Source organism: Lethenteron reissneri, chromosome 23, assembly GCF_015708825.2.
Source record: "Lethenteron reissneri isolate LAM-NWPU_2019-01 chromosome 23, ASM1570882v1, whole genome shotgun sequence".
NCBI classification, from domain to species: domain Eukaryota; kingdom Metazoa; phylum Chordata; class Hyperoartia; order Petromyzontiformes; family Petromyzontidae; genus Lethenteron; species Lethenteron reissneri.
Genome location: NC_083801.1, coordinates 2,442,923 through 2,587,101, shown reverse-complemented (window position 1 = coordinate 2,587,101; position 144,179 = coordinate 2,442,923). Strand labels below are relative to the sequence as shown.

The window sequence follows — 144,179 nt, the reverse complement described above, 5'->3', positions numbered from 1 at the left end:
ATTCGGGGAAAAGCAATTCAAGGAGGAACAACATCAAGCAAGAGTGCAGCAAAATTTCAGCTAAAATACACGCGAGTGATTTCACATGATGTAAGAGCAATTGCACATATATATATCATCATCATCATCATCACCCCCCCTGTGACAGCCGTCCTCCGTTGGCTACCGGAGAACGGTGCACCCGCACCAAACGGCCACACGCAATCCATTTCACTCTCGCACTGCCCCTTAATTTCCCTCGTCCTGGCTCCTCCCCAGCCAGCCATCCCCGTGTGCACGTTTCTTCTCCTTGCTGGAAATCTATCACCGCAATTTTTCCATCGGTTGGCATTCATCTCACCTTCCTGGACATCTGTGAAAAAGAGCTTTATATCTCGTCGGATTCCTCCATGGCTATGCTATTTTTCAAAATCCGTAGTCCATCTACGTGGCGAGCGCTCCCCGGGGTCCATGATCTCTCTTGAAAGCAGGCCCTATATCATGGCTTCATCAAGGCATTCATATAAAACAAATTGCAGGTATTTTCTTATGTTGGGTTTGTACGACGCCATTCTAGCATGTTGGCTGAGCAGATGATGCCAACGGGGGTTTTTGCAATCCACTTTACAACATTGCTTGTACCCCTCGTGTAATTGCCCACCCGAAGTGATTAAGCTGCTGCTGGAATCGACCCCATTCCAACGAGCTCAGGCGTCATGTTGGCTGACAGTCACACCATCTCACACTCAACAACCAGTCGGCCCTTGTTTGTTCTCTGATCCGCGTGTTTCTCTTTATGTCCCACGATGTAATTCTGCAATTCTAAGCACGTACCCTTCCGCTATCCTTCGCGCGTGTGTGTGTGGTTTTTTTTAGAACTTGAGCCATTCGCCACACTCGGCCTATATGCGAGCATGCACATCCGTAAAGTCCCAAGGCAGAGGTGCGCTTTGGCGAATGTAAACCTCGCGACGGTATTTGGATTTTAAAAGACAGTAAGTGTTATTCCATGGGTTCTTCCTTAATAATAATAAAAAAAATATGGATGCCGTATTCAATTTCATGCAATAAATTAAAACTAAAGTAATAGACGTGATTTTTTTACGCAACGGGCTTGCCCTTGTTTTTTAACGATGCAAAAATAGTTCGTGTCCATCTTATTCAAAACGGCACGTTCGTGTAACGTTTAACAGCAATAACTGGATGGTTGCTGCAATCAGACCATCAGTGCCACATCAACTGTGCCGGCAGTTAAATGCAAAAGCGCATCGGTGTTGTCCCTGACGTTTGCAAAATGCCGTACCGCACAGATGCCGTACCATGTGCACCTAAGTGCAGTATAGCTGAGTGGCAGTAATAAGAATAAAGCTTGCTCCTGTGCTAAGAAAAGTATGCAAGGGCGGCATTACTTAAGAAACAATTGAGCACATAATGCACAAGTGTAATACATATTGAAGCAAATCCCATGATGTATGCCATCTGTGACCGCCAGCCAGGGCACGTGGCGTTATGATAACATTGACTCACGGTCATGACCTCCCCGATCTTGTCCTGATGATGTTTGACGCATACTCAAATGAAACGTCACTTGTCTATTTGCTGAATATGGTCGTGAGAATTGTTCTTCATCTCACCGGATGAGCTGAAATAAATTAAATACAAGCTGGGCCTTAAATGCAAGTACACTAAGTGGAAATTGAATGTGTTTGCCTACATTTGGTGGTGGAAGTGTCTTAATGACACAAATTGGTTTTGGTGAGATCTTTAAGTGGCATAAGCCAACAATATTTTATTTAATCACCTATGAACCTGACTTAGATTTTCAGTTTTATTTGTGCTTTATGATGCTCAAACGATGGCCCAATGTTAAAATTGGTGTCACCAGTTCTTCAATATCTACTTTCAATACCCTCCTTGTAATCTCCACACCCCGCGTTTAGCGGCAAGTGCACTCTCCAAATGCTACAGAGGCGCGTCGCCAGTGTCCTCCGTCGCACACCCTCACTGTGGAACAGGAAGATCACTTCAATGATGGGAGGAAGTTGGACTGGGACATATGGCCCAGCACCCCGGGGATTCCCACTCAAAGCCTAATCTGAAGCATTTAGAAAGGTCATGGCACCGAGGAGGGGGTATGATGAGACAACACGGCAAGCCCCTCTCACACTTTCTCACACACACGCAGACGCTCTAGGCCGACCAACAGCAGCTGCGTCCCATTCTCTTTATGGTCAACCCCGCCCCCCCCCCACCTGCGCCCACAGTGGCGTTATACGATACTGCCCATGCCCCCTGCTTCTTTGAAGTTGTGGTATATTACCTAGCAAACGCAGTATATCAGATGGAACACCTGGCTCTTAGTCTTAGATATTTTGATAGTAATTTTAGCAGCGCAAGATGAATGCGTTTAATATGCCCATAGAGACTGTACAGAAATAGATGTCTATTGGCTGCCACGAACTTTTGTCCGTATATGTGCGTACGTTTCACAAATCACATGAGCCATATTATTAACTTTTTGGGCTCAGAAAAATGCCAATTGCCAGCAAAATTTCAGCAAATTGTGGGTAAATCTTTTAAGACAACTCTCAGTGTTGTTGTGAAAATGTAAACAGTACAACGGTGTTCTGTTTTACGTGGCCAATCAAGAGATACTCTATATGTTTATGGGTGCATTGATTCACATTTATATGGTACGGTAGTTTCATGATATAAAGATGTATGTAGATGTTGTAAAAATAAGTGGCAAATGGAATGGTGTAGTAATCATAAAGTATGCAACCAGCATGAACGAGTTTGTCTTCAGCGTATCTCGCAAGCAGCAGGAGAAGCACACAAAAATGAATCGTTTTATATATTCATAGGACTCCACAGTGGCGAGATGTTAACTACCTCACCTGGTATACAGGATGCCATGGGTTCGATCCCGACCCTGACGCCTGCTGTATATTTGGAGTTTGCATGTTCTCTCTCTCTCTTTCCTCCAGGTATTCCGATTTTTTCCCTCCACATTTAGAAACGTATGTTCAGAGCATTTGGCCGAGATAAATTTCCACGTGATAAGCCACTTCGTTTAGCCATCATTTGTGATAGCCAGTTCCCCTTCTAAAAAAAGAGATCATCTTCTGAAATAGCTCAGTGATGACATTACCTGGTAAACAAAAAAAAATAGTTTATAGTTTAAATAGTTTAATTTTGATTCGTTAAAGATATGAGCGTTGCGACACGAGGCCTTAAAGGTACTGCAACCCGCCTCTGTATCCAGGTGCGCGTCTCCAGCCACACAACACACGGTGGTCTCGCCGACACAGCCGGCATCAGCTCGTTACGCAAACCCAGTGAGCACCAAATTCTCCGTTCAGGGATTTAAGGAACCTGATCACGTGAACGCGTACAATTATCTCCAGAGTCTGTTCGCAGTTAGTGTGTCCCGAGTTCCTACTCTGTGTATTTACGAGTGTATGTTGAACTACCTTTCGTACCGTGCGTAGCCAACCGTGCTCATCGATTGCCTACCCACGGTAGGGGATATCCTACCAACGTACAGCTCTTCCATCTACTCCTTTGATGTCATTGTCTTCCCTTGTTTCTCTTGGACGAGTTCGTCTTCCTCTTGCCTTTCTGATGCCGTAACTGAAACTCTTGCCCGGATTCGAAGCCACCCGTTTCCTGAACAGCAGCCAGCTGCCAGGATGTGCTACGCGGCGAGGAAGACTCCGACGAGTGGGGCTTAGGAGGTGGAACGTGCGGCCAGACACAGGCTGCACGCACGCAGTGCTGTGAGCCGTGGCAGTGGGCAGCAGCACCAGCAGCAGCACCAGCAGCACCAGCACCACCACCAGCAGCACCAGTAGCAGCAACACCATCAGCAACACCAGCAGCAGCACCAGCAACACCAGCAGCAGCACCAGCAGCAGCACCTGCAGCACCATCAGCAGTACCAGCAGCAGCACCATCAGCAGCACCAGCAGCAGCACCAGCAGCACCAGCAGCAGCAGCAGCACCAGCAGCAGCAGCAAGAGCAGCAGCAATAGCAGCTGCTGGTGTCTGGAGAAGCATTGCATTCCTCTGGGATACCACAATTCTCCTCCCATTATCACAGTTTTGTGCCTAGGGATGTATCAAGCAGGGAGGTACTTTGTACGTACAACTAGGGGCTTATCTGTTTTTAAGTATTGGATTACTGCCCTGTATTTAAGATTAAAAAGGTTAGATTTTTTTTACTATTTTAATGATTTGGAGTATACACTACACACAAAACGGTTGCCTCTGTGTGCATACGCAAATCAGCCTGAGATTCACGGTGCATCTGAGGCTCGTGCATCAGATGCACAGCGCTGAAGGGTAAAGGCGCAGCCCTGAAGATCGCTCGCTCTCACCGCTGCTGGCAGAGATGCCTCCACTAGAGGGCGCTCTAGGGAGTTCCCTGTCGATTACATATCGAGGCCTACTTTTCCCACACTGGCCAGATGTCTTGGAAGAGCTCTGAGTACTCACACTTTACACCATTTGCGCTGCTGGGTGGACAGAGGCAGTGTGGAGGAGGGAGGGGACCGGGTGTAGAAACTTGCACCGTAGTCTCAGCTGCTCTGCTGTGATATCAAACCGGCAACCACTGGATTATAACTCCATGGTTGCTCACCACTTACACCACGCTAGCATCCCTACATGGCATACACTTTTTATACTCCGGTATAGGGTATATTTTTAACAAAGCACTCTTGCGCAGTATGAGAAGTTCTTTGTCGTAATCTGGCATTGTCATCATTGTTTGCAACGGGCATAAATGTTGGATTTCATTTTGCCATATCGAGGTTCATTAGTGACCTTTCACCCAACACCACAGTGCATGGGTGGAACGTTATTAACCATTACTCCTTGACACGAACAAGCTCAATTAAAGTGGATGGCATCTTATTGTGTTGTCTAAAACATTTATCGAGGAAATATTTTTCATAATTAATTATGTATAGCAGCGGATAGCCCTCTTTGAGAGATATTACCACTTATGGAAACAGTGGAAGCGACTACTTCCCTGTGGATAATGAGTAATTCAGCTTTTTTAAGTGACAATGCCACGGTGGTGAGATGTTAACTCCCACGCCTGATATACAAGAGCTCGTGGGTTCCATCCTGACACTGACGCATGTATATTTGGAGTTTGCATGTTCTCTCTCCCCGTGGTCGCGTGGATTTTTCTCTGGGTCCTCTGGTTTTTCCCTCCAAAATTAGAAACATGCATTTAGAGTATTTGACTGCAATAAATTTCCACATGATGAGCCACATCATTGAGCTATCATTTGTGGCGAAGTCGCTTCTGAAAAAGAGCTATATAGCTCAGTGGGCCTTACCTGGTAAAACAAAAATAGTTTATAGTGTTAGTTACTCATATTGCTGCAGTACTCATTGTGCATTTCATAAAGAAGACGTTTGCAACAAAGCTCACGTAAGTAAATGTGATGGTACATACAGCTCAGCAGCTTTTTCTCATTAAAATAGGAAAGAAAGTAAATGTGTCTAGATGAATGTGAACACTCATGCCTTTACCCAGTCAAACTGATCGATGGGGTAGTTTACTCTCCTCTGCTGTCCTTGCTATCTGGACGTCCTTCCACTGTGTGGTGTTCCCCAGGGTTATCTTGGTGGCAGGGTGGTGGCGCAGTGGCATTACTTGTACCTCACAACAGCAATAAGGGCCTGGATTCGATCCCAGATTTTGATTCTTTTCTTCGTGGAATTTGTATGTTTTCCCTCTGTTCTGCATGGTTTTTTTTCCCGCATGCTCCAATTTATTTCGTCCATGGCTAAAAGAAAGAATCCACCATCATTGTTATTGGCCAAATATTCCAATGGTGAAAATGTACTTGCAAATGAGTCAATTTTTATTACACAGCAGAAGCAGCAACATTGGCCCTTACTGTGATAACTTGGCAGGACACCTCCTGACAAAGAGTGGGGAGACTCAGTGAGGCTAAATTTCGATTTAAAGCTTTCGTGACTGCAAGGATTCATCTTCTTGGTTCTTTCGGTAAAGTCACGCACAAGGGAAATAATAAAATAATAACAATAAAACATCATAAAATACAATTCTCACGACGTTTCGGCCACAACGCAAGCAGCCGTCCTCAGGTGAAGAACAGGTCTGTCGGAAACACAGCGTCCGAATGAACACCACAAAGCTTAATGCTAGATTTGAAGCTTTCATGACTGCAAGGATTCATAGTCGTGATTTATTATTTTATTTCTATTATTATTTCTATTATATTTTTTTTTACCTACGTGACTTTACCGAAAAAACCTAAGAGTACCACTAAGCTTGGCAGCGTATATTTAAGCTGGGTTAGAGGAGGAGAGCGCCTTGACAAAGGAATTTGCATATCAACAGAGGAATTTTGCATATTTATGGGGAAATGCAGATATGGGATTAGTCACTACTTGTGGAATGTGTAGGTGGTGGGATTAGCAGTAATTAAGGGAGAAAGTAGGATTAGCAGTAATAAAGGGAAGGAATTTTTTATAGTAAGGAGCTGCAGTAGCCAAACCACCACGTAAAAAAATAAAATATAAACTACATCAATATCATCAATATACTCAATATACTCTCCAATAAGCTGAGCTACTAACAGTAAGTCATACATTACAATTCTACGTCGCAAAAATATAATATGCCTCCGGCTAAACTTTTTTCTTTACCTACATGACTTTACCGACAGAACCTAAACGTTTCTACGTAAAATATTGCTGTGCTTCAAGTGAAAAAAAGGTCATTTGAAGATGCATTTAGAAGAAGAAAAAGCACTTCAATAAATTGAGAACATCCTTGAATTACAGATTGTATAAATATTAAGGGGAACTACTTTGATTGAGAATGTAATAACATTCTGGAAGAGAGAGAGAGAGAGAGGATGGGGGGGGGGGGTGATGCCTTGTTAAAAAAGTTGTACAAAATATTAAAAGCCCCACACTTAACGAGCGACTAGAAACGATCCAATAACGTTGAATTCCAAGCAACTCCACAGAGCATTCACATTGACATTCACACCGCATTTCACGTCACAATATGGGTGCTGAGATTGCAAGTGAATTCATGGATGCGTAGATTTCCCAATTACTTTTCTGTAAAGTCAGCGACACGGAGAGGATCATAAAAGGGCATTTAATATCGATGGAGAAGCTGCAAAGTCTGTGGCTATCCATTACAAAATTAGAAAATAATGTAATGTTATGCTTTGCTGAAATCTTACTGATATACCACCAGGATCTATAATTTCTTGTCAGTAACTCACTTTCATAAAATATGCATGCTCTCGCTCAAGGAAAGTTACTGCATCAAACACGTTACTTTAATGATAATGTACTGAATGAATTTGTCGACCTGTATGCTGTGCGTAAAAATGATGTCACCAATTGAATATTTTACTGCAGAAAACTAAAATAATTGCTTATTTTGAATGCTCTGCAGAAGGATCATATATCTTTGTAATCTTGTGTTGCAGTACACCGCAGGTCCTAATTCGGTCTTTTCAAAGCGTGCAACCATATTAATAAATGAATAACTACAGAGATTGCTAACTTTACTGAGCTTTTTAATAAATGACTGCTGGAAAGCCAAGTGGTTAGCACACTAGGCTAGTTTGCACAGAGTGGACAGTTCGGATCTCACCACATTGTTCTGTTTTCTGTGCAGAATGTAATCACCGAACCACGCAGAGGTCTGCTGCAGTGTACAATTTTGAAATCCCAGCATACGCTGCTTTCTCTCAGTCAACGTGTATCTCTCAGCTCGAAAAATGTGGACAGTGCTCTGTTTGTGGCCCTGGGCAAGTGGTAGAAATTCCACATTCGTTTGGCAGTGCCTGTATCTCCACTGGACCACCGCTTTGTGTGAGGGCTGTAACTATAATGCAATATTTGAAATGCTCAACGCTCGCACCAATTAATTACCTCACGTTAGGAAAAAAAAATTGCGGATCCATGTCTCCATCTTGAAAAAAATTAGTTGTGCTCGAGTCGTGTGTTGTTTGTGGAGAAACGCCTCTGACATTTGTGAGAAAATATCCAAATCAGCTTCGGGCATTTTCTCACGCGAAAATCTGCCGTCAGCTTTGCCATCAACTCGCGAATAAAGATTAAAAAAACATGCTCTACCTTGAGAAAACGATACATTTACAACCCTTTAAAATTAATTACTCTCCATCTAATCTCAGCTATGGGATTTATGTGACCATACCTCACCGTGCTGGTCAGTGCATGTTGGTAGTTCCAAGGCCAATACCGTTTAGGATATCATCACTCTCCAGTGAAGTTAGCCATGGCTGGGAAGTGAACTCAGGTCCCCTGGCTTCATAGCGCAGGGCGCAAACCACTGCACCATCGATCCATCCATGCCGGTTTTTTTACACGCTTTATTTTAACTCATTCTGTCTGTTGTTGTTGTCGTTGTTTTATCCTCAAATCTTGTAACTCAATTTTAACCCACTTCTCAATGTGGTATCGACTGCAAACTTGGTATACTTATGCCATACTGAGGACAATACTATATTCTATAATATTTTTTAAACCTTCTTTTTTTATATGTTATGTTTCGGCTTGGGTCTAATTGTCCACGGTCAACAAACGTTGTCTGTAATTGGCCACGTTCCCTTACGTTATGGCAAGCTTCGGGGCCACTTCCTGGAGTCGTGGAGTTCTGCCATTACTAGTAGGGTACATTTAATAAAAGCGTGTTTAAAAAAAAGTTTTTCTCATGTTACTTATTGTAACTTGGCTGCAGGCAGTTGTTTCACAATGTGGCTGGCGCTGTCACACGACGCCCGATCTTTCAAAACACGTCACGGGGTTTTGAATGCTGACTCCACAGCAAATAGTGCACATCAATAACACCTCCGTAAGTTTACTTTCAACCGCTTGTAAATTGCCTCATGTGCATACGTTTTCTAACCACACTCACACCTATAACACGCACACACACAAATCTTGTCAGGACATCAATCAAGCTACTGGGACGCACATTGGTTGAGCAGTGTGGAAAGTGAGGCTGGCTGGACAAGGTATGGTAGATTGCATTGAAAGGTCTCCATCACTGTCAAAAGCAGCATTAAGGTTTGGGAACCAATGACAGCTTGCACTATTTCTGTGCTGCTGCTGCTGCATCAGCAACTGCGCGAGAAGTTACATTTGTGGACAGGTTCCTGGCAAATTAATGGCTCCGGTCGCCCTCAATCCACCTGGTCTCGGGAAACGAGAGTCGAGGGCGATTTTGGTGACAACAGGTGATGAGGTCGCACACGCAGTCGCAAGCCGAATGGATTTTAAACAAGGCTGTGAAAACCTGAGATCTAAGGCCTCTAGGAGATCCACTCTCACTCGAGAACCATCTCTTTGCAGAGTAGTTGGTGGTGGTGGTGACGCAGCTGCTGCTGCTACGTTGGTGGTAATGCACAAGCATAATGAGCAAAACACTCTAAAACACTTGTCAACAAGATTGCTTTGAAATAATATATATACGTTTTGGGGAATAGCCCTTATTCACAGTACATAAAGCCACGTGAGAGATACGATTTCTGATCAATGAAAACCATGTGCTATGAAGAGAAGCCATTGCCCAAATTGTTGACGATGTTACATGTGTGTATGTGTGTATATATTACAAGTAGTGTGATTGACGAATGTGTCGAGTTTAATGTCTTGGGAGAGAATGTCCCCAGTAGATGACCCCCCCTCCCCCCAGGCACACTTATAATAGCACATGCAACAGGCTTTTCTAACTTACGAACACGTAGTGCTCCTTCATAAGTTGCAGAGCGTGGTCTCTCACCACACCCCAATCATCCATTGCCATGCACACATTGTTCACAAATATGAGTTCTCACAGCTAGGCTCGGTAGGGGACTGGAGCAATAATAGGGGCCGTCCATAAATGACGTCACGCGATTTTGGACGATTTTTGACCTCCCCCCCCCCCTCGTCACACGGCGTCACAAAAAGTCAGACCCCCCTCAAATATGACGTCACAAAGCTCTGCCTTCCCCCCCAAAAAATATGAAACATGCTTCAAATCGCTTTAAACTATTGTCATTGTAGTGCGTATTTAATGTGGCGCTGCACTCTGATGTTGTAGGAGAAAGCATTTATTTTAAAAAGTCGATTTTATTAAGTAGAACGTGTTGTCTATATTTATTTAAAGTTGCGCATTTTGATGTGACGTCACATTTTTCACCCCCCGTCGTCACACATCGTCACAAATGTCTGACCCCCCACCCCCCAGGTGCGTGACGTCATTTATGGACGGCCCCATACTAATTCATTCGTTCGGCAACTGGAAGCCAATGCAGCTCTATGCGAGCACTGAACGGGCATGGTCGGATCTTGCAGTGCCCGTCACAACACGTGCACGCTGCAGCTCATTCAACCTTGGTCTCAATGCCTCGTGAGCGCCTGTCATGTTTAGCCTCGCACTGTGTTTTGAAAGCAACTTGGAAGATGTGTCCACGCTGATTAGAGGAGCGCTCTCATAGAAACCAGCACTTCCATAATGCATGTACAGAATCAAAGTTGGGGCCCAGAGAGACATCATCCCTCTGACTTTTCAAGACTCAATGGAATATTTTAAAAATATATATACGCAGTCAATTGCTCTTCAAAAACCTAACAAGCGCCCTTCGTTAGCACTGATTCACAATTTAACACGTAGGCTTTCGCGACCAAGCTGAGGTGTTGCTTTAAAAGTGTTTTTTAAACATAAAATCGTGAGTCTTTGAAGTCCGTTTTAATGATGTCTTGTAAGTGTAGGGATTTTTTCCCCCACAGTCCCACATTCAAATTATAAGGAGATGCTGCCTATGTTGCGGTGCGCTGTTACGTAATATTGCGGCTCAAGAAATCCTCTTTAGATAATAGTAGTGCACGATCAAATGGGTTATGTCTGCTATTGCTTTTCAACCCATATTTCTGTCCACCAGCTAAAAATAAATCGCAATTTTTCTTGTAATTTAGTTTCATGATGGTCATGTCATTTTATTTAACAATGTCACCGACAAGATTGTGCAGAATTGGATGGTGTCTGACCGAATAAAACGCAGATGATTGTGGATGGTCCATAATCCATGCATAATTAAAATTACAAATATTTACTCTGGAGAGAAAATGTACAATTTGCACACTATAAGTGTAGTATATTTACTCCAAGGCATAGCGCCTGCTTAACACATTTTTATAACACTGTAACAGAGTTTGGGTCATTACGCAGCGAAAACTGTAGCTACATGATCGGAGACTTCATAGAAAAGAGTACAGTACAGGACACTTAAAGAGAGACCCACTGCACTACACTGTGGGTGAGCTGTGTAGTAAAAGTGGCTGCATGCAAATACCGCACCGCCAATCAATACGTCACGAAATAAAGAGGCAGAGGACGATACGCGCATCTCCTTCACGTGTCATCCGTCTCTTCAACGTTACAAACAAAATCTTACACAATACGTCAGCATCGCGGCCTTTTGAGAGCGCATAAATTCAGCAGCACGGGTTCCATATAAGCAACAATCTGGACAGGTTGAAGTCAATCAACGCTCTAAGAATGTCTGAGTCAGCATAATGGCTCATTCCACCCAGGATAATTGACCTCTCCCACGTGGTTAAGGCAAATACATATGAAATTTAAATCCCCACGGATGATACATTCCATTGCATTAAAGCACACCCATAAGGACGCCCTATAAATGTCATACGCAACAGAGCTCAGCTCCCACATTTGTGTGACGTCTGCATTCCTCCCCCGCCCCCATGGATCGTGGCGGGCTGCTGAGAGCGATGTGTTGAAACCAGGGCCTTGTCACGCGTGCCGTACATTCCAATCTGTGTCTCATAAAGCAGAGTCTGTGTTCGTCACCACGGTGCAGTTTCCTGCCTCTTTCTCAAGTCACCGAAACACAAAAACTGCGTCAACTCGGGCAGCAGGAAGGCTGCGTCGGTGTCGCGCTCGCTCCTCGTGGTCCGATTGCACGAGGCCAGTGAATTCCCGGTGTTGATGATAACGGTGTCAAATCCATTGCACGCCAGTTCCAGCTGCATTTTCCAAATATTTGTTAATTGTGAAAAAAATGTAAACAACTCGTGACGTGTAAGAAGGCAGCAGTCACGCAGTGAGCCGACGCTATTAACAATTGCCCAAGCTCTGAAAGTCCTAGAAATGTTTTGTGGTTGGCGTGGTGGCGAGACGTTAACTACTTCACCTGGTATACAGGAGGTCCTGGGTTCGATCCCGACCCTGACGCCTGTATATTTCCAGTTTGCATGTTCACCCCGTGGTCGCGTGGATTTTTCCTTCGGTTTTCCCTCCACATTTAGAATCAACGTGCGTTTAGAGTATTTGGCTGCTAGAAATTTCCACGTGACAAGCCACTTCGTTGAGCCGTCATCTGTAGCAAGGTCGCTTCTGAAAAAGAGCTATATAGCTCAGTGGGCCTTATCTGGTCACATAAAAAATAGTTAGTACTTAAGGTGTTATCAGCCAATTTAATGAGTGTTTATATTCGGACAATACCCACGCGTGTAAGATGACTAAACTATATCCTATACAGATGGAACAAGTGGAGTCCACATTAATTATCCACATTCAATGTACAGAATGCACAATGAGGTGGGAGGCAATATGCTCCACAGCATCGTACGTGGCACCTGCAGTGGAACACCCCCCATCAGAATGCGCATACAGGACATGTATATATAGCAGCCTGATTCAGAAAAATACCAACCAGTGTCACCCACTTATTGGGGATTATCACTGCAGCACAAGTTAGTTTAGCAATAGCAAGATCTTGATTTAAAGCTTTCGTGACTGCAGGGATTCATATTCTTGGTTCTTTCGGTAAAGTCAAGTAGAAGGGAAATAATAAAATAATTTAAAAATAAAACAATACAATTCTCACGACGTTTCGATTGCAACACAAGCAATCATCATCAGGTGTGAAAACCAGAATTTTATTGTTTTATTTTTATTATTTTATTATTTCCCTTCTACGTGACTTTACCGAAAGAACCAAGAATATGAATTGCAAGATTGTGAACAAAAATAATAATATGAACCTCTTGTAGTCCAGATCAATTAAAGTGATCAACAAAATCCGCCACGGCAATTCCACTTCTGGATGAAGACCTCCGCAAGCCGCCACCACCTCTCACCATCCTGGAGATGCAACAATCCATCCATCCAGCAGCTGTACGCAAACAGATCTCGTCGCTTCATCTCCTCGGTGCGCGACCGCTCAGAAGTGTTAATACCCCCTATTGCCACTCCGTTATTATTCCTGACGATCATCCATCACCCCAGATTTCAAGTTTTCGTGACTGCAGGGATCCATACTCTTTGGTTCTTTAGGTAAAGTCACGTAGGTATAAAATAAAATGAATTAAATCACGACGTTTCGATTACCTATATAACCTCTTACCACTCTCTCTCCCACTTCAGCAAAACAAATTATTGCTGTGGTTTTCCCACCTGATGATGATTGCTTGTGTTGCAATCGAAACTTCGTGATTTAATTTATTTTATTTTATACCTACGTGACTTTACCGAAAGTACCAAAGAGTATGAGTATCCATCACCCCGTCTAGCAACGTGTCCTGCCCAATGCCCACCACGTTATCTTAATAGCTTGGATGATTCCACTAACCTGAGTGTGTCTTCTCATCCCATGTGCTGCTCTCTTTGTCTCGCAGTGTAGTTTCAAGCATGCGCCTGCCCACGCTTCTCTTCGTGCGCCTTTCGGTTGGTTCATGTGTTGGAGAGTTGTGGGTTCACTCTCCAACACACCGATTAGTGCCGAAGCAGCAACTAATTGGCACGTTTTGTTTTACGTGACAAACCTTACTCATTGACTGTGTCGGGCGTTGGTACGTTAACGACAATATCAATATTTACGCAATCTAACCCCCCCCCCCCCCAAAAAAAAAAAACTTTATTATGAATAATATTGGTCGCGAAAGCTTACTTACGTGTTAAACAGATGTTCAGTTTGGTGTCCTACGTTGTTAGCTAATGATCACTTAGAGGGCACCAATTGTAATGACCAGTTTGTTACCCCTGTTACGTAACCTTGATCGTAAAGTACTTTTCTCCCGCTTGGGACTCATCAATTGTTTCACCTGCATAGAAACATCCGGAACGCGGAATCGTGAAGAGATTGCGCGCAGGGTCAGGTCTGGGCTGTGGGAGGCTGTGCACGCCAAATCACTTTGTCATTAATTCGCAGCCAGAACAACGTGAACCTCACGAAAGGCAAACACGCTGAACCTCACAAGAACACACGTGCGTGCATGATGATCTTCTTTCGCAGCGTATGTAGCCAACCGTGCTATGATGCGCGTTCACACTCCGTGTGGTGTGCGGGGAGTTCATTCGTCGTGGTTATTTCTTTTGTAACAATCCTGCTTGGTTGCCAAAGGTTATGAGTTATACTGGGTGGCAGGAAGCGAAAACAGCAGGCAGCGTAAGCCAATGTAGTCTCCAATCGTACACGAGCGTCAGCATTTTTTTCGATTGCGAATAGTTTACAGCTTTTTATAATCCGGGAAAGGTTGAAGTCTGCCCGCAGATTTGACAATTTCTAGCATGGCGGTTAAGTTCAAAGCATAAAATGTTATCGTTTACCTATGTTTAGCGCACGACCCATGACCCACACCACCACACCTAGGCCAACACCTGGGGCTGAAATGCTCAAATGAACCCACCCAGCCACTTTGTCGGTGTTTTATATAGAAAAATATCTCTGTTTGGGGCTTTTTTAACACTTAAGCGTCTCGGAATATGAGGGTACGCACTGGCTACATCTGGTCTGGGAGCGTGTTTTTTGTCAATCGCACTTTTTTGGGACTCAACTTCACATTTTGCAGTGTGACCAATTTTGTTTTTGTTTTAAACAACATGTGTTTGGAATCCGAGGCTGCATTCTTGGCAGAAAACTGCCTCAAGAGTGGCCGTACTTAGTATATTGATTATTATTTTCACATCCCTGACAAGGCTAAATGTTGTTGTTGTTGTTATTTTTTTTGGCGACCGTATTTTTAATAACAACGTTCTCCGGTCTCCACGTCATCTCACTTGAATCACCAGCCAAGAGGCAGATAAACATTAAACACAAATGCGGCCAGGGTGCACACCCAAACACTCGATTCTGGGGTCGGGGGGTAGGGTTATAGAGCCAAACTAAACTCGTGCCACGTCGCCCACTAAAAACAGGGTGCTCCAAAGTGAAAAGAAGCAGGCGAACAAGACTGAGCGATGATGTTTCGAGCTTCGTGGAAGATATGCAGCGAGTGGTCTCCGTGTCACTGCATAACGTCACCGTCGCCATAATGGAGCGTTGGCACTGAAGCGCAGTTGTTGACACACTGCGCTATGAGCTCAGTGCACCCGGGTTTGATTCCCAATCAAGGCCGTAATCATAATATATATTGGGGGGGGGGGGACACATACCCACCAATATTCAAATATGCTCAAAATGTCCCCCCCCAATATATTGCTAGAAAATATCATTGCTATGCTATGTAAATAAAAACAACAATTTGCTAAACCTTGGCCACAATATCTGGACTTGTCTTCATATAAATCAATGTGTAGGGATGTTAGAGAGAGGGCCGTTATGTATGGCAGTCTATGGGAAAGAAACACAGTGGGCGGGGCTACTTGTGTGCACAGGGAGATGCCCTCTGCGACGTCCGAGCCAGACACCCTGGGGGGGGCTGGTTTGGCGTTATGATCCCCCGGGGCCCCACCCCTCAAGGAGGGTTGGGTATAAAAGGGGACGTTATATGGGCTCGGGAGCAGTTATGTTATAGTTAACTAAGAAGACTGAAGACGTCTTAGATAGAGCCCTGGACTCCCTCGTTCGATGTCCTTGTCAGGGCCGAACAGGACCGAGCCAGCGGCGTGGTCCCGAAAGCCAGAGCCGGTGCTCTTCTAAGAGCTGGTCTGGGACTCCGGGTACCGGCCCGACTTACCAGTGTCGGGCCAAGTAGCCTCCCCTAGCCCAGTAGTGGAGGACTGTGAGGTAGGCTAGGACTTAGCCAGGAAGTGTATCCTTAGCTAGTCGGGTGAGGGGGCCGATACCCCCTCCAGTGCTGTATGTCACATACGAGTTGTGTTGAATAAATATCCGTGTGCCTCCACCTCGGCGTCAAGTGTCTTCACCGGTACTTCAACTGGTGTCAGAAGTAAAACTCGAACATGGACACGCGGAAGACAACGCGGGCCAAAGTACCGCAAGAAGAAGATACTGCCGAGATCGAAACGCCCGGGACGGCTACACAAGCCACAGTGCAGCCGGAGCCTGATGTCTCCTTACCGGGGCATCCGAGTGAAGGAGGATCACAGTCAGACGCATTGCGGCTGGCTCACGGGAGGCTGGCGGAGCTGTTATACGCCGCTGCCGCCACGCTGGAGTCCATCACGCGGCTGGGGGCCGGTGATTCAGCACGGGGCGAGACGGCCCAACGACCAGGGCGCCTTCCCGCCATTTCTGAGCAGCCCGAGTTTGAATCTCCCGCCATCGACGCTGCAGCTGTTCGGGGCGTGGCCAGCCTAAACATCCACTCCGGCATCGCCGTCGCTGAAGCCACGACGTCATCACCACCGCGACAGGCGATTCCATCGGCCGCTCGTACCGACGCACAGCCAAGTGGAGGTGACATCCGCCCGCGGGAATCAACAACGACCGCTGCACTCCATCAGAGGCTGCCCACGCTGAAAGAGTTCGTCGGCGCGGAGGGGGACTGGGCCGGGTTCCGCAGGCGATTCCTCGCCCATCAAGAGATGGCGAGGTGGACAGACGAGGAGGCTCTCTGCGCGCTGCCGGCGCTCCTCGACAGCGACGCGCTCGCAGCCCTCACATCGGCACCTAAAGAGAGGCGGGCGACGTTACCGATGGCGCTGCAGCTGCTGGGAGGGGTCTACGGACCATCGGCGGAATGCAGACAAGAGTTCTACGACCGCAAGCGGGGTGAAAAGGAGTCACCCCTGGCGTACCGAACGAGCCTCCTGGCGATGGCCAAGTCGGCCTTCCCCCGTATGGATGACGACGGCATCGACGCTATGGTGACGGAGAAAATACTCCTCCTGGCTGACGACCTTGACATCGCTGTCGTCGCACAGGAGGACGCGGAAATGACATCGCTCCAGGCGGCGCGGCTCCTCCACGCAAACCTCCTGTCGCTCCGGCGGAAAGCCAGCAGGGCATCGGCGGGGCGTGCGGTGGCTGCAGCCACCCTTCCGACGGAGGAACTCTACGCCGTCGACCACCGACGGCAACAGGCGACGAGTGCACGGCCGGGCCAGGACGGGTCGGGCCGTTCCGACCATTCGTCACCTCCGACGCCGCTCCCACGGTGTTTTAACTGCGGCGTCCGGGGCCACGTCGCCTCGGGGTGCCGCTCTCCTCGTCAGCGCGGGACGACACCTCACCGGGACGACGGGCCTCATCCCAAGCTCCACCATCAAAAACCGGCGAGTCGCGGCACCCCACACGTTTGGCCCACACACACACCCGTCACGCACTCAAACACCGCGACGAGAGGGGGGCCGGTATCACGCACCATCGCACCATCACGCACCACTCCGGGTACCCATATCGAACCCGGCCAGTGGTCCGTGCTGGCCGATCGTGTGGTTGCCGCATCGTCGGGGTCGTCGGCCGTTGTGGGGTATATCGACGGGGTTGAAGTGCGCATCCTGGTCGATACGGGAGCATCGGCGACTATTATTTCGGAATTAATTTATAATATTCTCCCTGTCCGGAGTCGTCCCTTGATGCCAGTTAACATACCATTCTATGCGGCTAACGGGGGCTCACTTGGCATCATCGGACAAATTCGTGCCCAAATTTGTATCGGGGAAATAAAATTGTCTGGGCCGATTTTTGTTTCTTCCTCGCTGGCGGTTCCGTGCCTGCTGGGGACGGACTTCCTGGCCAAAATGCCGATTGTAATTTTGATCGACCAGGGTTGCATAGAGCTTCCGTCGGGCAGACGCATGGCGTTTCTGCCATCACCGGTTGCGACTCGGACGGCGTTCGCGACGGTGCCGGCGTTCGTGGAGAGAACGGTACGCGTCCCTCCGGGGACGCAAATGTTGGTACCCTTGAAACTTCGTCGGCCCCTCGTTAAGGGTGCTGGGGCACAAGGGGTACTGTTGGGACCGTCTAGGGCCGGGGTTAGTGGACCTGACTTACTTCCGGCCCAGACCATAGTGAGAGGGGATGGTGAACCCTTCATCGCGGTCCTAAATGTGGGCTCGCGGACGGTGGTGGTCCCACAGGGGACCGTGCTTGCTCACGCAACGCCGGTGCCGTGTGAGGAACCCGCCGTAAATCGCGTCAACACTGTGCCTGCGTCGCGACCGCATTCGGACAGCGATGAAGGGTGGCTCGAGGCGCTTTGTGCGGGATCGACGGACCTGTCCGATTCAGAGCGTCAACAACTTAAAACACTACTGCGAGAATTTTCCGACGTTTTTAGTCGAAATAAATATGATTTGGGTTGCACTCACTTGCTGCGTCACCATATTGACACGGGTGACAGCGCGCCAATTCGCCAAAATCCGTTTCGGTTGAGTCCCGCCGAAAAGGACCATGTCAAATCGGCTGTTGACATCATTTCTCCTTCCACCAGCCCTTGGGGAGCGCCGATCGTCCTGGTTAAAAAGCAGGACGGTTCGTTGCGGTTTTGCGTTGACTTCCGGCGTCTTAATAAAATTTCGGTTGCCGACGCATACCCGCTCCCTCGGATGGATGAATCGCTTGACGCCTTGGCGGGAGCGCGATTCTTTTCCACACTCGATTTACTTTCGGGATTCTGGCAGCTTCCTCTGGATGATGAGTCAAAGCCTAAAACTGCTTTTCGTACACCGCACGGCTTGTTTCAATTCAACCGGTTGCCGATGGGCTTACACTCAGCGCCGGCAACTTTCCAGCGTTTAATGGAATTGGTTTTGGCTGGACTGCAATGGGAGTCGTGTCTCATTTATTTGGATGACGTTATCGTCTTTGGTAAAACTTTTGATGAACATCTCCAGAGGTTGCGGGCGGTTTTCCTAAAGATGCGGGCTGCTAATTTGAAATTCAAGCCCCAAAAATGCCATTTGTTGCGTGATTCGGTGCGTTATTTGGGGCACATCGTGGGACGCTCAGGTATTGCTACCGATCCCGCCAAAACGCAGTGTGTCAGCTCCTGGCCGACTCCCACCTCGGTGGGAGAGGTCAGGAGTTTCATTGGGTTCGCGTCGTATTATCGACGGTTTGTTGCTGATTTTGCAACAATTGCTAAACCCCTGCACGCTTTAACATCTAAAGGGGTTCGGTTCCACTGGGGTCAAGAGGAGGAGGCTGCGTTCCGCTCCCTTCGGGACGCCCTGGTGAAAGCCCCTCCCTTGATTTACCCTGATTTTTCGAAGCCCTTTTTGCTCGACACCGATGCGAGCAACACGGGTATTGGGGGTGTGCTTTCCCAGGTGGTTGATGGCGTTGAACGGGTGGTCGCGTACGGTAGTCGGGTGTTGTCTCCTGCGGAGCAGAGATATTGTGTCACCCGTAGAGAACTGTTGGCAATTGTTTTTTTCATCCAACAGTATCGCCCATATCTGTACGGTCGGCATTTCACCGTCCGCACAGATCATGCGGCACTACAGTATGCCCTGCGAGTTCAACAACCATCGGGACAGTTGTCTCGATGGTTGGAGGTTCTCCAGGATTTTGATTTTGAGACCACTTACCGTAAGGGCGTTCGCCATACCAACGCGTCCCCTATGTCACGCATGCCAACCACCTCGGAATGTGCATGCCTCCTGGGGTCGGGACGTTGCAGACCTTCAGGGGACGCATCGGTTCCGATCCTGGCAGCCACCGACGACGACGAACCACTGCCTGATAATTCGATCGAACAACAGGGAAGGGATTCCCTGTTGGGGTTGCCCGTCACTGAGTGGGGGCGCCTCCAAATGGAGGATACCTCCCTCCTCGGGTGGCGTCGTCGCGTCGGGGGTGCTGGGCGGGTGAAAGGTGATTCGGGTGCATGGGAAATGGTACAGGGTCTGCTCATGCATTGGGACGGCAAATCACAGCGACATCGGCTGGTCGTCCCTTCTGAGTTGCGAGGCAAAGTGGTGTGGGCCGCGCATGAGCGCCTGTTACATCTGGGGACTCTAAAGACCCTTGCACTGATACAACTAGATTTTTTTTTGGCCTGGTATGACAAAGGATGTTGGGGATCTTTTGAGTTCATGCCCGCGGTGTGCGCAACGGAAACCGCCGGCACGGGAGTCTAACCCGCCTTTACAATCAATCAAGGTGTCCAGAATAAATGAGCTTGTCGCGCTGGACATCTTGGGCCCATTTCCCGCCACCCCCAGGGGCAATAGGTATTTGCTGACAGGAGTCGAGTATTTTACGCGCTGGCCCATGGCCTGGCCCCTTGCCAACCAGTCGGCAGCAGCCATCGTGGACGCCTTTGTTCAGGGATACGTCCTGGACAAAGGTGCTCCGGAACGGCTGCTGACCGACCAGGGTAAAAATTTTTCCAGCAAATTACTTAAACAAGTCTGTGACCTCTTAGGCACAAAGAAAATTCGGACCTCCCCGTATCACCCACAGACTGACGGAATGGTCGAGCGCCTGCATCGCACCATTTCGTCAATGATGGCACAGCAGGTCTCAGATTCACAGACTGATTGGGACCTGCATATTCAGGGGGTCTTGGCGGCATACCGGATGGCACCCCATGCAGCTACGGGATTTTCCCCCTTTTACCTTATGTACGGTCGCGAACCCGACCCGCCTGTTCGCGCCCAGCTGCAGATCCCCGACCCGCAAGGAAAAACTAAATTGGCTGACCACGTCAAATTTAATCTGGCTAAATTAACAGAGGCGCGGGATGCTGCGAGGTTGAACTCGGACCTCCGTCAAAAGGCGAACGAGCGCCTCAGGCTGGGTCGGGCGCATGTAATACAGTGGAAACCGGGGGACAGGGCATGGTTGCACTGTCCCCAAGTACCCCTGGCTACCTCCCCTAAGCTGGCGCGGCCGTGGCGGGGCCCTGTGGAAGTGGTCGAGGTCTTGCGACCACAGTGCGTGCGCATTCGATGGGGGAAGCGGCGATGGTTCGTGCACCCCTCTCGGTTGAAACCCTTCGTCGCGGTACACAAACCCACTTCACACATGCGTGGCCAGACGTGTGGGGGGTCGACCGACTCACTAGGTCCGTCTCCACCGCGCTCACCTAATGCCTTGCCGGCCGTGCCACCTCCAGGTGCATCGAGACTGACGGGCTCACGCCCGACCACCCCTTCTGGGGATACCAACAGTCACGCGGCATCAGAGGAGGCCTCACTCCGGGACGGACGATTACCACCTGACGGTCCGCCACCCGGGGTTTCCCCGTGTGAGGGGCCCGCCGCGAGGACACGCGCAAAAATGCGCAGACTGTTGTGAAACCGCAAGATGTGTATATATGTTGTGTTCATTGTGTGTTGTGTGGGGGGGTGTGTTCCCTGCCCATTGAATTTACATACGTTGTGCTCACCTGCTGTTGTGTGTATGGTGGCTTCGCTGCAAATTGTATATAGCTTGTTCTTACGGAATTCGTATTTATTCAAGGGGGGGTGCGTCGGGTTGTTTTCTCTTCATTGCTGTTGCATTTTTTTTGTGTTCTTGTTGCCGTTTTTGTTATTGTTGAAAATTAGTGAGGCACACGCGCGGTTACGGTAAAAATTCGTTTTATTGTCATTCTGTATGTTGGCAGCCGGGACGGCTGCGAGCTATGCAGGGGGGAGTGATGTAGGGATGTTAGAGAGAGGGCCGTTATGTATGGCAGTCTATGGGAAAGAAACACAGTGGGCGGGGCTACTTGTGTGCACAGGGAGATGCCCTCTGCGACGTCCGAGCCAGACACCCTGGGGGGGGCTGGTTTGGCGTTATGATCCCTCGGGGCCCCACCCCTCAAGGAGGGTTGGGTATAAAAGGGGACGTTATATGGGCTCGGGAGCAGTTATGTTATAGTTAACTAAGAAGACTGAAGACGTCTTAGATAGAGCCCTGGACTCCCTCGTTCGATGTCCTTGTCAGGGCCGAACAGGACCGAGCCAGCGGCGTGGTCCCGAAAGCCAGAGCCGGTGCTCTTCTAAGAGCTGGTCTGGGACTCCGGGTACCGGCCCGACTTACCAGTGTCGGGCCAAGTAGCCTCCCCTAGCCCAGTAGTGGAGGACTGTGAGGTAGGCTAGGACTTAGCCAGGAAGTGTATCCTTAGCTAGTCGGGTGAGGGGGCCGATACCCCCTCCAGTGCTGTATGTCACATACGAGTTGTGTTGAATAAATATCCGTGTGCCTCCACCTCGGCGTCAAGTGTCTTCACCGGTACTTCAAATGCATAGATTTCTGTTTATATGATTGGGGTTATGGTTGTACTTTATTCATCCCTAATCTCTGCAATTACATATAATGAAACAGTAAAAACAGATAAATGTAAAACAATACACTATTAGACGTAAAAAAAAGTCCATCCCATGTGTTAGTGAATTTTTTAATATTTTAGGCAGGAAATGAGTTTTCAAATTTAGATATTTTTCTGGGTTGGGACCCCCCAGACACCCTGGAAGATTTGGTCCCCCCAATGTTGACTCCATGGCTACGGCCTTGTTCCCAGTCACGGCTAACGTCAGTAGCCAGTTATGTCTGAACTGGTTCTGAACCCTCCTCCCCCTTTCACAAACCTGCCACGACCAGCGTGGAAAAGTGTGATCAAGCAACCCTCTAGACTGAGTGAAAACTAGAATTAAACTTTTTTTATTTTACCAGCTAAGGCACACTGAGCTATATAGCGTTTTTTTCAGAAGCGACCTGGCCACAAAATTATATCTAAACAAAAGTCGCTTACCATGTGGGTATTTATAGCAGCCAAATACTCTAATCCCATGTTGATTCTAAATGTGGAGGGAACAACTGGAGGGCCCGGTGAATAGTCCACGCGACCACGGGGAGAGAGACATGCAAACTCCAAATATACTGCAGGCGTGGTAGGGATCGAACAGACGACATCCTGTATACCAGGCAAGGTAGTTAACATCTCGCCACTGTGTGAGGAGGCCTTCACTCAGCAGCGGACTTGCAAAGGGATGTGAGTTATTTTCTTTGATTAGATTGTTGAAGAAGAGCTCTCACATGCTCCATGTGGTTGATGTCGTGGCGATTGTTTCTTAAAGGGTCTCGATTCGTCATTTTTGGGTCCTTGTCGTTTATATCTGTAAGAGTGCTTAACTGATTACTGCAGGTAAAGGGGGTGGAGGATGGAGTCTTGTGGGACACCATGGCACAGTTGTTTCTGAGAGGAAGGCAGTCCTTATCTAGATTCATACCCGGCACGCAGTGAGAAGTAGGAACGGAACCAGGAGAAAGGTCATCTAGATAGTTATGGAGACGCGCAAGAAGGATGACGAAAGCTCTGGCTTGAGAACAGCAGAAAGGAGTAAGATAGTGTTCTTCATTGCAAGGCCCGTGGGCCACTGACCGACCCCTGGTGGCCTTTAATGCGGCCCCTGACAATACACAACGAGCGAAAACACCCCCCCCCCCCCATCATTATTTTCATGCTGCTGTCAAACCTCAACGGTTTCAAATATGTGGTGGAAGAACGCTGCTCTAAGAGAACTAGGAGTGTGATCCATACTCTGAAGAGAGAAAGGGCCATGTACCACGTGTAGGAGGGCACAATGTGTTGAATCAATCGGTTTCGTTTTCCAAAAAAATCCTGAACGTCCTCGATATCAAGCTCTGTGTAAATTTGATTATTCCAAGGATAGAAATGAACGACAAATCCGTCCACATTCCCGCAGTTGAAAATATTGTTTTGGCCATGATATCGCCATTTCACACGCAGCTGTTTGTCATAAAGTCATGCGACTGTGACGTACAGGGTTATCCATGGGAAAAGTTACGTAAACTGTTGTACCTCAATACAGCTTACAGTCAGGGAAACAAGTATTTGATCCCCTGCTGATTTTGTACGTTTGCCCACTGACAAAGAAATGATCAGTCTATAATTTTAATGGTAGTATTATTTGAACAGTGAGAGACAGAATAACAACAACAAAATCCTGAAAAACGCATGTAAAAAATGTTATAAATTGATTTGCATTTTAATGAGGGAAATAATTATTTGACCCTTCTGCAAAACAGGACTTAGTACTTGGTGGCAAAACCCTTGTTGGCAATCACAGAGGTCAGACGTTTCTTGTAGTTGGCCACCAGGTTTGCACACATCTCAGGATGGATTTTGTCCCACTCCTCTTTGCAGATCTTCTCCAAGTCATTAAGGTTTCGAGGCTGACGTTTGGCAACTCGAACCTTCAGCTCCCTCCACAGATTGTCTATGGGATTAAGGTCTGGAGACTGGCTAGGCCACTCCAGGACCTTAATGTGCTTCTTCTTGAGCCACTCCTTTGTTGCCTTGGCCGTGTGTTTTGGGTCATTATCATGCTGGAATACCCATCCACGACCCATTTTCAATGCCCTGGCTGAGGGAAGGAAGTTCTCACCCAAGATTTGACGGTACATGGCCCCGTCCATCGTCCCTTTGATGCGGTGAAGTTGTCCTGTCCCCTTAGCAGAAAAACACCCCCAAAGCATAATGTTTCTACCTCTATGTTTGACGGTGGGGATGGTGTTCTTGAGGTCATAGGCAGCATTCCTCCTCCTCCAAACACGGCGAGTTGAGTTGATGCCAAAGAGCTCCATTTTGGTCTCATCTGACCATAACACTTTCACCCACTTGTCCTCTGAATCATTCAGATCTTCATTGGCAAACTTCAGACGGGCATGTATATGTGCTTTTTTGAGCAGGGGGACCTTGCGGGCGCTGCAGGATTTCAGTCCTTCACGGCATAGTGTGTTACCAACTGTTTTCTTGGTGACTATGGTCCCAGCTGCCTTGAGATCATTGACAAGATCCTTCCGTGTAGTTCTGGGCTGATTCCTCACCATTCTCATGATCATTGCAACTCCACGAGGTGAGATCTTGCATGGAGCCCCAGGCCGAGGGAGATTAACAGTTCTTTGTGTTTCTTCCATTTGCGAATAATCGCACCAACTGTGGTCACCTTCTCACCAAGCTGCTTGGCGATGGTCTTTTAGCCCATTCCAGCCTTGTGTAGGTCTACAATCTTGTCCCTGACATCCTTGGAGAGCTCTTTGGTCTTGGCCATGGTAGAGAGTTTGGAATCTGATTGATTGATTGCTTCTGTGAACAGGTGTCTGTTATACAGGTAACAAGCTGAGATTAGGAGCACTCCCTTTAAGAGTGTGCTCCTAATCTCAGCTCGTTACCTGTATAAAAGACACCTGGGAGCCAGAAATCTTTCTGATTGAGAGGAGGTCAAATACGTATTTCTCTCATTAAAATGCAAATCAATTTATAATATTTTTGACATGCGTTTTTCTGGATTTTTGTTGTTGTTACTCTGTCTCTCATTGTTCAAATAAACCTACCATTAAAATTATAGACTGATCATTTCGTTGTCAGTGGGCAAACGTTCAAAATCAGCAGGGGATCAAATACTTTTTTCCCTCACTGTACCTGCAGAAACACTCAGAACACAGAATCGCTGCCACCGCTAATTTATTATTATTGTTGTTCAGAAAATGAAATCAGCATTCGCTTGCATACCGTGTACAGCAGTGTACTTACAGCAAATGTCAAATCTAAGTATATGCAAAAGGACGCGACTGTATACGCAAATGATGTGCCTTGTGAATCTCTTCAATATACAGATGTAAATTTAACACTGTCATTTATAGAGCGCTAGTTTTGCTAGACCATGCACGCAGTGTTCATGCAGAGAAACTCGCTCTCCTCGTCGGGAAAACTCCACAGATTAAACTAAATCGCACACGAGAAGAGTTTTAATCTTGTCTGGGATCAAACGCTTCCCCAAATCGTTCATCCCTAGAACCGTGTGGTTCATCATCGCAGCGGCGCACGCACGGCCCGAGCCCTCCCCCGAGGTGAACACACACAAAGTCCCTTTTCAAATCTCAACCCGAGCTCAGTTTACTCTTTCTCCGTGGCAATGGGCACGTGGCAGGAAGCCGCTGGTAGAGACGCCGTGTGTCGCGACCGGTGCCAGAGGTCGCTTGCCTCGAATCAATTACTCCTGAAATGATGCACTCCCGGAAGGCTACGCCACTGATGACGTGGAGAGACGCGGAGCTGAAGGAGACATTGCCTGCTGATTTAAAGCTTTCGTGACTGCAGGGATTCATATTCTTGGTTATTTCGGTAAAGTCACGTAGAAGGGAAATAATAAAATAATATGAATATGAAACAATACAAATTCTCACGACGTTTCGACTGTGAAATCCACAGCAAGAACATTTCACATTTTTAAGAACCAAGAATATGAGACATTGCCTGCTGATATATTTCGTTAGATGTTCGGATGGATTTACTGCTATTTGCCTCTTATTAAAAAAAGATGTATAAAAGGAAGGTCTTCCCATATACTTGCTTTTAAACACGATTTTAAACACCAACTGGAGCTTGGCATCGTTCTTCCTCTTTACATGTACAACAATGAACACAAACGTAAACACTACCAAAACACGAAGACAAAGATCCCCCATATAGCCGTATCATACTATGGTGCAAGTGCTGTTCACGAGCGCCTGTGAAGGCCGACACAGCACACGAGGTTGTGGGTGGCCACGGCACTACGCTCGGCCACTTTTGTCTCCCGAGTAGCGATGTTTACTACACACCGCACCAGGTACTCATTTGAGGCTGAGTCGACCTAGTGGCGGCCCACGACCGGTTCAGATAATCGTCATCGGTGTTGGCCGTGAGCATGAATCGAACTCGAATCGCCGGGGTTCGTAGCACAGCGCGCTAAACCGCTGCACTACCACTCCCTACCAAAACCAAACACATCACAGGCAGGCATGACCCTTAATATGCAACGTTCTGGGCTCGAATATCGATCCAATGCATTAATCCACACTCAGAAGAGATCCTGGTCTATTCCTCAAACCACTTGTAACGAAGACAACAACATCGACGGTTGTTTGTTAAGGGGCCGTCCATAAATGACGTCACGCACCTGGGGGGGGGGGGGGTCAGACATTTGTGACGATGTGTGACAAGGGGTGGGGGGCTTTGAGAAATGTGACCTCACATCAAAATGCGCAACTTTAAATAAATATAGACAACACGTTCTACTTAATTAAATAAACTTTTAATAAATGTTTTCTCCTACAACATCAGAGTGCATCGGCACATTAAATATGCACTACAATGACAGTAGTTTAAAGCAATTTGAAGCATGTTAAAAAAATTGGGGGGGGGGGGGCAGAGCTTTGTGACGTCATATTTGAGGGGGGGGGTCTGACTTTTTGTGACGCCGTGTGACGATGGGGGTGGGGGTCAAAAATCGTCCAAAATCGCGTGACGTCATTTATGGACGGCCCCTAAGCCGCGTGTTGTTGACTCATTGGGATGCGTGCTGTGGATGGGACAAGAGAGAGAGAGAGGGGGGGGGACACAGATGGGGTAGAAGGCACTTCCATTGCAGAATGTAAATCCTCCAGTCATGGATACCAAAGTTGGGTAGGAGCCTGATCACCAATCTGTACATAGGCACCGGCTGGTGGGAGTAGTGCTATCCCTAATCAACTATCTCAAGAGCCTACCATCGAGTTGAAGATACAATTTATTTCACGGATGAATGGTCAAGCTGTGAATTGCACACGTGTGTCAGTGTTGTCTTGTATAGTTCAGTCCCACACACTACACATTGCTGATTAATCATTACATGTAGGGCGCGCGTCACTGTTCATGCTGTCATGATAACCTTCACAAGAGAGATGTAAATGAAAACAAGCATCAAGGCAACTGAAAGGGAGACACGCAGGAAGACAAGGACAAAATCAACTGGGGGAAATCAGTTTAACACGCATGTAGTAGGCTTTCGCGACCAAATTATCTATAATAAAGGGGTTTTATTTGGGTTCGATCGCGTAAATAGAGTTGTGTCGTTAAACCCACCACCACCCGACACAGCCAATGAGTAAGGTTTGTCACAATAAACACAACGTTTCCATTGAGTCACTACTACAGCACACCGGTGTCTTGGAGAGCACACACACAACATTTACAATTTGAGTACGACGTTCAGTCTCAAAATGAGTACCTGGTGCGATGTGTAAACATCGCCACCGGGGAGACAAAGGCAGTTGGGCGTGATGCTGGCCACCCACCCCTCGTGTGCTGTGCCAGACTTTGAAGCTTTCATGACTGCAAGGATTCATACTCTTAGGCTTATTCGGTAAAGTCACGTAGGTATTTTATTTCTATTATTACTTCTATTAATTTAATTTTTTACCGACGTGACTTTACCGAAACAGCCTTTAGAGTATTCATAGGCGCTACTCGCTAACAGCACTTGCCCCGCACGTTTGTTAAGGCTATGCCGGGGATCTTTGTCCTCGTCTGTTGCTACTGAGCACACACCTTTACAAACTGTGTAAATGCTGTGCAGCTGACATCTACACAGGGTCACGGGGCTTGACTCGTCAGGCAGAGCGACGTAAGTGAGAGGGAGGTGGTGGTGGTGATGGCAACAGGGCTTCTCGCCCAACCACTGAGATGTTAACAACCGTTAACACAAATAACCTCCCCAACGAAAAATAACCTTCAAGGGTGTGGTTTTTTTTAAACAACTGGTCAAAAAAGTGAGTCCTTGTACGTAACTAACCAAATTATAAATCAAATGACAGACTCGTTGTGGAGGCGTTGGTATATTTAGAGGTTCGTGACTTAGAATGCGTCTAGACATCTCTATTGTTTGGGGAATTGAGGTTAATCGCAGCGTAAACAAGCAGGGAGACTATCACAACGTGTAACGAAGGACAGATGTCCTTTTATTAAATGTTGTGCGTGTTGAAATGTCAGACCGTTCGTTATTATTTCCTTCCCAGGTCTCGCTTCAAAAACAAAATGCGGCACTGCATTAACATCCCCAGTAACGTGTACTTAATGTCATTCATTCATTTATTCAGTGTAGTACGGCAATAACTTAGAACTTTGTTTCTATAGATCCATATGTTTATGAGGAATGATCGTTAATACAGGCACCCTTTTTGCACGTACTCTAGGCCTTCATTGTGTGATGAAATCTTGAGTGTAGGATTTTTTACATCTCTTAGGAAATGTCAAACACAGACACACACACAGCGCCGCATACGTGTTTGAACACGTGCGCTGAGAATGTTTTTTTAAGTAAAGAAATAATTGAAAGGGTCGTCCTGTAAACAGAAACGGCCCACAATCCTTAACAGCCTTAAAACCCGAACCCTTGCTTCTCATCGGCTCTTTTTGTGTTTAGCACGGTTGGCTACGTACGGTGCGAAAGAAGTTCAACAATGTACACATACAGACTCTGATGGGGGAGGTAACTCCGTCTGAATCGAGATGTTGGCCAATAAACCGCAGCGATTTCCACCGCTGACAAAAAACCTCTTCGTGTTGCGACCTCCCGTCAAGACACGGAGCCACTCTGCCTTTCATCTGTTGAGATTAAGCGTTTGATGCGCTTCACATGCATATTTTAGAGCTACCTGCTACTTCTTGTTAAGTGTGATAGATACTGTACCGTGTGTAGTTTAGCGCGTGCATTTTTTTTTTTTTACACGCGGTCCCATCGTGGCATGCGTTTGCTCACGCTCGGTCCGGCACGATATATTTTGACAAATATGAAAGCTGAGTCCTCTACATATATATAAAGAAAACATTTGCATGCGCTCATGCATACGACGTTGCTGCTTGCTAGTGTGCACTCAACACATCACGCGCCCGTGCTCCCAGATATGCCGAGCGTTTGTAGAGGGCCGCTAACAGAGAGAGTGGGGTTGGGTCCTTTCACTCATCACCCTCCGTGTGCCCTTGAGCCACGACTGAGCCAGACCCTGGGGCAACTATCAGGGTAATCCTCCGTTCTCGGTGACATACATAAACCAATAACACTCACACCGAGTTCTACGAGGGCAAATTGAATAAATGCAGTGCAGTCTACGAACACAAAATGACTTTTCTGGGAAGAAAATAACAGCGGCACATTTTTGGGCCAACAGTGCATGGGTGCAACACAACAATACTAGAGCAGTTTTGTGTTATTAATATTCATCATAAAGACATCGCCGTCACACAATTGTGGAGTCCACATTGAAACGAACGCAATGATAATTGCCGAAACAATTACTCCTGAAGCAACTTTACAAATGCTTATGATTTACTGGCGTTCTCCAGTAAAATGCGTACGTAGCTAACAGTTTCAACATGCTCAAATAGCGGAATGTAAATGTTCACAGTGGTTTTTCTACAAGGGATCCGTGTGAGTAATCTCATGTCCATATAAAGGAGCACAATCCAGCACGACCCTGCCCTGTGTGACCATCGTGATCATGGTGCCTGTGGATATTTAGCAGAGCCGCTCTCCCCAGAGATCCTGAGGCACGTTGTGTGCATGGCTACTATTGCGAGGCCTGCACATCATCGGCTGTATTTCGCATGATGCTTTGGCACCACGGTCGCTAGGAGATGTTAACTACCACGCCTGGTATATAGGAGATCGTCGGTTCGATCCCGACCCTCACGCCTGTAAATGTCGAGTTTGCATGCAGTTTTCCTCCGTTTTTTTCTCTACATGTGAAGTATGGGAATTGACGGCAGGAACTTCTTGACGGGTAACACACTTTTATTAAATCCTTTAGGTATCACAATACAACGTGTGGTCTCTCTTCTTCCTCCGACACACTCCACTAATCTCGTGTAAGCTCTAGGCCTCTGGCTACACCCGATACACTTGACTCGTGTAGACCCTATGCCTCTGGCTACACACAATATACTCGACTCGTGTAAGCCCTATGCCTCTGGCTACACAATACACTCGACTCGTGTAAGCCCTATGCCCTGGCTACACATAGTACATTCGGCTCGTGTAGACCTATGGCTACACCCACTACACTCGCCTCTGGGTTACACAGAGTCCCGGTCCCCTTAGGACAGCGGGGCTAGGTACCGCAGGGCTCTAGGTCTTCATCCCCGTCTTCCTTCTTCGCTGGTTACACACTTTCCTTACGCCTGTGTGCATCCCCTTTTATAGCCCCTGCTCACGAGGGACGGAGCTGATGCGGCGTCGACGTGAGCGTCGTTCCTTAATGACCCAATCACGACGCACTCTCTCTACGATCCGCTTTCCCCAGCGCGTGTTAACATTACTCCACCAATCACACTGCGCTGCCACCTGATCACTCCCTCTCAGCGCGTCACCGCCCACAGCCAATCGGTACCCCGTAACCCACGACCCCGCGCTGACCCCTGATCCTCCACCGTCAGCGCGCGTCACCACCTACACAGCCAATCATCACGCACTGTGCATACGATCCTTAATCCCAGCGCGTATCACCTCTACATCACCCCCTCCCACATAGCTTGCAGCCGGCCCGGCTGTTAACCTACAACACAACATAACGCAACGCAGTAATAAAGAACTCCACATGCCAGTGTGCCCCGTAACACAACAACAACAACATAACACAACCTTAAATATGAAGCAATATACAGCCCGACGAACAACACAATAAAAGCGAACACCGTAAAACGAACGCGCCAAGTGTCACTGTGACCCACGCAGTGCCGAGGCGCTCCGGCTGCCTCGACTCCGCACGTGGTAGGTTACACAAAGTAGCGCGACCTAGCGCGAGTCCGTCTGGCCGGTCCGTCGTATGGAACGGGACGTTGGCGACCGTCCGGTGTCTCCGGCAGCTCTAGACGGCACGGGTCGGGCCTGGAAGGACCGGCCCCGCCGTGAAGATCCGGCCGCCGGTGGTCGGCAGCAGTCAGTTCCGAGACACCTGGGAGCGGATCAGGCGGAGACATGTGAGGAGCAGGCAAGGACAATTCCCCCTCAGGGTCGTCGGTCACGTCACATGCTCGGCCCTCACGACACAAGGGGAGGCCATACGGAGGCGAGAACGGTTTCAGTCGGGAGGGGTGGACGTACCAACGGCGTTTCCCCCATTTTATCTGAACGCACTGGGGGCGTGCCACCCGCACGACCTCCACGGGTCCCCGCCACGGCTTCAACAATTTAGGCGACGTGGCCAAAGGTGCCTGAGGGCAATGCAGCCAGGCCTTGTCACCTGGTTCCCAATTGTGCACGGACACCTTCCGTGCCCGCAACCGCTCGTTCGCAATTTGGCGAGCCCGCGAATTAAGCCGTGCGGCCTCCCTTGCCTCTGTCAGTTTATGAATATTAAATTTAATATGCTCTGCCAATTTAGAATTAGTTCGTGGTGCGGGCAGACCCAGCTGCGTTTCCATGGGCGGGTCGGCTTCCCGACCGTACATTAGAAAAAACGGGGAAAACCCCGTAGCTGCATGGGGGGCCATTCTATACGCGGCAAGGACCCCAGGGACCTGCAGGTCCCAATCAACATGCGACTCACACACCTGCTGGCACAGCATAGAGGTCAATGTCCTGTTAAGCCTCTCCACCATCCCGTCCGTCTGCGGGTGGTACGGGGAGGTACGCACCTTTTTGGTACCCAACAGGTCGCACACCTCCTGCAGTAATTTACTCGAAAAATTTTTCCCTTGGTCAGTCAGCAAGCGTTCGGGAGCCCCCTTGTCCAGGACGTAGCCCTGGACAAAGGCGTCCGTCACAGCCGCCGCCGACTGGTTGGCGAGTGGCCACGCCATAGGCCACCGGGTAAAATATTCGACCCCCACCAACAGGTACTTATTACCCCTAGGCGTGACCGGAAAGGGCCCCAGAATATCGAGTGCAACGAGCTCGTTAGTGCGCGAGACCTGAATAGATTGCAGCGGTGGATTAGCTGCCACGGGCGGTGGTTTCCGTCTGGCGCACTCAACACAACCCTTCAGAATATTCACCACGTCACCCCCCATTCCCGGCCAATAATAGTCACGCTGAAGCAGGGCAAGCGTTTTGTTAACTCCCAAATGCAAGAGGCGTTCGTGTGCGGCCAAGACAACCTTCCCCCTCACAGCAGAAGGCACCACAATCGCATGCCGCCGGGACAAACTGTCCCATCTCATCAACAGGCCCTGCTTAAGCTCGTAGGAGCCAGTTCGGTCGTGGCTACCTTCGGAACCCTCCGTTTTTCGGCGCAATGCCAGCAGGGAGCTGTCCGCCATTTGGAGACGGCCCCACTCAATCAACGACAGTGAGAGCAGCGAGTCCTGACCCCCTGGGGTAGCGGGACCATCCCCAATTGGTGTGCTCGCGGTCGCAACCAACGCCTCCCTACCTTCCGTAACCGGAGGTTTACAGCGCGCCGATCCCGATAAGCACGCACATTTGTGACAAGGCAACAACCGCGACAGGGCATCGGCATTCGTGTGTCGCAACCCTTTACGGTACGTAGTCGTGAACTGATAGTCCTGGAGGACTTCCAACCACCGCGACAATTGGCCCGAGGGCTGGGCAACCCGTAATGAATACTGGAGCGCCGCATGGTCCGTCCGGACCGTGAAATGACGACCATAGAGATATGGCCTGAATTGTTGTACAAAAAAAACAATGGCAAGTAGTTCACGACGGGTGACGCAGTAGCGCTGCTCTGCCGGCGACAACACCCTGCTACCATAGGCGACCACCCGTTCGACCCCTCCAACGACTTGGGACAGCACTCCCCCAATGCCCGTGTTGCTAGCATCCGTGTCTAGCAAGAAGGGACTCTCAAAGTCCGGATAGCACAAGGGTGGGGCCCTTACCAAGGCGTCCCGGAGGGAGCAGAATGCAGCCTCCTCCTCCGGTCCCCACCGGAACTTCACTCCTTTTGCCGTTAAAGCGTGCAAGGGCTTTGCAATGGTGGCGAAGTGCTCAACGAATCGGCGATAATACGAAGCAAAACCGATGAAACTGCGCACGTCTGACACTGACGTGGGCGTCGGCCACGAACTGACACAGTCCGTCTTCGCAGGATCGGTAGAAATCCCCGAAGAGTCGACAATGTGACCCAAGTACCTCACGGATTTACGAAAAAGATGGCATTTGGCCGGTTTAAACTTTAATTTAGCCGATCGCATTCGCAAGAACACCCCTCTCAATCGCTGGAGGTGTTCTTCGAACGTTTTACCGAAAACAATGACATCGTCAAGGTAAATGAGGCACGTCTCCCACTGCAAGCCCGACAAAACCAATTCCATAAGACGCTGAAACGTCGCAGGAGAGGAGTGAAGTCCCATGGGTAACCGGTTAAACTGAAACAGGCCCCCTGGAGTCCGGAATGCAGTCTTAGGCTTAGACTCCTCGTCGAGTGGCAACTGCCAAAATCCGGACAATAAATCAAGAGTCGAAAAGTATCGCGCACCGGACAATGCGTCGAGAGACTCGTCCATCCTGGGGAGCGGATACGCGTCGGCCACCGAGATCTTATTCAGGCGGCGGAAATCGACGCAAAATCGCAGGGACCCGTCCTGCTTTTTAACGAGCACAATAGGTGCTCCCCAAGGACTGGAAGAAGGCGAAATAATGTCGGCTTCCAGCATATCGTTAACTGCCGACTGAACATGTTCCTTCTCAGCAGGACTCAGTCGGAAGGGATTTTGCCTGACCGGTGCCGCATCGCCCGTTTCAATGTGGTGGCGTAGCAGGTCCGTGCATCCGATATCATACTTATGTTTACTGAAGACATCCGAAAATTCAATCAGCAACCCGCGCAACGCACCCAACTGTAGCGCTGACAAATCGTCAGAGTCCGCGCACAGCATATCAATCCAATCTAGGTCCTCCTTTGATGGTACGCTATTCGTGGGGCTCGGATCAGCCTGCGCAACCAGCCTCTCCTCCGCAGGGACCCGTGCCGCGTGAGCCAGCACGGTGCCCTGCTGAATGACGGCCGGCCGCGCCCCAGCGTTTAAAACCATGACAAACGGATCCCTGTCTGCCCCCACCAAAGTGTGAGCCACCGATAAATCGAGACCTCCAACAGCCCTATTAGAAGGACCCAAAAGCATGGCCTGTTCCGAGGCCTCCTTTCCCCATGGCTTCCGTAACCGGAGGGGAATCAACATTTGTGAACCCGGGGGCACGTGCACGGTCTGTGTTGCTAACGCCTGAATGGTAGCGCACGCCGTCCGAATTACATTAGGGCTCGTCAAAAATGAAATACGGCGACCCGATGGTAGTTCAATGCAACGCTGATCAATGAGAATTTTGATGGGCATTTTCGCCAAAAAATCAGTGCCCAATAGGCAAGGAACCGCCAGGGAAGATGAAACGAAAACGGGTCCCGACAATTTGATATCACCAATGCAAATGGACGCCCTAATCTGACCGATAATGCCCAACGATCCCCCGTTAGCGGCGTAAAATGGCACATCCACCGGAAGAAGCGGACGACATTGTACCGGGAGAATATTATAAATGAGATCCGAAATAATAGTCGCCGATGCCCCCGTGTCCACTAACACCCTGACCTCGACCCCATCAATCGATCCGGTAACGACGGATGAACCCGCTGAGGCAGCCACTATTCTGTGCCCCAATTCCGACCATTTAATGTCTCCCCGGTCCCGGCCGAACCCCCCTCTCCGAACCGAATCCCCGAACTCTACTCGGCTCTCCCTCGTCGCAACGCGATGACCCATACGTGTCGAGTATGCGGGCCAAGCATGTGAGGTGCCGCGACTTGCCGGGGTTTGCAGTGATGACTTGGGGCCTTGGTCGTCGTCCAGCCGAGGTCCCATGGCGCGCTGACGTGGGGCGCGGCAACCGGAGGCCACGTGGCCACGAAGGCCGCAGTTATAGCAGGTGATGACAGTAGTCGGAGATCTCGGTTGCTCCAGCTTGCGGGCCGCTCGCAGAGGCGAACGACCCCCCGACCTCCAGTCCCCCGCTCGTCCCGCGATGAACGCGTCCTCTCGTGGGCTGATGACTTGGGGCACGGTGTCAACCGGACCCGGAGTTGAGGCCACGGCAGCGTTGCAGACGACCCCCTGCTTTCGTTGAAGGACCTCGTGCGCTTGCATGCTCGTGGCGACCCGTAATGAAGAAATATCGGTGTCGTCGGCCGTGTTGATGGGGACCCCCAGGTCCTGCGCCAACTTGAGCAGCTGCTCCAAAACCATCGCATCTTGGCCCTCCTCGTCCATACGAGGGAACGCGGCGTCAGCGAGAGCGAGCAACGCCGTGCGGTAGGCGAGCACGGTCTCCGTGTCCGCCTTCCGTCTTGCGTAGAAATGATGGCGGCACGCCGAGGGAGGACCGTAGACTTTGGCCATGAGAGCCAGCGCATCCTTGAGCGTGGAGCGGTCCGACCTGCGTGCGGACGTGAAGGCCGCGAGCGCGTTGTCGTCCAGCATGGCAGGCAGTGCCCGCAGTGCCGTAGCGTCGGACCAGGCGGACATCTCTTGATGCGCCAAAAATCTGCGCTGAAATTGGCTCCAATCCCCGCCTTCCGCCTTGAATGCTGACAACGTGGGAAGGCGCTGCTGAAAGATAAAGTCGTCCTCCTCCTCGTGCTTCCTCTCTGCCCCCCCGTCGGTGTGTAAGATGGCGGCCCCAGTGGCGGGTGTGTGATGGCGGTCCGCCGCGCGCGTTGGTGACGTCAGCGGCCGCGCATGGAGAACCGCTGCCACGTGGTGATGGCCGTTCCCGCCAAAAGTTGGAGCGGATGAAATGGCGGGAATCGCCAAATCGTTTTGGCGGGAATCTGCAGGGCGACCCTGTAGCACGTCGGCCGCCGTCCCCGCTCCTCCCGACGAGCTGATCTCCGCCAAGATGGACGCGGCGGCGAGCAGCAGCTCCGCCAGACGGGAGTGTGCCTCGCGAAGCACGGTGTCAGTCCCCCGTCGCTCGACCGGCGCCGTCGGTGGATCCTGCCCCGTGGGCAGCTCCTCTTCCTCACCCCCTGATGCCCGCTGGCCCGCGTCGTCGAGGTTGTCCTCGTGGTCAATCCCGTGGGTCCGACGGTTCCTCCTTGTATCCATGCTTGGAGGACCGTTTCACTTCTGACGCCAGTTGAAGTATGGGAATTGACGGCAGGAACTTCTTGACGGGTAACACACTTTTATTAAATCCTTTAGGTATCACAATACAACGTGTGGTCTCTCTTCTTCCTCCGACACACTCCACTAATCTCGTGTAAGCTCTAGGCCTCTGGCTACACCCGATACACTTGACTCGTGTAGACCCTATGCCTCTGGCTACACACAATATACTCGACTCGTGTAAGCCCTATGCCTCTGGCTACACAATACACTCGACTCGTGTAAGCCCTATGCCCTGGCTACACATAGTACATTCGGCTCGTGTAGACCTATGGCTACACCCACTACACTCGCCTCTGGGTTACACAGAGTCCCGGTCCCCTTAGGACAGCGGGGCTAGGTACCGCAGGGCTCTAGGTCTTCATCCCCGTCTTCCTTCTTCGCTGGTTACACACTTTCCTTACGCCTGTGTGCATCCCCTTTTATAGCCCCTGCTCACGAGGGACGGAGCTGATGCGGCGTCGACGTGAGCGTCGTTCCTTAATGACCCAATCACGACGCACTCTCTCTACGATCCGCTTTCCCCAGCGCGTGTTAACATTACTCCACCAATCACACTGCGCTGCCACCTGATCACTCCCTCTCAGCGCGTCACCGCCCACAGCCAATCGGTACCCCGTAACCCACGACCCCGCGCTGACCCCTGATCCTCCACCGTCAGCGCGCGTCACCACCTACACAGCCAATCATCACGCACTGTGCATACGATCCTTAATCCCAGCGCGTATCACCTCTACACATGTAGAAACACACGTTAAGAGTATTTGGCTGCTATACATTTCCACGTGATGAGTCACTTTGTTGAGCTATCATTTGTGGCCAGGTCATTTCTGATTAAGAGCTATATAGCTCAGTGGGCCCTACCTGGTAAAATAAAATACATATTTAGTTTAGTTTGAGTAGTTTGAATAGTTTTGTTTGTTGCCTAAATGGTTAGCGCTGCGCTGCACTATGAACCCTGTGATCAAAGTCCAATTCCCGCTCAAGGTAAGCATCAATGACGAATATCTGAATCGGCCATGGGCCTCCCATAGTTTGACTCAGCCTTAAGTGAGTACAGTACTTCCTTGCGGTGTGTAAACATCAGTACTGGGGAGACAAAGGCGGCCGGGTGTGGTGTTTGCCACTCACCCCCTCGTGTTCTGTGCCAGCCTTCATAGGCGCTCCCTAACAGCCCCCAACAATTCTGTTAAAGGATGTACACGAATTCTAGGCAAATAACTGGGTGAATTCCCCATGATGCCGTTGTTGCTTGTGCGCGTTGACTTTGCCATGCTCTATTTTTCAGTTGATGGGAATTTCTCGCCAGTAAGTGAAGTAGGATAATAGCAAAAGTGCCTAAAAAAATCTAATCTACAGTATTAGTCATTGACCAATTGGGGCATGCAAATTAATTTAGATACGGTACTCGAGAATATTACTGTAGTGCCCTTTTAGCGCAAAAGTAAATGTGCTGTACATGAGATTGCAATGTTTATATTTACCTTCATAATATATCTAAGTAGACTACAAGAGACAGATTACAAATATTTAGTCGAATCGGTGCACATTCAAACAAATCACTTTGTAATCATCAACACGGTATTCACTTTGAAGCACAGTGTTTCCCATGTAAGACTACAATTTACCGGTTACAGCTAGAACATGGTTCTCTTTAAGTGCTTTGTTTGGCAAATGAAATGCAATGTTGCTTGCAAAAAAATTGTAACGTTTCTTTATTAGTATTTTTACAAACAAAGCAAGAAGAACAATTTGACAGACATTGACGCAACCTTTTCTCACTCACAAACAGATGACTCAAGCTTAGAGGTCAACATATTTGGTACCGTATTCCACAGTAAATGTACAATGTTAGACCTAATGATGGCGCAGTGCTGGCCCAACGAGACATGTTTCCTGGGTCTATACTATGCCTTCAGCATTGAAATTGGAGCATAAACATATTCTCGATTTTTACTTTTGGGAAGCTGAGCTGCTTTTGAGGAAATTATTTTTCACCTCTAAAACATTCGTTTTTCAGAGATTACTTTCTCACCATGCTCAATCAGTTTCAGTGGTGATGCTGCATTGATTTCAATTGAATTTAAACATCTGATTTAACTACTGTTTGTTGTTTTGTTCGTTCATTCGTTTCTCAATTCGCTTATCCTGGTGAGGGTCGCGGCGGCAGCGTATTGAGTAGGGCGGTCCAGACCTCCCTTTCCCAGGCCAGCTGAGAGACAGTTCCGCCTGCATGTCCTGGGCCAGCCCTAGGATTTGAAAAAACAATGCTGATTGGCTTTGAAAAGTGGCGTTGCTCTATAGAAAATGGCATGATAGATGGAGAAGAAAATCATATTTGGAAAAAATTAGGTTGGCCTATAGACTGAGCTAGCCTGAATGTAGTGGCCTTATTTGTTTCATTTTGAGCTACGAGAGACAATTTGACCTCGTGAACGGGGGTCAACATAAAAAATGCAGTCCAGTGTTTCTCAAAACCTGCCCATGTGTTATTCATTAGCCACAAATTGCAATGCCTCTCCATTCCCTCAATAGGATGTGCTGTCAACGTCCACCAGTTATAATGTCAAACATTCAGACGTTTTCAAATTCGCAGTTTGATATATCCACTTGCCAACGTCTAACTATCGTATGAGGAACAAGGAGCAAGGAATTCTGCAACATGAGTCAATGATTCACCACCAGCTCCATAGCGATATTGAGTATAACCAATGATGCTGTTCAAGCAAATACCACATGTACTCTAACCATTGCATTTAATATTGCATGGGAGCTTTCAAATTTTGCAAATGTCACGTCATGTTAAACAAATAGTACAATACGCCACAAGTTTGAAAATGTTAATCCTGGATGGGATGTTTTGTGATTAAAATGTAATCATTTGAATGACATTTGAGCAGCCAATATTCCATAATCTCCAGTGGCTGTAGATTAAGTGAATGGACTGCAACACTGTTGCACGTTACTTTGTGGCTGCCAGACATGAACAATTCACTCCATGTAACATGTTCCAGTGGCAGCCACCCGTTCGTTCAATGAGGAATTTTATTCATTTGTCTTTATTAATTTTATCGGATGTTCGCGGCACAATTGTCGTCGAAAGTATGAAAAAATAAGTATTCTTTGGGTCTTTCGGTAAAGTCACGTAGATAGGTTCAAAATTAACAAAAGAAACAAAAAACAACAACGTTTCAATTGCAACACAAGCGATCGTCTTCGGGCGTTCTTTTGTTTACTTTGTTAATTTTTAACCTATCTACGTGACTTTACCGAAAGACCCAAAGAATATGAATTCCTGCAGTCACGAAAGCTTTAAGTCAAGATTCATTCAAATATACGCTCAGCATTCCCATCCCGCACCTCCCTCTTCATGGTTGAGTGGGGGGACCACTTCTGTGCCTTGGGCTCGAGGCGATAATCAAAATGTGTAGCGGCAAATCTCACCCGTGGTAAAAAAAACGCCGATGCATTCACTGACAGCCCTCAGCCTGAAGTGTGAGGCCCTAATCTCCCAAAAGCAGACAGATATAATCGGTGCCTGTCAGCGAAACGGTTGGACCACAAACGCAAACATCTAACAGTCGGCTGCTGCATAGTATCTAGGAAATGCATGGGATTCCTAAATGTGCGTTTTCACATTGCGGCCTTAAGTAGATTGTGCAGTTGAACAGCCTCCACGTTTTCAGCAATAGCAGAAATGTCATCCACACTCTTTATATATCAGTCTTGCTATAAATGCAGATATGGCCGATTGAAGGCAACACATGTTCTACATGGTACATCTGTGTGATAATTATCACAAAGTGATATGCATGAATAATAATACCTCTATTGTACCTCAAAACCATTAGGCAAAAATGGTATCCATGACTGCAATATAAATCACAGCTATCGTACGGTAATTACACACTCCTGAATTCGTCGGATTCTCCACGTTAAACACGATGCACTTCGCCAGGTGTTTGCATTTGAGAGCCCTGTGGTTCAAAATTATATAAGGCTGTTCATTATTCGGACCACGTAAAACTTAAAGGATTCTAGTTTAACACGGGACGTCGGGTCACAGCAAGGGCGCATTGCAGAAGAGTTGTGGTGGTATCTTCGCCACTAAAAATCCACGCACTTTGTTCACCAACAGAGCTATTGCTTGTAGCAACTGCAGCATGCAACATTGACATTTGATAACGCAGCGTGTCATCTTTTCACACAGAGTGTTTGGTGCGAAGACAAAATTAGACAAGTGCTGTATAACAAGTAAGATCATACTGCTCTTGCTTGTTATATAATCTGTCACCTCCATATCCGAGCGCATTCTTAAAGGGTTACCATCCTTCAAACTGCATATATAGTACTCCGATTAAAGGATACAATAGAGCAAGGCCGTAATTATAATATAAATTGGGGGGGACAATATATTGATATTAAAGATATTTTAAAATAATAATAATTGCTATGCTACGACAGGCAACCACGCACCGCCATCCGAAATAATCATTAGCAAATGTAATCATAACTAAACTTAACAAATTGGCATTATTACTACTACCGGTTCTAGTATTACGGTGCACTGCAGTTCTGCGTGTGGTTTATCCACGTGGTGTTGCCGTGCCCCCAGCAGAAGCCGTTGCTCGACTGCTGTGGGTAGGTACAATCAATGTCAAACACTGTCCTGTCTCTCCATTTCATTACTTTCAGATGTATTAAAAAGTGAAAAAATAGAATGTAATATGAGTGGTAAGTAGGCTATCTTACTGTCGAGTAGAAACAAACGTTTTTGGTGAAAACGGGCCGATTTGCGATTGCTAATCAATCAACCATTTTGAAAGTTACTTGGACAGTGAATTAGCCACACATTCACCCAGCGACCATCAATGGCGCCCACGGGCGTATTGAACTCACGTTAATGTCTTTATTACGTTATATTTGTCAGAAAGCCCGCGTGAAGTCTGAGTAAAGTGTCAATCATTTATGTTGCGCTGCATGTGTAATATTTGTAGTAGCTTTCATTTATTGCATAGTCGTATAGTATAGTTCTTATGATAAATAGCATTATTAGTGTTGCTTTGATTAAAGTGCAAGCAGTTTTGTCAAGGCCGTAATTATAATATATATTGGGGGAGACACATCCCCCCCAATATTCAAATATGCTCAAAATGTCCCCCCCCCCCCCCAATATATTTCTGTAAAATGTATTTCTGTTTATATGATTGTGGTTATGGTTGTACTTTATTAATCCCTAATCTCTGCCATTACATACAATGAAACAAGAAAGGGTAAAAAAGAACAAACAGAGCAATGTAATACAATACGTTGATTATGAACAATACACTATTAGACATTATTGTTAAAAATACATTTTTTTAAAGTCCATCGTATGTGTTAGTGAAATTTTTTTTATTTTAGGCAGGAAATGGCAGGAAATTCGTTTTCAAATTTAGATTATTTTTTTTCTGGGGGGGGGGGGACCCCCAGACCCCCTGGAAGATTTGGTCACCCCCCCCCCCCAATGTTGACTCCATGGCTACGGCCTTCCAACAGAGGCTGTAACGTTTGAAGATCTCCAGAAGTAAATCTCGGCGCATTGCTTGCCCTGCGTCCCGTGCATCGACTGCCATGCCAAAGGTGCGCTGTCGTAAGACAATTGTAAATGTCTACATTTAATTACATTTGACCTTTTAAGTTGGACCTTGAAATTGTAAAGGGCTGATGTATTTACGGGACCGTCAAACTGCTGCCGCAGAATCTTTGGAATTTACAATCCGTTTTACATCTTCAGCCTTTGTTCAATTAACTTGTATGTCCATTTGTTGCCCTTCCCCGCACCTTCGATTAAGCACGGATGGCTACATACGGGGCACAGGGAAGTTCAACATACAAACACACTGTAACATTGTTTTGTCATAATCTGATAATGGTTGACAGTTTAATCAAAGTGCAGTACTAGACGCTGCATTTCCATGCGCATGCACTTCTCAGTACCTGGAAGAGATGCAAATCGAATAAATGTAGCAAAATTATTGTTACGTAAAAATATACCTCGCTTGAAAATGTCACAACATTTATTTTCACGTTAAACGGACGCGTAATAACACCCGGTGAGGTATTAGTCATCAACACGACGACAAACACAAACACTGGAGAGCACATCAGAGGCGAAACGTAAATTCTGCAACGTACGCACAGAAGGAAATGGCAATTTTGCTGAGATCACAGAGCTGCATTACTGAGAGCGAGCTGAGGAGGCGGGTGCGGGGACGGAGCGGTGATCAAAGACGAGCCACCGTCACTGTGGGGCCTGCTGCTCAAGCGAACAAGAGGGCCCTGATTCCCTCCACTCGCAACCCCGAACCAGCGGTGGAGATTACACATTTCCATGGTTATAGCCATTCACTCTGACCCCAGCGGCCAGCAACCTGCAGCTCTTTAAGGACTGCTTCGTAACGCTATTTATTAAGGACCCAATGTCTCGTATACACCACTTGCATTGCAGCTCCTGAACTATTGAGGTGTTTTTTTTACCGAACTTGAAAAAAAGTATCTTCTTATTATTTTGGTTTGCCGACCCCTAGTCTACCCCGATTGACTTCCCACAAAGCAGTGCACATATTTATGACCCCATAAGAACAATGCGCATAGTTAAAATCCTGACCAAGATGTGTGTATTTAACCTACAATAGTTAGTAAGAAAATGTATCACAAACGGGTTCAACCTTTCTTCGTACCTTCTGTAAATGCAGGAGGATATGGCGTTAAAAATACAGTAATGTGATATCAACCACAAACACGTCCTTAATTTACGTAAATGTATGACATTACCACAACACCTGATGTAATATCACGTGTTTCCTATCAGGTAGTTCTAAAAATAGACTTGGCTTATGGATTCCCATCGTGCTTTTCGATATATTGACCATGAAATAAAATAAACACGTTGGCTCCTTGGCAGGTAGTGAAACGTAGAATGTTTGATTGTCATTGTGTTGTGTGCATGTGTGGTTTTGATAAAGCACTTTATTCGCTTATATAATCACAATTTTAACAAAAATCCACCACAAATCCAACGGACATGCCCCCTGAAGAAGGGCACAGAAAGAATGACTTGTGAAGCCAATAGATTCTCATCAAATCCCTGGCGGGGTAAAACTTATTTGGGTATTTTTTAACAAAGGAGTAACATACCGTTGGGTGAAATGGCTTTTCATTTTCCTCAGACCGTGAGTAAAACAAGTTAGAAATCAGTGGCTGCACACCAGCGATAGTCACCCTTTTGTTAGAATCCCAAAACAACGGCCTCCCTCCCTAGACACGAACATTCTCCACAAGTCAAGAGGCGCAAAAACTGGTTGACTCGTGGGTTTACAACAAGGGCGCCACTGTGCCGAAATGTTAACTACCTCGCCTGGTATACAGGAGGGCATGGGCTCGATCCTAACCCTGGAGTTTGCAAGTTCTCCATGTGGTTGCATGAAATTTTCTCCAGGTCCTCCGGTTTTTCTCCTCCATATTTAAAAACGTGCGTTTAGAGTATTTGGCTGCTATAAACACATAAGCCACTTCGTTGGGCTATCATTTGTGGCCAGGTCGCTTCTGAAATAGAGATACATAGATCAGTAGGCTTTACCTGGAAAAATGTAAATAGCTCACTGTGTAACAATTTTTTTATATGTTTTTGTTCCTGGGTAGTAAGTGTTATTTCCTAATTTGCGTATGCCTGAAAAGAAGAGAAAATGGCTATTATTCCCCACAAACTTTGCTTTTGTGACCAGGACATTGATATTTAGAAATTTACCTATTTTACAGAACATTCCAGATAGATTCAGTGCTGAGTAAACTTGGAGTAACTTCTAGAACATTATATAACTTTCCAGTAATATAAATAGTAGTATAAATACGGGGGCCTTAAGCCCACCAGATCAGTTTAGTTCCAGCTGCCTAAGTGGATATATATCTGCATTTTTCTGAGATGGCATCAAGAGGCTGCAAGCATCCGGCAGACGCATTTTGCTTTGTCTGCGGCCAATCTATCAAAACAAGAGCGAAAAAGTACTCTGTGGAAGCATCTGCCAAGATGTGTGAGGCCTACAAGGCGTATCTCGGCATGCCTGTCGGGGATCAAGACAAACCCTGGGCACCTCATTTCACCTGCGAGCAATACAAACAAACTCTGGAAGGTAAGATGGACAATAGTTGCTCGGAATTTTATGTTATAAATTTGTAAAAATTTGTAAAAAAAAAAAAACATTTTTTTTTTATGTTTTACAATTTTCAATGTTATTGAAAAAATTTATCATTTTTGAAAAATGTTGCGAGAATCTCTTTACCATTAGTCATGGGTGAAATAATTTCTGTAGGATGGTACAGAGGGGAAAAGAGCCATGAAGTTCGCTATCCCAAGAATTTAGCGGAACCCACTGACCACTCAAGCAACTGCTACTTCTGCATGGTGGACCCTTTCAAACGTCAGACTGGCAAGAATGCACCTGCTATCACGTGTCCAGACCTTCCTTCATCCATCGCCCTGGTGCCACACTGCCATGAGCTCCCCATACCCACTCCTCCGGAGAGAGAGCAGCCGTCTTTAGAAGAGAGCAGCAAGTCAGAGAGCGAGGAAGACGTTGAAGATCCAGATGACAATTTTAGAGGTGGAGCTGAGGAGAGAAAACCATACTACCCCAACCAAAAAGACCTCAACGACTTGATCAGAGATCTTGGTCTCACCAAGTCCAATGCCGAGCTTTTGACGTCAAGCAGTGTAACTTGTTGGATGAAAGTGTGCAAGTCGCAGATCAGAGGAAGCATCACCAACGTTTTTGCAGCTTCTTCACCCGTGAAGATGGGCTCTGTTTTTGCCACAATGTGACCAGTCCGTTCGAGGCAATCAGAATCGCCTGTAACCAGAATGAGTGGCGCCTCTTCATTGACAGCTCATCCAGAAGCCTTAAAGCCGTGCTGCTCCATAATAGTAACAAGTACCCGTCTCTTCCCCTGGCTCACTCGGTGCACCTCAGAGGATTACAACAGCATCAAGACCTTGCTATGGACGCCTTGAAGTATGATGAGTACGGCTGGGAGGTCATTCCTGATGGGTCTCCAAGGCGGTTTTACCAAGTTTCCCTGCTATCTTTACCTTTGGGACAGCAGGGACACCAAGGCGCACCACCACAGGCGGGACTGGCCACAGCGGACCGAGTTTTCTGTGGAGAGGAACAACGTCAAGTGGGAGCCACTGGTGTACCCCCGGAAGGTGCTGAGGCCACCACTGCACATCAAATTGGGCCTTATGAAGCAATTTGTCAGAGCTGTAGATAAGGAGTCGGCAGCCTTCAAGTACCTTCAGGACTTCTTCCCTAAGCTGTCTGAGGCAAAGGTCAAAGCCGGTGTCTTCGTGGGACCACAGATAGAGAAGATCCTGGAGGGCAATTTCCCAAGAAGCTCACTAGAAAGGAGAAAGTGGCTTGGAACAGCTTTGTCGCAGTGTTTCGTGGCTTCCTGGGCAATCGCAAGGTCGAAAACTATGTGGAGCTGGTTAAAACTTTGGTGAAGAACTATGGCACAATGGGCTGTAGGATGTCCCTCAAAGTCCATATACTTGATGCTCATCTTGATCAATTCAAGGAGAACATGGGAGCGTACTCGGAGGAGCAAGGCGAGCACTTCCACCAGGATATACTGGACTTTGAAAGCCGCTACCAAGGACAGTATAACAATAACTTTATGGGAGATTACATTTGGGGGCTGATTCGTGAAAGTGATTTACAGTATAATCGTAAATCTCGAAAAACTACTTACTTCTAAATTTTTCGTAGTAATTTTGTAATACTTTTGTATAATACATGTTAATTTAGAATCTTGTCATTTTTTCTAACTTAATGTGAACGAAAAGACACAAATTCGCCCGTTTTCTCATCAAAAATGATTACATTTCAAAGTATCACTGTCCTGGTCACAAAAGCAAAGTTTGTGGGGAATAATAGCCATTTTCTATACTTTTTAGGCATAATCTTGATCTGAACCTTTCGTGACTGCAGGAATCCATACTCTTTGGTTCTTTCGGTAAAGTCACGTAGATAGAAAAAAAAAATTTTAGGCCTAAGGAATTGCGAAATAACACTTTCTACCCAGGAACAAAAATTGTATTACATCGTGTTATGAATGGCTTGCAGAATATCTTTAAGTACAACTTTCATCCGTGGGTCCCACTGCAGTTGTTGATCGGTGTTCTGCCTCACGGCAGGGGTTTTGCCTCACGGCAGATGGGGGTGCGTATGTGCACAGGAATTTCCTGTTCTTGATGCTAATTTTGGTCACGTGACCAGGAAGTTGCGATTTAAGATTCCCGCTCAAGCACGCGGGCGTCGGCCATTACACACATAATTCAAGATGGCGGCACACATCGCGTCCCAGTGAAGCCAGCCGCAATTGTCCATTGTGGGACTTTAAGAAGCATTGTCTGTAAGTTCGTTTATGTTCTTATAATATTGGCAATGCTGTTATAATGTTAGAATGACCGTTATAATGATGTAAATGCCTTTATAATGCTGTTAAATTGTTATGATAAATACGAGGCCTAGTTAACAACGAAGCCTGCAACTTTCCTTATTGTGAATGTTACTTGTAATTTAATAAGTCGAGTCAAACTTGTACCCAAGTAACTATATTGCGATCCTGAGAGCAAGGATGATGAAATATATCATTCATAATTTAGTGTTATGTGTAATACTGTACATTTGGGGTGCAGTGTGATGAATACACGATGTGCCTTTACGTAACACAGCAGCTTATGCTCTTGTATAGTTATTCAGTGGTAATGTAGGGGCCTGGTCCATCCAGGATCTATTGTTTAGAAACATGTTATCTAAGACAATGTTATTGTGTTGGTGTTTCCGGGTATTAACAGATGCTGTATCTGTGCTGTTTTCTTACCAGTTTTACCTCGTTAAATTCAATAAATGGCGTTTGGAGTCGGACGTTCATCCTGGCTCTGAGGGTTTATTGGACGCGAGGTTAACTACTCAGCTAGTGGTGCAACGCAGCGCACAGCGAGGCCGAAACAATCGGAGTTTTTATCCCAGTACTGTTTGGTGATACATGTCGAGCACCTTTGGAAGCACAAATAGAGATATCTTACAATGTACAATCCACACAGAAAGGAACCCAAGTCTAGAATCGAACCCAGACCCTTCACGCTGTGAGGCACGAAGGTTACCGCTGGGCCACCCTGCCGCCCACGATGTTTTCCCTCGCAAAGAAAAATATGTACAATGAACCTCCAGGTGCTCTCCCTCACCTGGTTAAATAAAAGGGCACTGGTTTTTGATTGAAGGACAACTCTTCATAATCAACAGCTGCAGTTTCAACCAGCGACTGCTTGTGCCAGAGGGACCAGACTCTCAAGTTGTGGTGAGCGAGCGAGCGAGCCCTCTCTGAGCTGGTTTGTTAGTGTTGTACTTCCACGCCATCAGACAGGGAGTGTCTCCCACCTGTCTGCAAATGCTCGCTGTGTTTTCTTTTTGTGGCTAAAAGCCGCAGACGACTGCAGTGTTATCGAGGCACCGCCGTCATTTAAAAAAAAAAAACATATTGTTTAATAAATAATGACACAACTGTTCCACTAAAGTACAAAAAAACAAGCCAAGAAAGTGTTTTTCACTTCACAAACTTTTTTTTAAGATTAATAAATAAGTGCATCATTAACATCACATGCCCAACGATGTGTGTACATATAATCCCAGAGCGCGTGTAAATACGTCAGTCCAGTTGACATTATACAATGTAAAAGAACCGTTTTTCACATTGGGTTGCATGAGACTACGCATTTATGTTCATTGACTTTTTTAATTTTAGGTTTTATTTGAGACACGCCGTATTTATTTATTTAATATTTTCTTTCGTAAAAAATTCAAATCATGCAGTTATCACAACTACTATCATTTTGGGACATTTTTTGCCAGTATCAAAGTATGAAAAAATAAGAATAGGTTTGAAGCTTTCTGACAATAAAACAGGTGCAAAGTGTTTATATTTGGTGTTTGAACATCTTAACACCTTGACTTAAAGCTTTCGTGACTGCAGGAATTCATACTCTTTGGGTCTTTCGGTAAAGTCACGTCGTTGAATTTTTTTTTTTAAATAACGACGTTTCGATTTAAACACAATCGTCCTCAGGTCATTGCTTGTGTTGCGATCAAAACGTCGTGAATTTTATTTTTATTTTTCTATCTACATGACTTTCCCGAAAGACCCAAAGAGTATCTCAACACCTGCTTTATTGCCAGAAAGGATCAAATCTATTCTTATGTTTTCATACTATCATTTTTTGTTTATTCATCACCCAAAGAAATAATGACTCAAATAACAATTTGTATGTATAGAAAATCAATGCAAGAAAAAGTAAACGAATTGAAAGTGTGCAATTACGAACTAAACCAACTAAAATATAATTATATGGGATTGCCTTAATATTGGTAAATAATTTTAGCAAGAGCTGTCCAAAATGTGTCCCTCCCCACTTCTGCCACCATGCATGAAGAATTAAGCCCTGGTTGGCAGAGATTTTGCAAGACATTTTATAAACTGGAACATTTTAGAGGCCTTGCCTCACATACACACATTTAGACGAACACACACCACACAAACATATCGCATGTGTAATCATCAGTAGGATATCTTGCAATCAAGCCTTAAATGTCTCAATTTGCAGCCATATTTCAACAGGCCCTAAGTTGTAACCGACTGAAAGTCTGACACTTAGCTTTGACGGAGTCATCACAGTGGTGCGGTGCCCAAAGGCCAAGTGTCGTGATATATAATTCTACATTCCATCGATCGTGCATGCTGCGTTGCACAATCGTCGCGGAACCACAAAGGCTCGAAGGCCAGGCGGTGAGCCAGCACCAAAAAATGTGCCCAAACTGTGCGGTCCACTCGATTAAGATTTTTCAGGCAATTAATGAGTGTCCATACATCATGTGGGTGGAAACCGGGGCACCCTAAGAAAACCCAACACGTTCAAATGGGGCAATGCTGTGACCCAAACAAAATGGACAGATGATATTCGCCCACACATGCACGCCCTTTGCTCGCTGTAGGGCGCCACGGTGGCGAGATGTTAACTACCTCGCCTGGTATGGAGGATGGTCGTGTGTTCGATCCCGACCATGACGCCTGCTGTATATTTGGAGTTTGCGTGGTCGCATGGATTTTTCTCCGGGTCCTCCGGTTTTTCCCTCCACATTTAGAAACAACACACATTTATACAATTTGACCGTGATACATTTCTACATGATAAGCCACTTCGTTAAGCTATTATTTGTGATAGATAGGTCGCTTCTAAAAAAGAGCTACACCTGGTAAAATAAAACATAGTTTATAGTTTTTTTTCATAGATTATATTTCGTGGATTTATGTTTTTGTCATCATGCATGCAAACTACACAGGAGCCTATTAGCAATGCAGTGTTGCGTTCATGACCAGCTAATTAACGAGTGGACCATTGCAGCACCACTCCTCTCACCGCGAAGCTGCTGCCACTCACAAGCAGCGTGAATGCTGCACGCGTGTGTTAGCCAATCACAACATACATCACGCACACACAATAGCAATCTCGAACAGCAGGACAACACAAACCATGTCTCATATGTATTCACAAAGCTAAGCTCAAGTGAGGTTTTATGTCAAAGGACCGTACAGTAATAGGAATAAAAAATAGCGTTCATCACATGCTGCAATGTGCATGTTTAAATATGTTAGTTCATATATAGCACTGGAATTTCAAATATTACGCCTGTGCAATAATTGGATTATCTAAGATGTTGTTTTATTTTTCTGTTCCCCAGACTAAATCATTAATTAACTATGCATTTATAAGTTGCGCTTATTTAATTGAAGAATAATTTATATTTTCACATTTATAATGCAATACAATGTTAATAGATTAACTTGAAATGGAAACAGAAACTTCAAACGTGCGATGCCCTGCTTATGATCAGATTAAACCTTTATTATCCACGTGTCATTCTGCATCCAATTTGTACATTTATTATTTAAATTGGTAGGATGTTAAAATCATGCAACGTGCATGTTATACGAGTGTGCCTAGTCCATGCGAAGGGAGTTTGTGTGTGCATATAAATAATGGGACACAGTGATTTTGACCAATTATTTATTGCTTAGGCATTGAACTCACACCTGCCAGAAAAAAAGTTTTCTTATCTTATCTCATATAGATTTATATAGCGTCTTCCAACAATTATACCATCGTAAATAAGATGATAGTGGCTACAATAGTGGGATATTATTAAAAGTGCTGGTGTAGCTATGGTGACAGGAAGACATGTGGGAGTAGGTTCAGGAGGGGTTGGGGTAGGGGTAGGGTTAGTGTAAGGGGTGGTAATAGGGGTTTGGGTAGTGAGAGGGGAAGGGGTATTGATAGGGGTTGGGTTAGTGAGAGTATAAGGGGTATTGCTAGTATAAGGGGGTTTCGGGTAGGGATAGGAGTAATGCTACGGTAAGGGGTGGTGATAAGGGTGGAGGTGGTGATAGGGGTTGGGGAAGCGATAGGGGAAATGATAGGGGATGTGATAGTGATAGGAATAGGGGTAGTGATAGTGTAAGGGGTACTGATGGGGTAGTGATAGGGGTTGGGGTAGTCATAGGGGTTGGGGCAGTAATAGTTTAAGGAGTATTGTTAGGTTTTTTCGGTAAAGTCACGTAGGTAAAAACATTAAAGAGTAAAATAAAATAAAAATCACGACGTTTCGGAGGCAACACAAGCTTCCGTCTTCAGGTGGTACCGTCACAGCCACGACAGCTGTATCAAGTAAATGAGAGATTGCAGGAGCTACCACTCCGTTTATATAATGGTTGGAGAAGGTGGTGGGGCAAGGGCCGCATACTTTTTATTAATATGGTAAGGTGAGGCTTAAGACTAAGAATAGCCTGCATAACAAAGGCTGAGCCTTTGTTATGGAGAGGTGCGGTTTGTGACTAAGCCTGTGACAGGGAGACCACCACTAAACATGGTAAAACTGTGATGGTTGTCTGTCAAATAAGATTGGCAAATAAGTGTAGTTAAATCTTTTTTGCATGGTTAATCACATCTTTCCAATGATTACTCAGTTTGTAACCGTCATCACGGTTGAAATTATGTCTGTGTTTGTATATTTGTATGGCTTCGTGTACAAACCTTATATGGTAGCCAGGAGGTTTGCAGAGAACCTTGGTCTCGGAAAATACAATTTCATGAGAGCCCACCGAGTTGTAGCAATGATCGGCAACGGCTGAAGAATCAGTTCTGCCGTGTTTCAGATCTGACTTGTGCTCGCGGACACGATCAGAAACATGACGTTTCGTTTCTCCAATGTAGCAATCACCACAAATGCAACTCAAATTGTAGACTCCAGGATACTGTAAGTCAGGAACGACATCCTTCACAGATGGAATCAAATCACGGATTTTATGCACTGTACTGAATCGGACTTGGATCTTATGTTTGTTTAGAATTTTGGAGATCTTTTTGGTCACGCCTGCTATGGATGGCAACGTGATAGTTTTGGTCGGAGTTTCATGTGGTTGTTTCTGTATGGTGGGAGAAACAGCTTGGCGGATTGTGCGGTCAGAGTATCCGTTCATCCTGAGGGCCCGATGTACATGTCTTAATTCACCGGCCAGGTGGTGTTGGTCAGAAATGCCATGGGCTCTGTGGTATAGCGTTTTGATGAGATAATTCCTATGAGATGGGTGGTGGTGGGAATCAGGTTTCAAGTAGGAATCTGTGTGGGTGGCTTTTCTGTAGACAGAATGTCCCAAGGATCCGACAGGCCTCCTTTCAAACAGAATATCCAAGAATGGTAGTTTACCGTCTTTCTCCACTTCCATGGTGAATCTGATGGATGGGTGTCTAGAATTGATGTGGTCCAAGAAGTGGTTCAATGCTGGGAGGCCATGTGGCCAGATGACAAAAGTGTCGTCCACATACCTCTTCCACAAGGAAGGACGCAGGGTGGATGTCTGGATGGCGTCTGATTCAAACTTTTCCATGAACATGTTGGCTATAACTGGTGACAAGGGGGAGCCCATAGGGGTACCCTCATTCTGTTTGTAGAAGGTGCCATTCCAGGTAAAATAAGTGTTGGTGAGGCAATGCCTAACCAGCGCAGGTACATCAGAATTCAATCCATGTTGGACTAAGTCCTCAATTATTGTTAGGGTGTCCGGTACTGGGACGTTGGTGAACAAAGATACTACATCTCGGCATCAAGGTAATACCCATCGCTTTCACACTCACATCCGCTGCTGTGTCCTTACCGAACTCTGAACAGATCTTATTTAAAGCTAGCCTATCACTAATCTCGGAGAGAATAAGGTTACTCCGATCTGAACTCGATAATTTAGACAAGACTCTCTTACAAACACATTTAATGTTAACACAAAAAATGTCACCTTCCGATTGGAACCACGTTGATTACATGACTTCTGCTTCTGCTGACTCAATGTCAGCCAAATGCAAAGCTGACCTGATTTCTAAATTCAACCTCCTATCTAAGAAGAAACCAGAGCCACACATCGCAAAGCTGGATGTTAACAAGACCGTGATTAATCAGAGTAACATCCCAATTTCTGACAATCTAAAAACGGTACTGGCCAAAGGACTAAATTTCGCCGTCACCCCTAAATATATACCAGTAGAGGATATGATTTCTCAGATTGATGTAGCCCTCAGAGGCATAGGACACATCCATGCGGATGTAGCAAGAGCTGAAATAGCTACTATTCTTAAGAATGCTAAGAAACCCACTAGTAACATCAGCAAAAACGAACGCTTTGAACTCGCGGACCTAAAAAAGAGAGATGATATAGTACATCCTCTCGGGAGACAAGGGCAATGCCACGGTCATCATGGATAAAGATTCATACAACAACAAAATCCTGGACCTTCTTAATGATGGGAGTTACTCCAAAATTTAAAACGTTCCCACTAAAAACCTAACGACAAAAACCAACAGTATCATCACGAGTTCGACTTCCCTAATCGAACCAAGCAAACGTCCCTCTCTAAAACCATCGGCGGCTAGACCCCCCAGACTCTATGGTCTTCCCAAAATCCATAAAGAAGGCACCCCGCTACGACCCATCGTGTCGACGATAAACTCTCCTACGTACAAACTAGCCCGTTTTCTATCAGATACTCTGCTCCCCTTCACAGGCAAGACCTCTTCGGCAGTACTCAACTCAACCCAATTAGTCTCTATGGTTAAGGACATGGTACTATCTCCTGATGACATCCTCGTCAGCTTTGATGTAGTATCTTTGTTCACCAAAGTCCCAGTACCGGACACCCTCACAATAATTGAGGACTTAGTCCAACATGGATTGAATTCTGATGTACCTGCGCTGGTTTGGCATTGCCTCACCGACACTTATTTTACCTGGAATGGCATCTTCTACAAACAAAATGAGGGTACCCCTATGGGCTCCCCCTTGTCACCAGTTATAGCCAACATGTTCATGGAAAAGTTTGAATCAGACGCCATCCAGACATCCACCCTGCGTCCTTCCTTGCGGAAGAGGTATGTGGACGACACTTTCGTCATCTGGCCACATGGCCTCCCAGCATTGAACCACTTCTTGGACCACATCAATTCTAGACACCCATCCATCAGATTCACCATGGAAGTGGAGAAAGACGGTAAACTACCATTCTTGGATATTCTGTTTGAGAGGAGGCCTGACGGATCCTTGGGATATTCTGTCTACAGGAAAGCCACCCACACAGATTCCTACTTGAAACCTGATTCCCACCACCACCCATCTCAAAAAGAATTCTCTCATCAAAACGCTATACCACAGAGCCCATGGCATTTCTGACCAACACCACCTGGCCGGTGAATTAAGACATGTACATCGGGCCCTCAGGATGAACGGATACTCTGACCGCACAATCCGCCAAGCTGTTTCTCCCACCATACAGAAACAGCCACATGAAACTCCGACCAAAACTATCACGTTGCTATACATAGCAGGCGTGACCAAAAGATCTCCAAAATTCTAAACAAACATAAGATCCAAGTCCGATTCAGTACAGTGCATAAAATCCGTGATTTTATTCCATCTGTGAAGGATGTCGTTCCTGACTTACAGTATCCTGGAGTCTACAAATTGAGTTGCATTTGTGGTGATTGCTACATTGGAGAAACGAAACGTCATGTTTCGGATCGTGTCCGCGAGCACAAGTCAGATCTGAAACACGGCAGAACTGATTCTTCAGCCGTTGCCGATCATTGCTACAACTCGGTGGGCTCTCATGAAATTGTATTTTCCGAGACCAAGGTTCTCTGCAAACCTCCTGGCTACCATCAAAGGTTTGTACACGAAGCCATACAAATATACAAACACAGACATAATTTCAACCGTGATGACGGTTACAAACTGAGTAATCATTGGAAAGATGTGATTAACCATGCAAAAAAGATTTAACTACACTTATTTGCCAATCTTATTTGACAGACAACCATCACAGTTTTACCATGTTTAGTGGTGGTCTCCCTGTCACAGGCTTAGTCACAAACCGCACCTCTCCATAACAAAGGCTCAGCCTTTGCATAACAAAGGCTCAGCCTTTGTTATGCAGGCTATTCTTAGTCTTAAGCCTCACCTTACCATATTGATAAAAAGTATGCGGCCCTTGCCCCACCACCTTCTCCAACCATTATATAAACGGAGTGGTAGCTCCTGCAATCTCTCATTTACTTGATACAGCTGTCGTGGCTGTGACGGTATCACCTGAAGACGGAAGCTTGTGTTGCCTCCGAAACGTCGTGATTTTTATTTTATTTTACTCTTTAATATTTTTACCTACGTGACTTTACCGAAAAAACCTAAGAATATGAATCATTGCAGTCACGAAAGGTTCAAATCTAGTTTAAGGAGTGGTGATAGGGGTTTGGGTAGTGATAGGGGTTGGTGTAGTGATTGGGGTAGTGATAGGCATGGGGTAGTGATAGGGGTTGGGGTAGTGATAGGGGTAGCGATGGGTAAGTGATAGGGTTTGGGGTAGTGATAGGGGTAGCGATGGGTAAGTGATAAGGGTTGGGGTAGTGATAGGAGTTGGGGTAGTGATAGGGGTTGGTGTAGTGAATTGGGTAGTGATAGGCATGGGGTAGTGATAGGGGTTGGGGTAGTGATAGGGGTAACGATGGGTAAGTGATAGGGGTTGGGGTAGTGATAGGGGCTGGGGTAGTGATAGGGGTTGGAGTAGTTATAGGGGTTGGGGCAGTAATAGTTTAAGAAGTGGTGATAGGGTTTGGGTAGTGATAGGGGTTGGTGTAGTGATTGGGGTAGTGATAGGGATGAGGTAGTGATAGGGGTTGGGGTATTGATAGGGGTAGTGATAGTGATAAGGGTACTTATAGGGATGGAGTAGGCCTGGCCATAGCTGGGGGATGGGGGCAGGCAGTAGGAGGCGCAGGATGGGCTCTGGAGAAGAGATCGGTTGCTTTAACGGCAGGGACAAATTTGCACATCGCTCCATTGTTTTAGTTGTTGTCGCTGTTGGTTACTACTGCAGGTACAGTGGAGTTGTTGCCCAGAGTCAATTGCGCAATTGCAATAACTGCCTCGTATTTGTATGCCTAGAATTTTGAAATACCGCCATCTATAACGATGCTCTGACATAATTGACAAAGATAGGCCATGTGTGCTGCTGCCAATGTCCAAACAAATCAATGCTGTGCATGGGTTCACAATTAAACTGTTAAAACAACAGAAAATTCCTGGCTGCATGTAGAAAATTAAAAAGGTAATACAGTAGAATGGTCTGTTGCCTGGTTAAATAAGGGGACATTTAAAACACAACACGATTTGGATTTGCATGACATGTAAAAGCGATCACATCTCAAGACGAGATATGAAAACATTGGGTACACAGCGATACCCCGAAGTACTTCTCCCCTTTTACTGGTCGGAACCGCCAGGTTACACCAGCCCACAGGGGATTCTTGTGTCCGTCCGTCGTGCAGGGAGGGGTTGGGTGGGGAGGGGCTGGGTGGGGAAGGGCTGGGTGGGGAGGGTGGGGCTGGATGGGGAGGGGAGGGTGGGGAGGGGCTGGGTGGAGAGGGTGGGGAGGGTGGGGCTGGATGGGGGGTTGGAGGGGTGGGGAGGGGCTGGTCACCCCGTGGTGCCCTTATAAAATGCAACGTTTAACCTGCTCACGCCGGCTTGTGCCCGCCCCCACAGTCGGCCATATTTGCGGAATACACCACGCCGCCGTTGATCCTGGCCATTGACCGAGCAACCCAACGTTCCTACCAGCTCCCTCCGCAGGAATGTGTTTCGCAAATACGTCGTCACTTGATTAGCAACGCGAACCGTTTTGGGTCGCCTAAACCTCACACTTACGTGGCTGACAGCATCGTCCGTCAATTCTCATTTTCCATCGCCTCTCAGCCTTCGCCTCCCCCATCACCTACTATTATATTCTATGGGTCTTTCGGTAAAGTCACGAAGATAGAAAAAAAATAACAATGAAAGAATTAAAAAATGAAAATTAAGTGAATAAAAATAATATCACGACTCGACGGCAGCTGAACACCGTGGATTTGTGAAACGGCAAAACTTAATTTCAATAGCCCTCTTCAGAAGGGCAAATTGCTGTATCTGCAATAGCGATCAGAGACACCCCCCGTCACAACACTGCAGCTGAATTCCTCGCTTCAGTAGATAGCCCCAAAATCGAAATTTGGTGCGTGCCACGTACTCAACTGTGCACGTGGGGGGGGGGGGGGGCTCGGGTCCGATTAGTGATCACCATTTGCCTGAACTTAAACAACAACAATAATACTCTTTGGTTCTTTCGGTAAAGTCACGTAGGTAGAAAATATTTCATTTGATTTTATACCTACGTGACTTTACCGAAAGAACCAAAGAGTATATATTCCTGCAGTCACGAAAGCTTCAAATCAAGATTGAACAACAATAATACAACTCGCCTAGCTACCCGTAGCTATGCAAGATGGTTTAGGTTCCCATGTGCTCCAGAGGTGCACAATAATACGCGTGTGATTAACCACAGGTGAGCTCACACCGGCCACATCGGCAGCAGCACGGTGTACTTTGACAGACGTTTCGCGGCAGGTACTGTTGTAGATGCTCATGGCAGGAACCTCCTGGAAAAAAAAAGATTATCAAGACTCAGAGAGTCTCGAGTAAACAAGCACAATAAATAAAATGTAACAAAAACAATAAACGAATGTGTGTTGAACTTCTTTCGCACCATACGTAGCCAAAACGTGCGAATGGGAGCTGCGGAGGTCCTCCTGGCACTCCGCCAAACTGTGACGAGCATCCTGTTCAGTCGAAAAGCATTGACGTTGCCTGAATCTGCTACAAATAAAGTCGCCTTACACAACCGCTGGGCTGGGGATGTAGTGGGTTCAATTGAGGCGCACACTCAACATGGAGGCAGCACTATTTATTAACACACATCAACGTGAACATTACTGTATATACAGGGTGGTGACCACCGTTCCTTATCTCACGAACACTCGGGGAGTACTACACAGCGTGACCCGGGCAGGTGACGGGTTGCCTGGTCACGAACGACGATCGGAGACTCGAGGACCACTGATGGCGTTTCCATCCCGGGGTTGAACAGCCCAGAGCTCTGTTTGCACCAGGCTTGTAACTCCCGTGGCGTGGCCAGCTCCGCCCCAGGCCATGCCACCTTCTCGATCCTTCGGGAAGGTACGGGCCCCCAACCACGTGACCCCCAAGCTCCTACCTGGGGCCCCTCGCACCCCCCTTTGTCTGGTCACGTGTCCTGGTGGGTTCACGCAGCGTGTCACGGCCTGACATGACCCCCGTGACACCCGCGTACAGCACCCATACCGAGCCTACACAGTCGTGACGTCATATGTCCCTACGCTCGTACAGTCCCGACACAGTAGTGACGTCATATTCCCCTACGCTCGTACAGTTCCGACACAGTAGTGACGGCCTATGTCACTACAGGGATATAAAGGGTGCTTCAAAAAAATGTTAACACTTCACGAGAATTTACAACAATATCACAAGAAATGTGCCTCCGGGCTCTGGAGACCACCTGGAGAAGATTCCAGGCAATGTGTTGACAACGATGGAGAACAAATGGAGACTTTGACTTTTTGAAGCTATTAACATATTTTTGTTATCATGTTGCAGTGTATTATCCGTTATTTTTCCATTAAAAACGATAGTCCCATATAAGTGTTGGAATTCTTTTGAAGCAGCCTGTATTTGTGATTCGATGTAATGAGAGGGAAACTAATTTTATATGCAACGAAGGGGTGGCGTGGGGGGTTTGCAAGAAGAGCAGGAGATGACCCCCGTCTCTCTTTGAATAGTTGGAGGTTCTGTGAAACGCATTTGCATGCACTCGTGCATATGGACACATCAAGCCTGCAACAGATAAAAGCGTAACGCAACACAATGGATGTATTTTGCATTAGTACAAACGCAACATGTTGCCATTTAAATATTCGAGGGAACACAACTCTCAATCATGTAATATGTTTTTACATATATTTCTACGCAAATACCTAGGCTACTCTGCAATAACAGGCATTTTGAATAGTCAATCTTGTGCATAGTTGATGTGCATTTCGATAAGTTCTATTTATATTGAATACTGAAACGTATTTAAAAATGTAAGTCGGTTATTCATCTGCCAATTTATTTTGCATTACTTGGGTGATTTCAAGTGTCAATTCTCACTGCAACACAAACAACACATGCAGATTTAAGGTCCAACATGATCGATGCATCTCCGATGGCTGAGTGGGTAAGTCACTGATCCTGCCAATGAGCAATAAGCCAGCATCATTGAGATCTTGGCATTGGAAACTCTCATCAATAATTAAACTTGGTCCCATAACAAGCGAGTGTGATGGTCTACATCTCATTACCAATGCACAATCGAAACTATGATTGACAATTTGGTGTTGCTTTTAGTAAAACTGAGCTTTGAGGACATTGTATTGGATATGCAAAGAATAAATTGCTCATTGAGTCACTGAAGGTTATGCTTGACATGTTTTGGCATAAAAAGAACCCTGACATCATTTTTAATAATAATCCTCCAAAAACTGATGTGTAATTTTTGTAAGTGTACACACTGTCGAAAATCAAAAATAAAATAGAATTAAATTTCGATTTAAAGCTTTTGTGACTGCAGGGATTCATCTTTTTGGTTCTTTCGGTAAAGTCACGTAGAAGGGAAATAATAAAATAACAAAAATAAAACATAATAAAATAATTCTCACGACGTTTCGGCCACAACGCAAGCAGCCGTCCTCAGGTGAAGAACAGGTCTGTCGGAAAGACAGCGTGAGAATAATTTTATTATGTTTAATTTTTATTATTGTATTATTTCCCTTCTACGTGACTTTACCGAAAGAACCAAGAAGATAAAATAGAATTACTATTTTGCTTCACCAAATTGGTGAGTAATGGTGAATAGAATGTACACATCTACAAGTGTATGGCTACAGATAATGGAAATGCAATTCTTATGGCCAGGTGACTACAAATTCAATTTATTAATAATAGCAAAAACATACTGTACATGTGTTCCATCATTTCCTCAACAACAATGGAATGTTGAGTAATTAAATCACATATTCATCAATACAAATGTTACAACTATAACATTTAAACAACGCAGTAACAGTTTTAAAATGTATACAATATCTGGTATGCATTGTGTTTTGATGGGACCAATGATAAGTCCTCGTTTCATCATAGCAAGTCTCAAGGTCAGCAGCCATATCATTAACCAACAGCGATCACAGTATAAGTAGACCTTGCTTAAATTCCCACTCCTCCCTGCACGGTAGATATGGAAGACGACATTGAGAAGAGATTTCTCCTGTTCATCACCCACTCTGGGGTTACACAAGCCTTTATAGGGGGCAGCGTTGTGGTGAGATGTTAACTACCTCACCTGGTATACAGGAGGTCGTGGTTTCGATCCCAACCCTGCTGCCTGCTGTACATTTGGAGTGTGTGTGTCTCTCCCCGCGGTCATGTGGATTTTTCTCCGGGTCCTCCAGTTTTCTCCTCCACATTTAGAAGCGTGCATTTCGAGTATTTGGCTGCTATAAATTTCCACGTGATAAGCCACTTCGTTGAACGATCATGTGTGGCCAGGTCACTTCTCCATGTGTGGCCAGGTCACTTCTCTATAGGTCAATAGGCCTTACCTGGTAAAATAAAGATAGTTTCGTTTATTGTATTACCATGCAAGTCAATGTCAAAACATTTCAAACACACCGAGCATTTAACGAAATCTTTACCATGCCGTTAACATTACAAATGTTATGATTATTCCAAAGAAAAAAGCCCACAAAACCAATAATTGAAGAAAATTATAAAAATATTACTTTCAATTATGCATGCAACACTCTCGGACTACAGTATTGTAATTACCGTAATTGGAAATTTTGCAATGTCAATTTTGGTGAAATCTCATTTGAGCAAATAGAAAATTACTTTCCGTAATAGACCACCGTTAACAATGGCTGCATAATTCAACGCAATGCCATCTAATATGCGTATTGCTACGGAGACATGTACGAATTGAATATAGCGTACAGTATACGGATGAGAAACCTTAACGCAATTAGAATCGTAGACATTGTCAACCTTCTAGCTCAAACCAACGCTTCTGAAGCACTCACAGAGGGGCATCACATGATCCAACACTGCCATTACATTGACATACAGGGCGCGGCGGTGGCGATATGTTAACTACCACGCCTGGTATGGAGAAGGTTCTGGGTTCGATTCTGACCCTAATGCCTGTATATTTGGACATTGTCTCTCTCATCCGTGGTCGCGTGGCTTTTTCTCCAGGTCCTCCGGTTTTTCCCTCCGCATTTCGAAAAATGCGTTTCGAGTATTTGACTGCTATACATTTGCACGTGACGAGACACTTGGTTGAGCTATTCATTTGTGGCCAGGTCGTTTCTGAAAAGGAGCTACATAGTTCAGTTGGGGTCTTATCCGGTAAATATAAAAAGTTCAGTTGAGATGTGACATTTTCACTTGGCCACACGAACGAAAAATACGAGGGGGAGGCAGAACCCTTTCCCCTGTGACGCTGGAATTATCGTGCGACGGTGGGATTGATGCACGTGGCAGATTAAAACCATGTATCTATCAACAACGGAGAGTTTGAGTATTTAATGTGCATTCATTAGTGGTGGATGATGGTTAAAACCAAAGGTAAGGTGCATGCTCTTGCTGACGGAGAAGTATAGTGGTTACAAATCCTCCTGGTGTATTAAAAAGTAAATACCAGTGGTGTGAAAAGCGCACAGAGATAGCATGCACAATGAAACTCTGTGTCTTAGTGAATGCCTAAGGTGCCGTCCATAAATGACGTCACGCACCTAGGGGGGGAGGGGGGTCAGACATCTGTGACGATGTGTGACGAGTGGGGGAGGGAGGGTTTGAGAAATGTGACGTCACGTCAAAATGCGCAACATTAAATACATATAAACAACACGCCCTACTTAATTAAATGGAATTATTATAACAACACAATTTTTTTAATTAATTTTCATTATTAACTATTTGATTATTTAAATTTACTAAGATCACCATTTATTTATTCCATGAAGGAGCATTTTGCTTCTCCATGGGAGAATGGAGAAGCATACATTTTGTAATTTTTTTAAATGATTGTTATTAAACATTTTGATTCCAATGATTCTACCAAGGCTTTAAATTCTGTGGAATGAATATGTGATTGTTATAACTGTACTCTCCATTTTGCTTCGTTCTACTACAAAGTTTCAAGTATTTTTTTAGTAGTTATAATAACTTTTAATATTTTATTATTAAAAGAGAATTTCAATGTAATGTTCTGAACATCTGTAGTTTTAGTTAGACGTTGAATATTTTAAAGTGAATTTTATGAATAATTTTTGCTTTCCAATGCCTCCTTTTTAACACGTGTTTTCTCCTACAACATCAGAGTGCAGGGCCACATTAAATACGGACTACAATGACAATAGTTTAAAGTGATTTGAGGCATGTTTAATTTTCAAAATGGAAATATGGTTTTTTGGGGGGGGGCAGAGTTTTATGACGTCATAATTAAGGGGGGTCTGACTTTTTCTGACGCCGTCTGACGAGGGGGGGAGGGGGGGGGGGTCAAAAATCGTCCAAAATCGCTTGACGTCATTTATGGACGGCCCCTAATGAGGCTATCATAGTCTATGTCGGGTGGCCTTGCTAGGACATAAACGATTGTATTTTGTGGGCTTTCTATTTTTAATTGTATGCTGCTCATTTCGGCGTGGATGATATCACACCGCACATTGTGATAACCACCGCACCATCACCTTTCAAACACTCGCAAAACAACACGTGCCAGATCCAGGTTAACAGGAGAATCTGACTGCCAGCTGCACCACTTGTTTTGTGCTCCCCACGATGGCGAGATGTTAACCACCTCGCCTGGTATACAGGAGGTCGTGGGTTCATTCCCGACCCTGACGCCTGTATATTTTGAGTTTGCGTGTCTCTCACCCCTTGGCCGTTTGGGTTTTTCTCCGGGTCCTCCAGTTTTTCCCTGCGAATTTACAATCAACATGGGTTTGGAGTATCTGGCTGCTATACATTTCCACGTGATGAGTCACTTCGTTTAGCTATCAATTGTGGCCAGGTTCCTTCTGAAAAAGAGCTCAAAAGCTCAGTGGGCCTTACCTGGTAAAATACAAAAGAGTGTAGCTGCCTGCGTAAAAGGCATGGGACAATCTACTCATCGTCACCACCACCATCACTTCCTCGGGTCGATACGGAGCGCTACAATTGTAGATACTCGTCACTTGGCGAGCACTGCTTGATATAAAAGGCCGTTGGAGGGGCTGGTCCCCAGCGCAGGAAGGTGAGAATGAATAGAATGTACACTCCTGCCGTATGACTGTCGAGTTGTCGCTGTCTTTTTTGCTGACGGCTCATGAAGAACTATTTCTCGGTTCCCGATCTGTCCACGCACGTAGCAGCAGCCTCGTCGAGTGATCAGTCCGCACCTTATGTGCCCCGCACTTCTGCAAAAATAGGTTCAACATACACAGTCCAAAAAAAAACCTGTTGACTCAGACCTCGGGTGATTGCGACTTCTGATCCCACCATTATCTGGTGTTCCTGAATGCGTTTACGAAAACGTGACGCCCCCAGGCACCTTTCAAGAGCCCTTATCCGATCAGCCTTGTGCAGCCACGCGCAAGGCACGCAGGCGTTGGCATGCACAAGTTCTCGAGCCTTCGATAAGAGACTCCGCAAGGCACACAGTGTAAAAGACGCATCATAATATAACTGAAAGAAACAACAACAATACTGTACAAACATACAACAAAGCAAGCCAAAAAAATCACAAGACATGCACCATACAAGATATTCTGATGGATGTTCACACGTTATGTAAATCCAGATCTAGAATGTGTTGCTGGTTGCAGGCTTTATAGGCAAGGGCTATGCCTATCACAACATTCATTGCACAATGCATGCCGACCAAATACTGCCAAGAACGTCTTGTCTAAGCTAAACCGTGTAAACCGTGGGAAAGAATTCACGCAGTAAAGTCGAGTCAATTTAAGTTTTGCTAACACGCGCCTTGCTGGCACACATCTGCCACCCAAAGCGCCATCATCATCAACGCTAAACATAAAATAAAGAAAATCCAAACAATGACAAAAAAGTATATAAACATACTATCCACGGTTGTTTAAAATATTATTTTTTTAAATAACAAAGTTTTGGCTGTGAGTTAGTTGTTGTAGTCCAGTCCATTGTGAATTCGCAGTGCGTTAAATTGAATAATACAGAGATTTGAATATCAGAGTCGCTAACTTCAATCTATCAGTTTAACACGTAGGCTTCAATCAATCTTTATTTTTACGTGCCAATATCGCCCTCAATAAAGTAGGCATCAGTGCGCACTACAACAGAACGGGAATGGTACGGGGGGGGGGGATGGCATAGAGCAACAGGAGTGAAAAAAGAGACCCGTTATAACCTCAGCAGCTAACGCAACCATATTTATAGCCTCGAATGTATGTGTATGTATACTCTTAGTGTTTTTTCGGTAAAGTCACGTAGGTAAAAAATCAATAATAAAAATAAATAATAATAAATAATATTATCACGTAGGGAAAAATAATAGTAATAATAACTGTTAATAAATAATAATATATTTTTTTATTTATTTCCATTATTTATTTTTTCCCTACGTGACTTTAACGAAAAAACCTAAGAGTATGAATTCTTGCAGTCACGAAAGCTTCACATCTAGAATTATGTATATGTATGTTGAACTTCTTTCGCACTGTACGTAGCCAACCGTGCCAATCGGTGGTGCGAAGAAGCCTTGAGCTTCATCCTGGCTACTTAGTGGTAAAATATAATTGCGTACAGGGGCGGTTTCTTCATTAGGGCGATTGGGCGACGCACCACCAATGTCATTCAACCACAGAGTCACGCTAGCCATCACTGCAGCCTCTGGATATAGTCCAATCAGCGTCATGTCACGTTCTGTGGAGTACAGCCTCTTTTTGGGCGATTTCACTCCGGCTGAGAATCGCCCCGAGTGGCCCCATAGACTTACATTCAAAGATGTTTTTTTTCGAACGGGGGCGTTGCAATGCATTCTCTATGGCTTCCGGGAGGGCTCGCCCTAACGTGCTTACGTCATCATTAAGCTGTTAATTTATCCATTGCATGGGTGGACCTTATCCTTATCAATCATCCAGACATTTGCCCCCCCTGAGAGATTTTGCAGGAGCCGCCACTGATTGCGTACCTATACGTATCTTATCAGTTAACTTTAAACACTGCAGCTTCACATTGATTATCTTATCTCATTACTTTACACACCGAAATACCACAAGCTAGACTTTGGCATTAGGCGTGTGAATAAGGCTCTGGAATGCAGTTATACAACACCTTCCCTACAATCATCCGCCCAAGTTGGACGTCAAACCATGTTACGACCTGCGGGTATTTATTTATCGCCTCTTGTGGCCCAGTTCAAGACCGAATACAACCCCTCAGTAGTAGCTCTCTGATGTTTACGTAGTAAACAACTTCCAACACAAATAAGCCTCCTTCAGTCTTGACTGACCGTTGAGGCGAGTGTCGTTAATGACGGGAAAACAAAACAAAAAACAATGGGCAGGCAGTGGGAGGGTGGTTAAGTCATCTCGACCTGCTACTGACATCTTCTCACTTTCATTGCTGGCGTTAACGCCGCAAGATCTCCACGCTCAAGCCTTCGTGGTCTGCTCTCACCGCATCCCGTTCGCGATCTGGCCACCGGAGTTATTCATCTTCTTTGTTGACCTCTGGGAGTGGCATCACCCATCGCACCACGCGCTCATTTTACCAGCCCGAGTCCATTCTGTGCCCATGTCAAGTCCACATAAGGGCGCCGCAGTGGCGAGATATTAACTACCTGGCCTGGTATTGCATCCCACTGGGATTTTTGCACGCAGCGTTGGTGTACGGTGCTTTTTCTGGAAGATTTTGCTGTTTTTTTCTGGATTTTTCTGTTTGCGCAGTCACTTTAATATGCTTTCTTGTTCATGTTTTTGTTTGTTGCGGTTGCACCCGATTCAAGAGCCGAATGGCTCACAGGGCTATACCAAATAAATGAACTTGAACTTGGTAAAATAAAAAGAGTTTCGTTAAAGTTTATATTCACGGCTGCTGCCACTTGCGTTCATTGCGAGGAATGTTACTGATTTCACAGAGATCACAGTGAAGTGTACTAACCACCTTGTCACTGCTGTGAGAAGTCATCTTTATAAACGCAACAATGTCCTAAGAAAAGAAACAAGCATTATTTCTGTCTTCGGTGCTAAAAGTTTTACCGCAAACACAATGCCAAGTCCGCAAGACTGCAGCGATCTATGAAATACTGCCAGACACTTAAGATAAACCACACTACACCGATAAGATAGGGTGACAACTGAGACAAGTTTCTTCGAATTATGGGTAAAAATATATATATTGCCAAAAGGAAATACAATAGTTCGCCAAGAAACTTAAAGTTTGTCAAGTGATAAAGTGAGCGCATTATTGACAATCGATCTTTTCACACACGACAGTATATTTCGAAAGTTACCAGCGTGTAAACACGGAGCTCTTGGCGAGATCGCCACGATCGAAAGGCCCACATAACATCGTAAACAACCTCAAGAAAGCCACAAATCCACGAGCCTTCGCCCAATACTGTGTGCGGGAATGTGCATGTGGCTGTGTTCTCGTGAGTGAATATGTAGATATGGGTATCTTCACATCGGACGTCGGGGTGGTGGCGAGTGGTAACACTTGCGCCTCACAGCAAGCAGGCCATGGGTTCGATTCCCGACTCGGGTAGCCTTTCTGTGTGGAGTTTGTATGGTCTCTCATCCGCCTGTTCTGCATTTGGTTTCCTCAGATTTCTCTGGTTTCCCCTCCTATAGCAGCAACAACAAAAACCGCCAATACAATGTAACTGGTATTTATTAAACATCCAAACGCTGAAAAATGTACCTGCAAATGACTTGATGCCATCTTAGAAAAATGCAGCTATGTATCCACTTAGGCAGCCGGAACTAAACTGAACTGGTAGGCTTAAGGCCCCTGGATTTATACTGCTGTATTACTGGAAAGTTCGAGAATGTTCTAGAAGTTACTCCAAGTGTACTCAGCACTGACTATATCTGGAATGTTCTGGAAAATAGGTTCGTTTCAAAATATCACTGTTCTGGTCACAAAAGCAAAGTTTGTGGGGAATAATAGTCATTTTATGTACTTTTGAGGCAGAAGCAATTAGGAAATAACACTTACTACCCAGGAACAAAAATAATAGTTACACAGTGTGATCGACAGATGCAATACACGTGCCAACAGCAGTTGTCATTTTCTGTGGATAACTGTAGCAACAAAGGGATTTTCTTTGAGATACATTTAAATGGAATATTCCCAAAAGCTTTTACTTTCATACACAATGAAAACAACTCAAAAAGCCATCATGAATGTAGGATGGTAATCCAAATACAATGGCACATGCCAGATACTATATATGCCAACCATGTTCTTTGCAATTTGCCCATGTAAATCCGTGAGGATATCCTTTTAATTTTGTTTTAGAAACGCTAAATTGTACTATGAAAATCTGCTTTGATGCCTAAATAAAAGCGGCTTAAATTTGGTTTTGTAATTTTGTTTTGGTTACATATGCTCTCAACTTAATACATACTGTATTACCCAATATACGATATGTATGGAAGATGATAACGTCCACATTTAACATATGAAGAGTATTTACCAACATATTTTAAAATCAAATTCCACTGGCTAAATCATGCAATTTATTTTAACGTCTGATATTTAAATAAAGAGGAAGTGGTTTCATTGCAGTTGGAACACTGCCCTCTGAACTCGGTCACCTGAGTTTCATTCCCAGCCAGGGTTAACATCAATGCAACGGGAAGCATGGTCAAATAACCCACGCTTGTGGAGAGCTTCATTCAGCAGCAGATTAACAATGGGTTTAATAATTATCCCTGGAATTTGTATTCACCGTTGAGACATTTACGTAGTGTAATCGTATTTTTTCAAGAGACTTGATTGACCTTACAGTTGGTATGCATGGACAGTTTATGTATATTTGACTGCAATTTATAATATTAAAATTACCAATTTAGGGATTTGGGTTATCGCACTAGCACACAATTGTCAAAATTTTTCCAATGATGTTGCAGGGTCTTGAATGTCACTATACCACACTTGGCACATTTTTGTAAGTCCCTAAAGCAATCACTGTTGTGTGCTGTAAACTAAAATGTTAAAATTGCACAAACAGCCCAGGTGTGAGCACTCTGACCACGAAGACATCCCCAAGCCAATGCTCACGAACCACTCAGCATTCCTTATAAAGATATAAAATTTATTTTTTTTATGTAAAAAAAACTTTTCTGCTTCCTACACCACATTAAAATCATTATTTCAGGCACGGCGCTTAATAATTACATTTCACCATACAAGACTAGCTTTTCAGCCTGAAGGCCATTGAGCTGGAAGGAATTATAGATGTCCAAAAGGATTATAGTTTAAACCTTTTTTAAAGCCACAGAAAGCTTGCTGTGCAGCCAACACTACTGTGTTGACAATGTAACATCTGTTTCTGAAGTCATGTTTTCCAGTCTGTTTGGTCAAACTTCTGAGTGGTGTTAAAAATCAATCACCTTCTATGCTGACAACTCGTGACGACCAATCCAGCATAATTGCACGTGTGCTTTCGCTCTCATACTCGTTACCACTCTTCATACCAGTGCCTTACAATGAATCCAATCACATAATCGGCGGGCATTTTGAGGCTTGCCATCCTCCTAAAGCATACCGTGGCAAAGAAAACTTTACATTCGTAAATGAGACAATACAAATGTACAGCCCTTTGTTAATGCATTGTTGGATTAAGGCCTTCCCGTGCCGTGTCGATCATAAGGGTTGTTTGGCCATACTAGTCAATGGGGTTTGGTAATAGGGAAACCCACGACTGGTTCAGATAGCACTCATCACCGATCGTCTACCTGAGCCGACTTGCATTACAGATTAAATAATTATTGGTAATTTTACATTTACTTCTATTTGTTTTTATTGACAAGTTCGTGCAATTTTTTCGATTCTCATGTGGACATAACTTGTGTTTGCTCTGATTTATGTTTTGCTTCATTGCCGAAGTTTAATTGTTTTGCGTTTGCCTTCATGGTGACCCAGGTAACTCTTGCAAATTAGACTATTCCTGGTCTCTTTTTGAGAATAAAATTCGGGTCAGCAGGTTCATAGTGGTCCACGGTGCAGTGTGCTAACTAGCCATCGTGCTGCCCCCCAAAACAGATAAATTACAACAAACGAAAAACACGACCGGAGTTTTAACATTAAACGCTTAGTAATACAATACTTTTTTAATGAACACATTATCATTTATGTGCCCGTGAGTGGCTTATGCGTGTTTTCTTGTACTCCGGTTACCAAGCCGAGCAGATGGAATTCCTGTGGCATTGGGGGATGTGTGGCTGAAGACTAAAGGGAGAGCCACGTGACGAAAAAAGCTCTTCGGTGCAGCCAGGATTGGTGGTACAGACTCCAAGGCATCGAATTACGCCCCGTCTCTCGCGTGTAACTCAACCCCCCCGGAGTGCTTTTATATATCACTGGATCTCGGTGTGGAGGAGAGAGAGAGAAAAAGAAGCGGCGAACAGGAGTCCAGTTTGATTTATATTTAACCCTCCTGTCTCATGGTCTAACAACAGCATTCAAGACCTCGCGCAGCAAGTGTCCATTTGTCAATGGGAGAGGTGAATGTTTGTGCTTGGCAATAGACCTTCACATGGCGTTGCAATAAAGCGCCTCTAGTGCGCATCCCGTCTACGTTGCTGAGCCCCCGACAGTCGCTGAAATCAGAGCGCGGACGCAAGAGATGTGCAATCGTTCGCTTTGATTGTTCAAACTAAATTCCGACGAGACAAACACTAAACCCAACAGGCTCTGTGATGCGTTGATGTATGTGGCACTAATGGACCATCGCAGCTTGAATGCGCTGTGGGCTATCTCGTGTTTTGCAACTCCCCGTGCAAATAAACCACAGACGAGGGCAATGTAGTTTGTATGAAAACAGTTGGTGATGACGAATCGATGTTTTTCTTCCTTCAAGGTAATTCAAAACCAATCTTTACTACTCGCCGAGCCCGTTATGACGACTTCCGAGTGCAGCAGACTGAAAGCACATAGATCAAACAAAACCTTTAACCGCAGCTCCGCTAATACAAACATAGTGCCGTGTGTGTGTGTGTCCATACAGCAGCCTCAACACAGAGGATATAACTCAGGGCCTGAACAAAATCAGGGTGTACACATTCCTGAACATAAAAAACACATAGAAGCAATACACAGTATTCCCTCTGTCAAATAGGTGGCATGCTGCCAGTTGCAACAACCCAAAGTGTAATTTTACATTTTGTGTGGTTTGCTTTTAAGTGTCACGAAGCGATTTCGCATTGCATCGGTGACAAAATAATAACTATCATCTCACCGTTGTGAAAGAAGCGTGAAAATTAGAGTCTTGGGCACAATCCATAAATAAATGTTTGGCCCTCATTAGGTGAATCAAGAGCACATGAAGTAGCACACACAAGCAATTACGTATCTGTAATGCTGCCTCTGGACCCATGTTGTATTATTTACTCAGAGCAGTAAATCAGCCCCGTTGTTTTCCAAGCTACTATTTAAAGACTGCTCCACTATTAGCGGTGTTATTTCCCCCAATGTAGCATAACTTGCACAGATAATTGGATTTCCTGAAACTTTGGATACAGACGTCTTTTATGCAGCACGTCATTTACCCCTCAGGCTTTCCAGAATCCCACATCATTTAGCGAGGCAGAACTGCACCTTTCGGTAACGGCTTGCCAAAATGTATTATTATACTTTTAAAACAACCACACTGCAACGCAATTAGACTCTTGCAATCATGTCACGAGACATACAAATGGCCGTTCGCAGTAAGTAGTGCATCATATTGTGTCAGAGAATGGCTCTGAAATACGATGATCAAGAACGACTTTTGAAGTCGTTAAAATCCACAAAATCCTTATTGGCAAATCAGCGATATACTTAGCTAATTAATCAACCCCATTGTCAAATCCAATAAACCTAAGACGTCTAACTAATTGCCTTTTAACTATCCCTAGAACAGTAATTGGAGCAGGTGACGAAGCCTTTGCAGTTACGGCACCAACAGTTTTGGAACAACCTCGTTTCCTCCCTTAATATCGTAAATCTTCCTTCAAAAATATCCTGAAGCAGAATATTGAAGCTGGATGCAACCACATTTGCAAAATGTGACTTGTAATATTGATCCTTAGTCGTGTATCGACAGTTCAATTTGAATTTGCAATTTTTATTGAATCACTGTGTGTCGTTGTTTTTGTGTGGTCTGGGGTTGTTGTTGTTTTGCGGCCTTGCCCAAGCTTGCATTGTGTTGAAAAATCGGCAGGAATGTATGTACTTATGCAATCTATACTTGCACACTTTATTTATTTTGTTTATTTATCTTTCGTGACTTACTTTTTTAATAGAAAAAAAATCTATTTTGCACTCCTTTTATTCGTTTTTTTTCTTTGTGTGCTGTTTGTTGTTATAGATTGCTGGCCTAATCTGTGAAGTGTGCCTAATAGCTCATCGGATTCCTTCAGTCTATATAAAGATTCAGATTCCAAAGTCCCTTCAACAATACCCTCACCAGACGACGTGGTGCTCCTTTAAATCCGCACCATTTCTCATCAAACGGCAATGACATTGACACTGTAATCATTGGAGCTGTTAAACAACTGAACATCAATCCAACACAATTACTGCATTTTCAGAGCTGATGATTAAACACAAACATACCGTGAATCAATGCACACGTACCATGAATGCATAACAACTCTATACACACGTCCCTAACACACCACGCTCATTTCTAATGATCCTCCGGAATACATTAAACGAGCAGACGATACGCCTACTTTCCATCGGTCTTTCCAAATATAAAAAACGTACTTTTTTTTTACACATCCTAGCCGTCTGGGAGTGATTGTATTTCAGCGGCATTTGTTGAATATAAGAAAATTCTGTGCCGGTTTCGACATTCATTGTTTCATCAGCAGAGTCAGGCTCGCTTATAGCGATGTATTGAGCTATGGGTCTGAGTGCTCTACAGAATTGTATAATACACAACGGAGACAGGTGATGGATATTGTGAAAGCGATGGCCCCATATCACTTGCAGAGGAGGACTCCAAATAATGAATAGGTGTGTACAGTCTTGAAATTGCCTCCTTTAACAACTACAACCGCAATCGCCGTTCGTCACTAAGTGACTATGACGTCACCACGGCGGTTGTGCCACGCTAGGTGCACTTTGAGGCCACGTGAAGTGTCGAAGGCTTGCTGGCAGGACGCCACAGAACAGACCAAGGTGCCATGGGTTGACTGCCTGAGAAGACTTACAGATGCACCAATGGTGTTCCCCACTTTGATAACTCTCTGCGTTTTAGGCGGCCGCTCATTGTTGTGAGCGTCGCTCCTCTGGACCTCCGTTGTTGCCGGAGGGCGACTGCCTCCAATTCCTCAGCAGCGTCCTTCACGAACCTCCCTCACCTTTATTTTGGAACAGAGCAAGGCCGTAGCCGTGGAGTCAACATTGGGGGGGACCAAATTTTCCAGGGAGTCTGGGGGTCTCCCCCCAAGAAAAAAAAATCTAAATTTGAAAAGAATTTCCTGCCTAAAAAAAAAATCACTAACACGTAGGATAGACTTTCTATTTATGTTTTACAATAATGTCTAATAGTGTATTGTATTACATTGCTCTGTTTTTTTTACCTTTTCTTGTTTCATTGTATGTAATGGCAGAGATTAATAAAGTACAACCATAACCACAATAATATAGATATGAATCTATTTGATAGCAATATATTGGGGGGGACATTTTGAGCATATTTGAATATTGGGGGGGATGTGCCCCCCCCCCCTCAATATATATTATAATTACGGCCTTGGAACAGAGTGTGTAAAATAATATAAACTTTTCGAGCAAACTACATCAAAGGTTATCTTACAAATTGGTGATAAATAGTAATCGCACAGAAAAGTAATCTCTTGACAGAGTGATGTGTGTCCGTCAAGGCTCCGTGCACATGCTTCTTAGCAACCATCCAGAGTGGCTCCCACAAATGTTCAACAAGGATAAAAGCCATCATGGTCATGTGTGTGACAGTGCAAATCCGTACACCTTAAACGGATTACAGTAGCAGAAGAGTCCAAACAACATCTGACATCTCAATAAAAAATGAAATTAGCGGCATATGGGTGTTTTTTTACTTAACGTAATGGGTAGCATCTAAGACAAATTGCGTCTGACCTGTTGAAATGCTGCGAGAGATGGGCATTAACCCAGTATTTTTATGAAATGCACGTTTTACTGAAACCACCGGGATGTTCATATGAAGATGTACAGTATGTATGGTGTAACTTATTTCGCACTGTACGTAGCCAACCATGCTATTCGCAGGTATGTAGATGTGTAAACTGTACTGAAATAATTTCAGCTGTGGCCACCAACAGATTGCCAAGATGATGCGAAGGATACGTTGCCAACCTCATATTGAAAAGATCTTCCCAATGGGACTTGCCATGTTTGTATCTCACACCAAAGCCTGTGGTCTTCATCAAGGGATCTTAGTGGGGGACCCTTATCCCTGATGCGTGTCTTCTCTCCCATCGAGGGGGCACGGGTTAAGGGTGCATTTGGGTGCTTTTATTTATGCGTCTTCTGGGAATTGTACAGCGATGGTTATTGAATGTAGATTAATAGATTCCCCTTGACACGGGTAGATGGCGAGCTGATCACATTTGCACGAGGGTGGGAGGGTGTGTGTGTTAGGGGCCGTCCATAAATGACGTCACGCACCTAGGTGGGGGGGGGGGTCAGACATTTGTGACGATGTGTGACGAGGGTGGGGGGTGTTTTAGAAACGTGACGTCACATCAAAATGCGCAACTTTAAATGAATATGGAATTGTTCTAAGATCACTAATTGTTATAACAACACTCCTACAACATCGGAGTGCAACGCCACATTAAATACGAACTACAATGACAATAGTTTAAAGCGATATGAAGCATGTTTTATTTTCAAAATGGAAATATGGTTTTGGGGGGGGGGGGGCAGAGCTTTGTGACGTCATATTTGAGGAGGAGTCTGACGTTTTGTGACGTCGTGTGACGAGGGGGGGGGGTCAAAAATCGTCCACAATCGCGTGACGTCATTTATGGACGGCCCCTTGCTTGCCTTCCTCTCAATGGCTTGCTGCACCGAGGATACTTTTTTTAACTTATTTTATTTATTTATTACTTTAAGGGCCATCACGGTTGCGTGATGTCATCTTCCTCGCCTGGTATACAGTAGGACGTAGGTTCGATCCCAACCCTAAGTTGCATGTTCTTCCCTTGGTTGCATGGATTCTTCTCCAGGTCCTCCGGGTGTTCTCTACATATTTAAAATCAGCATGGGTTTGGAGTATTTGGCTGCAATACATTTCAACGTGATAAGCCACTTCGTTGGGCTGTCATTGGTTGCCAGGTCGCTTCTGAAAAATAACTAATACAGTGGTACCTCGGTATACGTCGTTCATTCGTTCCAGAAGGTAGGACTTATACCGAAAATGACATATACCAAATAATTTTTCCCATAAGAAATAAAGGGAAAATAAATAATCCGTTCCAGAGAATAAGAAATTATATTTTATATGGCATATTATACATTAATGGGGTTGTATAAAATAATTTAGACACTACTTATTACTAAAATGCATACATAAATGTGAATAAAAATTAAATTTAACATCACTTTACCTTGCTGAGAGCAGTTGATAGCCTACGAGGATGGTGGTGAGGAAGGGGAGGAGACGTGAACGGGGTAAACGCGGATACGCGGTGACTCTTTCCAACCCATACAAGTTCTAGCAAGCGCGTCGTATCCCAAGCAAGACGTCGTATCCCAAGACATTTTTAAATCCTTTATATTAAGTTCACTTGCGTGCTTGCTTGCTTGCTTACGACCGTGCAAATCTTTCGGTCGTTTTTTAGCCCACTTCCCGTGATCCAATCGAGCTGACATTTTGCACACAAACTCGTTGTGCGAGACAATTAATGTTCGTGAAATTTTTTTTCCAAAATTTTACACTGTTTAGGGAAAACTAATTAAATATTTAATTACCAATTGCTTAATACTGGCAGACAATCATCTGACCCATAGGTGGCAGCCATCTCAAGCCAGAGGACGAGAGGACTCTAGCCGCCACGCATATAAAGGATTTAGAGTGAAAAACTTTGTTTTTTCGGGTTAATTTTTTTTCACGTCAAAACACGACGTATACCAAATTCGAGGTATTCCAAAGCAGTCGTATACTAAGGTATGACTGTAGCTGAATGGGCTTTACCTGGTTGAATAAAACAAAATATTTGCATTGTATTCATTGATTTTGAGTGATTTGCTTACCTCTCTTCTTACTTTGTACTCCTATCGTGTTTTTGTATCGTTTGTTGTTGTAACTTCCTGACCCCGTGACCCTCCTGGACACCTGTAAAAAAAAGCTTTGTAGCTCATCAGATGTCTCCAGGATGAATACAAATTCTGATATCGATGCACAGTTTGTCGGGGGTCTGTTATTCCTCTTGTTCCTTTGAACAGTTTCGTAACCTAAGTAGGATTGTCCTACCTCTGAAGTTTGCAGCTTTACTCGCCATGCTTCGTAACAATATAGTTTTCCGATGCCTTGTCTTGCGGTAGTTGTATTTGATACATTTCTTACATGGCTCTTATTCCCCGACTCGCAAACACCTGGATGCATTTGACCTTAATGCAGGTGCCGTTATTGTGCAATAGCAGTTCGATCGCAATTGCTTTTGGGTTTGTTGAATTTGTTGCCTTTTGATCTTAGGCCCACGTCAGTTGATTTCGAGCACAAGCACAATACGCTCTGTGGTTACCTGCATTCTTCTGTGTCTCGAGACCTGTCGGCTGCACCGCGACGTTTTATACATCATTTTCTCTGCATTGTTTGCCTGATGCTCTTACCGAAAGACGGTGAAAAAAAAGAGGGGCGGATATGAATGTATATTGAACTTATTTCGCACTGCACGTAGCCAACCGTGCTCATCAGAGAGGGACAATACGTGGAAATTCAACTACTTCTAACGGAAAATGGTACCGATCACAACACTACTGTAGATATACTCTGGAGGACCAATCCTGCCCTACCCCCTTCAACAAACCGCATTGACGATCGTGGTGAAGTTTCACCGACATTGCATCGGGAGCCCATTATTTGTTGGTAGATTGAGAATGGCTGGAATAGTTGAGTACATTTATGTAGCATCCATAAGAGGGTTTTTTGGGGGGTTAGATCGCGTAAATATAAATGTGTCGTTAAACCCGCCACCACCCGACACAGCTAATTAGTAACGCTTGTCACGTAAACAAAACGTGCCAATTCGTTACTAGTTCAGCACGCAGGCTGTGTGTTGGAGAGTAAACCCGCAGCATTTATGATTCGAGCACGACTTTTTGCCGGTAAATACAATTATGTTTCATGATTGCACATGAACAACATGTGCATACATCTGATCGTAATACATTCATTACATGTGAAAATCACCTACAATGTACGTTATTAATTTTAATTTCATGGAGCAAAAGTACATGTTTGTATTATATTCTGATAGAATATTATTTCTATAAATTAGTAAACGTTGTATTCTGCCTGCCTATTTAAAGTTTCAAATACTGACTCCTGAAGAAGATAACTTCGTATAAACTGCAAGCGTTCCCTTCCCTCTTAAGCGATTAATCATAATTTCAAAGAATTAAAATATTTCTGTATTAAGTTACTTTAAATACCTGCTCAGCATCTCATTTTTCCCCCAGTGCCATCACTCGGGTGTTCAGTGAGGGTTATATCCCGCAGTGAATATTGAAATACACCACCCCCCAAAATAGGATCACTACTCTATTACACTAACTCTTAAGACACGTGCGATTAATATCAACTCGACGGTTTCCCATTGCTATTGACACTTTTCTCCCCAATCTTCCCATTTCCTGGCTGTACTCAACAGTAAAGTTGTATTCAACATCACCTGGCACAGCACAGTACTGCAGTTACCAATCTATTCATGCAATCGACTTAAAATCAAGTCAACATTTCTTCCAATGGGACGGCACTAGTTGCCATTGATGGCTCTAAGCCGGTGGTGGAAATTCGACATTTACATGGCATCGGTCAGTCTCTCTCCAGAGTAAGACTACTCTTGCTTTTATTTTCTACAAAGAGGTACTAATTCAATTGACCATAATAATAGGGTGTTTCCCCTTTTTTCTGGCAACAAAACTGGAACCTTTATACAAGGATTCATGTCTGTATTAACCACAATACTTGCAGTCAAAATGCAAACAAAAAACACACTATGATAATATATGCATTGTCCTTGAAACTGATTGGTCCACACCAAGGAATGGCTTTCTTTTGAGCCTCGACCCAATTGGTGCTCGACCAGAGGACGCCAAAAGGCGTACAGCTCAAAGACAATGCACTATCAAAGTAATGAGGGCTCGGGGTGAGCATCTACATCATTATACCTCCTTTGCCAGTACCACAATATAATAGGGTGTTTCCCCCTTTTTTCTGGCAACAAAACTGAAATCTTTTTACAAGGATTAATTTCTGAGTTAACCACAATACTTGTAGTCAAAATGCAAAGAAAAAACATACTATGATTATATATGCAGGATCAATTGACCCTGTTAAAATGATGGGCCGAGTCAAACCTCTGCATGACCAGAATATGAACAAATGAGTTTCTGACTGAGTCATGCACTTTAACCATCGTGCCACCTGATCGAAAATAAGACTAGTTTAAAATACTTGATTATAAAATGCTTCCTGATTTAAAGCACACTTCATTAGAATTTTTAATTAATCTCATCACCAGCATAATTATAACAAAGGACCACATCGAGTTACACTTAAGAACACTAGTAGTAGTAGTACTGGATTTCAAATGGGATTTTATTGGCATTAGAACGCCTACAATCCAGGCTGTTCAACATGGATCACTTTACCGGAAGACTGAGATATGTTACCGTTACGTAACAAAACTCTAGAAATATGTACCCAGTCCGTATTCATGTATACAAAATATAAATTATATGTACATTTGTAACTAATGAGACAAACTCAATTTTACTTGCAGTACATCGCACAGTTGCGTTCTTACCATAGGAATCTCAGTGCATGGTTAAATTTATGCTTGTGGGACATATCAATTTGTCACACATATGCTGGTAAACCACGGGGTATAAAAACAGATATCATGCATGAGCGAACTTTAAATTATGCTGGAAACATTGAGATATATCCTTAGTATATAATTCGTATTAAGAGCATCCATTATTAACATAAGGCAGCAACTAAAGTGCACAATGCTGAGGCCTTGAATAATTTTCAAACACTTACAACGTTCTAGTTTATATATGTTGATTGGTTTATGTATTTTTTATTCGATGCCATTCCCAGTATCTGTTTTGCAAAGACCTTCTTAAAGTTTAGGGATACATGATTCCCTTCTTCCACAACTTTATAGAATTTTGACTGGAGGATTCAAGGTCACAATTCACAAATAAGTTTTTTTGCCATTGTCTAGAAGGTATTAACCTATCACTTCTAAAGTATTATAAAACATAATCAATTAAAAATGTCGAATTTTCTGCATGTCTCATAAGCATAAAAATATATTTGAATTCACCAATCACTGTATGGTTACATCTATATTTAAATTTGAAACACTTGGTTAATTTCATGTTATTAAAGCAAGCTATTTTCTTATTTTGAATTTCGACTGCACCAGTAGCACGCATTAGAAGTCTCTCAGGAACGATGTGGCAGACTTCAACATTTACATAGTACGGCACGCATTGGTAACCACACACAGAAATAAGTGGCCTCAAACGAGGTCAAGAGCAATGTGTTGCTGACCACCGTACTTGATTTCCCAGGCACATGACATTCAACAATTTAAATCCATAAGTTTCGTCCACTGGCTGTGGTAGCTGTGTTGATGGATAAAATAAACTGTGCTTATACACTTTCTGATAAGCAGAGCACTGCATTAGCTGAACAGTTTATAAACTGCTTGAAACAACCCAACCCTAGATTTAGATCACGATGTTGTCTTTTCAGAGCTCAGAGACCAAGGTGCGCTTATGTAGTCACGCGGTGCACTAAAAACAAATGAACGATCTTCGTCATTCTGCCTTCTTGAATAGACAATGAATTGGCAAATCATGAGAGCACTTGTCTGTAATGTGTTTAAAAAATAGCTGTAAACAAATAAATTTTCGCAATAACATATAGCAAATAAGCCATATATTTTAAGAATCTGCTATCACAATTATATATGCTTATCAAGCAAGATATATTGAACTATGAGCATACCCCTTTATTCAAAACAGTGTACATAGCCTACTGTCCTGATTGTGTATGAAAATGTTGCATGTGGAATGATACCCAAGTTTAATTTCAAAAATAGTACACCAATGGAAACCTGCACTTGTAATGTTTTATTTTTTTAATCATTTTCAACTAAACGCACTATTAAATATGTACTCTAGCTCTACTCTTACAGATGTTCCGTCATTGTGTAACAATATTAACAGGAAATGTAAAAAAAAGCCTCAATACAGTAATAAACAACGTAATAACTTTAAAGAGTGCTGCTATTGTACATGCAATAACGTTTTTTTTATCTTACAAATTTGTACTTTTTAAACAATCCTAAAAAACTATAAAGCACTGTTTTAGTTTAAGAAAAGAAGTACGGTAGCTTAAAAATTGTTGATGTTACAGACTCCATGTAAACAATGCGTTTTTCAAAAAATGAGCTGTGCACTTATTGTATTAACCAAGGGGCCAAAGGTTTCAAACCACAACAACAAAATGCTTTCCCACATTAGAAGTTTGGCCACAACAATATCATCTGTAACAGTTCATCTTTACGCACAATTCCAGTCTGTTGTGCTGACCATGAACAAACAAAAACTGCATCCAAACAAACAGGATTTAAAGTTACTTCTTTGCCAACACTGCCTAAATCAGTGATTATAAAATAAGGAGTCCTTCTTGCAGACCACCACAAGCGGTCTTTACCGCTTATTATTATTTTTCTTCTGCCACTTGACCACTTTCCTCCTCTTCAGGATCATCTCGTAGAGCTTATCAAGTCCCTCGTAGACACCCTGTCCTGTGACAGCGCACACGGGCTGTATGTGCCACAGTATGGTGGGACCCAGATCAGTCAGGGTTAGAAGCTTCTCCAGCTGATGAGGGGGCAAGGCATCGGGTAGGTCCTGCTTGTTGGCAACGACAAGGAATGGCACACCCTGGCACTCTGGCGTCCGTGCGATGCGATGCAGCTCCGTGCGGGCCTCCTCGAGACGCTCAGGGTCGGACGCGTCCGTGACAAACACGATGCCGTCGGCGCAGCGTGTGTACGATTTCCAGAGTGGCCGCACCTTCTCCTGGCCGCCAACATCCCAAAAGTGGAAGTTGGCCACCCTGCCCTGTCCCAGGGTTACACGCAGCCGCTCCGTGTTGAAGCCGATGGTCGGTGCCGTGTGCACAAAATCATGGAGCTTAAGGCGGCAGAGCAAAGTAGTCTTCCCTGCAGAGTCCAGGCCAATTATGGCCACATGCAGCGGCTGGAAGCTTGGGAAGTTTGCCAGCACTGGGTTATCGCCTGAAAGACCATTCCCCATGGCCGTGACAGTCGTTCACTCCCACTCCTGGGAAGGGAGAAGGCAAAAAGGGAAACATTTTGATGTGAAATTAAACTCTCCATATTTTCTCTATTCAACAAATGTCTATGCCATGGACATGAGGGCTTGAATAATGGTAATAAATATTAAAGAGAAATTTTCATAAATTATGGGGAGTTCTAAAATCTAGAACATGAACAACAGCAGCTATATGGCCACATCGTATTTGAGGTCATCCTTGACAGGTTTTTGGTAGATTCCATCTGGAATCAGCTGCTGCTGCCAGGAAAGGAGCCATTCCAAACACGGAACGGCTGCAAAAACACAAATGAAAGTGTTGCTTTGTTTCCTAAGTTCAACACTGAAATTTTACAAGATGTCAGGAGTACAGACATCGGGTTGTGCAATCAGGACATCTCGTTTACACAGATGTGTCCGTTTACAATTTTAAGGGTGAGAACAGCACTCCAAATCTTGTTTTTAAAAGCTTGCTTGGTCAACAAAACTTAGGGCTGTCACTATGGACTTTAGACCTACCCACGTGGTCAACACTCGTCACTCAGGCTGCCAGTATTTGCTCTACCTCCCCCGAGCACTTCCCCACTAACCACTCTGTAAGATTGTTGTTAACAGAACATTTTAGTTTATGAGTTGACTTCCTTTGTTGGAAAATACAATAACCTTTATCCAGCTAAAGAGCTCATTGGCAAACCAATGTCTGTTATGCTTAGGGGCAAAATGTAGGGGCACACTAGCCGTCTTATTTAACAAGTGAGAAATGTTTACTCACAGCAAAGAGATCATAACCATTATCAATCTCAAACTGTCTAATAATCTAAGCTTATTATCCAGTTTACACAGAGCGCACTTAACGGTTATACAGGAATAAAATTCCTATTTTTATAATCTAGGCCAGGATATAACAATGCAGGGTTACATTGTGGGCAGCAACGGGCAGTGAAACACAATTCATTGTTTTGTACTAAGCTTACAAGTCTATGCTCCCCACCTTCACCAACCCCACACTGACCAGTATGGTGAAATATGGTCAAATAACCACCACGACCTGCATGAACATTGCTCATACTACAGTGGCTTGGCAAAATACTTTTTTTTCAGGTCCAGCATTTATTAAGAAGACTTCGTTGTTCACTAAAACGATGTCACCTGGAGTTGGAACATATGATTACAAACATACATTGAGGATCCAATCCACACACAGGTCAAACAAAAAAGACAACATTTTCCAGCTGGCCTTTTAGAAGACGACCTAGTATAATGCCACTGGATGAAAATAGCAGCTACAAAGATAGGCCAGTGTTTAGACGAGTCACAAGGGAGATATTTCATCAAGGGCCATGGCATCAAACCGAAGCACAGTAACACCATTCACGATTAAATGCATGGGGTTTATCCAATCTGCATGCGTTATTTTTCGGTACAACAACGCAGGGCATTGTGCACTCTTTCGGTTACACGAGGAACCCATGCGGGACAGGACTTGGCATAGAGCCCGGAGTTTGTACACATCTGTGCCGAGTACAACTCGACTCCACGGGGCGTCTGCTTGAAAGAAAGGAAGCATTAACAGGGAAGACCCCGATGAACAAAGACAATATCCCAACATCGCAAGTGAGACCCTTTCTGTATAAATGTACGTGTTTCATATCCAATCGCCAAAGCATTCTCAAAATAATATCCCGAGCCCCTTGGCAACCTGACTGTCCTGTTTGTTCGCAAGGTGCCCTCCCTAGGGGGGCATGTTGGTGCCTTTGGAATAGATCTCATTAGGACATTATCTCTCCGAGCTGAAAAGACATCTGCTCTGCCTTGTGATAGATCTCCTCGGCCAATAGCGCAACCTCAGGGCGCCCTGTCAACAACACGTCAAACTCAGAGGTTATCCATAAGAGTTTTTTTTTGTGGGTTAAATCGCATAAATATATGTGTCGTTAAACCCGCCACCACCCAACACAGCCAACTAGTAAGGGTTGTCACGTAAACAGAACGTGGTCAATTCGTCACTAGTACGGCACACTGGTGTGTTGGAGAGCCAAGCCACAACATTTACAATCCGAGTACGTTTCGCCAGTGATTACAACCAGCTTCATCAGGCGACAGCCAGATTTGTCAGCAAGGCAAATCGTGGCCCCGAGCTAGAGTACAAATATATCAATAGAAATCCGTGTTCCGTATTCACCTATTCTGCCTTGCCAAGGTCCTCTAGGAGTCGAGGGGAATCTCCCCGGGGCCACCAGACGAGACTCTGTTGTCACCTGGGGATGAGTGAAGCCATCAGCTCACCACACATCCACCACACTAACACCTCGAAAACATCATTTCACGTGTGTGTGCACCGCACATGCGGCAGCACGATCAGAAATACATCATTGATGAAGATGATGGTGTTGGTGGTAGTCAGAAACACTCCTGTAATTGTAATGGTGACAACCACAGCAACGAAGTTGATGCAGAGCAGCACTGGGGGTGGAATGGAGAAGATGTGAGCGTGGCCGTGTCCAGCAGTGTCACCGCGTGAGCCACAGACCGTGAGCATATGCCAATGTGCTATTGTGTACTACCAATGTACCCCTTATTATGCCAATCAATCGTAACAGATGACTACACGTGGGATGTCACTCTACGCCCTATCTCACAGCATACAGGTACAGAGTGTACACAGACACATCCCACGTGTACGGGTCTTGGTGTGCCCTAAAGTGCACGGGCTATACGTGGACATTTCAGACTACGGTAGGCCGAATTTCTTTCGCACCGTACGTAGACGCAAGTACTGCACGTGTCAAGTCGTACATGCACGTATGTCGGTGTAAATTAAAGCAATTATGGCAGCTAGAAGCACCGCTACGCATTGTGTGTCCACACGTGCGCATGTCAGCGTGCGCGTTCATCCACGCGACTCTTACGCGTGTGCGCAACACGTTGCTATAAGCCCCTAGGCGTGTGCATGAGAAGCTAACAGCACTTGCCCCTACTACAGCCTGTCCCGTGTACCCTGTGGGGCTGCTTGTTGTGCTGGAACCTACAGCAGGGGAAGGGTGTCCCGGTAGCACGGTGCTCTGGAGAGGAGGATGGTGGTCAGCGAGGCGGGGAGGACATGGAGAGAGATGCTGGTCCCACAGGATCAGGGTGATGATGATGGTGTTGGTGGTATTCTCGCCGTCCCTGCTTTTCCCAAAGGATGAAGATACTGCTGCTGATGATGTCGATATCCTTGAGGTCGCTTCAGGATCGTGGCCAAGATGATGATGATGTCCTTGTTGCTCCTGCGGTAATACTGGGGCAGGAGATGTTGTGAGTGCTTCTGGCAGACGCTCTCTCTCCACCAGCAGGAAGAGTCAAGAACGACTTGCTGGGCTGGTGGTACAGAGATCTTGCTTTGATTGCTGGTGGGGCTGGCCCATGAGTTGAGAGTCGAAGGTTTGCAGGTCCCTGCGGGGTAGTGCGGAAGATGCAGTCCCTGGTGAGCCCACGCTAATTGTTAGAGGCGGTGCCGGGTATTTATAGATGCCCGACGTGTATAGTCGGCGAAATGTGTGCAACAGCAGGGGCTGTGTGTTTTATATTAATCTATATGAGGTGTAGAGGATAATGAATAAGATACTGTGAGCAGATGAGAGGAACTTGGTATGTGTGGGTGCTGTGTGTGTAGTAGCTACTGTGTATATCTATGCTGTACACGTAGGATATGATGTCCCTGCTGTGGGTAAGATATTCTCGGTGCTGTACGTGTAGTAGTAGATAGTGTGTGCGTGTGTAGAAGATAGGTGCTGGGAATGTGTCGTAGACACTGTAGGTGCTGTGTGTACATGAGGTAGGTTCTGTGTGTGTGTGTTAGACACTAGGGGTGTGTTGGACACTAGGGGTGTGTTAGACACTAGGGGTGTGTGTGTGTGTACAGGTGCTCTGTGTGTGTGCAGTAAATACTAGGGGTGTGTATAGATGCCGTGTGTGTGTTAGACACGCGGGATGTGTGTGTGTAGACACTGTCTGTGTGTGTGCTGTGTGTATAGACACTGTCTGTGTGTGTTAGACACTGTGTTAGACAGTCTGTGTGTATAGACACTGTCTGTGTGTGCTGGCTGTGTTAGACACTGTCTGTATGTGTTAGACACTGTGTGTGTTAGACACTGTCTGTGTGTGCTGTCTGTGTTAGACACTGTCTGTGTGTTAGACACTGTGTGTTAGACACTGTCTGTGTGTTAGACACCGTCTGTGTGTGTTAGACACTGTGTGTGTTAGACACTGTGTGTGTGTTAGACACTGTCTGTGTGTGTGCTGTCTGTGTTAGACACTGTGTGTGTGTTAGACACTGTGTGTGTTAGACACTGTGTGTTAGACACTGTGTGTGTATAGACACTGTCTGTGTGTGTGTGCTGTGTGTGTTAGACACCGTCTGTGTGTTAGACACTGTCTGTGTGTTAGACACTGTCTGTGTGTTAGACACTGTCTGTGTGTGTGCTGTCTGTGTTAGACACTGTCTGTGTGTTAGACACTGTGTGTGTTAGACACTGTCTGTGTGTTAGACACTGTGTGTGTGTTAGACACTGTCTGTGCTGTCTGTTAGACACTGTCTGTGTGTTAGACACTGTCTGTGTGTTAGACACTGTGTGTGTGTGTTAGACACTGTGTGTGTGCTAGACACCGTCTGTGTGTATCCGGCAGGCCAAGTGCTCCGGGATGTACCGCCACGCGCTGGCGCCGCAGTGCGCGCGTGCGCCGCGTGCCCCCGCGCTTTTATACCGCGGGGGGGGGGGGGGGGAACGCCCTCCTCGTGACGTCACAGCCAGCGCCGCCTCCCATTGGTCCGCGTGAACGCGTTGCCCCGGTTACCAGACGATTCGATGTTGAGTGGGGGGGTCATTATTACAGTATTATATTATTATATAAAATTATTATAATATTGTTACAATAATATAGCAGAAGTAATAGTAGTGTGACCGTACGATACAGCTTCTCCGATTGATTACGTACGGTGCGAAATAAGTTCAACATAAATACTGTACATGCACCACTGTATTGCCCTACCAATACTCCTGGAACAATGCACGTTTACAATATAAATTACAAACAGCATTATCATATAATACTCCCGCATGTGTGTGTGTGTGTGTATAGTAACAGTATACACTGCTGTATTACTGGGATGCCGTTTCTGGAACGCGAATTTTAAACACATTTCAGTTAAATTTTCACTCCATAAAGACCTCCCGACCATGCCCAGCCCGTTATGTTGAAAGATAAAACAATAAAGTACTGTTCTGCAATTTGACACTCATATAATGGGCCCAGTGTGCCACTGAGACGCTCAGAAGGTTCCTTGGTAAATGTACGGTCGAAAGAACTACATAAGTATAGATGCCATTGTATCACTAATCACTATCACGAATTATTCAATGTCTGTGCCATATGAGACATGCCTTCTAGAACTCATAATCTTGATTGATACTGGAAGAATCCGATGAGCTATGAATCTCTTCTCCACAGATGTCCAGTAAGGGCAGGTCAGAACGTGACAACTTTAAATTCAGCCACCAGAGACTCACAACACCCTGGTGATGGTGACGATGACACCATTGGTCACAGAGTCACTTCAAACATGGTAGGGCCCATTCATGCTCTCTACAGGGGGCTCTGCCAAATGTCAATACGGCAATCAATTTTTCATTGCCCAGCACACATCTTTAGCCATTCAGAATTTGACTTGAGATGGGATCGGTTATTCTCAACATTTGAGCACCACCCGGTTCAACCAAACAGCGGCTAGATTGCTAGAATCAGGATTGTATTCCTCCAGGTTGGCTGAGCCCCATTAGCCACTCAACCGCATCGATGCAACTGGAGTGCCTGGATGAGCCCGCGTGGGATATAACACTGAAACTACAAAAAGCTCTCAACATCCTACTTTCTGTACTGATGCACACGATGGCTCCATCCCTGTGTGGTCCACCAACCCGTACGCCACTATAGTCTCGTTTTTCATCCGGTGTCTTCTCGCTCAAGCAAGCAGAGGGTGACTCTGACCCAGTGGTGGAAAATCCATATTCCCATGGCTGGCTCAGTATTACAATTGGACAGTGATCGTGGTATTGCTCTATTACAATGTACATATGTTGAATTTCTTTTGCACCGTCTGTAGCCAACTTTGCAAATCGGATGTGCAGGGGAATTGATAACAAACTAAAGACAAACATCGGTTCTAAAGAAAATCCTATAATAGTAACACATGCTACTGATTATAGTTATAAAATACCATATCGATATTTTACGTGACAGCTGTCAAATTTCAGTGTGATGTACATTATTTTTATCACTGCATATAATGCTAGTATTTCAGTAAATACGATTACATTGTTTAAAAATTACTATTGTTGCAGTCGTGTCGTTGACATTCTAATGTAAATCATGATTGTCATAAACATCAGCCATGGCCAATCCACTGATAAAGGCCTCCCCAAGCTCCCTCCACCCTCACACATCTGAGACGCAATCCACCTGGCACTTGCACACCAATATAATTAATTATCGTTAACAATTAATTGCATGCAGTACTGCAATGTATATTGTTCATGCAGTGTCTATTGTATCATCACTTATATCAGTGCAATGCTTTTAAAATAAGTTATTTACTGTATTGTATCTAATGATTATTTCAGAATCTGAATATTTATTTATACTGGAGGAATCCGATAAGCTATAAAGCATTTTTTTCACAGATGCCCAGTAGGGGCCCAACCCACACTAAAGAGGCTGTATGCCCTGGGCCAAGATGACCTGTGTTGGAGTTGCTATAAGTTGGCACAGTAGGGCCAAAGGTGGGTGCATCTGCCAGTCATCTCAGTCAACCTATGCTAGCTGGGTCTATCCCGTGATCTACTGCCAGCGAGCCTTCGACACTTCACGTGGCCTCAAAGTGCACCTAGCCTGGCACAAGCGCCTTGGTGACGTCACCGCCACTGAGTGGCGAATGGCGGTTGTTGTTGTGAGCTCACGGATTCCCACGTGCGCGTGGGAATCTGATGCCCTCGAGTGGATCATCTGTGTACTGCACACTTGTGCAACTTTTCACCTTTTTGTGACGTACTTAACTTTTATCAGCAACAAACGTGGACGAAACCAATCTCCACAAGTGTCTCAAATTTTATTTTTTAAATGAATGCATTGTGGATCGATTTACAGAACATCAAGTTATAGTTTTATCTCACATTTGTATACAAGCACAGTACAGTTGGGTTGTTTTCTTCAGAAAACGTGGGGTTTGTGCACTTTAAGACGTATTAATTGCTGTGGAAGATTAGAAATTGATTACATTCCAAGATACATAAATTATACGATTTTTTTTCTTGAGCAAAAGCATGTGCAAACAATCAATCTTTATTTTACGTGCCAATATCGCCTCAATAAAGTAGGAATCAGTGTCCATTACAGCAGAACAGGAATGATACAGGGGGCATAGAGCAACAGGAATGATAAAAGAAACCCACCATGCACTCAGTTGCTAACATCGACTGAGCAGAGTAAATTGCAACCGCGCGCAAAATTAAGTGCAACCGTGTGAAACGAATATCACGAGAAAGTTGAGTGGTAAATACAAATAAAATAAATGGAAAGTAAAGAGACAGTTTTTATTTAACATTTCACTTTTTTATGGGAAGGCAAGTCTGAACAGATGTGTCTTGCACGGACTACAGACTTGAGAGACATACGGCACGTTTCGGACGTCCGGTGGCAGGCGTGGTGCTCCAGATATTTTTTGAGGCTGCCCCCCACCCCACCAACATCAGGTGAAAAATCCTGGGCAAAAAAATCCATGCTTGAAAGAACAAGCATGGTAGGTGCATTCTTAAAAGTATGGTGACAGAAAGAGAAATGCATGATTCAGGAAACAAACGCAACTTCCAGACATATCGATAGTTAAGGAAAGTGGGCTGAGGCTGGACACATCAGGAATACAGATGCTGGAGAATAAATGATATTGGCGAAGGAATGGCTGCCACCAGATGGAGCGATGAAGCCAGCTCATGTGCAAGTGTTGGCTGGATTGTTACATTTCAAAACAGGGACGGATGGTGACGACTTGGGGAGGCTTTCATTCTAGCAGTGAATTCATCATGGTTGCTGATGAGTCGCAAATATATAAGTACAGAAAATAGCACACGTATAATTATATTTCATATGGAAGCTTGATTGCTTAAAAATAAATGAAGTCACCTGCCAATGGATTGTGGCAGAGGCGAGGGAAAGGGACGTTTTGGTGTGTGCGTTGATAACCGGTCATGTGCTTCCGTTAAGCGTGACCGGGCAGGGCCATGGATGGATATATTTCTTGAAACATTTCCAGATGTCTCACGTGTCCTACTGTTGCAATACATGCCTCACATTTATTTACACTGATACGAGTGATAAGCGCGCTGTCAATTACAGTATAAGTGTGATTGTCACACCTACTGCTGGAATTTAATAGAATGTATTTTGAGAGTGTTCGCATTATCCCTATATGTGGACATGTTGTTATTGTTTATTGTGTTGCTATACAATACAATGTAGTGCTTTCATATGATGTACTACATTATAGAATTATATTGTACAGTATTGGTATTATTACAGTGGTGGCTAACATTTGTAGATTGGTTCCCACCAGACCAATATGGAAGTTGCCCTATTGAATGAGGGCAGCAAACAATTTTTACCTCGACAATCCCTTGACATGGAACATCTTATTTGCAAAGGTGTCCAGAGTATTAGACACATACATAGCAAACACATGACATGTATGCAACATGTTTAATCTATAACGTACACAATATGGATTTGTAAAATTAACATCGCAGCCAGTAAAATACAAAACATACTGTACATATATATTTTTTTCTAAATTATTGGCACATGTCAGAAGCAAAACGATTCGCTGACACGTATTGTCTTTGCATGTCTGTCGACATATGATAATAGTTGGTAATATTTGTCTCAGATATTTATGAGGACATCTTTGTCAACTTTAGAAAAAATTTGAAGCTTTAGAGAGACCATTTTTACAGCCAAGAATGGGACAACCAATGCTCACTGTAAGAAGGTGGTGCTTTCTACAATAGGTTGATATTATTTGGGCCTTGGAAATCATCTTAAACTAGTTTTTAAAATCGTAGTGCCCTTGATTGTGGTACAATCCTAACACGAACGGACAATTGCCACATTCTGAGCTGGTCTGCGAAATTACAAAGCAAATGTTGGCTTTATATGCTTCCAATGATACATGTACAGTGAGGGAAAAAAGTATTTGATCCCCTGCTGATTTTGTACGTTTGCCCACTGACAAAGAAATTATCAGTCTATAATTTTAATGGTAGGTTTATTTGAACAATGAGAGACAGAATAACATCAACAAAATTCAGAAAAACGCATGTCAAAAATGTTAGAAATTGATTTGCATTATAATGAGGGAAATAAGTATTTGACCCCTCTGCAAAACATGACTTAGTACTTGGTGGCAAAACCCTTGTTGGCAATCACAGAGGTCAGACGTTTCTTGTAGTTGGCCACCAGGTTTGCACACATCTCAGGAGGGATTTTGTCCCACTCCTCTTTGCAGATCTTCTCCAAGTCATTAAGGTTTCGAGGCTGACGTTTGGCAACTCGAACCTTCAGCTCCCTCCACAGATTTTCTATGGGATTAAGGTCTGGAGACTGGCTAGGCCACTCCAGGATCTTAATGTGCTTCTTCTTGAGCCACTCCTTTGTTGCCTTGGCCGTGTGTTTTGGGTCATTGTCATGCTGGAATACCCATCCACGACCCATTTTCAATGCCCTGGCTGAGGGAAGGAGGTTCTCATCCAAGATTTGACGGTACATGGCCCCGTACATCGTCCCTTTGATGCGGTGAAGTTGTCCTGTCCCCTTAGCAGAAAAACACCTCCAAAGCATAATGTTTCCACCTCCATGTTTGACGGTGGGGATGGTGTTCTTGGGGTCATAGGCAGCATTCCTCCTCCTCCAAACACGGCGAGTTGAGTTGATGCCAAAGAGCTCCATTTTGGTATCATCTGACCACAAAACTTTCACCCAGTTGCCCTCTGAATCATTCAGATGTTCATTGGCAAACTTCAGACGGGCATGTACAGTATATGTGCTTTCTTGAGCAGGGGGACCTTGCGGGCGCTGCAGGATTTCAGTCCTTCACGGCGTAGTGTGTTAGCAACTGTTTTCTTGGTGACTATGGTCCCAGCTGCCTTGAGATCATTGACAAGATCCTCCCGTGTAGTTCTGGGCTGATTTCTCACCGTTCTCATGATCATTGCAACTCCACGAGGTGAGATCTTGCATGGAGCCCCAGGCCGAGGAAGATTGGCAGTTCTTTTGTGTTTCTTCCATTTGCGAATAATCGCACCAACTGTTGTCACCTTCTCACCAAGCTCTTGGCGATGGTCTTGTAGCCCATTCCAGCCTTGTGTAGGTCTACAATCTTGTCCCTGACATCCTTGGAGAGCTCTTTGGTCTTGGCCATGGTGGAGAGTTTGGAATCTGATTGATTGATTTCTTCTGTGAACAGGTGTCTTTTATACAGGTAACAAGCTGAGATTAGGAGCACTCCCTTTAAGAGTGTGCTCCTAATCTCAGCTCATTACCTGTATAAAAGATACCTGGGAGCCAGAAATCTTTATGATTGAGAGGGGATCAAATAGTTATTTCCCTCATTAAAATGCAAATCAATTTATAACATTTTGACGTGCGTTTTTCTGGATTGTGTTGTTGTTATTCTGTCTCTCACTGTTCAAATAAATCTACCATTAAAATTATAGACTGATCATGTCTTTGTCAGTGGGCAAACGTACAAAATCAGCAGGGGATCAAATACTGTTTTCCCTCACTGTATGCAACACTGCTCTTCTAACACATTGTGTGTTCGCTAATGGGCTACCCCAGTATGCATCTGTAAAACCCACTGGTGCAGCAAATAATGTGACTGGTATTGTATCCAAATTACTACCTAATGAAACATAATCAATCTGAGGGAAGAAAAAAAAATTCCTTGAGAAGGGCAATGGCAGCTACCGATGACTGGTCCCATTCAATGGAAGGCAAACTGGTCTTTCACAGCTCTTTATAGTCCATGAAAGCTAAAATAAGTGATTTAAATGTGAATGCACAACAATAACACTGCTGTAAATAATCTTCATTTGTTGCACCTGTTGCGGAATACTTAACATGGCATCCAGATTCAGAATGTGACTCACTTGGTTGACATCTAGCACCTACTGGCCAACCCCTGTTATGTATGGCCCATTGTAATATGTAAGAATATTGCTTTGCTTTACAGTGCTATGCTAAAAATAATGTTCAGCTCATTGTCAAGCCACTGCTAGATGAAGGCCTCTCCATGCTGTTTTGTTCATGGCATTGTTTGACCATGGTTCACCATGCTGATCAGTGCAGGCTGGTGATGGGAAAGCGGACAGGACTGAGTCAGATATCACCTACCGCTGATGCTAACCTTCTCCAAGAATCAACTCAGAGCACAATGCACCAACCATTCCACTCTATCTTCTTGGTTCTTTCGGTAAAGTCACGTAGAAGGGAAGTAATAAAATAATACTTTACCGAAAGAACCAAGAAGATGAATCCCTGCAGTCACGAAAGCTTTAAATCGAAACATTCCACTCTACTTACAGTACTATAAACAGATAAATATTAAACTTGCGTGTATATTTTTGTTTAATGAAATTGGCTGATGTAAATATAAAACCAGTAATATGGAGATGTGATATAACTGTAATTGTAACTAGTTGCTTAGCTCGTGCCCATAATAGCTAATGTGTCATAGTCATGCGAGCATGAGTCACCTTGACTTCCTGGCAGGGCATCTATGCAGTCATTATTCGGGAAACTTCTAGCTGACTCTGACACCTGCTTGTCAGCACAGCTATAAAAGTGACCACTATAGCTGCTCGGGCAGAACACTGCCAGCTGACAGGGGACAAAGCAGTGCTCCAGAGCTCAAGCAAGGTTTTTGCAGCACAGTTTGCAGCAGGACAAGCATGGCTTTGAATGTTTTCTTCCCTCCTATGCATGTCCTGGAGAAAAGACTGTGGCCCGGGTGGCCAATTTTGAGTCTCCCCGGACGAGAAGACAGCATGTTCCAGCAGCTTCAGCGTGAAATGAACAGCGAAATAGAGAGGATGGAGAGAATATTCCAATGGGTTGAACAGCTCAGCAGTCAAATGATCTCCAAAAGTGTCTTTCCTGAGATGCTGCAGCAGCCTCCCATAAGCAGGATCCAGATTGAAGCGCCACAAGAACAGGGAGACGGCTTTGTTGCATGCCTGGACGTGCAGCAGTTCTCCCCGGAAGATCTGGCCGTGAAGGTGTCTGGAGACAAGCTGGTGGTGGCTGGACGGCACGAGGTGAAGAGCGGAGAAGGCAGCAGCGGCAACTACCGTCACAGCTGCCAGGAGTTCCGGGAGGAGATGCAGCTGCCCAGGGACGTGGACCCGCAGAGCGTGAGCTGTAGCATGACCGCCGACGGGAAGCTGAAGATCAAGGCTCAGCGCCGTGCCCTCCCTGCTGCGGGTGAGAGGGTGGTGGCCATTGAGGTGCAGCGTGCCCCTCCTGCCATCGCAGCAGCGGCAGCTGGGAGCCCGGCTGATGGAAGCCCAGCCAAGATCCCCACCAGCGAATAATGCGTGGCAACTTTACCGGCTCATAACCTATCTGGGATTTAAGATAAACTCATAGGATCTAATATGTATATGAGAGTAGACATTTCATGTATGTATACTCTTATATAAATTGAAGCTTTGAAACATAAATCTTATATTTATAGTACGTTTCTGTGTTAAAAGTTAGCGAATGTTTTTGAGTCAACTCAAAAGTGATTGTTTTTTAATTAGTGCAGCACAATAGTTTGCTGTATGCGTTTTAATCTACTTACCATGAAGGTTAATATGTGATTAAATATAACATCAATGATACATAATTGTCTTCAATTATGAAATGTCTGTATTGATGCAATTTACAGTATTCAATATTATGCAATTTTATATAATACAGTAATTGTCAATTATACATTTCCACAAGGGGAAATTATAAAGTATATATTAAGAAAGCGGAAATTCAATCAGCCAATTTACGGATGCATATGCATTTTGTGTACAGTATTTTTAAACAACTATGAGGTAGCATTCACCAACTGTGAAATGGGACTTGATTTACAAAGCTGTATGATAATTGTCTAGAGTCTCAACTAAGATACCTAACCCTTAAACTAAGACTGCCTAAACTCCCACATGGAGTCCAATTTTTGTCACACATCACCTAAAAAATGCAAATGTCTGTAAATTAGAACAGTGTTTTACAATAAGATGGCGTGTGTGTATGTGCATGCATATTCATTGTTTAACTGTAAAGATATCTTTAAAATTGTATGTTATACTGATGTTATGTTTTACATTGGTTTGGCACGTGTAATAGTTACAATTATCAAGTGTAGATGCAAGGGTTGAAAGTAGTTATAGATAGAAGATGATGCAGTGCAGTTTAAATGTGTAACTGCATACCAACACAACAACAATTTGAAAGCAGTTTCGAGAACTGTCTCTGTAGAGTAATTTTTGTCAGCTCTAAAAAAGGGATAGATCCTTTAGGAATAATCTCCATCTCAACTCCTGTTGACTTTCCCCTCACAACGTCATATTTTAAATGCAACACAATGTCGTGTTCTCTTTACAGCAGATACTTATTTTAACTCTTTAGCTGGTGATTGACGTCGGGCTAAAATTGTGATGCCTGCATTGGTGTGCTTTAAATAAACGTTTTAACTCAAGGTTAATGACTTCGGAGCTTGTATGAGTGACTGTCATTGCACCCACATTCCTCACGTCACTCCCCTTTTGTCAGTGTTGAATCGTTTTGTAAACAACTGACTGACAATGCCTAAAATGTAACAGGACATATATATCTTGACTTCAAGCTTTCGTGACTGCAGGGATTCATATTATTTGGGTCTTTCGGTAAAGCCACGTAGATAGAAAAATATATAAAAATAATAACAATATCTGAAGACGATTGCTTGTGTTGCGATCTATTTACGTGGCTTTACCGAAAGACCCAAAGAATATGAATAGGAAGTATATACTTTGTACAACTGCCTGTTAATTTAGCCCCCGTATATCACGTGCATCAAGCCCGTTTGAAATGCTGTACTGCAGTCATAAGTAAAATGCACCAAAAGCATAAAAACTTCGGTTTTCTAAAATTAATTTGTGCAGCTATTACACCAAAGGCTGCCACTTCAAAATCATATTTCAGAAACCTCACAGATTGTATCTGAATAGCTGAAAACTAAGCACGCAGTGGCTTCGGACACAATTGGTCTTCTGGGTTGCATCCCAGAGTAATGCAGCAACTGCCATACATCCACACACAGCCTGCTCCAACTCTCTCAAATAGCCACTGGGTCTGAGAAAATACTCGTATTATAATGGATTTGTCTCTTCCATAACATATTTATGAAGACTGTCGTAGTCATGCCATGATGCACAAACTGGAGCAGGCTTCATCCTTAGCCATTGGGTTACAGATTAAGGAGAGCGTACAAAATGGACCATTCAAATTCAGTGCTGCACTATTCTGCCACAAGACTTGCTCCCAGTGAGCATTCAATTCTAACCGGATTATTTTGTTTATTTCAAAATACATTTCATAATGCATTACCAAATACTGTACATCCAAATTACGTGAGCGCACATTAAGCAATAGGCAACAAAGAGTTCATACCTCTATTGACGTAGTAAGAGTGCCTCTCGCAACCCTGATGACGCCACAAATCGAATTTCAGTGATTGCAAAAAAACTCTATTCACGAATACATTCCAACACAAAGGCATTGATTTATAGTAGGGGGTATGTTGAAATTAGAGAAATATTATATGCAAATCCAACTGAATGGTAATACAGGGTGTTTCAAAATTATGGACCCGATTTGAAATCGCTATATCTTTGAAATTGGGTCCACATTTGATTTTGTACATGCACTGATGATCAGAAACCACTTACATTTGGGAACCATACAACGGTATTAGGAGGGAAACTACGATTGGAAATTGAAAATTTTAAAGCTTATCCCAGAAAGCCAGAGTTTCCACTACTTTTCATGTGGGTAATAGTTTCGATGTAAATTCATGTTTGAGCACTGATCTGAATTTTGCACGTGAATGTAAAATCGAATGCCTATTAAAGCCTCGTAAGAGAAGATCCCTGCGTATGTTGAATTTCTTTCGCACCGTACATAGCCAACCATGCTCATCGGAGGTGCGTGTTGGGCACACCACGGCTCCTGCCTGCACGATTGATCTAATGCAGGCTTCCAATCCCTGCATGGTTCACCAACCCGACCGCCCGCCTATCCGTGTACAGTACTTTAACACGCACCCGACTAATTAGCAAGACTGTTATTGTTTGCTGATGAAGTTACAATCGTGACTGAAGGACGATTACTTGGTCGGTTTTCCAACATTCCTTGGCTTTGGGGACAGCTACTGCTGAAGAAGGCGCGTAGCTGTGGTTGTACTGATGAGTACATTTTACTGGTAGGAACCTCCTGGTTACATCAGCCCACATGGGATTATTGTCTCCGTCCGTCCGTCGTGCAGGGAGGGGCTAGGTGGGAAGGGGAGGGTGGGGAGGGGCTGGGTGGGGAGGGGAGGGTGGGGAGGGGCTGGGTGGGGAGGATGGGGCTGGGTGGGGGGTGGGAGGGGTGAGGCTGGGTGGGGAGGGGCTGGTCACCCCGTGGTGCCCTTATAAAACTCAACGTTTAACCTACTCACGCCGGCTTGTGCCTGCCCTCACAGTCGGGCATATTTGCGGAATACACCACGCCGCCGTTGACCCTGGCCATTGACCGAGGAACCCAACGTTCCTACCAGCTCCCTCCGCAGGAATGTTCCAGAGCCGGCGAGATTATTCCCCCATTACCCTAGCGGAGAGATATTCTACCACGAAGTCCAGATGACTCGACTGCTTGGTGCATGAAGTCATCGCTATTAATGTTTACTTTGAGGCTATGTGTATCGTAGCTATTATGCACGCGTTTTACTCTGTTTCTAAATAGAAACTTACGTGCAAAATGTATTGAAATAAAATAAGTACAGTACTTTTAACGTCAGATAAAATGAGTTGATGTTTTATTTATTAATTTCCAGAAAGGGTAAAACCTCTCCTTATTTTCCATCATTTGGATACTGGCAAAAGTCCCATAAATAAAACTGCTCTATCCGAGCTATATGTGTTCTGATACCGCCATTATCTTTGCGCTGTTGGCCTTTTGGCGATCTCTGGTCTAACACTGGAGAGGCAAGGCCATAAAGAAGGCTGTCTCTGGTGTAGGCCAATCAGTTTAAAAGACTGCATTTATTATTATCAAAGCCTCTTTGCATATTTTTCCACAAGTATGCGTAGTTAATGCAGACTTGATGCCTTGGAAAGTGTATCTATTTGGTGTTTGAAGATCTTAACACCCGTTTTATTGCCAGAAAGGGTAAAACCTATTATAAGAATAATTAAAATAATAGCTATTATTTTTCATCACTCCTTCACTTATTCAGGTGAAAGTCCAATAAGATGAATGAGATATATTACAGCACAGGCGCTGCTGAAGGGAGCATCATAGTACATTCGTAAACTGCATTTTACGAAAATGTCATATTTGAGAAGATTTATCCCCAAGACAGTCACAACATCATCTAGTTTTTTTTGTCAAGCAGTTACCCAGTCAACATTTGAACGCTGGGCCAACGTTGGGTCAACGGTCCTAACCAAATGCCAACGCAAGTCTATTGGGTGGGTAGTCCCATCACCGCGGAGCAATGGTTAGGAACCACTGCACCACAGAGAATTGTAACTTTAGAATACAGTACCATCCCCTGCTGCGTTTGTCAACTTCAAAACCACACACATATATGGACACATTCAAATTAACAAAGTCTCTAAAGAGTTTATAACCGGTTGTGGTTGCAACAGAGGAACTGTAAGTCAACAGCTTGTTCCACTATTTATAGGTGCACGAAATGTTACACTGCAATTCGGCCTCTCAAATTAGTACTCTATTGTGGCTGCAACTTAGTAATTGCACATTGTTTCCATCCACCGTAAATTAAGGCGCTATATAAATATTCCTTAAGAATGTTGTGCATAATGGATAACTATTTAAAAAAATACCAGTAGAATAACAGTACCTGTAGAGTACTTTAAATTGCACTACTGCTGTACCGTATCGTATTGAGCAGTATGTGATGAATCAGCCAAACAAATTTACAAAATTATTCCCTCCTCAATGCATTTAACAACAATTAAATGTTTAAACAATAGACAGTAGTGCATATTAATGACTACTTGGAATTTATCGCGGTGGGAGGTGGAGGAGCATCGTTAAATTCCTGTTGAGAAGTTCATATTCCATTTACATGCACGAGTTAATAAATATCTATTTTCGAGGATTTCACACAAACCCTCTAAATCATGTAAAATAATCCACTAAAAACTGCAGTGCCTTTGCGAAAGATAATTTTAGGCTCACGGGTTAAATTATTCATAAGTCTTTCCTTTATTCATTCTAATCATGTACATGGGCCAAATAGTCCCAGTTGCATGTTGATCAAGACTCCTGAAAAACTGGTTCCACAGGTAAAGTGTGTAAAGAACTTAACGCTCTTTTATTTGGCCACAAATGATAGCTCATGTGGACATTTATAGCAGCCAAATGCTGTAATCTAAACGCATGTTTCTAAGTGGGGGTGGGGGAACTAAAGGACCCTGAAAAATATTGACTCGACCACAGGGTCGGGATCGAACCCACGGCCTCCTGTATACCAGGCGAGGTGGTTTACTTCTCGCCACCGCGGCACCCCTGACAATATCTCAAACTAGTTTTTTTTTTGGATGCTAAATTTAGCAATCTTTGGAAGGAAGTTGATCAACGAGGTGTAGTGTTGACTGTTGTGTTGACCGACTCTCTGAGTTGCATTACATTTCTAAGTTTTCTAAGTTTGATATATTTTTTCTTTTCTCTCTAACACCTTTTTCCCTCTGTAGGTTTCACCCCCACCCTCTCACCCGTTGCGACAGCTCGCCCCTCCCCCCTCCTCGAATTCGTCGACACTCACCACTTGCAAATTCCATCCCTAGTCCCACCCACTTACCCTACGTTTAACACATTCCTGCGGAGGGAGCTGGTAGGAATGTTGGGTTGCTCGGTCAATGGCCAGGGTCACCGGCGGCGTGGTGTATTCCGCAAATATACCCGACTGTGAGGGCGGTCACAAGCCGGCGTGAGTAGGTTAAACGTTGAGCTTTATAAGGGCACCACGGGGTGACCAGCCCCTCCCCACCCAGCCCCACCCCTCCCACCCCCCACCCAGCCCCACCCTCCCCATCCAGCCCCTCCCCACCCTCCCCACCCAGCCCCTCCCCACCCTCCTCCCTCCAACCCAGCCCCACCCCTCTCATTTTTGGATGCACGACGGACGGACACAATAATGCCCTGTGGACAGGTGTAATGTGGGGGTCGCTAGCCCCCGAAATCCCTCCCTCGATAATGCTAACGGCCGGGCTAGCATCATCAATCGCCCCCCCGCTGCTAAGCGAACCGCTGCTAAGTTCCTCACCCATGGTGTGGGAGCCGTCGCCCGAGGGTTCCACTCCACCGCGGGTCCGCGTAGCAGGCATGGTTAATTACGTACGCGCACACCCACACACACAGCTCTGTACGGCACTCACTCTTGCGCTTCTCTGCGCCGCGCTGGCCGCTCACGTTACAATCGCGCACCTGGGGTACGCCGATTACGCACGCCGCGAGCTTACGCACACACAGTACCACACGCGTTCCCACACGCAACCCGCGCGCTCAGCTCCGCGCAGCGCTCACTCACGTGGCGAACCACTGTGCACACAGCGCACCCACACGCTCACACTGCACGACAAGATCACGCGAGACCACGCTTCGCTATTAATGATTTATTATATGCCACCTGCGAATTGATGTTGAATCAGTGAGTCGACGAGGCTGGCCTATTCCACTAAACCTGTACCTATTCCCTATTTATCGGCTATGATTCTAATTCCCCTTCTTACTCACTGTTAAGTGTCCACGGCGGTCCGCTGATCCTTCTGTTAACCGCGTGCCTCGGTGCGTCGCACGGACGTCCGGGTCGCTGGCTCGAGCTGCGTCTGGTCGCCTGGCGCTGGAGTAAGAGAGCGATTTCCCCTCTGCGCTCCTCTATTTATCCTCCCTACCTCCCAAAGGGGATGCTGCGCTGAACAATGGGCTCGTGCACCCCAAGCCCGCGCACGGCAGTCCCCAGGCGCTGTTGATATGCTAATCAGTGTGCTGCGTGCAAGGCGTAAATCCTAATTACTCCCTTACCCTTCCTACCAATGGGGCTTGCGCGCTCAAGCGCAATTATCCCAACCCTCCATGACTATGCGCAACAGCCCCTGTGACCCCGCTATTCATGCTGTCCCGTGCCTCCCCTGCTCGCCCCGTCGACCCGTGGGAGTGTGTGTGGGGGGAAATGCGCCTCAACCGCGGTGGCCGAATGCCCCACGCCACGACCTACCATATTAAGGCCGGCCGCAGCGCCGCGGTGCCACGTAGCACGGGGAGGTCATCCAATTCCCTGATCGCCGGAAACCGTGAGAATTAATCCCGATAAGGGTCTCTCGGATAAAAACCGGTCGATCAGGTGACCTTCCCTTCCAGCTCTATGGGGGGGGGGGAATGCGTGCGGGTGTGTGCTTATGTGGGGCGGGTGATGGGGGGCAGTGCGGTGGGGGAAGCCGGGCGGCTCCCTGGTTCGGCAGAGCGGCCCCGTCGTTGTGGCACCACATAGCCCCCCGGGGTGCCAGTCCCCGTCCCGGGTTGACTGGAGCACCTCGCCTGGGTTGCCCCCACGAGGTATCGCCGCGGGGTCCGCGGGATTCGCCCGGCCCTTGTGGCTGGCCTCGGGGGTGGCGGCTCCGTCTCCTGGGGCTCCGGCGGTGGTCTCCTCCTCCATTCCAACGGCTCCCCTCGGCCTCTGGCACCTGCGGGCTGGGGAACAAACTCAGAGGCGGTGGGGTTTAAGGGTCGCCGTCCTCGTCGCCCCCGGCCCCGCCCGGGGCCCCTCGGAGCCCGGGGCTCCGTGGGGCCCATGTACTGCGCGAGGCCCCCGGGCACGGGGGGTGGGGGGACCCCGGGGTTTCGGGGTACTTGGACGGCGGGGCTCCCCCCCTCGGGGGCTGCTCGCCACGGCTTCAGTCGGCGGATGTTGACCACCATCTCCCGGCCCCTCTCTCCTCCCTGAATCAGCACCGTCCATGGTGAGATCTGCCGTCTCACAATCCAGGGTCCTCGCCAGTAGGTGGTCAGCTTCCCCACCTGTCCGGCACCGACGCGGGGAGTGTACAGCCACACCTCGGAGCCCGCAGTGTAGAAGGGGGGCTCCATACGGGGTCGGGCGCCCTGCTCTTGCCGCTGGTGCGCGGCCTCTCCGTGCGGGCAGGCTCGGCCCCTGGCCCCTCGCAGGGTCTCCAGCAAGTGCTCCACGGGGTGGCTCCCTTCCTCCCGTTGCGGCGGAGGAACACCGAACAGCAGATCTGCGGGCAGGCGAGACTCGCGACCAAACATCATTAGGAACGGGGTCTGTCCTGTAGAGGTGTGAACGGCGGTGGTGTAGGCGAACAGGGCATAGGGAAGGTGTTCGTCCCAGTCCTGTTGATTCGCGGCCGCCATGCGTTTAAGCTTCCCGGCCAGAGTCTGGTTCATCCTCTCTACCATCCCGTTCGCCTGGGGGTGATACGCCGTGGTTCGGTCCTTCTGGATCCCGAACTCTCGGCACAGCGCCTGAAATAATTCGGCCTCGAATTCACTACCCTGGTCGGTAATGACTCGTTCGGGGATCCCGCACTTAAGTACATAGTTTTCCACGAAGGCCCGGGCCACTACAAGGGCTGTTTTATCTGGGATAGCCACCGCCACGGGGTAGCGGGTGAAGTATTCCACCGCTACGAGAATATATCGGTTGCCCCGGTGGGATCGTGGAAAGGGCCCCTGCAGGTCGATTCCGACCAACTGATTCGTCCGACTGACTCGGAACGGCCTCAGGGGTACCTGGTACCTCGCCGGCTTTTGCCCACACTGCTGACAGGCCCGGCAGCCCTGCACCCAGGCGGCCACATCTTGTGCCAATTTGGGCCAGAGATACTGGCGACGCAGGGTCTCCCGGGTGCGCCGTTCCCCATCATGGCCCCCGAGTGGGTGGTCATGCACCAGCCGTAGCAGCTGGGGTCGCACCTGGGCAGGAACACAGATGCCCCCCGGCTGGCCGGCCTCGGTTAACTCCCGTACCACTCCGTTCCGCACACACAACCGGGCATACAAACCGCTCCAGGGTCCTGGTAGGGCGCTCTTTTCCTCCCGCAGTGCCGCCTCCACTGCCGCCAGATCCGGATCTCGCTGCTGGGTCTGTCTCAGCTGCTCGTCGTTTAGGCCCGGGAAGGCGCAGCCGACGTCCTCCTGGATCCGTCCGATCGGGTCCCGAGCCGCGGGTCCCGCGCTTGCCGGGCGGTCGACGGGATCCTCAGTGCCACCTGTGAGGGTTTCTGTGGCGCACACTGCACTCTCCCTCGCTGGGGGGGGGTCAGTGGCCGCGGCCTCTCGGGGGTCCGTTGCCTGCCGGCAGCGTCCCGCCGTGAAACACGGGCAGGCCTCCTCCGCCCTCGTCTCGGCGTACACCGTGGGTCGCCTCGATAAGGCGTCCGCGTTTGCATGCGTCCGGCCAGCCCGATACTCGATTTGCAGGTTGTACTCCTGCAACTGCGCCAACCACCGGGCCATCTGCCCCCGCGGCTCCTTGAATGTAAGAAGAAACTGCAGAGCATAATGGTCAGTGCGTACGCGACATCTCCTGCCGTACAAATACGGTCGGAACTGTTTGCATGCGAAAATCACGGCGTACAACTCTTGGCGGGTCACGCAATAGTTCAGCTCGGCCCCACTCAAGGTCCGGCTGGCGTACGCGATGACTCGTTCCGCCCCATCCTGTACCTGTGACAACACCGCGCCCAGCCCGCTGCTGCAGGCGTCGGTGTCCAAAATAAAATCGGTGGTAAAATCGGGGAAAGCGAGGGTGGGGGCGTGGGTGAGGTGGTCTTTGAGAGTGGTGAAGGCCGTCTGGCAGGCCCCCGTCCACTGGTAGGGGTGCTTAGGGGAGGTGAGTTGGGTGAGGGGGCGTGCAATCTCGCTGAATCCCTTTACAAATCGACGATAATAGGTGGCGAGCCCCAAAAATGATCTGATCTCCGTCAGATTCCTTGGCCGTGGCCACTCCACTACGGCGCGTACCTTCTCCGGATCGGTGCGCACGCCTGCCTCGCTGACGCGATGCCCGAGGTACCCCACCTCGCGTTGTGCGATGTAACACTTACGTGGCTTGAGCTTGAGATGAGCCGCTCGCAGCCGCTGGAACACCTCTCGAAGCCTGGACCAATGCTCAGACAAAGATCTACTGAACACTATCACATCGTCCAAGTAAATCAGGCACTGTTCCCACTGCAAGCCCCGCATCACCAACTCCATCAACCGCTGGAACGTCGCGGGCGCGTTAGTGAGTCCGAACGGCAACACTCGAAACTCAAACAGGCCCATCGGGGTGGTGAATGCTGTTTTTGGCCGATCCTCCTCCGTCATCTCCACCTGCCAGTAACCGGACGCCAGATCGAGGGTGGAAAAATACCGCGCTCCTGCGAGACTGTCGAAGGTGTCGTCGATGCGAGGTATGGGGAAGGCATCGCCGAGCGTGACTGCGTTTAGTTTACGGTAATCGACGCAGAATCGGGTTGACCCATCCTTTTTCGTTACTAGTACCACCGGGGCTGACCAGGGGCTCGCCGAGGGCTGAATTATGTTATCGCGAAGCATGTCCCCAACTGCCTCTTTGATTTGGACGCGTTCGGGTGCGCCCACTCGGTACGCAGGGAGTTTGATGGGTCGGGCTGCACCGGTGTCAATTTGATGCTTAACAAGGTCGGTCCGACCCACGTCCGAGTCGTGTTCGCTGAACACGTCGGCATACTCCCGCAGTAACTCGCGCAGCCGATCGGCCTCTCCCTTAGGTAAGTCCGCCCATGGTACATGTAACGCGTCGAGCAGGGGAACGACCTCGGCTCGGGGAGTCGGGCCGACTCGCCAGGCCAGGTCCTGCTCACCCTCAGGACGACCGGGGTCCTCAGCCCAGAGTGCGAACACCGAGTCGTTAGAGTGGCGTGCGTGCAGGGGGTGTACTGTGGCTATCGGGGTGCGCCGTCGCAGTATCGCGGGGTATTGTGGGGGTTAAACATCCGCATAAACAATCGGTCCCCATCTGCGTTTACCAACGTGGCGGATCCCACAACCCCATACCGTTTTGCCAACTCCGGGTGAGGAGTTAGCATTACCTCCCCTGATGGTCGGAGCGCGGGGTCGGTGGGGGATGTTGCCACCGGCACCAGCATCTCGGTGAGCGGGCCGATGGTGACTGCCGTCGTCAGGATAGCGGCCACAGGTGCAAAGCGGCGGCGCGTCGGTTCTCGTCCCAGGAACGGTATCCGCTCGCCGTTGCTCTCCATGGTGGCGCATCGCTGGCGGGGTTGCACGTTGAGTCCCAGCCGTTCTAAGAGGTCGGTACCTGCGATACACTCGTGACACAACGCACTCGACACGTAGAACTCCTGGGTGCACACCTGACTGCCTATGCGGACCTCTAGGGTGGCTCTCCCCAGCAGCCCCATTCCGGCTCCGCTCGCCGTGTGCAGCGCGCGGTCCGGTGCCTGCAGGTGACGCACGTCGACCCCGATCGCGCTGCAGTGCGCTGCGCTCACGAGCGAGGCCACCGCCCCCGTGTCCAGCAGGATTCGGGTACGCACTCCGTTAACCTCCCCTTCCACCAGCGACGTGGCCCCCGTGATCCCCGCCACCAGCTCCCGTAGCCAGTCGCCAGGAGTCACCGTTTCCGTGGGCGTTGTTGCTGGAACCTGTGTGGAGATCACTCGCTCGCCATTATTCTCATTATCGTCCATTTGTATCGGGACCGCGTCGATTGCACCCCTAGTTGGTCCGCTCTCTAGGGGGCGTTGGAGTTTAACCCCCGCGTCTGTCTCGCTCGGGTGATTTCAGGACAGTCCCTCACTAGATGCCCTCGGCGATCGCACATATAACATGCCCGGGGAGGGGGGGCGGTTCCGTAGCGGGTCCCCTGTCCGCTCCCTCCCCCCCCATTACGCCGCTGTCCACCCTCCGCCTCTAGTCGGGCTACCCTCCCAGATAACCCTCCCACCGTGGCGCGTAGGTCCCCCATTTCGGATCGGATGGTCTCAACGGAGGATTGCAGTTTGGTCATATTTTTATTTGCTTCCTCGCGTACCTGGGTTACCCTTTCACCTACGTGAGTTACCCTCTCACCTACTTGGGTTATCATATCTCCCATGCCGGCCTGTAACCCGGCTACCCACCCCGGGGTCGTCTCGCTGGGTCTCTGTGGCTCTCTTTCCCGGCCCCTTACCGTCCTCGCGAGCTCCTGTCCCTCCTCCTCGTCTTCCGAGAGCAGGCTCGCAATGGCGCGCTCTCGTCCCAGCCCCCGGAGCTGCGCGCGTTCGCTGTGAATTCTTTCACACTTACGTGCGCGCTCGACAAGGGTGTTAAACGGAAGACGTGGGCAGCTCATGTCTGGCTGCCACCACGCCGTGCGAGACAGGTACCGCTGGATTTTCTCGGCGGCCAGTTCCTCAATAACATCAGTTGCGTACCCCGGGCGTGCGATCTTTGTTAACTCACGCACATCCTCGGCGTAATCACGTAGATCTTCGCCAGGTTGGCGCCGGCGCGCCTCTAAGGCCGATTTTGCTTCCTCCTCGTCACGCGTGCCAAAACGCTGATCGAGTCGGCGCATCAGCTCCTCTAGCTGTGTCTGTGCGCTCGCGGGTAACGCTTCTACAAAATCGGCTGCCCGCCCATCAAGATTCATATTAAGTTGACGTACTGCCTGCGCGTCCGTCCATCCATTAATTTCCTTGGCCCCTAAGAGATTGCGGGCGAATGCCTTCCACGAAGGGGCCCCCCGGCCGGTAAATATTAGTCTTATTTTAGCGTGAGGTAACGCGGGGGTCCGTACCGCTTCTGACACCAATTTGTGGGGGTCGCTAGCCCCCGAAATCCCTCCCTCGATAATGCTAACGGCCGGGCTAGCATCATCAATCGCCCCCCCGCTGCTAAGCGAACCGCTGCTAAGTTCCTCACCCATGGTGTGGGAGCCGTCGCCCGAGGGTTCCACTCCACCGCGGGTCCGCGTAGCAGGCATGGTTAATTACGTACGCGCACACCCACACACACAGCTCTGTACGGCACTCACTCTTGCGCTTCTCTGCGCCGCGCTGGCCGCTCACGTTACAATCGCGCACCTGGGGTACGCCGATTACGCACGCCGCGAGCTTACGCACACACAGTACCACACGCGTTCCCACACGCAACCCGCGCGCTCAGCTCCGCGCAGCGCTCACTCACGTGGCGAACCACTGTGCACACAGCGCACCCACACGCTCACACTGCACGACAAGATCACGCGAGACCACGCTTCGCTATTAATGATTTATTATATGCCACCTGCGAATTGATGTTGAATCAGTGAGTCGACGAGGCTGGCCTATTCCACTAAACCTGTACCTATTCCCTATTTATCGGCTATGATTCTAATTCCCCTTCTTACTCACTGTTAAGTGTCCACGGCGGTCCGCTGATCCTTCTGTTAACCGCGTGCCTCGGTGCGTCGCACGGACGTCCGGGTCGCTGGCTCGAGCTGCGTCTGGTCGCCTGGCGCTGGAGTAAGAGAGCGATTTCCCCTCTGCGCTCCTCTATTTATCCTCCCTACCTCCCAAAGGGGATGCTGCGCTGAACAATGGGCTCGTGCACCCCAAGCCCGCGCACGGCAGTCCCCAGGCGCTGTTGATATGCTAATCAGTGTGCTGCGTGCAAGGCGTAAATCCTAATTACTCCCTTACCCTTCCTACCAATGGGGCTTGCGCGCTCAAGCGCAATTATCCCAACCCTCCATGACTATGCGCAACAGCCCCTGTGACCCCGCTATTCATGCTGTCCCGTGCCTCCCCTGCTCGCCCCGTCGACCCGTGGGAGTGTGTGTGGGGGGAAATGCGCCTCAACCGCGGTGGCCGAATGCCCCACGCCACGACCTACCATATTAAGGCCGGCCGCAGCGCCGCGGTGCCACGTAGCACGGGGAGGTCATCCAATTCCCTGATCGCCGGAAACCGTGAGAATTAATCCCGATAAGGGTCTCTCGGATAAAAACCGGTCGATCAGGTGACCTTCCCTTCCAGCTCTATGGGGGGGGGGGAATGCGTGCGGGTGTGTGCTTATGTGGGGCGGGTGATGGGGGGCAGTGCGGTGGGGGAAGCCGGGCGGCTCCCTGGTTCGGCAGAGCGGCCCCGTCGTTGTGGCACCACAGTAACCAGGAGGTTCCTACCAGTATAACCCTTGGTTGTCATAGCTCTCTCGCTACATTTCCTCCTCATTAGTCCGCCTGCTGTTTTATTTATTTATTTTCACCTGAGAACGATAGCTTGTGTTGCTATCGAAACGTCGTGATTTATTAGTTATTTTTTTTCTATCTACGTGACGTTACCGAAAGAACCAAAGGTGAATGACAATATCTCTGCGCTCAAATGTGTAAGGGGCCGTCCATAAATGACGTCACGCACCTGGGGGGGGGGGGGTCAGAAATGTGTGACGATGTGTGACAAGGGGGCGGGGGGTTGAGAAATGTGACGTCACATCAAAATGATCAACTTTAAATAAATATAGACGAAACGTTCTAGTTAATTAAATAGACATTTTAATAAATGTTTTCTCCTACAACATCAGAGTGCAGCGCCACATTAAATACGCATTACCATGACAATAGTTTAAAGCGATTTGAAGCATGTTTTATTTTTGGGGGGGAGGGGCAGAGCTTTGTGACGTCATATTTGAGGGGGGGGTCTGACTTTTTGTGACGCCGTGTGATGAAGGGGGGGGGGGGTAAAAAATCGTCCAAAATCGCGTGACGTCATTTATGGACGGCCCCTAATTGGAGCGATGGCGCAGTGGTGGTAGGGGGACTGCTCTGTGAACCCAGCGCGCCCCGAATTCCATTTCTCGCTCACGACCCCAATAACAGTGACAGCGAATCTCTGAACCCGTCGTGGGCCGCCCCTAGGTCGACTCGGCCTTTAAAAAAACCAAAAACCGAGTGCCCGGTACCGTGGAAAACCATCAACACGGGGCAGCCGTGCCGGCCTTCATGCTCCTCGCTCACCGCACTTTCCTCAGCAGCCTGGCGAGGCTACACGGGGGAACTTTACTTCGGGGTGCAGGGGGAGGAGCCGGGAGGGGGGGGCCAGGGGGGGGGGAGCCGGGGGGGGGGATGCGGGGGGGGGGAGCCGGGGGGGGGGCCGGGGGGGGGAGCCGGGGGGGGGATGCGGGGGGGCCAGGGGGGGGGATGCGGGGGGGGGGAGCCAGGGGGTGGGGGAGCCGGGGGGGGGCCGGGGGGGGAGCCAGGGGGGGGGAGCCGGGGGGGGGATGCGGGGGGGGGGAGGAGCCAGAGAGGCGTGCCGCGTCCCAGGTGCAGCGAAGACTTCCTAGGTGCCGTCTTGCGACCGACTCGGCTGATATCCCTTCGATCAACAACAACAACACGAAGAACAACAACACCACCACCGTGGTTACGTCTGTCGTGCCCATCATCTCACGGGTTAAAACCTTCGGTGCCGTCTTCGCTGCGGACATCGCCTTCCGTGGGCAGCGTCAGTGGCAGGCACCTGGGGGGGTGGGAGCACCTGGTGGTGGTGTGGGCGAGTCGGTGGCCGTGTCGAGGAAACTCCGAGGCTTCTTTCACTCCGGCTTGGATCTCTGAGGTTCGTTCCAGGCCACCGTCTGATTCAGGCCCACTTGCACTGTTCGTTTGTCGTGGCGTGGGGTTATTTATCGGTTGTAGTTGTGGTTGATAAATATTGGTGGTCCAAACAAGACCCGTGGGCCATCGTTCCACTCGTGGGCGAGAAGGGGCCCATCGTGCGCCATCATCTCAGACAATGGCAGTGATTCTTTTTTTTTCTCCTCCCTAGCGGTTTGTTTCATTTGTTTTCATTTATTTGGTGTAGCCCTGTGAGCCATTGGGCTCTTGAATCGGTTGCAACCGCAACAAACAAAAAACATGAACAAGAAAACATCTTAAAGTGACTTTATGAACGAAGCTGAAACCACACCGAATAGAGTTTGGTGTAAACCCATTGTGTTTGTTAATGGAGTGTCTTGGCTGTGTGTGTGTGTTTGACTAAACTCTGCGGGCTGAGTGTGCCACACGCCACAACCACAGTCTTGGTGGTGGTGGTGGTGGCGTTGTTGTTGTTGCGTTTTCCGCCATCAGTGTTGCGTTGACGAACTCCGGAAACAACAAAGTCTCGAAGCGTGTCGCTTTCGTGCCCTCGTGGCTGACGATGATGGGGTTAGTTTGGCCATACTTCACCACTCTGGTGGGGCAGTGTGCATACAGGCGGGACAAGACTCCAGCACCGTAGATCGTCTAACATCGGTCAGATCAGAAGTTCACTTCCCAGTGGGTAAAGGCCATTGAACTAGGAAGCTCCTTTAACAAGGGCCACCCGGACGGCAGACGTCAATAGCCAATCCACTGCCGGACGTATGTGTACGCATCTCATGTTGAACTTCTTTCACACCGTACGTAGCCAAATCGCGCGAATGAGAGACCGTCTTCACGTCCTGCTGGTCATGGTAGGTGAGGGATGGGTTAGTTGACCATACTTCACCAAGCTGGTCAGTTTGGGTGATTGAAGAAGAGTGGGGTGGTGGAGCATAAGCAATTAATCTTGTTACACTGGCCCTAACGTAGCGCCAAAGTAGCCTGTGAAAACATGTTTGGTGCGCATGGTGATCACCCATCCACCACTATTAAACCAGGCTCATCACCTGCTTAGTGACTCCTATCGTTCGTTTGTGTCTCAATATGCTTCGCCTGGTGAGGGTCGTGGCGGCAGCATGTTCAGTCGTGGCGGTCCAGACCTCCCTTTCCTTGGCGACAGACGATAGTTCTACATTAATATACACTACTACACTATACACTACATTATATACTACTATATACTCCACTCTAGCTCTTCCTGGGGGGAATTCCCAAGCGTTCCCAGGCCAGCCGAGGGACGGAGTTGCCGCAAGCATGTCTTCGCCCAGTGGAACGTACTGCCCGGTAGAGTTCCAAGAAGAATCTATAGCTTTTTAAACTCCGTCAAAAATGATCGCAGCGAACTGTGAAACGTGACATGTGGCTGACAGTGTCGCCGGTGTTGCCAGGGGTGGTGGTAGTGGTTTGGGGTGGTGGTGGTTTGGGGTGGTGGTGGGTTTGGGGTGGTGGTGGTGGTGGTTTGGGGTGGTGGTGGTTTGTGATGGTGGTGGTGGTTTGGGATGGTGGTGGTGGTTTGGGGTGGTGGTGGTTTGGGGTGGTGGTGGTGGTTTGGGGGGGTGGTGGTTTGGGGTGGTGGTGGTTTGGGGTGGTGTCGGGAGGAAGGTGTAACACAGAATGTCATGAACATTAAACAGGTTTTTGTGAAGAATGTTGATGACGACTCGGGCAAACCTGTTAAAGGGGGCAGGCTTGGGTTGTTGATAAGAACTCACCAGTGAATTTACAAGTAAACTAGCCACTGTACATGACAGTAGAAGCAAAATATTTTTGCTTTTTTTGTGGGTTTCCACTACGAATGCTGCTCGGAATGTGAATTCTATGTTCATACTCTTAGTTCTTTCGGTAAAGTCACGTAGGTAAAAAATTAAATAAAAATTAATAAAAATAAAACAATAAAATCACGACGTTTCGGAGGCAACACAAGTCTCCGTCATCAGGTGGGACCGTCACAGCCAGATTTGCTGTATCAAGTGATGCAGCTTCAAATCTAGAATTCTATGGTTCGTCTAGACCCCGCCATAAGAATGTGGAATTTCAACCTTTGGTTTAGGTCATTAGAATGTAGCTGACCCGAATGTGTTTAGGAGCATGGGATCCCCTTGTGTGTTGTTGTTTTTACATACTCAGAATCAGAACGTTTATTTATCCTAGAGAAATCCGATGTCAAAAAGTTAACAAAAAATATAAAGAAAACGATTTGAGTGCAAAGTATAGGAAAGGTAAGCAAAATACATACTGTACTGTAACAGTAGTTTATGAGTGGCTGAGTTATACCGTCTTATAATAAATAAATGAATACCCAGACCCTGGTGCATTTGACATTTGACTTGTCATAAATATAACCCAGCCACTCAAACCACAGGACAGTTTTAATGACGCCAGCAGTCTGATCCGTATTGTAAATGTTACAGAACAGGGAACGCTTGTGTAACCAAAACCTAAAATTCACATTGATGCTCTTCGATTGTTATCCCTTGCAGTTGAGTCTTAACCTGCTACATTAACAGGAAACAAGTTTGCCGGAACTATGTACTCCTGTAAGTTGTACAGAATGTATGAAACGGCTTGTGGGTTTGACCATATTTATTAGGTGCTTTCTATTCATGCGTATGGCAATATTTTTAGGAGCTAAAAGCCAATGTCGATATCTGCTAACCACGAAGAGAGGGGCTTCGGGAGATAGTTCGTTTAAGTTTTGTTATTCCTCCTTCGTTGAAGGGAGTGCAGATTGTAGGAGTTTACATATGGGCCGTAGTTTTGAGTTGCATTTCCACACTCGCAGTTGTTCACTCTTTAGGATAAATCGCTGTACTGCAGAAAAAATATCCATGATCGTTATTTAGCTTCAGAGGAAAATCATCATGACTATATCTGGTCTTGTTTCCTTGGCAAGAATCAATTTTTAAACACTGGATGAAAATAGATTGCATAATAACTGTAAAACCATAAACTGCTATAATGGAAGTACTGTCAGACCCCATGAGTACATGTGATTAGATTATGACATGTAATTGATCACATGCCAGATTTAGCTTTGTATTGCCAAACTGCAGTTGGGTGTAAATGTTTGCACGTGACATTCTTGTCTTGAAGACTATTCGGTGTGTAGAAACAATGTATATTAAAAACGTGTTTTTGAAATGTACGGTTTCTGTAGTTAAAATGTTGGCAAGTGGAATTTTGGTTGAGTGGCTATTTGATTTAATTCCCAGTCGATGAACTTCGCACATCGTCCTACCCACGTGAGCGGCCCTTCATGAAAAACCAACAGTTAACCCACTCTGCCATACAAACGTGGAATTTACACCATTGGCTCAGAACTGACAAGGAAGATGTGCATTTAGTCACTTTTGACTTTTTAACTTAAATATTATGTGGGTTATAGCATCTGCACAGCATTGTTACAGGTATTGATCGTTGTGTTTAATGCTGATGTGTAACTGCATTTTCCTTGGTAATTCCCTTATACATGTATATAGATACTATACTTTTTTTTAAATAACTTGTTGATCCAGGTCACCCTTTAAATAGAGATTTTGTCTCAATAGGTCATCATATGTGAATAAAATCCAATGTTATTATGAATCAACCACAACAAAACTACTATTACAAGGATGCTAAATGAATCAAATCGTTTACGACTGTACTGTATATCCACACTGGCTCAGTGAACAGTGTACTAGCCATTGGGAAATACGTAGACTTTTTAGTGATGGACTGCCCCTATTCATCCAAACTTAAAATGTTACAATGTCCTATAAATGTATGTCTTATTTTCTTTATGCGAGTCATGTGCTTTTGATTTATGCGAATGAATCAAAACCTGTTAAATTATTTGAAGAAGCACCTACTCCACAATTATTGTTTAGATAATTTGAGCTGTGACCATTATCTTTTGAAAACGCAACCTCTAGAAACATGACGGAGTACGCTGGTAAGAGTGCAAGAGGTCGAGACCAGAAAAACTACCGGGACAGAGACGCACATGGGAACTCGGACAAGTACAGGGACCGAGATAAAGATGCCTACCGGAACAGAGATGACTACGGCGACAGAGACGGCTACCGGGACAAAGATGTGCGCAGAGACCGGGACAAGTATGGAGACCGAGAGAACTACCGCAGAGACGACTACGGGCACAGAGACGCCTACGGCGACAGAGATGGCTACCGGGACCAAGACGTGGGCAGAGACCGAGACAAATACCGAGACCAGTACCGAGACCGAGGCTACGACAGGAACCAAGACAACTACCGTGGTCGAGACACGTACAGAGACCAGGACAACTACACAGAGAGGGAGCGGGTGAGCAGAGATCCGCCGAGGAATGACCGGGAGAGGGCCGAGCCGCCTGCCTATCGTGACAATGGCCGTTACGTGGAGCCTGTAGCTGCTGACCCACCCACAATCCCCGAGGAGTATTACTACCAGAAAGAAGTGTCATGGGCAGCTTACTACTTTGCCAAGCTCAAGTACCTGGCCACGCGGAGAGGTAGGCCTGCATACATCTCAATGCCATTTTTACTTTTGGATATTTGTACTTTCAACATTGTAATACTCCAAAAGATATCATCATGTTCATCCTGTTTACATCACCAAGTTGTCAGTTTTGCCGTAATGTCTGATACTTGGCGGAACGCAATATGTAATATATTTACGTATGTGTTGTTAATTTAATATCCAGATACATCTTAAATGTGTTTGGTTTTTCCAACAATGTCCCCAGGCCATTTTAGTACACTTGGAAAATGCCATACACAGTAAATTGTAACAGACGCATGCCTTTCAATTGTACACATGTACCTTATGGCGAAGACATTGGATGCACCCATGCACAGCATCAATTACACTGCAGAGGGATCTCCTTTATCTTTTGAACAGCAAGTGCTTGTGCGTTGCAAAGATGAGTGTGCTATTGCATTTCTCCACATCCAGGAAACTTCCAATTCGCTTACTGCAGGAAATATTCAAAAGTGTTACCTGTGATTATTAATAATGATATTTATTTAATATAAAAAATACCGCATTGGACACGGAAGGACTTAATGTCCCTAGGAATTGATGCCTGTTTTGAAGATGAGCCAATGCAGGTCCAGGGTTAAAGCCCCTAGGTGGCCACCAGAATAATAAAAACAAGTTCTCGTGTAGCATATTGCTGATCTCAGCTGGGTCCCCCATTAAAAATAAAGCACCAAATAATGTTCAATAACGAGAAGCTTGGTTTCCTAAAACACAGGTGCAGAAAACATATTGTGAAATGATGATCACATTTTCGCTGGTGTGTTGCTAACAGCAGGGAGTGCCCATTAAGTGGAGAGTTGTGCAAATCTAGTCAATAAAAATAAAATGAGAGGCAGCTTTCCAGCTTGTTAGATTATAGTAATGCATGTTCCGGCATTTAGCCACGTTCAAACTCTGGTCAGCCATGCAAGTTGAGGTTATTGTGTTTAACAAGATTATTGCATCCGTCGAGTTATTGTATTCTGGCGCAACATTAAATTCAGCTGTTATTTTTTTATCGTCCATTTCTGAGAGCTGGATTTGAAAATATTCTGCATGTCGGTATGGGCCAAATGACTTGCTCATCTGCACTCCTTAATAGTGCTTATTCTAGTGGTTTTGTAAGGTATGGAATTCATGGCTATGAAAAAAAAAATCTTGTCACATCATCCAGGTTCCACAACTTGTGGCTATAAGGTGTCGTACAATAAAGCTCCCATTCTATGTCTGACGGCTCACAAGAATTGGAATATTTCTGAAAGATAAAAGCAATAAAACATTGTCTTAGCATGTCTGAGTCACCAATCAAAACTGAACATCAGCATCCAAACTTTTGTCTGCAGATGAGTTGTTAATTCTCAACATGAATCAATGATGCTTAGAATTTCCAATTTTAAAAAAAATGTGCCATATAACTGCAAAGCCATAAGTGTGTAGCATGCAAATAAATTTCCGGATACGATTGCGCTGCATGTTCTATTGACACGATTGTATCTTGCTCTATTCTATTGGCGGCTGTGCCCTCCACCAGGGATACTGCAGGCCACACAAGTGCTGCTGTCCATCCTGTCCGCAGTCCTTGCAGCTGCCTCGCAGAGTGCTTCGCCCGGCTACCTGAGCCTGGGCGACCTTGGCGGAGTCTACTACTACAGCCTGGGTTACGCCTACAGCGGCTTCACGGTGCGCAGTCTGCACGCACCCTGTACTCACACGTCCGCCAGCACCACCTTGTGTTGCAGACAAGGGGGGTGGGTGGGGGGGTCTTGTTCTCCTCTCAGATCCCCATAGACCAGCATTTCCCAAGCTAAATAATACAACAATACACCTCTTTCACGTATCTTTCCATTCACTGAAAAGCATTGAAGTTTTTTTAGTTACTTATCCCATGAGCCACATGGCATTCTGAGAGTGCGTAATATCAGCAGCATTGGTTCAACACAAGCCAATGCTTGACCGATTTCAACATGAAGTGCCTCCTCACCAGCCAGGCCTGCTTGACCCAGTGCTGGTGAATTGCCCAAACTGTTGATGTCAGATCATGAAAATCATTTTCTATGGTTGCACAACTCAAAATTACTGACAAGCATTTGTGGCTTATCAATTTATAGTTCATTACTTGATACTTTTAACATATTTCCAGTGCGCACACACCATTTGAAAGATGTGGATTCAAAGTCTGGCCTGCAGAGTGGGAAGTAATAAAAACCTCCAAGCTAACAGTATGTGGACCCTCTGTGTGTAGGGCAAGGATGCTGAGAGACTCAACGACCTGGATTTGAAGTATAATGCGCTGAAGACGCCAGCAGTAAACCTCACACTGGCTGTGGTTCTGCCTGCGATGGGGTTGTCGTTATTGTTCATAGTCCTCGGGCTTCTGCACATTGAGCGGCGGGCATGCGGCTGGCTCCTCTTTGAGGCACTTGTGAGTCTCATATACGGCCTGGGTTTGATCCCCGCAGTAGCATTTTACCTGCACTACAACATCGAGCAGGTGTACGGCACGCAGGTGTGCAAGGATCGCTCCGATATGCTGGCGAGCAGAAATTACACCTCCACATGCGTTTTGCACGCCACCGAGATCATGGCGGGTGCGTTTGCGCTCCTGCTAGCGATCTCCTACCTCATCAGCATCTACGTGTGCGTGAGCGACTTCAGAGAGGCACGCCGGCAAAAGGTTGCTGAAGGTAACGAGGACGACACGGCCATGGGCCCTGTCGCAGCTTCTGCGTACGTCACATGAAGCGGTCTCGCAAAGTAGTTACGAGCTACCCGTTTGAGTGGGGCCATTCTCGAACGTGAAGGGTTGCACTGCAAGAGATCGGGAGAGGATTGTTTTTGTCTCCTCACACACTGATAGCACAGTCAGGATAAACATTGGGGAGAAAAGGCTAAAAAAACATTTAAAACTCCCCCATGGCGAAGGGCACATCAATGGGATGAATTTAATGTCAACATACGCTTAGTTTAAAGATGTTATGGTACCATACCCAAATGGCTTTGCGAGCGTTACCAGAGCACATGCAGGATATACGAGTCGGATTATTTATGCTGAGCCTTATTAAATTGGTCTCGTAATATATAAAAAGACGGTACATAAATATGTGCACACGCTTACATTGGCAAAGTTAGTGATCAGATGTAAGAAATTCGTATTTTGTATCACCGTAAACTATGATGATATCAAATGGTCAGATATAGTCCATAAGCAGTGAATTGTGGAAACATTCATTTGGACGAATCATATCAAGTACAATGTGCCTCTAAGTGGATTCGTTTATTGTTGGACAGACATTGGCTACACTGACTGTTGCAAAGACTTATTCTTCTCTGTTAGAGAGCACTTCTGGTTGCAAAGCTGCTGTCAATTCGGATAACATTCAAGTAATCGCCCACTGGTATTTGTGTACAGATTTTTTTATATTGCCGTTCCAGTTATTTTTAATTGTTGTACCTTGATGGCCTTGGTGTTTAGTGACTGAACCTGTTATATTCAGCTTACATTAATGCCGTCTATATGTATATGTAATTTATATCTAAATGCAGAAACGAGTTAAAGTTAAGTGAATTTTAAATTACACGCTGATACACAGGCTGTGAACGCCTCGGGGTATATTCATTATGGTGTTTTAGAATTTTGTATTGAATTCAGAATCTCCACTACTGTCTGTATCTTGTGATTCAATTCTTGTCCTGCTGCAATGCACGAATTACATGTGAATTCACTTATAAACATTTATTGAAAAAAATATGATGGCGGACGATATTAATGTTCACGTTTTCTTGCTCTGGTCAAAAGTGTGGACATTGGTCAATCTAAAACTTGACTCCTAGGCTTTTCAGCTACCCAATATACCCTATAAATAACATTTACAGACTCTAGTCTCTTCTGATAAATGATTCTTCATTAATGCAGGTAATTTGTCCATGCTACACTTGCATTATTGGTACATGATACTTGAAACAAACAAGACCTGTTATGCGTGGCCCGGTGTAATTTTATTGTTTACACAATGCACTCTTAATTATGACCTTTTCCATGATGTTTTTAAATAAAGTTACAATATATTTTACAATGTAGGATGTTTTTTATAAGCAAACTGTAATACCAGTAAGTTTACTGAACACAGTGCTGCATGTCTAAAATAAATGTATACGATGAAACTATAGTTAAACTGAGTTAGTAATCAATATATGGTTATGGATTCTTTTACTTAAACATAGTACTGTACTGCATCAATATTTTGCAGAATAATGTTTGTGCTCTATTTAACATCGCCTCCCAGTGGTCATTGAGAAGCATCACAATTTGCCAATGCAATTGCAGGAGTGAAGACATTTAGAATACTTGATTTTGTGATTTTTAGCCATGTGTGTTGAACATGGGTTTCCTCGGGTTCTCAGTTTCCTCTCATACCTAAAAATATATATTTCTCCTTCCTTGCGCCCTTCCACTGGAATAAACTGCCCCTGTACATTAAGCGGACCCCATACTTAGCCTGCTTTTGTTGCTCTCTCCAAGCTTCACCTCTTCTCCGTGGCCCATTCCCTTCCTCGTCCCTCCACTCCATCCCGTCCCTCCCCTATAGCCCTTTCGTGACCCCCACGTGCCCTCTGTCATGGTCACTCATTCCTTGCTCGCCTCCTTGCCATCGAAATTACTAATGTTACCTCCTTTAAACTTCGTAAAATGCCTTGAGTTTCAGGTGCTATCTATATATATAAAATCGTGAATCTGTCTGTCTGTGTGTCGCCGGACCATACGCACTTTCATTGGACGCCGGTTGCAACGGGTAGCGATGCCTTCGCCGCTTTCATTGGATGGCGGTTGCCCCTGGCAACGCCTAGCGACGCCTTCGCCAAGGGGTGGACGCCATTTTTTATTCCCGTTAAAAATAGGCGCACGCATTAACACGCGACTCTGACGTACATTCATCACAGTTTCACGTCCTCTTCACTCCCCTCCCACCCCAATGTGTGCAATTACTATTATAGGCTCCGTACATAATAAAATAATAGCGATTACACAGTATTATTGTAGCGCGGGGGGGGGGGGAGGAACGCCACCCGTACCCTGCCTCTGCCGGGTGGGCAATTTAGGCGAGGCCGGAGGCTCTGCACGCTACTAGGCCTCGACACCCACCACGCTACTCTGAGGTAAATTCATCAAAGTTTCGCGTACTCTTCACTCCCCCCCCCCACCACACTGTGTGCAATTAATATTACTTTTAAACCCAACGCGCCAAGAATCTATTCTTTAAATGGTGACTACAAATAGTCTTTAAGCTGGGTGAGCGTACTGCCAGTCTATAATGTAGACTGTAGCCTGCTTATTAAGCTCGGTGAGCGTACTGCCACTCTATCATGTAGACTCTAGCCTCCTTATGAAGCTGAGTGGGTGTACTGGCAGTCTATAATGTAGACTGTAGCCTGGTTATTATAATCGATTCTTTAAATGTTCTTTGTACAAATAGTCATTAAGCTGGTTGAGCGTACTAGCCGTCTATAATGTCGACTGTAGCCTGCTTATTCAGCTGGGTGGGTGTACTGCCAGTCTATCATGTACACTGTAGCCTGGTTATGAAGTAAAGTTAGTCAATTTGTAACACGTACGCTTTCGCAAACATTCATAAACAACGTTATTCGGTTTACATCGCCTTATTTATTAATGTGTTGTAACCCTCTTCACTCACTCCCCCGCCACCCCATTGTGTGCAATTACTATTATAGGCTCGGTAAATCATAAAATTATAGCGATTACACAGTATTATTGTATCGCGGGGGATCGGCGCGCCTCACTAAAACCCTACAACGGATCGGCGCGCATCACTAAAACCCTACAACGGATCGGCGCGCCTCACTAAAACCCTACACCAGATCGGCACGCCTCACACAAACCCTACAACAGATCGGCACGCCTCACACAAACCCTACAACAGATCGGCACGCCTCACTAAAACCGTACAGCGGATCGGCGCGCCTCACACAAATCGTCCAACGGAAGCGTAACGCATTGTAGTGTCGTGGTTAGCGCGCCACGCTACGAACCCGGCGACCCGAGTTCGATTCCCACTCACGGCCACCACCGGTGACGATTATTTGAACCGGACCTGGGCCTCCCCTAGGTCGACTCAGCCTCAAACGAGTAACTGGTGTCGTGTGTGAGCATCGTCACTGGGGAGACAAAGGCGGCCGGGCGTGGTGAATCCAAGTACCCGGGCGAAGCCGGGTAGTAAAGCTAGTATGAATATAAAATAACATAAAATGTCCAAACATCCTTCTGCCCAAAAAAATACCTGCAAATTTCTGGATTGGGATTACACATAGCAACAAATTGCCCCTTCCTGTGAAAACGTTGCATGATCCTCTTGATAAAGCGATTTCAACAAGTGTAATAATAATCGGCAGTCCACTACCCACATACACCTGTCGTGGCATTTACCATTGGCATTCAGAGTATGTGTGGTGAGCTAATGAAATGTGTATTGTTACTTCAGACTCTTTTTGTACAGCCCTTTGTAAATCGACTGCCGGTAATGCGGCTTGTTTGACTACTTGACCATGCTGGCCGCCACAGTGCGGGTTGGTTGAGATCTGCCACTGATGCGAGAACCACCGACCCACGGTTCTCCACCCCAAACCGTGTTGTGTTTTAAGCCAAATATGTATTCACCAGGCTAACGAATACACATATACACCTTAAAGTTTCTCTCAAGAAGTCACCATACAGAGCGAAAATTTGGAGTGGTGAAACTTTAAAGTATTTGTGCGGTAATGTACACACGGGGTGGGGTTTATTTTCACGGTGACATAAGGCACTTTGAGAGACGTGAACGTAATATAAATAAGTAGGTTGAAAGGGCTTATTTAGATTTCCATTCGAGCATTCTGCACTTTGGCAACTGTAATGAACTCTGATTTTCTCGTGGTTTGAAGAAAACAACATGGGCCCATGTCCATTCGGTATTAAGCAAATATCGGCTCTAAAGACATGCAGAATAATACTTTTGTTACTCGTCCGTTTGAAAGCACAGTAAATGTAATATGCATTTTTGTGTGATGCGGTTTATTTTGTCTGCTTAAACATACGTCCATGCATGTGTATACCTGCATAATGAGGCATAGTTCACTTTGTAAATCCGTGGGTGCTTTGCAAGCCCACAATCCCTCTAGTATTGGTGAAGTGTCACCAGGGTGAGCCCTAACTGAACACAGCTGGTACTTGAATAGGCATGCAGCGGATTTGCTGATGGTCCACGTCAAAGATGTGGAATGTCGACCCCGGGCACAACTGGCAACGTGGGTGAGCCTGCCCGAACACGCCAAAGAGTTTGGCGAAACATTCTTAAACTGCTATGTGTTGAACTTGGACTTTATTACATCCTCAGCACTGCATGTGTAACTCCGTTCAGACATGGTCCAGAACTACACCGCACCTTTTATCATCTTCCCCCGTCCTTTCTGGAATTTCCCCGACTCCCACCAATCCTTCATTTCTCTCAACGGTCTTCCAACCGACTCCTCATCTGTAAAAACAAAAAAGAGCTTTATAGCTCATCGGATTCCTCCAATACAGTGTAAATAAATATTATTGTTTTATTCCCCCCATGCTCATTCAAATGTACCCTGGCGACCAATCAGATTTGAATGGTTTCACCTTCTAATTAGATCATGTTCCATAGCTCCTCGCCAATGACAGTCGAGAGCACGCTCTTACGCGAACTTGTTCAGCCCGGCGAGTATAGGGACATCGATTCGATTGTCATGATTACGTTTTAACAAATCGATTTTATTTGTTTAGCCAGGTGAGAGCTCACCAGACCAAGATATAAGAGTTGCTCTCTGTCTCCGCCTAAACGAAACGTCACCACACAAGTTTAGACTGAGGGCATGGCTAATATCACGGACGTCCTGGAGCTCTTCTCTGAGAATGACCCGGATTAGAGGGTGGCGAGATGTGGGTTCGACCGCAACCCTGTCACCTTCATATTTGTAGTTTGCGTGTGTCTCTCCCTGTGGTAGCGTGGCTTTTTTTTACCTGGTCCTCCGGTTTTTCCCTCCACGTAAAAAAAAGATGCTTTTAGAGTATTTGGCTGCTATAAATGTCCACGTGATAAGCCATTTCACTGGGCTATAATTTGTGGCCACGTCGCTTCTCAAAAATAACGATATAAGCTTGATTTGAAACTTTCGTGACTGCAGGAATCCATACTCTTTGGTTCTTTCGGTAAAGTCACGTAGGTAGAAAATAAATTAAAACAAATCACGACGTTTCGATCGCAACACAAGCGATCTTCATCAGGTGAAACAACCACAGCAAGAAAATGCTGAAGTAGGCGAGAGAGCTGCCGTGGCAAGAGGTTATATAAGTAAGAAAGGGGGGGGGGCAAGGGGGGAGAGATAGAGGGGGGGGCGCTGTGCGGTCGGGGGGGCTGTGTGAGCGCTAGGGGAAGAGGACGTGAGGCTGGGGGGGGAGTTACCGAAAGAACCAGAGCCTTTTAAGCTGTGGGCCTTACCTGGCAAAATAAAGTGTTGTGTTGGAAGCACAGCAGTTCCTCCAACCTCGTCTCCCGCCGTTGCCTTGTAGGAGTGCACTACATACGACTGATGTTATAATAAATTATTTTAAGAATGAAATAAGGTTTAATAATATTTCATAATCATGTATGAATTATTATGATTGCTATTACCAATACCCCAATAATCCCTCCTATATTGCTCGTATGAAAGAAATAACGCTATTAGGAATGCATCTCCATATATTCAATGGTATAATGACCCCATTTATCGGCGATTTTATTTGCGCTCACTTCTCCAGGAACGCATCTTGAGTGTTAAACGAGGTCTGCCTGTATTTGTGTAAATTAATATTATTCACCTATCGGCATCCCTTACATCTGCAGCTCATTAAATGGAATGTAAAACCAATATTTATATGCATCGCATAAGAAATGGCATAAAATGGCCCTGCTATCCACAGTTGAATGAAAACGGGCACAGTATTTGACAAATGGAGATGGTTCTAACTGGTCAGGTACGTTTTATCTTTGCTGTTGTGGACAAGATGAAGTAGCCCAGGCATAAAGCTTCCCTCACTGCACCTCATACAGTGACATGAACCAGACGTTTACTGACATTACTCACGGATAAGATGTTCATAGCGAGCAGGCTTCATCTTTTCCCTGGTGTTACCGGCAAGGCGACGTAGCGGGGGCCGTGGTGGCGAGATGTTCACTACCTCGCCGAGTATACAGGAGGTAGTGGGTTCGATCCCGACTGACGTCTACTATATATTTGGAGTTTGCGTGTCTCCCCGTGGTCGTATGGATTGTTCTCCGGGTCCTCCTGGTTTTTTTCCTCTACAATTAGAAACAGGTCTTTAGAGTATGTCTGCTATAAATGTCCACGTAATAATCTACTTCGTTGAGCTATCAGTTGTGGCCAGGTTGCTTCCGAAAAAAGAGCTATATAGCTCAGTGGGTTTTACGTGGTAAAATAAAAATAATAGTTTAGTTTTAGTGTGTTTTACTTTGGGAGTCATCGTTTGTGCGGAGGTCTCGTATCCTTCAACTCTGCAAAACCTTCCACCTCCATCTGTGCGGCAGCTGCATCTCACATTTCCTCGCCTCCTTTTGCTGCTGAGACACATGCATTCATCAGATCTTGATTCTACCACTGCATGTTTCATGTAAGCCCTCCCCAAAATAAATGTTTTCCTCTGCTTTTTAATTGGTGGTATGCTAACGTCATTATCCACAAAATTAATGCTAATTCAGTCTTAATGTTGTTTTTATCATGGCCAAGAGGATAAAGTGCTGTTTGTGTTTAGTTTGTTGTCCTTCCCCGCATCTGTCATTAGCACAGTTGGCTGCGTACGGTGCGAAAGAAACTCTACATGCAAACAAGATTGTCCATGCATCATCTACACCAGTGGTTCTCGGCCGGGTGTCGGCGGACCTCTGGGGGCACGTGGGGTGATTTATACTCGTGTGAAATTATCTCATACATGAGAGTCATTGGTGAACAATCATGTATGAATCTGCCAATATTGAAATAGCTATAAAAACATGTAAATCTATAAGGTAACCTATAACGATATAAAGACCTTTCTACACTCATTGATCCTAAACAATGTGATTTACTAGAGCAGCCAGCGAGCGCGAACAAGTTACGTCATGCATGCAGAGTGTCCGTTGATTTTTTTTATTCGCTTGCAGTTACTAGCTCGTTAGGATACCTCACAAAATGGATAATCGATAAAAAATATTTATGTTAATCATGCAAATATTTATTGATCAGAACCATGTTTGCTCAGGCAAGGGGGGGGGGGGGTAACTCGGTTTAAACAAATTTCAACAAGGAGTGTACAGTCGCCAAAACAAAGTTTGAAAACCACTCGGCTACACCATCTCTCCATATATCTGACACAAGATGTTAACTAAAGACCGTAAACGGTGCTGTTTTCTATCGAGCGTGATTGGTAGGGGCTGACTAATGGGCCATTCTCGCCAACAACTCGTCAAATCTGTGGGAATTTGCTAAAGAATGGTGTATGCTGGTAAGTGGATGTCAGAAATCGTCCCTTTCCCAAGCGAAGGTTGTTAATGTGTACCAGTTTCACAACCCTGAACGGCAGATTTTATTTTTAGCTTGGACACAGAAAAAAAAAGCACAAACTTCCGTGAATACTGGGATCTTTTATTTTGCAGCATCAAATTACTATATTTTAAAGACTATTTCCACTGTAACAATCAAATTGAACTTGCAAAAAAACATCACAAGTTTGTCTTTATAAAAAAGCATTTGAAACGAATGTAACAGCATGGCAATAAAAGCGAGAACAACATTAACGTTATGTGCAGGAAAAGCAAAGTGAATTGAAAAACAATGACTTCTGGCAATTGGCATTAGATTCAAAGAGTATATTCATTGAACAATTAAGCATGTTTAGTTTAATAACTTTGCAACATTTTAGATGTATTTTACTGTACTTCACATAGTGAATGCGAACAATTAGCGCAGTTACAATTTTGCATTTAAGAAGCAAGCACTTTCTGCAGGGCGTTTAACGTTAGATTCCATATGTTAATGTGTTGGTGAGCACTTCCCAGCTCACTCAATGGCCACCAGCCTCCCAGCAGTCACGGCAGGGAGGGCGCGGCGCTGAGCCTTGATCTTCAGCTTCCCGTCGTCGCTCAGGCAGCAGCTCACGCTCTGCGGGTCCACGTCCTTGGGCAGCTGCATCGCTTCGTGGAACTCCTGGTAGCTATGGCTGTAGGCGCCGCTGCCTTCGCGCTTGACCTCGCGACGTCCGGCCACCACCAGCTTGTCTCCAGACACCTTCATGGCCAGCTCCTTTGGGGAGAAGCCCTGCACGTCCAGGGTCGCGATAAACCCGTCTCCCTGCTGCGGCTGAGCTTCGATCTGGAACGCGGCACTCACGGCCGGCTGCTGCTGCAGCGCAACTCTGGGGATGCCCGGAGCCCACGAGTGGCTGCTGAGCTGATCGACTCCACGGAAGATTTGCTCCATCCTCTCGATCTCGCTCTTCATGTCTCGCTCCAGCTGCTGGAAGAGGCTATTGTCGTGGAGGTTCCAGACCGGCCAGCCTGGCCAGACGCTCTTCTCCATCACGTGCATTGGAGGGAAGTACACGTTCATGTCCATGATCGTTTACTTTGAAGGAAGTCTCCGAGCTGTAGAGGATTGCTCTGTCTTCTTGTCCGAGAGTGGTCTGCTCGCACAACTAGGGCAGCAATTATATAGCGCAGGTAATGCGAATAAGCGTAAGCCAGCATTTGCGGGAACATTCTCACTTTAAGGCTTTAGATGAGTCATGTACAGGCACGCCTTAGCGGGAATGAAGTCATTGTTTTTGGTGAATCAGATAGAAGCTTCTCCAGCTTTGGCGTCTCAAAGCATAGAATGCAGGCTGCATGTTCCGTTAACTTAGTAACATCTAACTTTGCAGTTTTCTACATGGTGTGTTTTGTTAGTCAAAAAAATGAGACGAGGAATAATTTGCTAGTTTATATCGAGTGAGCGTCAAGGAGTGAAGACATTAAGGATGAATCCAGATTACCCATAATACACCAACCATTAATATCGTGTAATTTGCATCCGGTTGCAACTAATGGCAATGCAGTGCATCTACTCTCATCTGTCATCTTATCCATGGCAGCGGATCCGCGATTATTGCTGTTGTCGTTGGTTTTGGTTTTACGTAATCGTGTTCCCCAACCTCTTGTCCATTCCCTAAGCACATTCGCTTCACATTGTCACAATCCAAGTTCGTGCCACTATCCAGCCCATTACGGGACTGCGAAATTAAAAGATGTGGCATTATCCCGGACAAACTCCACGAGCCTGACTTCATTTTTATATGGCCATGAAAAATATTTTAAAGAATGCTCAGAGTTTTAAAAAAGTTACACTGTTGAACATTATCTGCATTGTTCGAACTCTGAAAGTAACCTATTATCTTCAAAATTGCTTGAATTTATTAGAGTTAGTGTAGTTTTGCTATTCCTGCGTTGAAGGAGCTCAGACGAGTATTTTTACTACGTGGTCCATAGTTTGGTTTTGCATGGCCATAATCGTACTGTGGCTTGTCTTTAATTTACCATTTGCATGTATGTTAGTTGAACTTAATTCTAGATTTTAAGTTTTCGTGACTGCAAGGATCCATACTCTTTGGTTCTTTCGGTAAAGTCACGTAGATGAAAAATAATGAGAATAAAAATAATACAATGAAAATAACTAAATTAAATCACGACGTTTCGGAGACAACACAAGCTTCCGTCATCATCGTATGTAGCCAACCGTGTTAATCGGAGGTGTATGGAAAGAACTGGCATAATGACCCCTTTTTTATGAAGGAGATAATGCGCATCGGCCTGTTGACGTTTTGATGAGGTTGATGGTTACACCAATGTCTCCAAGAAGGAATCTCAAAGCCAGGAGGTGTGATGTTTGGGTTTCAAATGTGTTTATTTTGGACGCACGTGTTGTGCCACTGTTCACCAGCGTCATTCCAGATCTGGGTGACATTCTAGGATGGTGACAGCGCGAGGTACATTGTTGATGCCTCCGTTGATCGGTAGGCAGGTGGTTGTTGTTGTTCCTGGAAAGAAAACGTGTCAACTCCTTTGCAGTTTGCGCGATGTCTCTGCGGATATTTGGTGGCAGATTATTCGCCAGAACAGGGAGGCCAGGTGATTAGTGTCGGTTTCAGTGTTCCGGCGGTAACGATGTACATTGTGTTAATTAATTGTGCATCTGGCAGATTGCTGTTAAAAAGTATACTTACTCTCCCCAGACTGCCCTAAGTGCCCCCGGGCACCATCCAAACTTACATCCACGCCTTCTGAGACTGTCCCACCATCAGGACATTCGATGATAAAATAACCGATCTGTACAACGTGATGTGTGGCACCGTGGAACAACGTAGCATTGAATCCTCCCTCCTGGGTCTTAAACCCCAAGGTATCACCAGGCACCAATATACCCTTTTCCAAGCATCTAACATTTCGGTTAAAAAGACCATCATTAGCTCCAGGAATAATATCGGGGCCCCCTCTTTCGCGCTCTGGCACAACTCCCCTAGTCGCCATAGTAGCTTTAGAATACCTGAGTCTTAAACTGAGGAATAGGGAAGGGGAGTCGTCCCATATCTGGGGCCCCCTCATGAATGCCACTCCAGAGACTGTGAGTTTACTCGACGGAACTTGAAATGAGACTGACTCCCCCCCCTCCCCCCCCCCCTTTACCCTTTCCTTCCCCGAAGCAAAGGGGATCTGACGCACCACGTAACACACAACGCTACGGTCCTGCACGTCCCCGTTGGTTGTCTGTCCCAGCCGCCTATCCCGATATGCACCACTCACCTGTCGCGTGGTTGGATCAATACAAAATTATTATTTTAAAAAAATATACACACTAAAATTCAAATCCACCAATACTAGACATCTGTGAAAAATGGCTTCATAAGCTCGTCGGATTCCTCCAATCGAAATAAAGATTCTGATTCTGAAAGTGGATTCCCAATCAATGCTCCACATTACCATGTTATTATAACAGATATTACGGTACTGCATGGAATACTACACTATTCTTTTTATGATGCAAATTATATGCGGATGATGTTCCGTTCATAATGGCGCACAAGCACAAATGACAACAAACTCCACATTCGGCCATAACATTGCTTTGCATGTAAAATAAATGTATAATGGGCCCGAAACGTTGCTTATTAGAGTTTGTTCATTCGGTAGAGCCATTGGCTGAAAAGTCTATCATTTTTTTCATTCAAGGCAGTGTTATCTATATATTTGAAATCGCAAATACAGGGAGGAACAATGTTCCACACTGCCCACCAGGGATTATTTAGCTGTCTGTCTGACTGTCTGTCTGTCGTGCATAAATAAATAAATAATACACACAGCTCTTTGATTGGTGGAGACCTTACAAACAGCTCTTTGATTGGTGGAGACATACTGCCGGGTACGAAGAGGGGAGGTGCCTAAGGGAGGAGGGTCAGGGGAGGGGCCTAAGGAAGGGGGGAGTCAGGTAAACAGCTCTTTGATTGGTGGAGACCTACTGCCGGGTACGGAGAGGAGAGGTGCCTAAGGGAGGAGGGTCAGGGGAGGGGCCTAAGGAAGGGGGGAGTCAGGAGAGGGGCCTGAGGGAGGGGGGGGTCAGGGGAGGGGCCTAAGGATATGGGGGGGGTGCTCAGGGGAGGGGCCTAACAGAAGGGGGTCAGGGGAGGGGCCTAAGGGAAGGGGGGTCAGGGGAGGGGCCTGAGGATATGGGGGGGGGGGGGGGCTCAGGGGAGGGGCCTAAGGGAAAGGGGGTCAGGGGAGGGGCCTAAGGGGGGAGGGGCCTAAGGGAGGGGGGGGCGATAGTTAAGGGGGCTGTCTGCCTGGCTACCTAAAGTCAAGTTATCTATATTCTTAGGTTTTTTCGGTAAAGTCACGTAGGTAAAAACATTCAAAAGTAAAATAAAATAAAAATCACGACGTTTCGGAGGCAACACAAGCTTCCGTCTTCAGGTGGTACCGTCACAGCCACGACGGCTGTATCAAGTAAATGAGAGATTTTAGGAGCTACCACTCCGTTTATATAATGGTCGGAGAAGGTGGGGGTGCAAGGGCCGCATACTTTTTATTAATATGGTAAGGTGAGGCTTAAGACTAAAAAATCATTGGAAAGATGTGATTAACCATGCAAAAAAGATTTAACTACACTTATTTGCCAATCTTATTTGACAGACAACCATCACAGTTGTACCATGCTTAGTGGTGGTCTCCCTGTTACAGGTTGAGTCACAAACCGCACCTCTCCATAACAAAGGCTCAGCCTTTGCTACAACTCGGTGGGCTCAGCCTTTGTTATGCAGTCTATTCTTAGTCTTAAGCCTCACCTTACCATATTAATAAAAAGTATGCGGCCCTTGCACCCCCACCTTCTCCGACCATTATATAAACGGAGTGCTAGCTCCTACAATCTCTCATTTACTTGATACAGCCGTCGTGGCTGTGACGGTACCACCTGAAGACGGAAGCTTGTGTTGCCTCCGAAACGTCGTGATTTTTATTTTATTTTACTTTTAATGTTTTTACCTACGTGACTTTACCGAAAAAACCTAAGAATATGAATCATTGCAGTCACCAAAGCTTCAAATCTAGAGTCAAGTTATCTTTTATACATACAGATAGGAACAACAGGTTCCACACTGCCGACCAGGGATTATTTGTCTGTCGTGCACGAATGCGCTGTCCAACCAAGTTCCTACCTGCCCACTCCGAAGGAACGTGTTAAATTAACCGTGTTATTCTTCGATACGGTTTTGGTTATCCTCACCTTTTTGGTGCCCCGATTGTCTTCTGAACTTCTTCTGCCATTTCAACTAATCGTCACGTTCATTTGTTACACGGCAAATCCCGTGTAGCCAGTTACTCAGCTACTTTTGTTGGCAACAGCCCAAAGCCACTAACAACAGAGTTATTGTTGGGGTGGAGAGAAGCACAGCCAGCAGCCAGCCAGGAAATTCGAGACAGAATATTTTAATAGCAGCGTGACTTACACTGCTACAGCAGCATTGCTGTGCTGTAACCGATTTCCATTCTCTCTGTCGCAACATTCAAGGGCAACTAATGTATTAGTGCTACGCTTGGCCACACGATTTGAGAAACAACTCTTCGCGGTAGGATTTGTTAACAGTTGAAGGACGATAGAAGTGAAATGGGCTTTGTGGTAACATTTCACGTAAATCATTGCAACCCCGGCCCCAATTCTGAGTTGCGAGTGACTCGGCAGGACGACCACACAGGCAGGGCCGACGGCGTGAGCCTGGCACCTTGGGAGTTGTCATGGACAGGGAGCAATGAGGCCGCGCTACCGGTTGTCTTAGTTTTGGGGAATTCTGTCTCAAGATCTCTGATCCACAGCAACGATGAAACAAACACAATACAGACAAAAAGAACAGTGCAACTGTTGTATGAAATTGAAAGGCATTTTATTATATTAAAAAACATTCGTCAAAAACGATTGCCAAAAACAGTATAGTATTGTCAATAATAAGTTAGATTCAGTTAGAAATGTATACTATGTGAAAAATATCAATGTATAGCGATGAAAAATACGTGAACATAACATTCAGCATTATATTGCAATATATGAACGTGTAATGGAAAATTAAAACGATGCAATACAATTTGACAATCATGTACAGCGATACACTTACTCCAATGGAGTTGAATGTGAACGCTGAAACACGTAAATATTAGTGAACATATCGTGAATAGAAACTGACTTAACAAAATATCCATGTAAGTAAAACATCCATGAAGCAGGCTGCTGGGATGGATGCTCCAGGCGCCACTCTACGCGTGAGTGGAGCCAGTGGACTGAGAGGCCGTGCCAGGAGTCGATGTCGCTGGCTGCTCAATGGCCACCACCCTCTCGGCCGCTGCAGGGAGGGCGCGGCGCTGAGCCTTGACCTTCAGCTTCCCGTCTTGGGTCAAGCAGCAGCTCACGCTCTGCGGGTCCACGTCCCTGGGCAGCTGCGTCTCCCTGTGGAACTCCTGAAAGCTGTGGCTGTAGCTGCCGCTGCTGACTTCTCCGCTCTTCACCTCGCGCCGTCCAGCCACCACCAGCTTGTCTCCAGACACCTTCACGGCCAGGTCCTGTGGGGAGAAGTCCTGCACGTCCAGGGACGCGACGAACCCGTCTCCCTGTTCCTGTGGATCTTCAATCTGGAACCCACTGCTCACGGCCGGCTGCTGCAGCAGTGCGTCTCTGAGGCTGCCCGGAGCCCACGTGTGGCTGCTGAGCTGATCGACTCCACGGAAGATTCTCTCCATCCTCTCGATCTCGCTCCTCATGTCTCGCTGCAGCTGCTGGAAGAGACTTTCGCCGCGGGGGTTCCAGACCGGCCAGCATGGCCAGACGCTCCTCTCCATCACGTGCATCGCAGGGAAGTAAACACTCAGGGCCATGCTTGTTTGTTGATGTGCTTCACAGTGAGGCTCGCTTGACTCGCGTGAGCTGTGTGCGCTGCTCCCTCCTTCGATGATGCTCTGCCAGTGCAGCTACAGGAGCTGCTTTTATAGCCCTGGCCGTGCTGACGTGCAGATGCCAGGGGAAGCTAGAAGCGTCCAGAATGACGCAGCTGCTCCCAGGGGCTTCCCTCATCGGCACAGAATCAAGAGCGTGACTCGTGTCTCAGGCTGCAGTCTTTAAGCAGTTTACTGCCATGGAATTCACTCTGCATTGATAATTCACTCTGCACTGATAATTCACTCTGTACTGAAAATTCACTCTGCACTGATAATTCACTATGTAACACGATATTTGTTCCTGGGTAGTAAGTGTTATTTTCTAATTGCTTATGCCTCAAAAGTATAGAAAATGGCTATTATTCACCACAAACTTTCCTTTTGTGACCAGGACTTTACGTGAAGGAATAACTCAAATGCACACGTTTTCTCATTGAAAATAGGTAAATTTCTAAATATCAATGTCCTGGTCAAAATTGCAAAGTTTGTGGGGAATAATAGCAATTTTCTATACTTTTGAGGGATAAGCAAATAGGAAGTAACACTTACGACCCAGGAACAAACTAAAGAATTTCGTCACACAGTGATATAATGAATGTAAAACAGATTGATGTGCTATTCTATATTGAATTGAAATTACTACACTTTGAATGGTGAAACAAACCGACACTTACATTCTCGCTTACACAGCACAATGACATCATCAGCCTTATCAGGAAAGACTGAGGCACACAGTGAGATGAGCAAAGCCAACGAATGTCTTACTTTAAACTTTATTAATGCAAACTATGAATTCTGCTACAATGTTATTTTTAAAATTTACGTAATGCTAAAGTTGACAGCATGAACTGAATGCTATTGTAGTGAACTTGTCGCAGAATGCATCCTGAGACATGAGTCACTGATATTTTCTGCGGATGAGGGAAGCCCCTGGGAGCAGCTGCGTCATTCTGGACGCTTCTGGCTCCCCCTGGCATCTGCTCGTCAGCACTGCCAGGGCTATAAAAGCAGCTCCTGTAGCTGCACTGACAGAACATCGGTAGAGGAGGGAGCAGCGGTCACAGCAGAAGCGAGCCTCACTGCGAAGCACATCAACAAGCATGGCCCTGAGTGTTTACTTCCCTGCGATGCACGTGATGGAGAGGAGCGTCTGGCCAGGCTGGCCGTTCTGGAACCCCCGCGGTGAAAGTCTCTTCCAGCAGCTGCAGCGAGACATGAGGAGCGAGATCGAGAGGATGGAGAGAATCTTCCGTGGAGTCGATCAGCTCAGCAGCCACACGTGGGCTCCGGGCAGCCTCGGAGACGCACTGCTGCAGCAGCCGGCCGTGAGCAGTGGGTTCCAGATTGAAGATCCACAGGAGCAGGGAGACGGGTTTGTCGCGTCCCTGGACGTGCAGGACTTCTCCCCACAGGACCTGGCCGTGAAGGTGTCTGGAAACAAGCTGGTGGTGGCTGGACGGCGCGATGTGAAGAGCGGAGAAGTCAGCAGCGGCAGCTACAGCCACAGCTGCCAGGAGTTCCACAGGGAGACGCAGCTGCCCAGGGACGTGGACCCTCAGAGCGTGAGCTGCTGCTTGACCCAAGACGGGAAGCTGAAGGTCAAGGCTCAGCGCCGCGCCCTCCCTGCAGCGGCCGAGAGGGTGGTGGCCATTGAGCAGCCAGCGACATCGACTCCTGGCACGGCCTCTCAGTCCACTGGCTCCACTCACGCGTAGAATGGCGCCTGGAGCATCCATTCCAGTATTCTGCTTCATGGATGTTTTACTTACATGGATATTTTGTTAAATCGGTTTCTATTCACGATATGTTCACTAATATTTACGTTTTCAGCGTTCACATTCAAATCCATTGGAGTAAGTATATCGCTGTTCATGATTGTCAAATTGTGTTGCATCGTTTTAATATCCCATTACACGTTCATATATTGCAATAAGATAATGCTGAATGTTATCTTAAAGTATTTTTCATCGTTATACATTGCTATTTTTCACATAGTATACATTTCTAACTGAATCTAAATTTGTATTGACAATACTGTACTGTTCTTGGCAATGGTATTTGACGAATGTTTTTTATATATATAATAAAATGCCTTTCAATTTCATGCAACAGTTGCACTGTTCTTTTTGTCTGCATTGTGTTTGTTTCATCGTTACTGTGGATCAGAGTTCTGGACACAGAATTCCCCAAAACTAAGACAACCGGTAACGCCGCCTCATTGCTCTGTGATGCCACCGCCACGAAGCCATTTGGCAGGCGCCCCATCTGCGACCTCGCCACCACCAAGCGACGGAGCCAACCCCTCGTCCCCCTCACCTCACCTCACATGAACACACCCGCACGCATTCCCCCCCCCCCCCCCCATAGAGCTGGAATGGAAGGTCACCTGATCGACCGGTTTTTATCCGAGAAATCCTTATCGGGATTAACTCTCACGGTTTCCAGCGATCAGGGAATTGGACGACCTCCCCCGACGCTACCTTGCACCGCGGCGCTGCAACTGGCCTTAAGATGGTATGGCTGCGGCGAAGGGCATTCGGCCACCACGGTTGAAACGCATCCCTCACACACACCTGCCAAGTCACTCCGCACTCAGAATTGGGGCCGGGGTTGCAATGATCTACGTGAAATGTTACCACAAATGCCATTTCAGTTATATCGTCCTTCAACTGTTAACAAATCATACTGTTGTAATGCGAGCGTAAATGGGGTTGCTGCTGGACTCTGGCCCAATCACACGACCCTTGGTATTGGGGGCGGAGCCCGGTATGGGGGGCGTGTGAGAGGGGCCGCCGTTCACCTCGGCTCCAATGGGAAGCGAGGTGAATGGAGGTGGAGCCAGCAGGGCAGTATGGGAAGGCCGGAGCTGACGATCCGGATGGGAGGAGTCAGGGTCACGTGGGAGAGAGGTTATAGAGGGGAGCCCAGAAGAGATCGAGGCCAGTTGATGGAGTGAAGAAGCGGGACCACGTTGGGTGGCCGCCGTGCCATCAGAAAAGTGACTTTACCGAAAGAACCAAGAAGATGAATCCCTGAGGTCACGAAAGCTTTAAATCGAAAAATAACTCTGTTATTTATGGCTTTGGGCTGTTGCCAACAAAAGTAGCTGGGCAACAGGCTACACGGATTTGCCGTGTAACAAATTAACGTGACGATTAGTTGAAATGGTAGAAGATGTTCAGAAGACAATCGGGGCACCAAAAAGGTGGGAATTACCAAAACAGTATCGAGGAATGACACGGTTTATTTAAAATAGCACGTTCAATTAATGCGCCTTTTAATGTCATGTTTTTGGAAAACTTTTTTTATCTTAGAGAATATTAAAACAACCTTAAGACATTAAACTAGTACAATGAAAAAAATTACGCTTTATTTTAAAATTAGCAAAATAAAGAAACGATCTAATTATTATACTGTTATAGTTTATCTTTCTGAATACACATTTAATGAAAATGTCATTAAGTAAATGGATGTTTTTGAAGGTGATTTCGTGTAAATGCTTTCCAAAGCTACTTTTGCAGCCGTCACCATCTCCAGCCAAGATTTCTCCACTTCTGTACGAAGCCATCAACATCTCTTGCGGATTTGCAATGCAAAAATCGTCTGGCTCATGCCCACAGGTTGATTTATTTGCTACATCTTCGCAGTGGACGCTCTGTCGGTTGCGTTCCCTCCTTTAGCTCCCATTCCCACGTTTGTCTCGACCACCGGCCGTCATCCCTTCAAGTTGTGTGTCCTGCCTCACCCCACCTTTCGAAACTAAAATGATGCCTTTAATTTGCATATGATATCCAATTGACGTGTCCTGCTTCCAGTCTCAGTTAAATTCCTTGCATGTGCATGTCTACGCTTCCTTGTGCACTTCTCAACATTGGCTCCATTGTCTTCGTCAATGGCCATGTTTGTGGTGAGTCTGTTATTGCAGGTCATGTCCACTGATTAACGAGAATTCTGCTTAAGGCATAATGCTTTCTTACGTTTCATTATTATGTTCAGATTGCAATCAACACTTTGCTCTGCCCTGATACGTCTCTGAATCATTTTCATCCCTCTCCCCCTTCAACAACCGCCCTACGTGTAAATGCACTTCTGTGTTTTCAATCTGTGTCCCTGCTCTTTTTGCGTTCAGTTTGTTATTCCCCCGCACCTCCAATAAGCATGGTTGGCTGCGTACGGTGCGAAAGAAGTTCACCATGTAAACATACACTGCGTTGAAACATGACCCTACTGCATATTCACACTGGAGACACAGGAGGGTGTTGCTATTAGATTTCCAACTTTTAATCGTAGACCAAACCTGGATAGATTTCTCAGTTAGCACTCGGTCTATAATTATCAGAACTACACAGTAAACGACAATAACAATCAACACAATAAGGGTGCTATATCTCAGTATAAATACCTACAACCTGAACACAGATGGTAATTCCCGGACAGGTGACAACTCTCGCCCTGCCCATGCAAACATACACAACATCCTGACCATGAATCGGCTATGCGGCTGATTAAATGTCAAGCATTGGAGATTTTATTCTGATCCAATTCTGTTCGTTTTGATTGATTTTGGCGCAGTTTAAAACATATTTTTATATCAGTATTTACTTAACTGCACTCATGTTAATTCTGCTGTACTCAGCTCGCCATTCCTTTAAAAATAATTAAAAATTCTGATTAATAATTAAACATCCTCGGTTGTGCGTCCTGAGGTTCAGTATACAAACTGGACTTAGAACATTTGGTTTTATGCAACAAAAACTTTATTTCAAAATGTCTTTTTTTTAAATGTACGGACAAAAGTCACAAATCAAACGTTCTATATTATATTGAATGTGTACTGCATACAATGTTAATAGTAAGTGCTCAAAGTAGGAACGTACATGTACAACTAAATAACGAAATTCGAGTGTAAACAATAAATTGCTTAAAATATTGTACATATTGTTGCCCCATGAAATAAAACATTCTTAATTTAATGAGTCGCATTCAAAATAACGTCCAGTAAGATGTTAAAATTACTGTTAAGATACGACACATGACATGCCTTTTAACATTCTTATGATGACTTAAAATACAAAATTCATGACACTGTATCAAACTGAATTCCAGCACGAATACTGTTTAAATAGTCAGACACGGGAATGGATGCTCCAGGCGCCACTCTACGCATGAGTGGAGCCAGTGGACTGAGAGGCCGTGCCAGGAGTCGATGTCGCTGGCTGCTCAATGGCCACCACCCTCTCGGCCGCTGCAGGGAGGGCGCGGCGCTCAGCCTTGACCTTCAGCTTCCCGTCTTGGGTCAAGCAGCAGCTCACGCTCTGCGGGTCCACGTCCCTGGGCAGCTGCGTCTCCCTGTGGAACTCCTGGCAGCTGTGGCTGTAGCTGCCGCTGCTGACTTCTCCGCTCTTCACCTCGCGCCGTCCAGCCACCACCAGCTTGTCTCCAGACACCTTCACGGCCAGGTCCTGTGGGGAGAAGTCCTGCACGTCCAGGGACGCGACGAACCCGTCTCCCTGCTCCTGTGGATCTTCAATCTGGAACCCACTGCTCACGGCCGGCTGCTGCAGCAGTGCGTCTCCGAGGCTGCCCGGAGCCCACGTGTGGCTGCTGAGATGATCGACTCCACGGAAGATTCTCTCCATCCTCTCGATCTCGCTCCTCATTTCTCGCTGCAGCTGATGTAAGAGACTTTCACCGCGGGGGTTCCAGACCGGCCAGCCTGGCCAGACGCTCCTCTCCACCACGTGAATCGCAGGGAAGTAAACACTCAGGGCCATGCTTGTTAGTTGATGTGTTTCACAGTGAGGCTCGCTTGAGCTATGAGCGCTGCTTCCTCCTCCGCCGATGTTCTGCCAGTGCAGCTACAGGAGCTGCTTTTATAGCCCTGGCAGTGCTGACGGGCAGATGCCAGGGGGAGCCAGAAGCGTCCAGAATGACGCAGTTGCTCCCAGGGGCTTCCCTCATCCACAGAAAATATGAGTGACTCGTGTCTCAGGTTGCAGTCTGCGACAAGTTCACTACAATAGCATCCAGATCACGCTGTCAACTTTAGCATTACGTATATTTTAAAAATAACATTGTACAGAATTTATAGTTTGCATTAATAAAGTTAAAGTAAGACATTCGTTGGCTTTGCTCATCTCACTGTGTGCCTCAGTCTTTCCTGACAAGGCAGATGATGTCATTGTGCTGTGTAAGCGAGCATGTAAGTGTCGGTTTGTATCACCCTTCAAAGTGTAGTAATTTAAAGTAAATATAGAAGAGCACATTACTCTCTTTTACATTCATTATATCACTGTGTAACGAAAACATGTGTTTTTTTTCCTGGGTAGTAAGTGTTTCTTCCTAATTGCTTATTCCTCAAAAGTATAGAAAATGACTATTATTCCCCACAAACTTTGCAATACTGTGATAATGCACTGTTTTTGAGTTGTACGCCTTTTGGTGTCATCTGGTCCAACACCAATGGAGTCTAGGCTCTAAAGAAAGCTGTCTCGGGTGTGGACCAATCAACTTCAAGACATTGCATATAATTATCATCATCAGAGTTGTTTCTTTTTGTTTGCATTTTGACTACTTGTGTTGTGGTTATTGCAAACATGATGCCTTGTATAAAGGTGTCAGTTTTGTACCAGTTTAAAGGGTAAGACCTACTATATTTTGCCACTGGTAAAGGAGGTCTCATAGTGTAAAAAGTGTAGTATTGGAAGCGCAGCAGCTCCTCCAACCTCGTCTCCCATCGTTGCCTTGTAGGAATGCAGTACATACTACTGATGTTATAATAAATTATTTTAGTAATTAAATAAGGTTTAATAATCTTATTTCATAATAATGTATGAATTATTATTATGAGTGCTATTGTAGAGGTGTAATTGTGTAGATGTATCGGCACGGATGGCTAACAAACACAAGGGGCATGGTTAGGGCCGTACACAGAGGAGGTGCTCACACCGACGTCCGCACCTGCATCCCCCACGGGCCCCTCCCAGGGTCCGAGTGCTATGAAAGGTGGTGAGCCGGAGGGCTCGAGGTCGAGTATTAGCTTCAACCAGTGAAGAGTGAAGACCAGCTAGAATAGGCCCCGGAGCTCCCCTGGCTCGCTGTCCTTGTCAGGGCCGACCAGCGCAAGCCGGTGGCGTGGCCCCGAGAGCCCAGACTGACGTTCTTATAAGAGCCGGTCTGGAGACTCAGGGTGCCGGGATCCCAGCTTGACCAGGGCTGGGATAGGTAGCCTCCCCTAGCTCCGTAGTGGAGGACTCGGGCGTAGGTTAGCGGGGTTAGACGTTGTGTCTCCCTGTTAGACGAGTGAAGGGGACGATACCCCTTCAAGTGCTGGGTGTACCCGTTACTGTACACAAGTTGGTATTAATAAATAAGTGTGCCTCCGACCCCGTCGTCCAAGCCTCTTGCAACTTACTACATCTGGGGTCAGAAGTGATCGTGAAACAATGGACACACGAAGGACGACACGTACCAGGGAGTCGGAGATGGAGGACACCTCGGGCCGACTCGGCACCAGAGATGGCCGAGGTCGGATCCGAGCAGCCGGGGCCGAGTACACCCGCGCCGCTACGACAGGAAGGGTGGGATACGTCGGCCGAGGGACTTCGGCTGGCTCACTCCCGCCTGGCGGAGCTGCTCTACGCTGCAGCCACCACGTTGGAGGAGATCACGCGGCTGGGGGCTGGAGGGGCTGCACGGGACGACGATGGCATACCGACGCGCGGCGCCGTTTCACGCCACCCCGACGCGGCTCGCAGTCAAATTTCCCGCCATCGCTACAGTGGGTGCAGAGGGCGGGGCCGGCCCGCGTCAGGTGACCGCCGAGGGCCAAGCACAAGCCGTGACATCATCAACACCGGCCAGCGTGTCGACAACGGAGCGACCGGCGATGCCATATGCGCAGCCCGCCCACACTGTACAGAGCGCCGGGAACGACGGAGCGCGATCCGCAGCCACGGACGTCGCGTTACAGCAGCGACTGCTCCCTCTCAAAGAATTCATGGGCACGGACGGGGACTGGGGCGGATTCAAGAGACGGTTCATCGCTCATCAGGACATGGCGAACTGGACGGACGCCGAAGAACTACGTGCGCTGCCGGCGATGTTGGACAACGACGCCCTGGCTACCCTCACCTCGGCGCCTAAGGAAAAGCACGCCACACTGCACTTGGCGCTGCAGCTGCTGTCCGCTGTCTACGGCCCGCCTTCGGACTGCAGGCAGCTGTTCCACGATCGTCATCGGGGCGCCAACGAATCGCCCCTGGCTTTCCGGACGGCTCTCCTGGCCCTGGCGAAGGCAGCTTTTCCGCGGATGGACAAGGAGGGAGTGGACGCTATGGTGGCAGAAAAGCTGTTGCTACTCGCGGATGAGCTGGACGTCGCCATCTTGGCTCAAGACAACACAGAGATGTCTTCCTTGCTGGTCGCGCGCCACATCCACGGGGGATTGCGGTCCCTGCGTCGCAAGGCCACCAAGGGGGTGGCCGGCCATGCCATGGCGGCTCCCGCCCTCCCATCGGAGGAGGTCTGCGGGGTGGAGCGGCGGGGGGAATGGAGATCTGCGGGAACACAGGCTCGGAACGGACCGAGCCGCCAGGAGCAGCCCAGGCCATCCGGGGCGCTCACACGCTGCTACAACTGTGGCCTTCAAGGCCACGTGGCTTCAGGATGCCGGGCTCCTCGTCAGCGTGGGGCGACACCTCATCAGGACGCCGCGCCGCCCCCACCCAAGCTCCAGCAGAGAAATACGGCGAGTCGTGGCATCTCACACGTTAGGCCCGTGCACACATCTGTCACACACTCACTCGCTGAAACATACACGGCTCGAAATTCGCCGGGCGTTGCGTCAGATTGTTCTGAAATGCGGCGAGCGCTCCAACCGGGCCAGTGGTCGGAGCTCGCCCATCGTGTCGTTGCAGCGTCGGCGGGGTCGTCTGTCGTGGTCGGTCACATAGATGGGGTTGAGGTGCGGATTTTAATTGACACGGGAGCATCGGCGACCATTATATCTGATTTGATTTATAACATCCTTCCCGTTCAAAGCCGTCCTTTGCTCCCCGTTGACGTGCCATGCTATGCTGCTAATGGGGGCTCGCTGGGCATCATTGGGCAGATCCGCGCCAAAATTTGCATTGGGGACATTAAATTATCCGGGCCTGTATTGGTTTCCTCCGCGCTGGCGGTTCCGTGCCTGTTGGGGACGGATTTCTTGGCCAAAATGCCTATCCGTATATTGATCGACCAGGGGTGCATCGAACTCCCGTCGGGCCGACGTGTAACATTTTTGTCTTCCCCCGCCACGGAGCGTCGGGCATTTGCGACCGTGCAGGCGCTCGTGGCGAGAACTGTACTCGTACCCCCGGGAGCTCAGATGCTCATCCCTCTTAGGTTACGTCGGCCATTTGCTGAGGGGGTTGCGGATCGGGGGGTCTTGTTGGGACCATCTCGATGGACCCGATTTGATAGCGGCTCAGACCATGGTGAAAGGGGATGGGGACCCCTTCATTGCAGTCCTTAATGTGGGATCGCGAACGGCCGTGGTTCCTCAAGGGACCGTGCTTGCACACGCAACGCCGGCACCCTATGAGGAACCTCTCGTGGGTCAGGTGAGCACCGATTCTCCGTCGCGACCACATTCGGACTGTGATGACGGATGGCTGGATGCGCTTTGCGCGGGATCAGTGGACCTGTCCGACTCACAGCGTGAGAGGCTGCGAGTTCTGAAAGAGTTTGCCGACGTTTTTAGTCGACACAAATTTGATATTGGTCGTACTAAATTGCTGCGACACCACATTGACATGGGTGACAGCGCGCCAATCCGCCAAAATCCCTTTCGGTTGAGTCCCGCCGAAAAGGATCATGTCAAATCGGCCGTTGAGAACATGCTAGCCGCCGATATCATATCCCCTTCCAACAGCCCGTGGGGCGCACCGATCGTTTTGGTGAAAAAACACGACGGCTCACTGCGGTTTTGTGTCGACTTTCGGCGGTTGAACAAAATTTCAGTAGCCGACGCGTACCCGCTTCCTCGAATGGATGAGTCGCTTGATGCCTTGGCGGGGGCGCGATTCTTTTCCACCCTGGATTTACTTTCTGGATTCTGGCAGCTTCCTCTGGATGACGAATTTAAACCTAAGACTGCTTTCCGTACACCGCACGGCCTTTTCCAATTTAACCGCTTGCCGATGGGCTTACATTCTGCGCCGGCAACTTTTCAGCGGTTAATGGAACTGGTCTTGGCGGGCTTGCAATGGGATTCGTGCTTAATTTACTTGGACGATGTCATCGTCTTTAGCAAAACATTCGATGAACACCTCCAGAGGTTGCGTGCTGTTTTTCTCAAAATGCGGGATGCCAATTTGAAATTTAAACAGCAGAAGTGCCATTTGCTCCGCGAATCGGTGCGGTATTTGGGTCATATTGTTGGTCGCTCGGGGATATCCACAGATCCCGCCAAAACGGAATGCGTCAGCTCCTGGCCGACTCCCACCTCGGTGGGGGAGGTCAGGAGTTTCATTGGGTTCGCGTCGTACTACCGACGATTTGTGGCTGACTTCGCTACGATCGCGAAACCCTTGCATGCCTTGACGTCCAAAAGAGTCAGGTTTCGTTGGGGGCCGGAGGAGGAGGCTGCTTTTCGCTCCCTCCGGGATGCCCTGGTGGGGGCTCCGCCGTTGAATTATCCCGATTTCTCACAACCCTTCTTGCTCGATACAGACGCAAGTAACACGGGCATTGGGGGCGTGCTGTCCCAGCTCATTGGTGGCGTAGAGCATGTGGTGGCTTATGGTTGTCGGGTGTTGTCTCCGGCGGAACAACGGTACTGCGTTACCCATCGTGAACTATTGGCGATCGTTTATTTCATTCAGCAGTACCGCCCGTATCTGTACGGTCGACGTTTCACCGTCCGTACAGATCATGCGGCGCTGCAGTACGCCCTGCGGATTCAACAACCATCGGGACAGTTGTCTCGATGGTTGGAGATTCTCCAAGACTACGACTTTGTCACCACATATCGTAGGGGCGTCTGCCACACGAACGTTGACGCTCTGTCGCGGTTGCCGCCCACTTCGGAGTGCGCTTGCCTCTCGGGTTCGGGGCGTTGTAGGCCCCCGAACGTGACCACGGATTCGGTCCTTGTGGCCGCCGCCGATGCGCCTTCAACTTCGGGTCCTATCGAGCAAGAAGGGAGGGATTCCTTGCTGGGGTTGTCCGTTGCGGAGTGGGGACGCCTCCAAATGGAGGACACCTCCCTCCTCGCTCTGCGCCGTCGCATCGGGGGGGTTGGTCAGGGAGCGGCGAATGTTGACTCGTGGGGGTTGTTCCAGGGGCTTTTAATGCACTGGGACGGGAAATCCCGCCGCCAACGGCTGGTGGTGCCTGCAGCATTGAGGGGTAAAGTGGTGTGGGCTGCGCATGAGCGGCTCCTGCACTTGGGGATTCACAAGACCCTTGCCATGCTCCAGCTCGATTTCTTCTGTTCGGGCATGGCAAAGGACGTGGGGGATATCCTGGGGTCATGCACTCAATGCGCGCAGCGGAAGCCACCAGCGAGGGGGTCCAACCCTCCGCTGCAGTCCATAAAGGTTTCCCGGATTAACGAGCTCGTTGCTCTGGATATTCTCGGGCCATTTCCCGCTACACCCAGGGGAAATAGGTACTTATTGACAGGGGTCGAATACTTCACGAGATGGCCCATGGCTTGGCCCCTGGCCAACCAGTCGGCAGCAGCTGTCGCGGAGGCCTTTGTCCAGGGCTACGTCCTCGACAAGGGTGCTCTGGAATGGCTGCTGACTGACCAGGGTCAACATTTTTCAGGGAAACTCCTCCGCGAGGTGTGCGACCTCTTGGGTATGGAGAAAATTCGGACCTCCCCATATCACCCACAAACTGAGGGGATGGTGGAATGGCTGCATCGGACTATCACGTCCATGCTGTCCCAGCAGGTATCGGAATCCCAGACAGATTGGGACCTTCGCATTGCGGGTGTGTTGCAAGCCTACAGGATGGCTCCCCATGCGGCCACCGGATTTTCACCTTCCTTCTTAATGTATGGCCGCGAGGCTAACCCGCCTGTGACGACACAGCTGAAGCTCTCGGCGCCTCAGGCGATGTCTAAATTGTCCGACCACGTTAAATTTAACATCGGGAAATTAACAGAGGCACGGGAAGCGGCCGTGCAAAATTCTGAACTCCGCCAAAAGGCGAACGAGAGGCTTAGGCTGGGGCGGGTACATGTGTTCCAATGGAAACCGGGGGACAGGGCATGGTTGCACTGTTCCCAGGTGCCACTGGCGACCTCATCGAAGCTGGTGCGGCCGTGGCGGGGGCCCGTGGAGGTCATACAGGTCTTTCGGCCGCAATGTGTACGTGTCAAGTGGGGGAAACGTCGGTGGTACGTGCACCCCTCCAGGTTGAAACCGTTCATTGCGCCGCCCCAGGGTTCTCACACACACACGCATGGCCAAACGTGTGAGGGGTCCGCCAACTCCCCGGCTTCGCTGCTTCCGCCTAACCTGACACCGACTGTTCCATCTCCAGGTGCACCAGGA

The 144,179-nt window shown here is 46.6% G+C and overlaps 8 protein-coding genes across 10 annotated transcripts; 4 read left to right on the top strand and 4 right to left on the bottom strand.

Annotated features, from left to right (window-relative positions):
- Positions 1 to 45,026: 45,026 nt before the first annotated feature.
- On the top strand, positions 45,027 to 45,977 carry LOC133346224 (uncharacterized). The gene is made up of 3 exons (XM_061557763.1): positions 45,027 to 45,254; positions 45,435 to 45,835; positions 45,948 to 45,977. The coding sequence occupies exons 1-3, from the start codon at positions 45,047 to 45,049 to the stop codon at positions 45,975 to 45,977; spliced, it is 639 nt and encodes a 212-aa protein (XP_061413747.1). The 5' UTR covers positions 45,027 to 45,046.
- Positions 45,978 to 80,309: 34,332 nt separating this feature from the next.
- On the bottom strand, positions 80,310 to 86,248 carry LOC133345848 (ADP-ribosylation factor-like protein 4A). 3 transcript variants are annotated; one of them, XM_061556871.1, is made up of 3 exons: positions 86,189 to 86,248; positions 84,570 to 84,975; positions 80,310 to 81,549 (listed from the first exon to the last, which is right to left on the bottom strand). In XM_061556871.1, the coding sequence occupies exon 3, from the start codon at positions 81,520 to 81,522 to the stop codon at positions 80,911 to 80,913; it is 612 nt and encodes a 203-aa protein (XP_061412855.1). In that variant the 5' UTR covers positions 81,523 to 81,549; positions 84,570 to 84,975; positions 86,189 to 86,248; the 3' UTR covers positions 80,310 to 80,910. The 3 variants fall into 3 exon arrangements, with proteins under 3 accessions (XP_061412855.1, XP_061412853.1, XP_061412854.1); XM_061556869.1 differs by adding an exon at positions 83,723 to 83,798 and having other exon boundaries at positions 84,570 to 86,240; XM_061556870.1 differs by having other exon boundaries at positions 84,570 to 85,003; positions 86,189 to 86,232.
- Positions 86,249 to 93,480: 7,232 nt separating this feature from the next.
- LOC133345847 (heat shock protein beta-11-like) lies at positions 93,481 to 95,359 on the top strand. The gene has a single exon (XM_061556868.1). The coding sequence runs from the start codon at positions 93,576 to 93,578 to the stop codon at positions 94,215 to 94,217; it is 642 nt and encodes a 213-aa protein (XP_061412852.1). The 5' UTR covers positions 93,481 to 93,575; the 3' UTR covers positions 94,218 to 95,359.
- Positions 95,360 to 109,221: 13,862 nt separating this feature from the next.
- On the top strand, positions 109,222 to 118,239 carry LOC133345846 (MARVEL domain-containing protein 3-like). The gene is made up of 4 exons (XM_061556867.1): positions 109,222 to 109,508; positions 113,488 to 114,065; positions 115,605 to 115,753; positions 116,316 to 118,239. The coding sequence occupies exons 2-4, from the start codon at positions 113,492 to 113,494 to the stop codon at positions 116,811 to 116,813; spliced, it is 1,221 nt and encodes a 406-aa protein (XP_061412851.1). The 5' UTR covers positions 109,222 to 109,508; positions 113,488 to 113,491; the 3' UTR covers positions 116,814 to 118,239.
- A 6,513-nt stretch (positions 118,240 to 124,752) lies between these two features.
- On the bottom strand, positions 124,753 to 125,794 carry LOC133345753 (heat shock protein 30-like). The gene has a single exon (XM_061556721.1). The coding sequence runs from the start codon at positions 125,735 to 125,737 to the stop codon at positions 125,183 to 125,185; it is 555 nt and encodes a 184-aa protein (XP_061412705.1). The 5' UTR covers positions 125,738 to 125,794; the 3' UTR covers positions 124,753 to 125,182.
- Positions 125,795 to 130,618: 4,824 nt separating this feature from the next.
- On the bottom strand, positions 130,619 to 131,634 carry LOC133345752 (heat shock protein beta-11-like). Its single transcript, XM_061556719.1, has one exon. It carries the CDS (start codon positions 131,566 to 131,568, stop codon positions 130,954 to 130,956), a length of 615 nt encoding a protein of 204 aa, XP_061412703.1. The 5' UTR covers positions 131,569 to 131,634; the 3' UTR covers positions 130,619 to 130,953.
- Positions 131,635 to 132,676: 1,042 nt separating this feature from the next.
- On the top strand, positions 132,677 to 133,732 carry LOC133345751 (heat shock protein beta-11-like). The gene has a single exon (XM_061556718.1). It carries the CDS (start codon positions 132,729 to 132,731, stop codon positions 133,341 to 133,343), a length of 615 nt encoding a protein of 204 aa, XP_061412702.1. The 5' UTR covers positions 132,677 to 132,728; the 3' UTR covers positions 133,344 to 133,732.
- A 2,678-nt stretch (positions 133,733 to 136,410) lies between these two features.
- Positions 136,411 to 137,463, bottom strand: LOC133345750 (heat shock protein beta-11-like). The gene has a single exon (XM_061556717.1). The coding sequence runs from the start codon at positions 137,400 to 137,402 to the stop codon at positions 136,788 to 136,790; it is 615 nt and encodes a 204-aa protein (XP_061412701.1). The 5' UTR covers positions 137,403 to 137,463; the 3' UTR covers positions 136,411 to 136,787.
- Between the last annotated feature and the right edge of the window lie 6,716 nt (positions 137,464 to 144,179).

Coding starts and splice junctions, on each gene's coding strand:
- LOC133345846 (XM_061556867.1), top strand. CDS start 113,492: ATGACGGAGTACGCTGGTAAGAGTGCAAGAGGTCGAGACCAGAAAAAC. Junction 114,066..115,604: donor GTACCTGGCCACGCGGAGAG/GTAGGCCTGCAT, acceptor GCCCTCCACCAG/GGATACTGCAGGCCACACAA. Junction 115,754..116,315: donor ACGCCTACAGCGGCTTCACG/GTGCGCAGTCTG, acceptor CTCTGTGTGTAG/GGCAAGGATGCTGAGAGACT.
- LOC133345847 (XM_061556868.1), top strand. CDS start 93,576: ATGGCTTTGAATGTTTTCTTCCCTCCTATGCATGTCCTGGAGAAAAGA.
- LOC133345750 (XM_061556717.1), bottom strand. CDS start 137,402: ATGGCCCTGAGTGTTTACTTCCCTGCGATTCACGTGGTGGAGAGGAGC.
- LOC133346224 (XM_061557763.1), top strand. CDS start 45,047: ATGGCATCAAGAGGCTGCAAGCATCCGGCAGACGCATTTTGCTTTGTC. Junction 45,255..45,434: donor ATACAAACAAACTCTGGAAG/GTAAGATGGACA, acceptor TAATTTCTGTAG/GATGGTACAGAGGGGAAAAG. Junction 45,836..45,947: donor AGCTTTTGACGTCAAGCAGT/GTAACTTGTTGG, acceptor CAATGTGACCAG/TCCGTTCGAGGCAATCAGAA.
- LOC133345751 (XM_061556718.1), top strand. CDS start 132,729: ATGGCCCTGAGTGTTTACTTCCCTGCGATGCACGTGATGGAGAGGAGC.
- LOC133345752 (XM_061556719.1), bottom strand. CDS start 131,568: ATGGCCCTGAGTGTTTACTTCCCTGCGATGCACGTGATGGAGAGGAGC.
- LOC133345753 (XM_061556721.1), bottom strand. CDS start 125,737: ATGGACATGAACGTGTACTTCCCTCCAATGCACGTGATGGAGAAGAGC.
- LOC133345848 (XM_061556871.1), bottom strand. CDS start 81,522: ATGGGGAATGGTCTTTCAGGCGATAACCCAGTGCTGGCAAACTTCCCA.